Genomic DNA, 111,803 nt, shown 5'->3' with positions numbered 1-111,803 from the left:
ATAATTTAAAAAATTAAACACTAAACAGCAACAACAAAAGCCTCTTTTAGATTATTTACAAACTGATTTACCAAGCTTCCCTCTTGGTCATTTAAAGATGGAATTGGAAATTAAGACATTTTTGGAGTTTTTGTGTCCATAAAAACAGCAAAGTCCTTTTAAAATATTTTTTGGAATTTGTTTTGCTGCACGGGGGACCAGTGGTTAGCGTGCAGGCCTCACAGCTAGGAGACCGGAGTTCAATTCTCTGGGTACTCCGGTTTCCTCCCACATTCCAAAAACATGCTAGGTTAATTGGCGACTCCAAATTGTCCATAGGTATGAATGTGAGTGTGAGTGGTTGTTTGTTTATATGTGCCCTGTGATTGGCTGGCAGCCAGAAGACAGCTGGGATAGGCTCCAGCACCCCCCGTGATCCTCGTGAGGCAAAGGGGTAGAAAATGAATGAATTAATCTTTATACTACATGTTCTTCTTCTAATATTTGGACTCTGTTCCCATAATATTTCTTTCATATTTAACATTGCCAAAGCTACTGTAATTGTAGATTTAGTTGGTTTATCATTATATTACAACTTTATGGCAACTTCTTTAATATTTCAACTTGGGTTAATTAACCAACAAAATTCCATGTTACATCATTTAGAAAGTAGACTAGACTTTTTGGAGTTTGTCCACAAAAAAACAACCAAATGCCTCTCTGGCATTGAAAAACTAACAATACCTAATATATATTTAAAATTTACTTTATATTTTTTGTCCATAAAGAGTTAAAAAAACAACTAAACTACACTTTGAAATAATAAAAAAAGTGATTAACAAAATATTTTTACAAAAACTAACCAAACTATTGTACAAAAATTAAATGGACATGACCCAGGAAGTGTAACCAAGAAACAGGAAGTGGGGAAGACATTAAAGGGGACCCACAGGTGTCCAACATCCTTGGATGTTTTTACCTGCATGCCGACCTGGCTGGCTGGGAATCATTCAGCAGCAGCAACTACTGTAAGTACTGTTATATTTTATTTCACCTAAATAACACATTTCACACATTTCTAAAGCTTTATTTGCATGTTTTTGACTCTATCCTATAACACACATACATAGATACACCACCGCAGTCATGCACGGTCATCATATCAGTGTCCTGTCTGATTGGTTGGGGGTCTCCAAGGAGCCATTAAGTACAAAGCGTTAACATCTGCCAGACATTACTGAGCCAGAACGGTTTTCATTTGTCCATATGATGACACCCACACACACACACACACACACACACACACATACACACACGCAGCGGCTGCTGTCACTTCTGCTTTCCCCGGCAGTGCTCATATAATTGCCACTGAGTATGTAAACGTGGTAAAGAGACGTTCAATGATATTGGCATTTCCACGCCGTCATTATCAACGTGTCAAATGCTGCATTTTGCTGTTTTGAGATGTAACGGTGGACAGTTGCGAGCATCAAATCCTGTCCATCACTTCAATGCGCTCGGCTTTATTTGTGTGTTTTTAATAATAGCCTGAATGCAAGTTGTAGTGTTTAGCATTAACGACGTTCCATCTGTGCGCTTATTTAACGGAATCTAATGTGTGTCAAGTCTTCGTCAAGTCGTGTATTGAAAAAAAATGAGCTTTAATCCTCATTAAAACTATGACGGAAGAGAAATATATAAATATACAACATCTATATTGACTTTCAGTACTGTTTATTGTTCAAACATAGTTCTTTTAATCAGTGTGGAAGTAAATATCCAATGCATTCATTACAGTATGTGACACATCAACATTCATACGAAATAGTGTACAGACGGCTTTTTGACCGCCGATTATTTTGAGTCGCCAGCCAATCACAGGGCACATATAGACAAACAACCATTCACACTCACATTCATACCTATGGACAATTTGGAGTCGCCAACTGCCTCTCGCCCGAAGACGGTTGGGATAGGCTCCAGCACCCCCGCGACCCTCGTGAGGAAAAGCGGTAGAAAATGAATGAATGAATAATTAATTATTTTGAGTCAATTTTTTTGTGGTTGTCATTAATAACTGGAGGGAGGAGCGATCGCGTTCGCGTTCATTATGATGTTAGGATGAAGAGTCTTGAACCAGTCATAATGTGCTATGTACATCACTATATTGACACTTACTATGGTACCCATTATGTCATTGGATGGTCATATCACCTCGTACTTCGGTACATTATTTAAAAAAAAAACAAACAAACCTTAAACTGTATTATGGAAAGCAGGAAGTGAACAAATGTAACAGTTACTGATTGTAAAAGTACCAGACGGAGGGGTAGGATTTAATAAGCTTTGCTTCTTCCTACTCCTTTTGGACATGTGGAACTGTGAACTGATTATGTGATGCATTCAATTGTAATCTGATGCATGTTCAAATGAAATTCAACCATTACCATTACCATGTTGAGCATGTGTGAGCAAGCGTCTTTTGTCCCTGTATCTTACAATAACATGTAAAATAGTTAATAATGTTCTTTTACAAAGAGGCTGGCCAAAGAGTCTGATGTCTTTATCTGTGAAGTCTGTTCTTGGCTTCGGCATGGACCTGCCCTCCTGATGACCGTGTTTCACTTTGTCACGACACTCTTCCTGCTGAGAAGGCTGTCACCCAAACGCTGTGCCAGGCCTGGAGTTGGCACACATGCACATAAACATACAGTGGCATTTGTATGCCGCAAACATTCATTCATTCATTTTCTACCGCTTATCCTCACGAGGGTCGCTGGGGTGCTGGAGCCTATCCCGGCTGTCTTCGTGCACCCTGGACTGGTGGCCAGCCAATCACAGGGCACATATAGACAAACAACCATTCACACTCACATTCATAACTATGGACAATTTGGAGTTGCCAATTAACCCAAGTTGAAATATTAAAGAAGTTGCCATAAAGTTGTAATGATAAACCAACTAAATTTAGAATTACAGTAGCTTTGGGAATGTTAAATATGAAAGAAATATTATGGGAACAGAGTCCAAATATGAGAAGAAGAACATGTAGTATGAAGATTCATTCATTCATTTTCTACCCCTTTGCCTCACGAGGATCACGGGGGTGTTGGAGCCTATCCCAGCTGTCTTCTGGTTGCCAGCCAATCACAGGGCACATATAGACAAACAACCATTCACACTCACATTCATTCATTCATTTTCTACCGCTTTTTCCTCAAGGGTCGCAGGGGTGCTGGAGCCTATCCCAGCTGTCTTTGGGCGAAAGACGGGGTACACCCTGGACTGGTGGCCAGCCAATCACAGGGCACATATAGACAAACAACCATTCACACTCACATTCATACCTATGGACAATTTGGAGTCGCTAATTAACCTACCATGTTTTTGGAATGTGGGAGGAAACCGGAGTACCTGGAGAAAACCCACACATGCACGGGGAGAACACGCAAACTCCGCACAGAGATGGCCGAGGGTGGAATTGAACTCGGGTTTCCTAGCTGTGAGGTCTGCGTGCTAACCACTCGTCCGCCGTGCAGCCCTACTGCAAACATTTATTACTAAATTGAGCATCTTGGATTCTGCACAGCCACTTGTTGCTAGGAAGAGCTCACGGGTGAGTCCAAACTTTGTCCAGCGAGAGCCACACACAGAAAAACCGGAGGATGCGGCAGACTGTATTTAAGCCATCAATCCTCGTTCTCTGTCCCCACAAAGTGACAGTGTAACCACAATACAAGCAAACACCAAATTCCCTGTGTCATCATTCCCAAGAGGCTCATTCCAAACATGCGGTGGCCAGAGATCCAGTCCGATATGTTTCTCCCATTAACATCCACGCCCTCAGAAGCCCCCTTCCCTCCCTACACACACACACACACACACACACACTGCAAAGACAGTTGCTTTTGAGCAGTACTAGGACAGTCAGACCCTCTCGGGGAGTCTCCAAACTACAGGCGACTGGCATGCCGACAAACGTTCCCAGAGCACGTTTACGACCAAACACTGAGCGCCATCTGTCAGTCACTGTAGGAGAAGAACAGTGATCATCATCATCACACACACACACACACTTCCTGTCTGGCTCAAAGTGTACGTCCAAACGTGTGTGTGTGTGTGTGTGTGTGTGTGTGTGTGTGTATGAAGCTGACTTGTGCATATTTTTAGCACGTGTGCAAACACAGCCAGACAACAACACAGTCTGTTCATCTGCAGGCCTTTGATTAATAACACTGACGACTGTTTAGCAGGACAACAGTGTTTCACGCTGTTGCTTAAATACCGCCACGTCAAATACAGAATAATCTTTTACTACAGCATGAGTATTATACAGTAAAAGTACATGCTGTTATATAATGTCATGTATAGGCTACAACTATAACTGAAATTGTATTGTAATAATAACACTTAATGCAATTAATAATTTCACGTACTTACAAATATTACATAATAATGACAGATAATTAGTATTTACCTTTCTGAGTTGTTTATGTAAGAAAAATACTTTAGTATAGTAGCAGAAAATGCAGTCAAAATACATTTGGAACACATCACATTTTTTTTTTACATAATTGAAATTGAAAAGTTTTTTCAAAATAATTTATTTAACCATAACTTAACAATATTTTCAGAAATGTATAATATTGTAATTGATTAATTTTTATTTTATTTTGTATTTATATATATTTTTAATATATTTTTATTTAATATATTTTGGCCCAGCAAAAAACAACAAACACGCATAATGTACATAATTATAACAAACTCACATAATACATTTTCTGGCAGACCTATTTTTCGTTATTAGATTTTATTTAATAATTCATGTAAATCATGTAATTTATTATCATTATTGATCATTATTTTTAATAATTTAATCATTACATTTTTCTAATTACATTTCAGATACTGTCCTTTTTTTAAAAAAAAGAAGACATCTGATCTTTTTTCTTCATTAAAATGATTTTTTAATCTCTTTTACAGTGCTAGTTATATTAAATCAAAGAGCAAATGTCCCAATAATTAATCAGATTATAATTTTTTTTTTTTGGCATAAGCAATATATACAAGTTTTTTCCACAATGATAAACGTCATATGTTTCTTCAATGAAGCAGAGAAAACTAATGACAGAAGCTTAAACTAAGCGACTGTTTCCTGGTCCTTCCATCTAAACTATGGATTGCATTGCTGTCATTCTTCACTTTCCCATGATCACACTCATTACTGAAGTCGCTTATGATTTATTGATCTTGAGGCCTGTACAAGTATTTTAATGTTGCAGATGGTGGCGTTAAGGCAGCGAGCTACAGCATGTATATTATATGATGCTGTAGAAAAAAAAAAGTCATTTTCTTTGTCACTTGTTGACACGTTGAAGCACAAAAAGCCTGTAAATAATACACAATAATGATGTCACTTGATCAGATGGCCTCCAATCCAATGACACTTTAATAACTTCAACATCATCGCTTGTGCTGGTAGACAATCCACAGCAACAACACACCATCCTCTCACTTCCCGCGACCCCGCCCGGACAAAAGGAAGTGTCAACAGTGCCTCTCTAACGCCACAATTAACATGCAAATGAGTGCTGTCGCTAATGGCGATGGCAGCGCGCTCTTATGATGGAAATATGCTTTCCGTTTTGGCCCTACGTGTTAAACATTAGTCAGTTGAGCACAGAAGGGACACTGGCCCCCCGAGGCCTCCCTCAGGGCAGAGACCGAGCGAGCGAGAGAGAGAGAGAGACGGAGTGGACGGCTGGTGCACCTGCTTCACATGCACAAACGCCGACATAGACGACGTGAGGACGAGCAGGCGGTTCTAATCAGGCTCGTTCAGCCTGTCAGCCAGCTCAATAAGTTATTCCCCCTCAACTGCTTTTGTTCTAGGCGGCCGCCTCTTATTCAGACCAAATGTACTTTCTGTTGCTGGCCTCGGGCGCTAAGCCTGCTAGCAACATACTGGCAGATGTAAACACGCCGGTCGATAAACTTTCACAAACATGCGCACCTTGTTAATTAACAAAATAGCTATAAAACCCACAAACTAGAAATTGCTATGAAACTATTTAGTACATCACAACATATCATAGCCATCCCCGGATACTGGTGGCTCTGAGTTGTAAAAATGTGCCGTTGTGTTTATTTCTCTTACGCAAAGAAGAGGTTTTGTGGGTAATAATGAATGGAAGGAGCACATGTTTGATTATACACGGTTAGGCTACATGACCTGACACATTTGTAGGTTAAATAAAAGGCAAATAAAGTAAAGAAACAAAAAAAAGTGTTGTGTTGAAAGTGATTATCATTGTCCAACACTGTCCAATCTACTCTAATTATCTGACGGATAATTATATGACGGAGTGGGGAAAAAAAGTTCTCCCATTCCATGTGGAAGTGGTTTATCTTTGGTTTCTTAGTTTGTCTTTCCATCCCACTCCATTTAATGATATGAAAATGATATGACACATTTGTAGGTTAAATAAAAGGCAAATAAGGAAAGAAACAAAAAAAAGTGTTGTGTTGAAAGTGATTGGACAGTGTTGGACAATGACAATCTATTGTAATTATCTGAACACAAACAATTTCCCAAATTACACAAATTTAAATGGGATGTTGTCTCTCAGAATTTTTGGAACTCTTGTTTGCATGTTACATGTTTCTAGTCAGTCATATCATGTCTGACATGACGGAGTGGAAAAAAAAGTTCTCCCATTCCATGTGGAAGTGGTTAATCTTTGGTTTCTTAGTTTGTCTTTCTATCCCACTCCATTTAAAACACTTTAAGTTTAGAACTAATACACTGTTAGGCAAAATGATCTGACACATTTGTAGGTTAAATGAAGGCAAATAAAGTAAAGAAACAAAAAAAGTGTTGTGTTGAAAGCGATTGGACAGTGACAATCTACTCGAATTATCTGAACACACACATACAATTTCCCAAATTACACAAATTTAAATGGGATGTTGTCTCTCAGAATTTCTGGAACTCTTGTTTACATGCTACATGTTTCTAGTCCATTATATCATGTCCGACATGACTGAGTGGAAAAAAAAGTTCTCCCATTCCATGTGGAAGTGGTTAATCTTTGGTTTCTTAGTTTGTCTTTCTACCCCACTCTGTTTAAAACATGTTAAGTTTAGAAACAAACAATGGGATTATAAAGAAACACAGCAACATGGCATTATATGTACTTTCTTTACTTTATTTGCCTTTTATTTAACCTACAAATGTGTCAGATCATGTTGCCTGACCCTGTCTAACACGTCCAAGTTGGGTGCCTTTTAATATCACAAGCTAATGCTTTGTGGATTCTTGTTGAGTTCTCCTGTTCATTTATATTGTGGAAAGTATCTGTTGTCATTTGTAACCGCCAGGACAAATGATGACGTGCATGCTCAACTGCGTGCGTGTGTGTGTGTGCATGAGTAAATGGGCTTCCACTTTGTGGATTATTTCCAGCCGTTCCGTTTATGTCTGTTATGCAAATTGATGGTTATCATTAATAACAGGCGGGAGAAACGATCAACTTTTATTCTACCACATGTGTCTGACGTGTTCCTGGGTAAGTGCTTGTGCCTGAGAAAAAGTACCTGAGGCTTTGACTTTGTTGTTTATTTTGGTGCATGGAAGTGGGCTTTGACTGTGTGGATTATTTCCTATAGCCGCAGTGCTTATGAGGTTGATACATACATAGTGTATCTGTGTGTGTACTTTGAGCTTTGACTTTGGGTTAGATCACACTTGTTCTGTTTATTTCTATTATGTCATGTAGATATTATTATTATTATTATTATTATTACTAACAACTGGGGCGGCACGGTTGAGACCATGGTTCAATTCCACCCTCGGCCATCTCTGTGTGGAGTTTTGCATGTTCTCCCTGTGCATGCGTGGGTTTTCTCCGGGTACTCCGGTTTCCTCCCACATTCCAAAAACATGCTAGGTTAATTAGCGACTCCAAATTGTCCATAGGTATGAATGTGAGTGTGAATGGTTGTTTGTCTATATGTGCCCTGTGATTGGCTGGCCACCAGTCCAGGGTGTACCCCGCCTCTCGCCCGAAGACAGCTGGGATAGGCTCCAGCGCCCCCCCGCGACCCTCGTGAGGAAAAAGCGGTAGAAAATGAATGAATGAATGATAATAGTTCATAGTCTCTCTACCAACTGAAAGAGAGACATGGTCTCCAATATGTCCTTCCTGGGGCCTCCTTACCAAATGCCTGAACCACTTCATCTGACAAAGATGGGATAGGCTCCAGCATCCGTGCGGCTCAAGTGAGGATAACGGCATAGAAGATAGCTAGATGTATTGATAATAGTAAGAATTTATTAGTATACTTTTTATTAGTGATGCAAACACATTTTAGTCCCCTTTTCTTTTTCTTGTAGGACTCGCGTTGACGTTGTCTTCTAGTAGTGCTGCATTTAGTTAAAGTTTAGTCGATTAATCTGTGACTTCACTGGAACAAAATGTAGTATCGTCTATAAATCATACTAGCTTTAGATCTTTCAGACCTTTCCATATGTTATTAATGTATCGGTTGAACAGTTTTGGTCTAAGTATTGACCCCTGAGGTACGCCACACTATATATTACGTATTTAAACTGCTTCCGGTTTGCTAGGTAGCTTTTAACCCAGCATAAAAAACCTTTCTAGTTTTGTAATTAGTATGTTGGTAATAGGCTACTAATGAAGAATTTCAGTTGGCTCAAAGCTTAATTAATTTGCTGATCGTATCTTTACCCACACCGGTGTGATTTTGAAGTTAGAATAAGTAAGAATATCAAAGCGGCACCTATACCCCCTTTCTATTATACTCAGTGGGGAAAAAAAGTTAGAATGTCGCCTGCTTGCGTCCATAAGGTGCCAACACTGAACAACACTCATTGACATTCAAGCCTTAAACATGCATGTGACATTTGTGTGCTGCATGTGCACGATGCCGCAAACCAATGCCCCCCCCTTCATAAATTTAACACGGTTGGCGACGGCGGCGGCAGCAGTTGTTCCCTCGCTTTGCTCGCCTCCTAATTAGGCAGAATTAAGAAGTATTTCTCAGCCCATTGAAAGAGTCCATTTCCTTTGAAACCCCAGCATAATAAACCTTAAGTAATTATGCCGACTCCTGACTATTAACTTGCAAACCGACAGCTTCCCTTGACAACATCCCTCTCAGTGTAGTGTGCTTAAAAGGCCATTGCAGCTACCCATCTATTTACATCCCATCTGGCAACACACACAAACACACACACAGATGGGGCGACTCATTCCTAAAGACAAAACAGCAGTAGAAAGAAGTGGAAAATGAACTCTTTCACTCTTTCACAACTCCCTTTTCTGCCTGCCTCTATTATTATTTTTCTTAATCTTCATTTGCATGAGCCGAGGAGAAGAAGTCCCCACACCAAATCCCATTTCCCTCAACCCCCGTTGCCCCCCCCCCCAATGTATAATCCTCTGCTTTTTAGCATCATGTAATCCCGCCGCCTCTCTGTGATGCCATTTTCTCCTCTTGGTCCCACATGAACAATTAGCTTGTAATCTGCACAAACATACATTCTGTCGATGCAGAGATGAGACGGGCTTGTTTTTGGGGAGGGGGACTGCAGAAGGTTGGGGGTGTGGGAGGTGGGGGTAGCACCCTTGGGACCCGGCCGACAAACTGCTCGGCGCTCCCCAAGGCCGCTTTCTGTCCGAGATCAGAAACAATCCAACTGGGCTGCCTTAATGCGTCATCTTTGCATTTTGAAATGCTGGAAAATCCTTTCTTTAAAAATAATATTCATAGAATGAATTGTTGCAAAATTGTAACCTAATTATTATATCTGTATGGAATTAACTTTATTTAATATTGGTTTTCATGAAGTAGGATGTCATTGCTGGCTTATTATATATACACCCTTATTGTTTCACTTGCAATAGATACTATAGATACTATATATAGAAATTTAATTTGGTGATTTATTATTCTAAATTCGGATTAGTTGTATTAGATCTTATTTTTTGTGTGTTTTTTTTTGATTCTGCACATGCTGCACATCTAAGTCCTGTAAATTACAATGAATATGAGAGTATTATTATTATAAAGCACACTTTTAAATGTTTAAAGGGTCATTTGTTTAGAAAAAAAATTACCATTGACTGGGAAAAAAAAGCAAAGACAGTGAATATATGATCCATAATTTTACATTTTATTGAAATGTCATCCAGGGCCTCTGGGTGAATAATAAATATTTCATCAACAATGTAAAAAAATAAAGACACAGAGTCTCTGGGCATAACAAATTCAGGATGTCGCCGTTGTGACATGGCAACATGCACCAAATAAATGAGAGCAGAGATGTTTGTACAATAAGCCACAAAGTGTTTTTGCTACATGTGGCAGAGAAAAAAAAGGGGGGGGGGCATTTTTTGTAATGATATGGAACTTTTTAAAATCCTTGTTACAAGGCACAAAGAGCATTCTTCATTTTCAGAAAATAAAGTCAAGAAAAATGTTCATGCAACCTGGGATATTTTGATGCACGTCACACAGCTTTTTTTTTGTTAAATGTAAAGTCAGTCATTAAGTTTAAGTCCTTGGTACAAGGAGGACATTAATACATTTTCTCATATGGATCCAACAAGAAAACAAAAACAACATGCACCACCACACTCATCATATCATCATGCCCACCCCCCCCCCCCCTTCAAAAAAAAGTTAGAAATATATACATGACATGGCTCAGTCTGCACCTTCATCATCTCACATCATTTCATGCCCTCTTTGGCCTCCCCAGTGAGTCTCGTCAGGCCGGAGGAGCTGATGGGGATGTGAGGAGGAGGAGGAGGAGGAGGATGAGGAGGCACCTGGCAGATGGTGCACGGACAAGGCAGGCCGGCCCAGTGCTGGAAGCCGGAGCCCAGCTGCAGACTCGGGGGTGCAGCCGGGGAGCTTTTCATCATGGCGTGTGGGGCCCGGATGGACGTGAGAGCTGGCAGGGTGGAGGATGAGGAGGTGGAGGAAGGGGTCGAGGAGGAGAGGCTGCTCCCGAGGAGCGGGTGCACCTGGTGGGCAGCGGCAGCCGCAGCAGCAGCAGCCGCAGCGGCAGCGGCTACTGCCGAGTGTCCGCCCGGGCCCGGGTGAGTCACAGTGCCGCAGTGGAAGGCCGAGTGTTGGCCTCCGTAGATCTCCCCCACCAGGCGCTTCATCTCGTCCAGGGAGCTGTTGAGCATGAGGATGTAGTTCCGGGCCAGGAGGAGCGTAGCGATTTTGGACAACTTCCTCACGGAGGGTCCGTGCGCGTACGGCATCACCTCCCTCAGGCCGTCCATGGCCAGGTTCAGGTCGTGCATTCTCTTCCTTTCTCGGCCGTTGATCTTGAGGCGAAGCTGGTACATTTCCTCCTCGGTCACCTGCTTCTTTAGTTTATACTTGTTGGCGTTGTTGCTGTTGCTGCTGCTGCTTCCTACCGACGACGAAGACTTGCCGTCGGACATCTTGTGGCGGCCGTCGCCGCCCTGCGTGGAGGAGGAAACGGGGTGTTGCTGGAGGTGGTGGAAGTGGTGGCTGGGGAGATGTTCTCGAAGGAACATGGCATCCATATCCGGGGATGAGGCTCTGCTGCTGGGGCTGGAGTCTGAATTCATTTTTATGGGGTCGGCCTCGAGGTCTTCCTCCCTCTCTCTCTCTCTCTCTCTCCCTCCCTCTCTTTCACTTTCTCTTTCTGTTCACCTGATGTTAACGCGTCCCTGTGCTGTGCGCAACTGCTACTTTTACGCACCGGCGGCTGCTATCATGCATCCTCTGTGACGGCTCACTCGCTCTCTCTCTCTCTCTCTCTCTTCGTGTCTTCCCGCCTCTGAGGTGAGGAAGACACCGATAGTGGCTATTTATACCGAAAAGCGCTTTGCTATTCATAACGCCTTGTTAGGGAGGATGACGCGCCTCTTTTGGAGGAAGGGGGTGGCGGTGCTTTGACTGTCCTACTGACCGCGGTGCGCATCCATTCACTGCCATTGTCGGGGACGCTGTCGGGGGGCGCAGAGAAGCAGAGAAGCTCCTCTCATCTACTTTCCTTTTCACTCAAATTCACATTTTTTGTTCAATGGGCCCTTTTCCTCCCAGTGAGGCGAATTTTTACGCACGGAACATGTTGGATCTTGGATGGAAATCATGATTTTTATGTTAAAGGGAGCTAATTAAATTCAAATGATAACAATAACTATCTAAACAAGAACAAAATAGCAATCATATATGCATATATTACTATATTATTTACTGTTAATAATAAATTAGTGCAGAAAAATGCCTGTAGTAAAGTAAAAAAAACCTCCCTATCTATTGTCAGTGGTGTTTGAAGTGCGGCCCGTGGGCCATTTTGTGTCCCACAGCTCATTTTTTATTGGCCTGTAGCATATTGTAAAAATTCTAAAATAATAGTTGAAAAAATGTTGACGCTAATGAGTTGGGATTTAGGCCTTAGATTTTTTTACCCCTTGACAAGGGCTCCCATGCAGCCACAGGGAGCATGAGGGCCTCTGCTGGGAGAGAGTTAACACGGCCATCATGCACGGATGCTTGGTGCTCTGCCCGCCATATGGCAGCATGTGGGCGTCGGGGACCCTCTTATAAAAAAAAAAAGGAACGGGCCTTATTTGACCCAAAGGTGGCAAATGGTGGCATGACCATACATATTACGTGATAATGGCTAAAGTTGTTTATGTTGCTAACCTGCAAAGACATTAAGTATATTTTCAGGATTATTTTATTATTACAATGATAATTATTATTAGGCCGTCTGTGAGTCACAGCATCATTGATTTTTTTTTTTTAAAGAAAAAAAACTCACATTCAAGGGCCTTAGAGTGAAAAGTGTCACCTTCGCTAAAAGTGCTGTAAAAATCCTAATATTCATATTTTTAGCTTTGACATTTGAGCCCAATTTAAGCATGAACACAAGAAATAGATGAGGGAAATTATGTGAAATGAATTGATGATTAATGAAGGCCAAACGGGCTGCGCTATTTGACTGCGACCAGCAGAGGCGCTGTTGAGTCAGTCGGTTTTATTGCAGCTTTTGATGTATTTGTTAAAGCTATCAACTGCTTCTCAATTATTTTCTGTCATGCCCCCCCTCCCAGAATTTTTTTGAGTACTATAAATTTGTACATGTTGGTAGATCGGCATTTAAATTAAATCCCCTTGTGTCCCCTTGACAGTTCTCAGCGACCCCCGGGGGGGGGGGGGCACCACACTATTTAAGAAGCACTGTAATACAGTTATACTGTTCAAGCCAACACATTTTCCTTTGTATTTTCAGCCATATATAATATTTTTTTAATTTTTTATTTTTAGTCAAAAAGCTCCGTAAACATTGTCTAGCAGCTTTCAATTCATATGCATTCATAAAATGTACATTTTTGCAGTTTTTGAGTTTATGAACTTTGATTTTTGAAATAAGTGTTTGCGAGAAAAGATGTTATCAGCTAAATTATGCATCAGCACGTTAAAAACCGCACATTTAAACGGAAAGAACAAACATGTCGTGCATCTTTGGGGTCAATCATTAAGCTGACTAACGGTGTTTCCATGCTAAAATATGGTAACACTGCATGAAATTGAGCCGAGGGCCCTCTCATCGCTTTCAAAGTCTTTTTTTTTTTCTTGACCAACAGTCGCACATAATAACAACACATCATCCATCCATCTGTCTGTCCGCTCACCCCTGCCACCCACGGCACTCGAAAACCCCGATAATAAAGTCCATCCCTGATCCTCCAGCGTGCTCCACTATGAGATCCCCCTGGTAGAACACTAAAAAGCGTGTATTGACGGTCTCATTGTTGCCCCAGCAAAGGAGCCCTCCTCATAAAGGTGCATTGGCCAATGCAAAGAAAAGCGGCGGCCGGCTTTGCTCTCTCCTGGTGGCATTTGAAAGTGTAAAGCTTTGAATACCAATTGCTTGAACTGGACATATGTGGATCCGCTGTAAGCCTACTAATCCCGTCCCCAAGTGTTCCTTTGTGTCGCGGAGCCTCGCGGCCCCCAAGAGAAAGTGTTCCTAATCCGGCCAATGTGGAGAAATGTGTGAATGAGAGGGGGGCACAGGAGAGCTGGGCGAGGTGTCTGTAGGGTATTGATTGCATACAATATATGCTTGCAATCTTTTCATATTTCAATATGTGAAGATGGCAAATTTCTACCATTACCAAGTAAGGTTTCATTTATTGCGTCTGCCACAGTTTATTTAAAGGTGACTTTTTAATGATGTTCTAACACTACTGTACCCTTGAGCCTGCTTTATAAGCACCAGCAAAGACCTTCCTCACGGACATGATACTGCCTCGGACCACAGGCTTTGCTACACATCTTAAAATGTAGGAGCTGTTGTTTGTTTTTCTTCTTGTTGTTGTTAAGATAAGATTTTAGTCCCTGAGGGGGAACTCCAGTACAAGAGCAGGGAAAATGCTAAAATCAAGCTAATACAAATCAAGAAGTTATTGCACAGTTTATTGCACAGTTATTGTTCGAATGTGAGTGTAATGTTAGCACTGTAGCTCACATGCGTAACATTCCACAACATTCCTGATGGGAATATGAAGTTCCAATAGACTTTTGAGCTGTATATCGTATGACTTTACTTATTTACGTATTTGATGCTAGAGATTCCATAACGGGTTTGATTTACAAGCCAGTAAAATTTGGTCGCTGAACCAAAGACTTTACATTAAGGTTTTGTGTATTTTCTTACGGCGGTTTAAACTCTGAGATTTGGTGCACCTTTAGGGGTTTACGTAACGATTATGTATACTTTTTCATAAACGCAGGCTTCATTATAAAGTTATATAAAGTATACATTTTTATCCTGTCGCTCTGCCAACCGTCTATCAGACGCTGGAGCTGTAAGTTGGATCATTTTCTTTTTCTTCACGAAACAGGCTGACTTAGCATGATGTGTAATGTTAGCACTTTAGCTAACATGCTAAATGTGGCTACCATTGTTGTCCTTGTGTACTATACTGTATGTAAAAAGTGGATAAAGTACATAATAGCTTACTGGGCTACGGACACAGAAACGGCCTGTTTTCTTACTAAAAGCACTTGGCCAAAACACGTTCAATACACTATTGTGGGACCAGTGATACTTAAAATATAAATTAATTCAGCATCTTAAGTGTCAATCATGACAGAAAACCAGCTGAGCGTCCATCTGAGGATGATTGTAAAATAGGAAGGTGAACATGCACTTTTGGAAAAAAGACCTAATAACCTTCTCTCGACGCCTTCCTGGGTGGGCCAGACCGCCATGCAGCCCCCCCCCAACAAGCAGTACAGGCTGTAAACAGTGAATGGGGGCGGGGCCGGGAGAGGATGTTAATTGGTCGTCAAATAGTATCAGCTGAGCATTTCACACTGAAAGGACCAGAATGCTTAATTAGAGACATTTGGAGGTCAAGGTCATAGTTGAAGGTCCTTTTATCGTCTAGTGTATTTTTGGCTCGTTTGTGAAAGTTAAAAAAATAGATATTATAATACAGTATATTATTATTATAAGATATTAGTATTATATCATTATATATATTAGTATTTTTTATATTTTTATTTATTTTATATTTAGTATTTTTTTGTATTTGTATAATTATAATTATTTTTATTTCCACTTTTACGAATCCATATACAGTGAAGAAAATAAGTATTTGAACACCCTGCTATTTTGCTATTTCTCCCACTTAGAAATCATGGAGGGGTCTGAAATTTTCATCGTAGGTGCATGTCCACTGTGAGAGAGATAAACTAAAAAGAAAAATCCAGAAATCACAATGCATGATTTTTTAACAATTTATTTGTGTGATACAGCTGCTAATAAGTATTTGAACACCTGAGAAAATGAATGTTAATATTTGGTACAGTAGCCTTTGTTTGCTATTACAGAGGTCAAACGTTTCCTGTAGTTTTTCACCAGGTTTGCACACACTGCAGGAGGGATCTTGGCCCACTCCTCCACACAGATCTTCTCTAGATCAGTCAGGTTTCTGGGCTGTCGCTGAGAAACACGGAGTTTGAGCTCCCTCCAAAGATTTTCGATTGGGTTCAGGTCTGGAGACTGGCTGGGCCATGCTAGAACCTTGATATGCTTCTTACGGAGCCACTCCTTGGTTTTCCTGGCTGTGTGCTTCGGGTCGTTGTCGTGTTGGAAGACCCAGCCACGACCCATCTTCAATGCTCTGACAGAGGGAAGGAGGTTGTTCCCCAAAATCTCACAATACACGGCCCCAGTCATCCTCTCTTTAATGCAGTGCACTCGTCCTGTCCCATGTGCAGAAAAACACCCCCAAAGCATGATGCTACCACCCCCATGCTTCACAGTAGGGATGGTGTTCTTCGGATTGTACTCTTCATTCTTCTTCCTCCAAACACGCTTATTGGAATTATGACCAAAAAGTTCTATTTTGGTCTCATCTGACCATAAAACTTTCTCCCATGACTCCTCTGTATCATCCAAATGGTCATATGCAAACTTAAGACGGGCCTTGACATGTGCTGGTTTAAGCAGGGGAACCTTTCGTGCCATGCATGATTTCACATCATGACGTCTTAGTGTATTACCTACAGTAACCTTGGAAACGGTGGTCCCAGCTCTTTTCAGGTCATTGACCAAGTCCTGTCGTGTAGTTCTGGGCTGATTCCTCACCTTTCTTAGAATCATTGAGACCCCACGAGGTGATATCTTGCATGGGGCTCCACTCCGATTGAGATTGACCGTCATGTTTAGCTTCTTCCATTTTCTAATGATAGCTCCAACAGTGGACCTTTTTTCACCAAGCTGCTTGGTAATTGCTCCGTAGACCTTTCCAGCCTTGTGGAGGTGTACAATTTTGTCTCTGGTGTCTTTGGACAGCTCTTTGGTCTTCGCCATGTTACAAGTTAAAGTCTTACTGATTGTATGGGGTGGACAGGTGTCTTTATGCAGCTAACGACCTCAAACAGGTGCATCTGATTCAGGATGATACATGGAGTGCAGGTGGACTTCTAATGGGCAGACTAACAGGTCTTTCAGGGTCAGAATTCTAGATGATACACAGGTGTTCAAATACTTATTTGCAGCTGTATCACACAAATAAATTGTTAAAAAATCATGCATTGTGATTTCTGGATTTTTCTTTTTAGTTTATCTCTCTCACAGTGGACATGCACCTACGATGAAAATTTCAGACCCCTCCATGATTTCTAAGTGGGAGAAATAGCAAAATAGCAGGGTGTTCAAATACTTATTTTCTTCACTGTAAAAAGATCTGACCATTGATTTTTTTTCAATTATTAGAATGTTCTTAATTAATTTTAAACCTTAAAACCTTAAAATTAATGAGCAAAGTTAATTGATTTTATATAAAATAATAATCCATCATTAATCAATAGTCAATAATCCATCCATTTTCTATACTCATCCTCACTGGGGTCACGGGTAAATCAATAATAAATACTACTACTAATAATTTTTAGACATAATTTGACAAATATGGCTGACAACACGCATGAAAAAATATTTCTATAAATATTATCTTATAGTATAAATATAATAGAATAAAATAAGAATAAAAAAAACAAACTGAATGATGAAGTTCTGAAACGTAAATCTTTATTTCTAACACATTTGATGATAAATTCTGACGTTGACTTACTTCACAAAGTTTTGAGGCATTTTGTCAGCCATAATAATTCATGTATTATTTATCAGTAAAAACAGCAAATCTAACCCTCACCTCATCCAATACTTCTTAGAAGTACTTCTTACTTCTTTCCTCCTGATGTTTCTTTTCTGAATTTCAGTTGAAAGAGAATAAGAAAAGAATCAGAAGTTCGTCCGTCTTGTGTCTGTTGTAGTAAAAGTAATTAAACCCTGGCAAGCCCTTTAATTAATGATGATCAAACCATTGGAAGTTTGTTGATTACAGACCTCACCATCGCTAATTGATGTGTTGCAGAGCTGTTTTGTTGTTTTTTTCTAATTAATTTGTCAAAAAGAAGCAAAGTTAACGTATTAGAATGGCCGTGTTCATTATTGCCGTTTGACGTGCTCTGATAGCAACGCTGCGTTTGAAAGCTGATGACTTTAATCAGGTAGAAAAGAGTCAGCAAATGGCGTCTATTTGAAAAGAATCCTGTCTGCTTTGGTTTTGTGTTGCCTTTGTGTTGAAATAAGGAAGTGAAGTTGAAAACTAACAACACTAATAACACTAATAATAATATACTTTTATATATGATGCTTTTTTTTGACCTACAAAGTTGTATTCTCGTGTTAAATGCAACCGAAGTGTCAGATAATGAGGTTTGCGCATTTAGAAGTGAGCCCTGAAAGAAGTTTGGGATGGCTCTGCACGCTCGGTTTTACGGATTTCTTTTCTAGCAGAGTTTTACTGACGTCACTGGGATCCAGACTTCCTTATATGGGCTGCAGATTGCCTGCACTCAGTAAACGGGACCTACTCTGCTTGGGAGTGTGACCAATCACAGAGGAGGGGGGGCCTGGGTTGGAGTGAACCCCATTTTATTTTGTTTTTTATTTTATTTTATTTTATTTTATTTTATTTTATTTTATTTTATTTTATTTTATTCATTCATTCATTCATTTTCTACCGCTTTTTCCTCACAAGGGTCGCGGGGGTGCTGGAGCCTATCCCAGCTGTCTTCGGGTGAGAGGCGGGGTACACCCTGGACTGGTGGCCAGCCAATCACAGGTCACATATAGACAAACAACCATTCACACTCACATTCATACCTATGGACAATTTGGAGTCGCCAATTAACCTAGCATGTTTTTGGAATATGGGAGGAAACCGGAGTACCCGGACAAAACCCACGCATGCACGGGGAGAACATGCAAACTCCACACAGAGATGGCCGAGGGTGGAATTGAACTCTGGTCTCCTAGCTGTGAGGTCTGCGTGCTAACCACTCGACCGCCGTGCCACCTTTTATTTTATTTTATTTTATTTTATTTTATTATTTATTTATTATTGCTAATAACAATTAGCACAGAATTTCTGAATAATTTTATTTAGTATGTAGCCATCAGTGGAAAACACTTGGCCACCGCTACTCTACCTGTTTTTGCCACTTAAGTCGTGTCTCCATATTTTCAGCATTTAAGTGGGCCCAAACACACGCAGATGTATCCACTCATGCATGCAGAAACCAGACCTCACCCCCTTTTCCTCACCCCATCTTAAATCTTACACGTTAATCTCTCTGGGCCGCCTCACTCTTTCTCTCACAGATACACAAACATGCTGGCTTTCAGTCGACCCCCCCCCCACCCACACCCCCCTGGTCCTCATTTTCTAGTCATGTGCACACATTACGAAGGGGCGAAGCGGACACAAAGTGACACAGGGAGCAGCCCGGATTTGTGCTCCAAATAAAGGAGTGTTTAAAAGGAGAACTAGCATAAGTATGTGTATCAATGCGTATTGAAAATAACTTTGGGTAGGGTTTTATTCTATATTTTATTCTAATTTTATTCTGTTCTAATATTACATGTTATCATCAGTGTACGTGTTAATGCATGATCACAGCATGGATATCAAACCTTGCAAAGTTGTTCGAAGTCTTCATAGTCAAAATAGGTGTGTCCCAATGACAGTGTTGTTAGCTAGCTCATATTAACTAGTTTTTTTCTGTTACAATGCACAGAAGTGCGGGCCAGTAGCAAACACACAGAGTGCAGAAGAGTGTAACATAGTAGAAGAAATTATTAGTAGATTACAATATATTGTCATATATTTTTTATTGTACTTTTTAAAGTATTGTGTATCATCTCATCTCGTGAACTGTCTCATGACACCCTTACATGTCCAAAGTGCATTTTAATTTATTAATTTTGATTAATTAAATTTTATTTAATTTATAAAGGGGGGCTGCACGGTGGTTGAGTGGTTAGCACGCAGACCTCACAGCTAGGAGACCAGGGTTCAATTCCACCCTCGTTTCCATGTTCTCCCTGTGCATGCGTGGGTTTCCTCCCACATTCCAAAAACATGCTAGGTTAATTGGCGACTCCAAATTGTCCATAGGTATGAATGTGAGTGTGAATGGTTGTTTGTCTATATGTGCCCTGTGATTGGCTGGCCACCAGTCCAGGGTGTACCCCGCCCATAGACAGCTGGGATAGGCTCCATGAATGAATGAATGAATGAATAATTTATAAATGCCAAGAAATGAAGACCTGCATGCCTACAAATAATCCACACACATATTCCTTACTTTAATTTAATTCTTAATTAAATTAAATTCTTAATTAAATTAAATGTAATTCTTAAATTAATTTAAATTTAATTAAATCAATTCTTTAATTTAATTCTTAATTAATTAAATTTTAATGAATGAATGAATAATTTATAAAGGCCAAGAAATGAAGACCTGCATGCCTACAAATAATCCACACACATATTCCTTACTTTAATTTAATTCTTGACTTTCCGCCAGCAACCCAATCAGAGTGGATCCGTAACCAGCTCTTGTTTCCCGACCCACCAGTTGATAAACCACTGATTTAGAAAATAATATCCGTGTGTTGACTCATTTAAAGTCCCCACAGGGACCCCCAGGCACGATATAGACGCCCTATTAGCATGAAATAGACATCATAGTGGCTTATTTATGTGCAAAGAGTGCAAAGGGTAGCGAAATGAGTGCTACAAGCTTGATATTCTGAGGTTATTTTGCCAGTGCAGGAGGCACCTGAGAAGAACGCAATCACTGTAAAGCTGATAAACGACAAACACCTCTCAAAGTGTCGCCTCCATCCCGGCTCGTATTCTTAACGTATTACCTCCACGGCCATCAGGAACGCTGTAACGGCAAAATATGACACTCTTTATGGAATGTTTACGCCGCTTCCTTAATGGGCCCCCGGATGGTCGCTGATTAAGACTTTGGCAAACATTAACCGAGACAAAAGCTCCTTTTTCACAGTTCAAGTTTGAACTATGGTCTTAACACACACACACACACACACACACACATATCACGCCAGTTGGTCCTAAAGAGACAAATTCCTCCGCTGCATTTTCTCCACATCATAAAGCGTCTGCTGCTAAAGCGATGTTATTCCAATCCGTCTGCTCTCGCTGACATTTCCACATAACGTCGGCGTTCCCTTGATTTGGGGGAATTTGCCCACCATATGCCGCCGTGTCAAAACACCTCCGTTTAAACGGGCATTCGCTAATAGTCGCATTATTGGAGCTTGTTTATCCGAGGCGCCTTGTTAATGTTATTTATTAGGAGTCTGCACGCTTATCCTCTTTCCATGGGCGCATGCAAAGGAGACGGGCATAAGATATGCAAATGCTAACGTCGACCCAACTTGGCGGCAGTAAAACACAGCATTTGCATTTGATGTAGCACATAATAAACGGGTTATTAGCATTTTAAATGTGTCAAACAAACTTGAAAAATGTAGTCGGTGCCTGGTGTCTTTTTACTGTCGGACGTGCGCGGTCAGGACGCGCACGCCACACGTGTCTTCAAACGCAGACGTAGAAGAGAGCGTTCGGCCGGACGCATAAATGCAAAAACTGCTTGCTTGAGGTAACTAATGAGGGGTTGAGGAAGTCACTTCCTCTTCCTTTGGCACCTCAAACTTTCTCTCAGCTTTAAGACGCACAGGAGAAACAGAGAGGAGAAATATGATCTCAGGGAAGAACTAAATTTGAAACACTTACATGCTAGGACTACGTTAAAAAGCCATAGCATTTCAGTATGTGGAATCAAACTATGGAATGGATTGAGTAAGGACCTCAAACAAGACCAAAAAAAAAGGAGAAAAAAGGAAAAAAGGAAAGCAGGAAGTGAACAAATGTAACAGAGCATCTTGGGATGACAAGTTGGCTGTCTGAATAGTCAACTTGTAATCGTAATGCTAATTAAACTAAGCTAGCCCATAAATGCAAGAAAATTGGGATTATTAGAAATTTGATTTCTCCCACAGGCAAAAATACATCATGTATGTAAAACCTAAACCAAACATTTGGTACGAGGTACATTATTTAAAAAATAAAATAAAAAAAAACAAACTTAAACTGTATTATGGAAAGCAGGAAGTGAACAAATGTAACAGTTACTGATTGTAAAAGTACCAGATGGAGGGGTAGGATTTAATAAGCTTTGCTTCTTCCTACTCCTTTTGGACATGTGGAACTGTGAACTGATTATGTGATGCATTCAATTGTAATCTGATGCATGTTCAAATGAAATAAAACCATTACCATTATAATTACCACAGTTCTGCATAAAAAAAACAACTTAGCAACTTGGGAGCTGACCTTTGGAATTACTAGACCAACCCTAACCCACTTGGTCTTGGACCACTGAGATAAAACAAGTTTCCTCCACGCAACACGACGCCGCCACCTCTGATGCCTTGCCATAATAGTAAAAGATGATTAGCGTCCTTTCAGGCGAATGATAAATCTTAGCTGACCAGAGAGAGTACGGCATTTCAGTTTTAATGACCAGAGAAATGCTAATAAAAGAACAAATGCTTTTACAGATGTTCATCATAATTCTCCATAGGAAAGACTAACCTTCACTCAAATACCATCATGACCCATAACGATTTCCCCTTTTTTTTTTTTTGCTAAAAAGGTGCCTCACATAGACTCAATACAAGGGAGTCCAAATTTAAAGTTGAAGTACACTGTTCAATTGTTGCCATATCATAACATTCATTTTCTACCGCTTATCCTCACAAGGTGCTGGAGCCTATCCCAGCTGTCTTCAGGCGAGAGGCGGGGTACACCCTGGACTGGTGGCCAGCCAATCACAGGGCACATATAGACAAACAACCATTCACACTCACATTCATACCTATGGACAATTTGGAGTGGCCAATTAACCTAGCATGTTTTTGGAATGTGGGAGGAAACCGGAGTACCCGGAGAAAACCCATGCATGCATGGGTAGAACATGCAAACTCCGAAGGTGGACTTGAACTCGGGTCTCCTAGCTGTGAGGTCTGCGCGCTAACCACTCGACCACCGTGCAGCCTCTCATATCATAACAAACAAGTTAAAAAATATAACTGGACAATTTTGAACTTAAAAATAATGGCAAATAAAACTTTGTGTTCACAAAATAATAATAACAATCATGATGAATGGACACCGTGTGATTTTTAGATATCACTACATCGTCTAGCTTCTTGTTTTACTACCTGTGTGTGTTACCCGCACAACAGAAGGCTCTTCCCACACTAAATAACTCACGTGATGGTGGACACCAAAGATCCTGCACTTGCGTCTTTTGCAAACAGCACATCAAAAGCACACTTAGAAGGATAATTCGGATTTTTGACATGAACTTGTGACACCCACATCAGTAGTGTAGTGCATCAAAGGTGACTTACCTCCACTTCATCCCCTGAGCTGAGTTCTGATTGGAGAGGTCCTAGATTTATTTTAAGATGTGTAGTGAAGCCTTGTTTTTTTTTATAAAAAGTACACAAAGTGGGCGGTGTCAGGGGCGGTACCATGTCCATGAGGAAGGGGGTTCTACCTTCATGACATCATAAAAACCTGCAACGTCAAAAGCTGGCATTATTTTTCTGACATTTGGTGTTCCCAAACAGGCTCTAGGGATGCATATTACTGTCAGAACATCATTAAAAAGTCACTTTAACATAATGGAGGACATTTTAAGTGTAAATAGTTGAATCCCATTCAACAGGAAACAGCGAGTGTACTGCTGCTGTGCTCCGCAATGGCGACAAAAGTATTCTACAAATGTGTTTACACTTCACTCTTTTCTCCTTCTAGTAATTAGCTCATTGTAAATGTTTAGTACGGCCCCTCCTTAACACAACTCCTTACTCGGGCCACCGTCTTTGTCTTTGAGAGGCCACTCGCAACCACGATGCTCCGCGTCAGCTTCTTCTTTCATTTGTCCCCGGGCCGTGAAACCCGGCCACTCTGGATGAGAGCGGGGCTACGTAGCACAAAACAAACGCTGAAGTGCAGATGCTAATACTTTTGTCAAGTCTACACTTCCTCCCACCGGCCCCGCCCTATAATCTCTCCTCCCTTGGCTCGCTTGCTCCTAATCCGCTCCACAGCCGTGAAAACTCTCCATGAGGGAGAGATGACCCGTTCTAATGGGTGCAGCCCCACCACACACACACACAGTGTCTTCATTTAGATCAGGGGTCTCAAACACGCGGCCCGCGGGACACTAGTTTGAGGCCCCCGCCTTGATATGAAAGTTTAATGTTAGTGCGGCCCGCGCACGTTTGATATGGATGCTGTATGGTATCATGTACCCAGAAAAAATTATTACGTTTGATTAATGTTCATGTTAAAGGTTAAATAACTGTTAATAGTTATCCTCCCTATCCATGTGGAAGTGGTAATTTTTTGGCTTTTTAAGTAAGGAAATAACTTGAAGGCTACCGTTTAGGTTGCTAGCTCTCTAGTTTGCGAGTTAGCATGTGTCTCAAGACCCTGCAGTTGCGCAATATGTTGTAAATAAATTTTGTTTTTATTATTTGCCGTTTTATTATTATTGTTATATTTATTTATTTATTACTGATTGATTTATTGATTTTCTTTATTCTTGATTTGTTTATTAATTTTTCATCTTATTTTGTGTAGAAAAATAAAAAGTAAGATAATTGAGAACAGTGGAATGTTTTATCAGAGCTTTTCTTGTAGAAAATTGGAACCAAAGCAAAGTTTTTTACATTTTTTTGTTGTTTTTTTTTAAAACCTGATGCGGCCCAGTCTCACCCAGACCCGAGCTCCAGTGGCCCCCAAGTAAATAGAGTTTGAGACCCCTGATTTAGATTATTTCAGACACACCAAGCTTCTCCATCATGTTGAAAAGAGTGCAATGTGTATTTATGACAGAACCAATGTTGTAATAGCAATAACAATCAAAACTGCTGCTTGATGTGTTCATTGCGATAGCACTACCATTTTGAGTTTTTGGTCTAATATGCAAAAAGTGATATCATCCCTAAGATTCCATGACACACACACACCCTGCAAATGATCTTGTGTAAGGCCGACACACACACACACACACACACACACACACACACACACATACCCGTGCATACATGTGACTGGCTAGTTAGCGACAGGCGGACACATATGTAGCTGCTGCAGTTCTTCAACAGATGGCCTGCAGGTCCCTGGACGGGCCCGCAAGGTGGAGGCAGGGAGCACTGGAATAAAAGGGGGAGTCTAACTGGGGGATAGCCTCACAGGAGGATCAACAGGGGGGGGGGGGTTCTGGAGACATATGTCCTCCACCCTGGATTTTGCTAAGGTCTCCTGTTAGGCACAAGTGAATAAATTGTGTTTTGTTTTTTAAATGATGATCTGACGAATAGAGGGTGCTGGAGCCTATCCCAGCTGTCTTCGGGCCAATCAGCCACCAGCCAATCACAGGGCACATATAGACAAACAACCATTCACACTCACATTCATACAATTTGGAGTCGCTAATTAACCTAGCATGTTTTTGGAATGTGGGAGGAAACCGGAGTACCTGGAGAAAACCCATGCAAACTCCACACCGAGATGGCCGAGGGTGGAATTGAACCCTTGTCTCCTAGCTGTGAGGTCTGCGTGCTAACCACTCGACCGCCGTGCAGCCCGGTTTAAAATACTGTATATACGTATATATACAAATTGGGCTTCACTACACATCTTAAAATAAGGCTTTGAAAACGACCCTCGGTGCTTGTGTGTGTTTACCTTGGTCTTTATTTCATGGGGTCGACACAATGTAGCTGATATATAGCATGTCCCCGTGATGCCTACAAAACTTGCACACACACACACACACACACACACACACACATAAAGCAGCTTCTTCTCCATCTGCACCCAAAAGACCCCGACAATGAGGCGAACATGTCACTGCCTGAGCCCAAACAGAGGGATGGAGGGCCAACAAGATGCGAGAGGAAGGCGTTGGGGGGGGTGGTGGGGTGGCAGCGGTGTGGGTGTGGTGGTGGGGGGGGGGGGGGGTAGAGAACTAGGGAGGGACACATTAACAAGCTATAATCTCAACTGCCTTATCCATAATGCATTGTGTGGGCCAATTTACATGGTGCTGCTCCCTCTGGGGGAAAGGAGATCATCCATCACCTTACTTTATTAGCTCCCTCGCACTCTCTCGCAGATGCACACACACACACACACACACACACACACACACACACACAGCAAGTTATTTATCTCTCCCCCAGTCTCTCTCTCTCTCTCTTTCGCTCCCTCTGTTTTGTCATGGCTGATGCTTCAAACTGCTGCTGCCTCGATAAAACATCTCCAGGCCCTGCGGTCGAGGCAGACGGCAACTGGCAGGGTGGCCTTTTTTAATTATTTATTTATTTATTTATTTATTTTATTATTAAAATGGCGGCATTATTATAAAACGTGTGGCACGTCCAGTTTGGCTTACATTCAGTCTACTAAATGTACTTTACATGATGTTACATTTTTGCAGATTAAAAAAAAAATTTCAAATTCACATCAGTGAATATTCAGTTAATCTATACAACATATTAAAAATTTATTACATTTTTTAGAATATGCTAGGAGCAGTAAAAAAACAAAATGTTGCTAAATATTTCCTCACTTTGGACACTCCTGGTTTACACTGTCCTCAATTTGAAAACACTTAGAGTATATTACAATCACATTTTCCTGTAAAATGTCTACTTCTTTGTGATTTAATTTAAAGATATCATATATTTTCTATTTTTCATTGGGTACATAATGTATATTAAATCATTGTCTGACGACTGCACCGTAAAAATCCTTATTTTTACTATTTGGAAGTCATTTAATTTGTTTATAACGCAGAGGCAAGCCCAGTTAAATTTGATTGTACTACACTTTATCGCACTTTTTGAATAATTGATACTCAGACAGCTGTGGCAGAGATTATTAGTAAAAAAAAAACAAACAAAAAAAAAACAATAATCTTGATGCAAGCTTCTGCTGCAAAAGCTGTAGTTTATAATTACACAACATTATTTCACATCATTTGTTGTCGCTCGCAGTGTGATTTGTTTTCTTGATGAGTTTCTCAAACGTTTACACTTTAGGGGCAAAAAGACATTTTCCAGTCTGGAGAAGTAAATTGGAGCTGACGTGGAAAACGTGTGAATGAATCCACACTGAAGTCCAGAAATTGTCACAGAAATTAATTGTACACACACACACAGACACACACACATGAATAAAAGTAACTGTAATTGCATCCATATATGGCGCTTCAGCACAGCGCACCATTAGTATCACAAATAAGTAATAATTTGCTAATGGTAACATTATGTTGAGTCAGTTTAGGGGCAATTAAAGTGAGTGATATTTACATATGCCTAATGAATCACGGCGCGCGGCAGTAGAGGCCCTCATGAATATTCATCCAGGCATTTCTCCCCTCTGAGCGCCGCAGTTTATAAACTGAATTATGGCTGATTTGCCCTTTTCAAAAGAAGAACATGGCCACATCTCCCGCAACAATAACGTCTGATTATAAAAATGTTTTAGTGCCAAACTGCCGGCAAGGAGACGGCGGCAGCGTGGTGGTGAGGGAGGAGGCCACCGATTTAAGCCTGACATCAATATTTACACTGATAGAGCCCTTTAGTGACTATTAAAGTCTAATTGTTTTCTATATATATATATATACACCGGAGGTAGTCAACCGGTGGCACAGGGGCCAAAGCTTGCCCATGAACGACATCAGGACGGAGTTCAGTTCAGAGTGATGAACATTTTGGTAACAGATTCCTAGAAACGGCACAGTACTCTGGTCATATAGAGGGGGGGGGGGTCAGCTAGTCCTGGGATCATTTCCCCACGATCATTAAGGTACGCTCCTTTAGTTTTAGTTAAAGTTGCCTAGGTGATTTTTTAAATAAGAATACAATGTATGCGCCAATAGAAGTCTATACTATAAAATAAGAGTAATAGTATTTATTTTTAAATATTTAAAATTACATTAAATATTTCAATGAAAATTTCTGCTAGTCTGAGGTATTTTTTATTATTTAATTGTATTATTATTTTATTTATTAAGTACAAATATTTTTAATAAATATTTTTGACCACCCAGAATAGGTCTGTGACAGAATCTTACAAACAGCAGACCGCTCCTGTCATATAGAGCATCTTTGTTAGTGTTTTTGCAGCATAGTCAAGAAGTCTTCTTCTACTTCTACTATAGGCGTGTTTTCCATCTTGCCATCTTCCTGTGTCAGTACTACCACCTGCATGTTCTCTCCAACCACAGCTAGACTTTGGTCTCTTCTTTCTTCCCCTTCCTGACATTCCCATCTTCGGCATCCTTAAAGAATCATAATCCCGCCTCTTGCTCTGATCTTTTTTCCAATCCTGTCCATCCTGGTCACTCCCGAGGAACATCTATACTGCTGCTCACTTGCTTCCACTGCTCTTTCCCATGCAGAGCTTTACGCTGTGCTTCCTCAGCTGGAGTTGCCACAACTCTGGACATCAGCCATGTTCTAAAACCCTGGCATCCTGGCATGAAATGGGAAAAGCATATTGTTAGTAGGTCTGTTTTGTTCATTTTTGAAAAGAATTCAACTTTTTTCCTCAATAATTTCCATACATTTTCTTTTTGTAATATTTTGACTTTGTTCTCATCACATTTTTATTCTCTCCACCCTCCTGATATTTCAAAAACTACTTTTTTTGTTTTACTCATAATATGGTCTTACAACTTCTACTTATTTTTTCTTTGAATATTTCAACTTTGTGCTACTAAAATTAATTTTTTTTCAGAATATTACGAGTTTAACCTCATAAAAGACATTTGTTTCTAGTTAGAATACATCTTTTGTTTCTCTTAATATTTTGACTTTATTCTCATACATTTCTTGTTTTCTGTTCTTGTTGTTCCATTTCTGATGTTTTTTTTTATTTTCCAACTTTTTAAACTTTATTTTTGTATATTTTCTTCCAATAATTCTGACTTTATTTCCAGAATATGTGTACTTTTTCAAAAATTCCAACGTTTTTGGCTTAATTGTATGGCTTTAATATTTCAACTTTACGATATTAAAATGTGTTCTTCATAATGGTACAACCTCATGGTTGTAAAATGACATATTTTTCCTTTTAGATTAAAACTTCTTTTCTCAGAATATTTTTATTTTATTCTTGTAAAATTACTGACAATTTTTCCATTTTTTCTGTTTTCCTTTTTTAATTTTTAATTTTCTTGTTGAATGATATTTCTAGAATGCGCCGCAAACATCTCCCGGTCCATAGCTTTGTGCCCCATCATCCGCACAATGGCGTCGAACAGCTCGGCTTTCCGCTAACACACAAACAAAGCGGTAATTGCCCTGCAGTGTGCGTTGACCTCTCAGGTGCGGGATCAACAGGCGGCATCAGTGAGCATTCACAGCGGCGTTTAACGAGGTATGCTTATCATGCTAATGTGCGTCTCGGCGGCAGGTGTTTGCGAGCGCTCCCAAGCAAGCGTGCACGACGCATTTAGACGCGTGCAGCCATGTAGCGTGTCAGCTGCAGTGAGTAATGACCAATGAGGTGCTAAATACAATAATTAGTCCAGGAACAGCAGGCTTCTTAAACATTTTACACCAGGAACCACTTCATAAATATTTAGATTTTTTTTAATGAGGTGAGTTTAACAGGATTATTTCTGAGGTAATTTTAATATGTATTAAATTTCAAGGAATTTCTTTAATAATAAGTCTAATATTATTCTTAGATGTTCCCGAGTACCAATATGATGGAGCCCGTGTACCACCAGTGGCAATGGCACCGCAGTTTAGCTACAACAGTATAAACACCTTTTTCTGGCTTTTCAGGACTGAATTTTGAATCAGTGCTGCCTTCATATATCATATCATATATATCGTATATCATATCGTATCATACTGTATAATATTTCATATTTAATATTTCACATTTCACATTTCATATTTCATATTTCACATTTCACATTTCACATTTCACATTTCATATTTCATATTTCACATTTCACATTTCACATTTCATATTTCACATTTCATATTTATATCATACCATATATCGTATCATATCATATCATATGCTACCAATAGCGAGATTTACCAGTACTTCTAAATTGAAGTCCTGAAACTCTGAATTTGACGGGCGCACGGTGTGCTTAGGAGTGGTTAGCATCTTGGCCACACAGTCAGGAGATTGGGAAGACCCGGGTTCGATTCCACCCTCGGCCATCTCTGTGTGAAGTTTGCATGTTTTCTCCAGGTACTCCGGTTTCCTCCCACATTCCAAAAACATGCTAGGTTAATTGGTGACTCCAAATTGTCCATAGGTATGAATGTGAGTGTGAATGGTTGCTTGTCTATATGTGCCCTGTGATTGGCTGGCCAACCAGTCCAAGGTGTACCCCGCCTCTCGCCCGAAGACAGCTGGGATAAGCGGCATAGAAGGTGGATGGATGGAAGTTGCGCATTATTCCTTGTTGTATGTTGTAATATTAACAGCAGTAGGCTTCTTTTTACACTTGCAAAACAGCTGCGACAGATTTTGGGGGTATTTTATTACAGAACAAGAAAAAAAAGCATCCTTTACATCCTTTACTGCATTCAAATAAATGTACCATTATACACATACACATACAAATAAAGTGCAATAACATTATTGTCAATTGTGCAGTATGCCCTATTTTGACCTCCATCTGTCTTTATAAACATAATACACATCATATATACATAATGTAGTCCAAGAAGCCCTGCTTATTAGTGCATTGGGCGTGTTTTGATCGCCGTAGCATGAAGTTGAAGTGACACTCAAATGTATCTGCCGCCATCTAGCGGTGTTTTGTAGTTACTGCATCATTTCGAATAAAGACATTACTGGCCTTCTCACGGAAATCAGAGATTAGAATAAAAATGTTTTAAATATATCATATAATAAAAAGCCTTAAAGATACAAATTATGCATATATTAACAATTTACACTAAGATGCATTATGAGTGTTTTTTATTTATTTTTTTATTATATTATTGTATTCGTTATTGCAACAAGTAAGCTTTGTTATATTCTAAGGGCTCCCTGCCTAAAAAGACTGCATCCTTTTATCTGTTTTTATATCTTTAGAATACACAGAAAGGAGAAAAACATGCAGTATTTGTTGATGGCTCATATAAGGATTGTGGAAGATGGCCAACATTTTTTTTAAAGTGCATTTTTCCTTCAAAAAATTGTGAGCTCATCCCCCCTGTTGCTCGTTCCCGTACACAAAGCTGACGTATATGACGGATGTTTCCGGTAGTTTAGGCAGACGCAGGTCGGGGAAGGGGAGCGTCCCGTCGCTGTCGATGTGCGTCTGGACCGTATAGACTTTGACGGGTGCGCCTCCCTGCAGCACGGAGCTGTGTATGATTCCCAGCCGGGCCTGCTCTTGGTACGCTGCCCCCTGCTCCCTGCCCAGGTAGATGTCCTGGACCTGGGGAGCGGGGACCGCCGCTTCCAAGCGGGGGTCCTGGCTCAGGTGTGCATTTGTGTATCTGTTTGTGTCAAAATGGAGGTCATTGTCGCTGTCGGTGTCCATGTTTGGGAAAGTGATGACGCTCAGCCGCTCCAGGTGCTGCACAGCAAAGTGTCCCTCCTGAAGGGGGGTTCCTCTGTCCCTGGGGGCCCCCGGACCACAGTACATCAACGTGAGGTGCCTCACTTCTGAATTGTTGAGCAGGCGAGCCGTGTTCCAAGGTGACGTATACCAAACAATCAAGTGCTTCATGCTGAAAACGGGCGAGGACGGCGATTGCGGGCGATGCGACGCCGTGAGCGAGATGTCTTTGCATCGGCAGTCGGTGAGCGACGCCACGCTGCAGGGTTTGGGCTCCTGGCTGCACGAGTAGCAGAAGAAGCTGTTGTGGGTCACGTAGGCCAGACGCATGTCGGAACGCTGGAGGGCCGCCGACACCCACAGCAGGACGCAGAGTAGGGGGGCGGGCGGGGCAAGGGACGGCATCACTGCTGGGGACAGGGATCGGCGGCCATCTTGACTGGTAGTCGTTTTTCACAGGATGCCTGAAACATGAAGATGAATCCAACAAAAGAACTCATTTAGTAGACAGTAGAATATGACGTATACAGTAATTAGTTTTCTATATGCTTAACTTCTTTTTACACTTGACAATTGAGAATAAGGCGAACATGTGAGTCATAACAAAAGTTATATCATGGGACTTTACACATGAAGGTCACACTTAGAAATGAAAACGGAGACAACGGAGGCAAAAAAAAATGCCTCCTGGAGAAACCCAGACTAAGTGGGGCAGCCATCTGTCTCGTGCGGTTGGGTTGAGACAGAAAAGTAGAGTCAAGGGTGGATGGTAGATGAAGCCAAAAAGGAGGATCTTTTCCCATTCATTTTCTTCCACTTATCCTCACGAGGGTCGCTTGGGGATGCTGGAGCCTATCCCAGCTGTCTTCGGGCAAGAGGTGGGGTACACCCTGGACTGGTGGCCAGCCAATCCCAGGGCACATATAGACAAACAACCATTCACACTCACATTCATACCTATGGACAATTTGGAGTCGCCAATTAACCTAGCATGTTTTTGGAATGTGGGAGGAAACCGGAGTACCCGGAGAAAACCCACGCATGCACGGGGAGAACATGCAAACTCCACACAGGGATGGCCGAGGGCGGAATCGAACTCTGGTCTCATAAAGATGATGAAGATTCTTAATATTTTGACACTTTATTTCTTTCATTTTCTACCGCTTATCCTCACTCGGATCGTGGGTATGCTGGAGCCTATCCCAGATGACTGCTACACCCTGGACTGGTGGCCAGCCAATCACAGGGCACATATAGACAAACAACCATTCACACTCACATTCATACCTATGGAAAATTTGGAGTCGCCAATTAACTAACATTCCATGTTTTTGGAATGTGGAAGGAAACCGGAGTACACGGAGAACATGCAAACTCCACACAGAGATGGCCGAGGGTGGGATTGAACTCGGGTCTCCTAGCTGTGAGGTCTACGTACTAACCACTCGACCACCGTCACATTTCAAATAAAATGTGAACCAAAGGGCAATCAATATGGAGCCCCCCTCCCTCTTTTTAAACTACCATTTAACACGCACATCTACGCTTGACATGCACGTTTGATCGTCCCTTCACGAAGAAGCGAGGGAGGACAAACACAACAGATGGCGCAAGAAAGCAGACAAGCAAAAAGTTGGGTTCAATTCCAAAAGGATGACTGGGCACCCTCACAAATGAATCTTTCAAATGGTGGTTTGGGTGCTGCCAAGAACAGCTGCACACACAAAGTGCACGTCGAGGTGGGGGCTGGAGCACTTTTTTACCCGTCTTTTGGATAAACTTGTACATTTAAAACTTGCCTTTCATGTTTTAATGATTTTGTGAGTAAATATTGATGATGATGATGATGTATCAGCTCGTTCATAGAAGGAACATTCAAACTGTATCTATAAAATCATCCCGAGTGGGATGGTGTCTGCTTTGTTCATTTTGGCCTTCAAACAGCGGATGGCTGGGATTGGATGAGCGTGTCGTTAAGTCATTCCAAAATCTGGACATAATTGTTTTAAAATATACGTCTAAAGAGCACCGCTGTCTCTCGCTTACACAAAAAAAAATGAGATGTTCTCAGGCTGGTGTTGTACATTTAAGTTCACAGACAAGGCCAAAGAAGGAATGTAGTGGTCAACTGACTGCCTCTTTTGGATGTTTCAGCCAAACCGAGAAATTCTAACCCTTCAAGAGAGGTTTTCAAAGCGGAGTTTCCCACTGGAAGCAGCCAGTCTACAGGCAACAACAGTAAAATGTTACATTCCATCGCAATTCAAAGCAACCGTTCATATTTGCTAGTTTTATTTTATGATAAACAATAGGTCCGTTTTTTTAGTAATTACGGTTTATATATTTGTGTCGAGAATCTTACAAGACGTCAACAAGAATGAGTGGAGATCGGGAAGAGCTGGGTTCGATTCTCTGCCCTCCCACCCACCCACACACACACACACACACACACACACACACACACACACACATCCTCAAAACATGCATGTCCATAGGTATGAATGTGAGTGTGAATGGTTGTTTGTCTATATGTGCCCTGTGATTGGCTGGCCACCAGTGCAGGGTATACCCCGCCTCTCGTCCGAAGACAGCTGGGATAGGCTCCAGCATGCCCGCGGTAGATTAAGCGGTACAGAAAATGGATGGGTGGATGGATATTTGGTAATGGTAATGGTAATGGTTTAATTTCATTTGAACATGCATCAGATTACAATTGAATGCATCACATAATCAGTTCACAGTTCCACATGTCCAAAAGGAGTAGGAAGAAGCAAAGCTTATTAAATCCTACCCCTCCATCTGGTACTTTTACAATCAGTAACTGTTACATTTGTTCACTTCCTGCTTTCCTAATATATATTTTTTTAATTTATTTATTTTATTTTATAATTTTTATAATTTTCTTTATTATTTTGTAGTTCTTCCCTGAGACCATATTTCTCCTCTCTTGTAAGTATTGGATGACATTTTTAGCTAATTGGTTATTTTTAGCCTTATGCATTATTTTAGCTGTTTAAAGATGAACTATATCAGCAAGTTGAAGTATTTGTGATTTTTAGAAATAAGGAGTTAGTATGTTCTCTGTAGGTGGCATTATGAATTATCCTGACTGGCCTTTTTTGCAGTACATTTCGAGAGTGAAGATTTCTTTTACAGTTATTACCCCATATTTCCACACAATAAGTAAGATATGGTAGAACCAGTTGTGTAGAACCATTTGGGTAGATTTTGTGACGTAAGGCAATCAATGTTCTTTACTGTGCAAGCTTTTCATCCCATGACAAAAGTACCAGTGTTGTTTTATCAGATGTGTGGTCCGGACCAGAGTACCGAGGCCAAGCCCTGCGGTTTTTCTGTAGTAGATCACATCACACTTCCAGAAAGAATGATCTAACTAACACACAAAGGAGATGATTTCATGTGCTGCTGTTTCTTCTCTACTACTCAAAAACACACTCAAGAAGCAGTACGAAACCCAACTGGAACATTTTAACATTTCTTTCTGCTCTTTGACCACAAGACTGTAAGAGTCACACTACTTGAGTATCACGGAACACCCCGTAACCCTAAATATGCCAGCTGCAGAATCATCTAAGAGTAAATAGTTATAAAAAAAAAGTGTACACACTGTGTGTTTAGTTCATGTGCTATGTCCCATCGTGCCTTCATAAGTGTTGCTGCCTATTACATAACACAGATGCAGGAATGCAGTGAGGAATATACATCATCTTGTGTTTCCTTTCCACCCACTCCGGGTGTCAGCTGCTGGACAAACTTTAAGAAGTACTTCTGTGTGTGTAGTAGTAGTAGTATTTGTGTACGGTGTAGTGTACTCACCCAAGGTCGCCTCTGAGACAGCCGATATGCGAATGCGTCAGTTCCAAGCTGCATGGGAAGAAAATATCCCACATCCAGCTGACGTCAGGATGAGGGGGACGTATCCCACAGAGGAAGCTCTAATTCAAAGTACACTCACTCCATATGCTTACCATTTCATTAGGCACACCCGGCCATCTAATTTTGCTTCTGTGCCGAAACACTGAAAAGAACGATTTACTGTTGTCCTATACTCATAACACTCATAAGCATTTGTAAGATACTGTATGTCCAGACTATATTACAAAAAAATTTAAATTTTAATATTTTATTTTTTGTGTGTTTGACACACTTTTTTTACACTTTTTATCTGATTTTTTCTTACTTACTTTTTCCTTTTTTAATTTTCAAAATGACTAACCTGCCTCCAGTTGTTTGCTATGGCCTGCAACATATAATCAAAAATGTGGGTGCCTTGCTTTTTCCTTATATTGATATTTTTAATATATTTTACATTTTTAAGTTTTATTTTGAGTGTTTATACAATGTTTCAGTTTTTCCCAAGCAACACTTTATCGTCGATTTCTACATTTCACGCTGAAAATGAAATTATGCACAATTTTAAAAGAATGTTGACAAAACACACTATATTAATACTATTACGTTGAATAGAAAGTTGTTTATTTATTTGTTTTCTGCCGGTAGTTTCCAGGTGGCTTTCATAAAAAAAGGACATTTCTAAATAGTATGACAGTAGGCTACATAGGATTTGCGTTTAATGGAAGATAGAGTATAAAATTTTATTATACTTAGTGCTGTATTGTCTCCTCCTTACTCTGTAGTCTACATATTTAATATCGACGTCAATTTAATGGTAATATAAAATAGAATCTATAGCTTGATTATATGGGTGTTTTTATTTCCGATGGTCATTGAAGGCAACAGCGGAAGTGGGATCCATGTTGGAGTTGGCGGCTCGCACAGGGAACTTGCTACTCTTTGGGCGTAAACTGCAGCGTCCTTAGTGAGGTTTCGTTGCGGTCATGGGTCAGGCACGTTTGAAGACTTTTCTGGGCGTTTTCATCGTCTTAGACATGGCGGTGGCACAAGGTAAGAAGAGGAAAAGCAGCGTTGATAGGGAATCTATCATTCCCGACAGGCACTCGACCAAGACACCTCTTAATTTAAGCTAACATTAGCGTGATTTGACATAAAGGTTTGCTTAAGAGTGTATTCACGGTGTGAATTCCCTGCGTTTATAATATATATATTGTATTTTTATGTTCCCAATTTGACATGAGTAGGTCGGTAATTCACGTCGAAAGTTGGTGGTGTTAATCGTGTACTGTGCAGCATGGACGTTGAGATAACGAATTGTATTAATTGTGCGGATGTTCAGATGCATGCTGCTGTATCATTCGACATTACACACGCACACACCGCTGTCCGAATAAACCCACATTGCAAGCTTTGAAACTTGAAATTTTTCTCAAATCATTTCCTCTTTGCTGTTTTCAGTCTTACTCAAGACTTGAGGCACATTGCATTCTTCAAAATGCAATGTCATGCCATGTCGTAGGCCTGTGCATGTGGAGGTTTATTTGTATAGTAGTATGCTATGGCTTATTTGTTTTGGACATGAAACAAAGGTCAACGACAAACGTGTTCCGTTCCTACTAATTCCTACCTTATACCTAAATGAACACTTATGTTACTTACACTCTATGCAACAAATGAAGGGCATATTAAATACAGTTATTAAAAAGGTAAAGTCCAAGAATGAAATGCAAATAATGGGATTGGGTTACTGTGATGCAGCTTTTTTCCTCTTTGCACATCACATTTCTGCAAATTGCAGACCTTAACTGGGGGTTTCAATACAATGAATACATGCACAAAAAGAGTCAATGCAAAATGTATGCAGGAAAACATGGTAGGGCTGTATTAATGGAAGTATATTCCCTACCCAGCCATAATAAACGCTGACCTGGGGATTTCCACAGTGTCCCTCTCAATTTACTTCCACTTTGTTTCCACCTGTAGCCTACTGCAGTGCTTCTTCTTGAGAATCAAAAGCCTCGTTTATAAAATTTCAACACAGTCAATGTATTTTTAGTAAAAATGAGCCACACTGTTGTAATGTAAACCAACACAAGGAAGTGAAAGTGGCGTTGTGGGAGACTAGCAGACTAGCCACGTTGGTGCGGTGAGCGACTCGTGATTCTAGCTGTGTTATCATCTTGACGACTCTCATGTTGACGTTTTTTTTTTTTTTTTGGCTTGGGTGTGTACAAGACGAAAACAAAGTGATACCGATGGACTGCACGGGCATGATAAGACTTGTTCAGTTGCTAAAACAAATAATCTAATGTGCTTATTATGACATCACCATGCTCAGAATTTTTTTAACGAGAGAAAACAAGTCAGCATTAGCCAGCTAACAATGCACGTCATAGGACGTACCTGTGAGTAATAGGTATTAGGCAACCCCCCCCTCCACACACACACAAATGTGCAGTAAGTGGGACATTGTCCAATCACGGTTGGAAGGATGTTCCGAAAGTAGATTAGAATAGATTCAACTATTGTTATTGCTCACGTCACTGGTACAGGTACTGGTACAACAAAATGCAGTTAGCATCCAACCAGAAGTGCAAATTTATAAATACCTTATTAGTAAATAAATGAAGAACTAGAATAGAGCTGTAAATGGACAGATAGTATATGTACAAACTATAACAGGCTATGACTATGACACAGTGTGGATATATACAGGGATATAAATGACTATAATATGGCTATTGCAGATTATACAGATTATAAACAGTATGCACAGTATGAATGTGACAAGACATAATAACAGTAATATGTACAGTAGTACAATGACGTGACTATGTTACAGTGTGGATATATACAGGGATATAAATGACTATAGTATGGCTATTGCAAATTATACATATAATAAACAGTATGAATGTGACAAGTTATAATAACAAGAAAGTACTTTTATTGAATGGACAGAAATATTAGTCCAAAGATTATTTTCTTGTGTGAAATCTCAACATCTCCCCTGGATTCACTGACAATATTCACTGCCATAAAATGCTGGCTGAAATGTGACTGACGAGGAGGGACTGGGAATGATCAGAATGTTCTTGGAAGCGTCTCCGTCACTTGAAGAGTTGTCTGGAAGAGCCTGGATCGTAATTCAGATTTTGGTGCCTTAGATGTTTTGTTGTGTAGTTTGATGGATGGCTGGACGGTATCTGCGTTGCAACCACAAATAAGTGAGTGAGAACTTCTATCCCTGCAGTGGCGCCACCTAGCAACGTGACGCTGCACTGCGGCAACCTGCAGAACAAATTGGTTTGGAGCTATGACCACCCGCCTCCAGGACTCCGATACAGGGTGGATGTCGGCCAGATGTCGGACACAAATGGGTTAGTGTGTTCCGTGTTTTTTTTTGTGTGTGTTAATTGTCAAATTGCATAATTGGCCGTGATGCATTCGAGGTAAATGTTTTTTATCCTGCTCAGTAGTTTTTCTGTTCTGACTCCCCAGAGCCATCGATCCACTGTGGGTGGAACCTCCCAACCTCCAAGCTGACGTGTCCTTTCTCTCGGACCCAAGCAATGATTACCTCTTGACCGTGACCGCCGTCCTCGGGGAGGACCAGTCCGATCCCGCCCCAGCCGACGGCATCATCTTCAGCTACTACATGGACTCACCGGCGACCCAACGATGTGAGCTGAAAGAACTCTCTAGTTACTCTTCACAGGAAGTTTAATCAGTCCGCTTTGTTTCCAGGTTCTTTGGACCTTCCACCTGTGACCGTGTTGGAACAACAGGATCACACCATCCTGCTCAGCTTTGAGCATCCGTGGCTCTTTTACCACCAGAGACTTCCTCCCGCTTTGCGCTCCAGAAGCAGAAGGAAGAGGAGACACGAGCAGCCCGACAATCCTCTTCCTGTCTTCAAATACGACGTCACCGTCAACGAGGTGGGCCCGGCACCCCCGTGTGGCCACATCATGGTACTGTTTAACCAGCTTTACTCATTCTTGCCTGCCTGTTCTCTTTTATATTGTGTAGAAGCAGTTTGCCGACCTGAGCTGCTCGCTGCAAGTGTGCGAGCGGAAGCTTCCTGTGGACATCGCCCAGCAGAAGCACTGTGTGACCATCATGGGGGAGCTGGAGAAAATTAGCGTTCATGGGACGCAGGACTACTGCGCCCATCCTTTGGCGGGAAACAGTTGAGTGAGACTAAATCATCATCAGCACTTCTTGGAATGTATTTTGTTGGAATGTTTGTTTTTTTTTTCCTCCAATAAAAACAACTTGAAAGGCGTAAAACTCCCCAAAATATAACTCATGCTTGATATGTATACATATGATGTAGATTTTAAAGATATATACACATAAATACATAAGGAGGTTCTAAGACAGGCTTCAGAATGCAAAAGCAAGAATTGGGAGTGGTAAAAAAAATGAGTATTCATTGCAAATAAGTGTTAAAGTTAGGCTGATCAAAAGTTTAAGACCCCCGAACCCGCCCCCCCCCCCCGTCTAAAATCGGAAGAAAATGTCCCAAAATGGGCTCAGTAAAAAATAGCTGCGCCATTCTGGTGAATCAGCTGAAAAGATATGCTTGATGAGGCTGGAGGCTGGTGGGAATGTTGCTCCAGGCGGTGAAGATGGCGTCACAGAGAGCGCCTACTGTCTGGAACTGATGTCCGTTTATAAAACCCCTGCAACTGCCGTTTGACGCCCCTGCACAACCTGAAGCTCCATTGTTCTATTGAAGCATCATGATGGTGCCCTCTCTGTTGTCCCTTGTGGAAAACACCGGTCATGTTGAAGATCCCAAGAAACTTTGTTCCACCTTTCAATGTCCCATGTTTGTGTTGTCATGCAAATTCCAAACAGGAAGTTTTGTGGTGCTGAAAGACCAGACCAGGTCTTTGAAGGCCTTGAAGCTCTGCTTAGAACCTCCTTAAGTCCCAACAGTGCTAAATCATTATTTGTCATCAGGGTTAAACAGCATTTTATGTGTTTATTCTTTTCCACAGATGTAGTGGTTGTGTCAGTGTTGGTGTCTCTGCTGGTCCTGGCTGGAGTTTCTATCCTCCTCTTCATGTACTTCAGAAAACGCACCAAAGCCACATTCGCTCCACCAACCTCCCTGGTGCGTTCATTGACTTGTTCATTCATTGTTTTGTTTTGTTTTCCTTTCCTCGTCTACCCTAAATGGCAACACCTCGGCTCTCTTTGTATCCCACAGGATTTCACAGACACCCCCCACTCGTGCACCATGAGGCTTGTCCAGGATACGCCTGACGTGCCCGAGACGGGGTTCTCCTCAACCTCTGTGCAGGATGAAGCACCGCCTGACAACCCCATTGCCGAGCAACATAGCCTCCATCACGAGGATGGTGATGGAGATGCTGCGGCGGCGGCGGAGGAGGAACAGGAGCAGGAAGAGGGTGGTTACATGGGCGGGGACATCTTGGAGGAAGACGTGGAAGAGTCAGAGAGCGCTTATGAGCAACGATGAGACATGCGGCCTGAAGAAGAAGAAGCCCCAAAGTGCGACTGGCTGGAGTTTAACCGTCGTAGGTAAAATGTTTAGCATTACTCTATCCTAATTTACACCAGTAACATCCTGCTCTCCTTTGCTTTAAATAGATCGAAATAGTTACTGTTGGTGTGTTAAGACTGTCATATTTCCTTTATCTGCTCAAATTATTTTTTTTGCCCACACCGTGGTTTGATGTGGGAACAAATATTGAGCGGAAACAGAGAAAGAATGGACAGGCATAGCCGAGGACGGCTATTTGAGGGGCTTGTGTCAACATGACCGTGACTGAAAATGAGAACAGATGTACAGTAATTAGCATTAGCAGCGCGCTACCTCGCCAACGGTTAAGAGCTTCAGCACATCACTAAAAACATTATACATTATAGCAATGCACTCAAACGTATTTATTATGTATATCGTGTCAAACTAAGACAGGAGCAACATGAAATGAAAAGCACTAATTGAATACAGACCCACTTTCCACCAGTACCAGCCTGGACTGTTCAATATTGGCATTAGCACTCGGTAAGGTCATCAAATGTTCCCTCTATGTCTTCCCCGCATACTAGCAGCTGTTGGGGCCAAATATGATGCAAAAGTATACTAGTATGGTAGAAATTTAGATGGTGCGTTCAAGGACCAGCGGGACAAGTCACCCTTAAAAGTGCAGAAACTCTGGGATTTTTAGCTGTATATATATTTTTGGAATCAGTGTCCCATATTTCCAAAGTGACATAAATTTGATGTAGTTATTTTGAGGTTTTTGTACACGGTATTGAATTGTTCAGCGTCTTAAGCTGTGCACCTACCGTCCATGTGAATCGAATAGTTTAGCACAAACGTTTACATCCCTGCTTGGTGATAAAAACATCTATCTGCGATTAATTGCAATAAAATACGAGTTAACAGTGGATAAATGTGATTAATTGATGAAATATGTGCAAAATATAAAGAGGCCCAGACATCGATTCTTCCTCCCACAAAGATAAAAGGCACCGCCGCTTGCCTTGTTGTGCTTTATTCGCATTAAGATGCGAATCCTAGCGTGGCCACTAGATGGCAGTGTTTCTCTTCATGTTCTTCACCTTTGCTTGATAGCTCTGAATAGTCATTCAGAGCGCTCTTGTGTAGGTGAACCACTACACCACCATGGCTGAGTTTATTTCTTTACCTTCTATTCTGTGGTCTATTTCCAAGCCAAGGCCCGCTGCTGTGTTGGTGTGTACAAGTGTGTACAAGTTCTCTAAGCGCATTTTGTGCATTTTGTGTGAATTGAAGTGAGGAAAGGACAGAAGATGCGTCAGAGCCTGCAGGGGGGGGGGTAACGTTTTTGCCTCCAAAGTCCATTTAAAGCGGACCGTCTCCATGTGACCTGGTCCAAAACCTGAGTGTGCTGGTCAGGAGGCGCTTGGTTTTTATTTGCACGTATAATGTTGCACCTTAATGTGACTTTAGCATCTTGACGGTGATGCACTGGACTACTATTGTTATTACTGTCACTTCCCTCGTGCTGTAGTTAACCCCGTCCCCAAATGAAAAGACACTTTAATCAATACTATCTTGATTTAAATTTTTTTTTTTTTAAGAATTCCACTATCTGTTGTCTTTAAAAGACAGAAAATGCACTTTTGTATGTTACTCTACTAATTGTAAAGTGGAACCCAAATGTTGTGAACGTTGTACAATTTGAGTTCACCCCAAGTCTTTTGCAAGTTGGGGATACACAACATCATCAACAGCCAATCAAATTGGAGCGTCACCTTTTCATTTCAGTCTTTTATGATCATGATGATAACCATAGAACCAGAAATGGCACTCAGTTCCATATGAGCATTGTATTGTATTACAGTACAGTAATACAGCAAGTTGCAAGTTATGTCTGCCATGTTTAAATGTCTTTTACAATCACATGGTCTTCCATACTCCATACAGTTTTGTTTTTTTTTTATTAAAGTCAATGTCAGAAATACATCAGTGGTGGTGTTGGTTTGTTTTTTGGAAATTCTCTCAGAAGGAGGCTGTAAAAATGAGCACTTTTTGTCAGCAGGCAACTCAACGATTAGTAGTATATACAGCATGGGTGCAATTAAACTGGCAAGGGGGATAACATCAAATTAAAACTGCAAGCAGTGATGAGCGTCTGACAAAAAACGTAAGGGGGGGTTTATCGTTTTTTTCAGTTTTTTTCAACTTTCTTCTAATGCACTTTTCTGGTCAAAAACACAGTGGAAACCTCACACACACTCAACAGGGGCCCCAGAAGCACCCAAAAATGCCATAAAATGCAGGAGTTTGAATTTTGTGATTTTTGACAAAAAACGTAAGGGGGGGTGTATCGTTTTTTTCAGTTTTTTCAACTTGCTTCTAATGCACTTTTCTGGTCAAAAACACAGTGGAATAGCGATAAATTTCAAACATTAAAAAGATCTACCAGACAAAGTTGTGTGTGTGTGTGTGTGTGCATATTTCTCATATTTAGACTTTATTACCGTCAGCTGCTCATTGCTCACTGCTGCCCCCGTGTGGCCACAAATATATACGCTGCATGTGCTGCCTTTTGACTGAGTGCATCAGTTAAAGAACAAAACGGAGAAAAAAAAACAGACAATCTGATGATTTACTATGAAATGCAAGTCCACCTGAAAAGGGAAGACAATCTCAATCTGGTTTTATTTCGCCCGCGGCAGAAGAAGTGTGAAGTTGATGACATTTAAAGTCTTCCCCGGGAACCAAATAGAGAAACCGTTTCTTTGTCATGTGTGTGTGTGCGGTGTTTTGCATGTAGATGCTCGCCGGGATATTTCCTTCCCCCCTTGAATGCAGCGTGAGCGGAAGTGGGGAAAGATAGTTTGTTAGGCCTTCCAGTAATACGTCTTTACTCTCCATAGAAACATCCATATGTGGAGAATGTGTGGAGAAGTCGATACCGATGCCGATATGATATCGGGCCTTTTCTGCTTTGTCATTGTTTTGTCATTGTCATGTGCACAGTGTACACACAAATGGACTTCTGTAAAAGGATGTTGTCACTGTTCCGTAAGAAAAAAAAGGGGGAAGTTGGCTACCCGTTAAAGGTTGGTGGTCGGCGCCCTTGTGGCTCCAGAGAGTCCAAAATGAGGCGTGTGCTCGTCGGAGTCGTACTGATGGTGGACCTGCTGGCAGCCCAAGGTTCGTTCGCTTGTCTTCTCCTCCTCTGTGGCTAACATCGGTTTGTGTTCTAGCTGTCACGTGATTTGGTATCCGTGCCCGCAGTGTCAATCAGCCCTCCTGCGCAGGTGACGTTCGACTCCGTGGACTTTAACAACATTCTACGCTGGACAGCGTCCACCAACGACACTGATGTCCGCTACCACGTCCAGTGGAAGATGTGAGCACATAGTGTATCAGTAGTGGCATTATGTTGGCTTTCTATCGCCAAAACAAAATCAATATTATTTTTGAAGATTTATTTTTACGTGTTGAATGTGTCTCTTTTTTTTTAATGGAAGCCCGTTTCCGCCACTGGAAAAAATAAAATATCCCAACGTTAAATCGAAATTACGAGATACCAACTGCGCATGTGCAGCAGGTGCCGTCTTTTTCACAGTCGTCTTCGTCACTTGGCAAGATGTGAACAGACACACCCCTTTCGACGCCTCAAAATTCTCTCCAATGTGCGTTTGCTGGTACAATTCCCAGAAGAATTCACCAGCAAATGAAGTATTTCATAAAGCCACACTTAAAGTACTCCTCAATGTACTCACAATCCATGTCTGAAAAGGAGAGAAGAGCTGCTGCTGTGACTCTTCTACAAAGCTACCTCATTATTTCGACTTTTTATCTCATTATTATGATTTTGTATCTCATAATTTCCACTTTTTATCTCGTAATTCAGACTTTTTATTTCCTTATTTCGACTTTTTATCTAAACGGGCTTCCATACTTTTACTAGCTAAAATGACACCGGAAGTAGCAACAGACTTGAAAGTGTTGTGTTCGGACATAATTATTTGTTATTCATAATTACATATAACCCAGTACATACACTTGTCTTGAAATAGACACACTTATTACCTAATTGCTATTCACCATTGATTACTGCAGATACTGTGAATTATCAGAAATTCACATTATCGAATGAGTTAGGAAATCAATACAAGCTGTTTCCTCAATGCTTTTTGATCCTCATGGGCGGCCGTAGTCATAAATTGAGTTGCTGAGTTGCTCATAGCAACATGCTAGCGAACTAACGACGCGATTTAGATAATGTATATAAATAGTATTATATACATTTTCGATTCATTTAATGCACTAGTATTTGTGTGTCAACGTGTACATAAACTTTTGTGAAATGAGTTACATGTGCAGTAGTAAGAAGTGATTTGCATTGTAAATCACTGTACTGAGTTTTAACCCCCTCGGGCTGCCGTAGTCTAGTTCAACATAAGCTAGCTAGCGAAAAAGCGACGTAATTTAGCCAAGAAATAAATTGGTCAAAGTTGGAAATAGGAAATTCATGCACTATGATTTGTGGCATAAAGGTATCATCTAAACAAAAGAGGTTTGTGAGCGCTAAACGAGTGACTTTACTTCTACAGTTACATGACATTTACACCTGCTGCTGCAGTGAATTGTGGGACTTGTAGTATCATCGCTGTAGACATGACATGAACACAAGACCAGATAAGACAGTGGAAACAAACCTGAGAGTAAACCTGTGCTTTTCTACGACGAAGTAGAAAAAAACAATACAATAATAAACAATAATTTCCAAAAAAATAATTTAGAGAATAAAGTCACAAAGTTATGAGGAAAAAGTCATACATTTGCAAGAATAAAATCTCAAATTTTGGAGAATGAAGTTGTAATATTATAATAAGTATCAGAGGGCAAATAGAGCATAGGAAACTTTCCTCTCGCTTCAGGTTTACATTTATGACTTTTTTCTCATAAATTTACATCTTTATTCTCATTAATTTACAACTTTTTCCTTGTTAATTGGCAACTTTATTCTCATAATATTGCAAATTCTTTCTCGCAAAATGACAAATTTATTTGTGTGTAATAGTAAGGTTTTTGCCTTGTGAATTTATGACTTATTCTCATGATATTAGACTTTTTTTTCGTAAAGTTAGAACTTTATTCTGGAAATCTCCGCTCATTTTAATACTAACTCGTAACAGGCATTGCCTGAGACAGCTAAGAAAAGGTGGGACTTGCAGCATGTGATGTTTGGCCTCGGGCAAAGATAATAGAACAATTTCATGGTCATAACGTTTATTCCCGTAAATTTGCATATGTAAATATGCAAATACACATATAATATTACAAAATTGTAGATTTACGACTTTTTTTTGTAAATGTATGCCTTTATATTTTCTTTTCCCTAGCTATGGAGCTGGAGAGTGGAAGGACGTGGGCCACTGTCAGGGCATCCTGATGCACCACTGTGACGTCAGCAGCGTGACCTCTGAACTCCGGGAGTTTTACTACGCCAGACTGAGGGCGTCGTCGTCTTCCGGCAAGTCGGCGTGGGTCCTTTCGCCGAGATTCAACCCCCGATGGGACAGTGAGGGTCTTTCTATTTCCTCAACGTTCATGCAAATACAAGTTGTTGACATTTGAGCTGTTTTTATTTTGTTCTTTTCCTCTCCAGCCATAATAAGCTCACCGCTGTTGAGGTTGAACGCCACGGAGAAAGGGATTGTGGTCTGCGTGAGGACCCCCCAGCTTCTGGCCACGAAGATACAGAGTAGTCTGCTGTCCAGAAGCCTTCTCTACAAGATCTACCTCATCCAGCCCTCTGGCAAGGAGGTACGACTCCACTTACAACATCAAAATCAAGTGTTATGGACAATAAATATGAATAAAAATACATTTTATGACATTACAAAAAAAACAACATCCTGTATATTCTCTCTATTTCTTCTCAGGAGGTGTTTGAGGAGATGATTTGCTGCTCAGGCACGCTCCTTGTGACCAAAGTGAAACATAAGAGCAAATATTGCCTCCAGGTTCAGACGGTCAACCCCCTGCAACGCCGCAGCAGTGCTCGAGGGCCGCGGAAGTGCATCACCACGCTGTGATCGTGCTGCGGTGCACCCGGAACGCTATTTTTAGATACGTTTTAGTAACACGGCACACTTGATGTTGCTTTTCATGCTTATGCTTATGTTGTCTTTTTCCTCTCCTTAAAGTGACACTACATCGTATACAATATACACAAATGTTGTTTTTTTCTCAAATGTTACTATGACAATATGACAATGTATAATAATAATAATAATATGTTTTGTTTGGTGCATGCGTGACAAGCAACAATAAGGAGTCACATGATTATTGATGACAGTTTGTACTTTGGGTATCATACAAGGTGCTATATCATTCCATCCATCATCACGTCAGACAATTATGTTCTTTTTCTTCACTTCCTGTCTTGAATATGTTTTGTCATTAAACGTTTTTCACTTCCAGCGTTTGTCACCACGTTCATTTTTCAGTTTGGGGGAGAAAATAAGTAGAATATATAGAAAATGCAATTGTCCCTTGCAATGTTGTGGTTCGATTATGGCTTCCTCGCTATATCGCGTTTTTTTTAAATGAGCAAAACAAATATTTTAGCAAACTGGACTTATTCTTGGCCTAAATGGAACATTTTGAAGCATAAAAATGGCAAAATGATCTAAGTACATGGAAAAAAAATGTAAAAGAAGAAGCATTGTTAGTGTGAATGTAGTATTCTACATTGGCCACCAGGTGTCAGTAATAGTAGGAACTAAGTAGTACTCCTCACTAAACACATTGACTGTGACACTGCTCCAGTATGTCTGATGTAGCTTATTTAGCTTTACTACCATATTGGATAATAAAGTCTAAAATCATTAATAGTCACAATAAAGTATGTTGTCCAGAAAAAAAACAAGGCATGGCTAACTTGTGAGTCTTATCTTATTTTCTTAGATTATATCTACTATATTATATTAAATTATAGTGTAGCACAAATGTTCATTTGTGTACTATTGAATAAGACCAAATGAATTGGTTCCGGTCAGGAAGCAATGAACTGTGATAAACAAGGGACAACAAAGTGTAGACTAAACGGCAAAAGATGAAAGATACGTGAGTAAAAAAATGCATCAAGTAGAACTTAGAATGATCAATAAATGAAATAAATGTTAAAATTGACATTTATGTTTACACATTTGTCCCATCACATACAAAGGGTGGAAAAAAATACAGGAAGTTAATGTCAAGTCTTAATTTAGACTTTATTCAAAAACATGTTGATAGTCTTGATCAATCAGGCAATGGAATACTGTAATAATAATAATAATAATAACAACAACAATAATAAAAAAAAAAACAGTCACTGAAAGGCAAAGGTCGTGGTTGTAAAAGTGTAGGTGGTGTCGTCCGATCGGAAGCGCTAACGCCAACGTCACTCGGAGTCTTTCTATACTGCTACACAACTGAGTACACAAAGTACACAACAACCAGCTGGGCCAGTAAGTAAGTAGCAGCTGCTCACATTTTGGTCCTTACTGTGCTGCCTGTTTTTTTTTTTTTTGTTGCATTCATTTTGGTCCCACTAGGCGCCTCGCTAACGGAGAGAAAGACAAAAAAAAATAAGACATAATGAGAAAACGGCTACAGTGGAATGTTTGTATTGCTTCACAGTGTTGGCCCGCGGGTTTGAGTCCCACTGTAGCACACATACATGATTAGTAAGGCAGGGAGTTCACATTATAAATGACTTCATTGGGGAGTCGAACTTGTATTTACACCGTTTGGGAATACTCTTCCAATCAAAACTGACGTATGACGAGATGGGAACTGCATAGTCCGTCCTCACGGAGGCGTGTGTGTGTGTGTGTTTGAGCCATTAACGGAGGCTGAGAATGTCGGTGAAATACAAGTATTGAAAAAAAAAAAAACACCAATGAGGTTGCTGTTCCCGGGTAGAATTCCTAATAATAATAATAATAATAATAATAAAGTGGCCACATTTGGAGTGCATGTTACATGAGGTGTGGTTCCAGAAAGTCTTGAGATGGGGAAAAGTCATCGGAATCCTTTTCAGCTAAATCAAAATGGACTCCTGTTTTCCTTCTGTTCCTTCATTGACTACTTGGACTTCTCGCGTCCTTCAACTTGAATCCCCTCTTGCGTGACTCACCGTGTTCCTGCTGCCATCCAGCACTCGCACCGTCCTCGGCGCTTGAACACCAGCGTTAAAAAACCCCATAAACCGCATGAAGGCGTCACAACACAACATAACATAAAATGAGGCGTGATTTGTGATGATCTAAAGTGTTTACCTTTCTGTGGAATGTACGTCTGTTAAATTATCTATAAAAATAGACATATAAATTTAAAAAAGTACTTGTGTTGTGAACGCAGCAGAGGCGGACATGTTTAGGTAAGGGGGGGGGCGACGGCGAGCGCAAGGTGAGAAGAAACAAACACGTTTGTGGGCGACGTCATTATGTTGTAGAACTAAGACAAAGATGCTCTAGAACCTTCTCAAAACAGAGGACAGCTTGGTTGTGAACCTTCTAGAATCATCTGGTGTCCAAAAAAACACCATCAGCCTGTCCTGGAACGCTCGGAGCTACGAGAGGTACTCCTTGTCCAGCTCGAAGACGGACGGCCGCCCCGGCGAGCTCTGAATGCGGCACAGCGGCACCGTGCAGTCCCGCTTCTGGCCCTCGGCGTCCATGTCCAGCAGCGAGCAGGCCACGCCCACGTCGGGGGAGGACAGCACCATGTTGAGGTTCTGCGCCGTCTTCTCGCCTGAGTAGTGGCCCAGCGAGTAGCTCTTGTGGCTTCGCAGCAGCGCCCAGTTGTGGGACTTGGCCCGAAAGGAGACGTGGCGAGGTCGGACGCAGGCGTCCTTGTCGGGCCTCGTCTTGCCGTCTTTCTTGTGCACAGCGGGCGGCGGCAGGCTGGGGGGGCCGTTAGCTAAAAAAGCACAGGAGCGTTAGCTGATGCTAGCTAGCAGCGCAGTAGCATCGTGACTTGAACTCACCATCATGGTTGTTGGTGTATTTCTTCCGGCGGAGGCGCGTCCCCGTGTTGTGGTTTGTCACCTCAGGCGGCGGACTTTGGGTTTGAGTCTGGCTTTTTTCCGCTGGCAGCGCCGGGGTCAGCCGCAAAGGTGGGCAGTGATGATTGACAGCCGGAGGTTCCGACTTGGTGGGGCTGGACTGTGACACCTCCGCCTCCGACTGCAGGAGACACTTGGTGGACTGACATTCCACGATGGCCGACATGGAGACCAGATTGAGGTGCGGGTTGGGGGTGTGGCTCGGAGAGGCCTCGTCCTTGCGGGGGCGGCCGCTGGGCGGGGAGGTGCTGCGGCGGAACCTGGTGGCGCGCTGGAACAAGCCCTCCTTGCGCTTCTTCTCCTTCTCCTCCCGCGGCGGCGGCTCCCCGTCCTCGCCGTTCTTCAGCGCCTCCCTGATGTCGCAGCCCAGCACCACGGAGGCCAGCAGCGAGCCGCAGACGTACAACACTGAGTCCGTCTTGCGCCGTGCCGACGCCCTCTTCAGGCTGTTGGTGGGCGTGAGCTGCGGGGTGGTGGAGGCGGACGAGGTGGACGTGGTGGTGTAGGGGTCGTCGGGGCTCTCCGCCGGGCCGCCCTGGGCCGCCGGCCCGACCCCGACCTCTCCGCTGGCGCTGGGGGGCTGTTGCTCGTCCCTCCACAGAGGTAGATCTATGTACACCTGGTTGGGGAACTTGAGCTGCTTTGGCTTGGAGCTGCTGTCGGGACATTCCGGAGGGAACGTCTCATCTTTGCCGCCCCCTGCTGGAAAAACACAGTCATCGCTCATAATAACCTCAATGTAAACCAGGGGTGGGCAAATACTTTCACTCGTGGGCCGCATTGAGGAAACAAAATTGTCCGGGGGGGCCAGAACATATATATATATATATATATATATATATATTTAACACACACACTATTTTATACTTATAATTTTCCTTGAATTTTTTTTTGTCTAATTTTATCTGTAAGTGTTATATACTATCAGCTGTATGTTTTCATGTCCCTTTTTTTCAGGAGCACTTTAAACATCACACCACATCTAACTACGTCATTTAATTTGACAGTTTTGTTGTTTTTTTTTTACTAAATAAGACTTGCAAGTCATGTTGCCAGTTTGTATGTTAAAAGTTGAAATACTTAGAAAGCAACTGGCGGGCCGGATTCAAACGCTTGGTGGGCCGCATGTGGCCCCCGGGCCGTAGTTTGCCCACCCCTGATGTAAACAATAAACCATCGGCATATATTATATATATGCATATATATATATTACATATATACGTATATACATACATATATACATACATACATATATATGTAATATATACATATACATACATATATATACATATACATACATACATACATATACACATACATACATATACATATACATACATACATACATATATACATACATACATACACACACACACACACACATATATACATACATACATACATACATACATACATACATATATACATACATACATACACACACACACACACACACATATATACATACATACATACATACACACACACACACACACACACATACATATACACACACACACATACATACATACATACATATATATATATATACATACATACATATAGTTTGAGAGAGTACAAAAAATATTACTAATTAATATTACTAATAACACAATACAACAATACAACTTCAACTTCAGCTACTTTGCTAATAAAGTATCTTGCTGTAGAATTTACCAGCACCACCTTAACCTCACCCCCCCTTACCCCGGTCCCAACCCCCGAACACCAGCCCCAACTTCAGCGCCACCACAACATGCAACACAGGGAGGGGGCATATTTGGACGTCACCCTTTTGTATGTAAAGGTTTAAGAGTTCCACTGTGTGTGTGCCCCCCCCACCACTGCAAATATGCTCGCATTCTGCGTACCTTGCTCAGCAAAGAGGGCGGCGAGAGGGACAGACTTCTGGGACTTGACCAGACTGGTAGACCACGGGTTGCTGCCGTCCGAGAGAGGCCGTACTCTAATGACGGGACGATGACAGGAACACGTCAAGAACCTTACGGAGACGGAAGCAAACATGGAGAGCATCAAGAGTACCTCTCGGTGGCAGCGGGCCTCTCTTTGCTCTGCACTGAACTGGGTCCCCAGGTTCTCCCCTTTTTCTTGATGCCCCTCTTCACATCGTCAAACTCCTCCGGCCTGAAGGGGGCGCTGCGGCCCCACGTGCGGTTGCTCTCGTCCTGCGTGACTGCACACACCAGACATGATGTGTGTTAGTGACATGATTAAACCTCCCAAAGAACTCAGCTTAGATTGCTCTTGTTTGGCTTGGCTTCATTCTTTCATCGCTTTGTTCTACCAGGAAGCGCAGCGTTGCAGCAAGATAAGGTGTTTGCCTAAAAGCCACGTGTGAAGGAAAAACCCCAGAAAGCCTTGTGTTATATTCGTACGTGAAGAAGAAGCGTCATCATCCACCAACAGACCACAAAGAAAACATCATGAATCACTGATGAACACACCAATCAGTTGAATTAGAATCCATTCAAGTCTGTGCATTTTCAACTGTAGCTCTTAAAGAGACATTCCCCCCAAAATCAAAATTGATTTAGTTGACAGGTCCAGACTGCGTTTAAGTGAGCCGCCGATGGCTTGCCTTCGCCGCTGAGACCCGAGAAGGCGGCGAGCTCGCTGGTCAGGTCGACGTCCTGCTGGTAAACAAACAAAGTGTCCCTCTGCACGTGGGATGTCACTGAGGAGGGGAGACAGTTCTATTATACAGGGCCCCCCACCCCCAAGGTAGCCAGGCTAATAGCATTCCAATTATCGCTGAAAAGATACTTTAGTAAAAGTTATTTGTTTCTTTCGGCTTTTTTCCTGATTTACGGGGTCGCCACAGCGGATTGTTTTGATACGCATACTGATTTTTACCTTTAAATTCCGTATGTGGGGATTCAAACCCAGGTAACGCTAACCACTGCACCATGGCAGGCTTTATTATTCCCTCATTGGTCCTGGTTAATTGGTTTCAGATGTGCCCGCGATAATTCCATTTCAGCAAAGTAGGATTCCTTCTTTATAAATGGAATATTATCATAAATATGCCATTGAAAACCTGTTTATGACCTTCTAAATACGCTTTATTGACATTATTAGAGCTCTCTAGACATGATATGACACCCCTATAGTCATCTTTACATTCCCATCCATATCAGCGACGCGCACCAAAGGCTAATCTGTCCGCTCTGTCTGCACGTCAGAGCCGATCACAAATGGTCAAGCGGAATTTGTTCCAGTTGTTGCACGGTTGTTGGTGCGTGACTAACAACATTAGCAAGCTGTTCAAACAACTGGCCGAGCCGCTTTTGTTCACATGGACCTTGTCACTGTGAATGTTCCCGTGTTACTTTTACTGCTGCCACCAGTTGACGGGGTGGCTCGCTGGAGCGCCGCGGCGTACGTGCACGTTGGACGCACTAAACCTGGCAGCAGAACAGCGACGTGATAGAATGGAGAGAGGAGAACGGAGGAAAGAAAGAAAGAAAAGAAAAAAAAAACCCTGAAGACTCACGCTGAATAGCTCGTAGGCGGGGGATGAGTGTGGGACTGCTGGGAGGAGAGGAGCTGGTGCTGTGAAGGCTCCGCCTCTTGTCCATGGAGGGCGACGCCTGCACCGTGATCTTGTGCTGGAAGTCTGCAGAACGCATGGAGACAGGAGCATTGTGCTTATTACAATGTCAGGGTGGCTAGTGGGCTTACACATTAACGTGTGCTCTTAATAACCTCACGTAGATTGATGGAGAGCTATTAATTCAACAATATGGTTATTACTGTGACAAAATATGCTAAGCTAGTTGAGGAAATATTAGCTTTGTATTGTAGTTGACAACTTCAAATGTGAATACTCTTTGATTTCCTTGGTCATCCATCAGTGATTGACATTTTTACCTTTTGGGTGTTGACTTCATGTTCATCCCAAAGGACTACTTGATTAATTGAAACAAGAGGCCTCAGATTAATCGGCTAAGAAAATAATTATGAGTTTCAGCCTTTGTATCATGTACTGTACATCAAGGATAGCATTGATGGAATGTTTTCCAGGATACAATAGCTAGGTAATGTAGCTAATATAAAGGGTTGGAGGAGAATTAAGAGCAAAGGGCTGGCCATTCAACTTGTCACTCTTCCCAAATGTTTCCTAGGATACGTCACACAAGCACCTTGCACTAACGGCCCGAGAACGCTACTTAGAAAAACACATTGATCAATTTAGTTCTTCATAATTGGATCTTTTAGAAAACACAACAGTGGTAACAGTCTTTTTTTTCCCATACTTAAATTTCCATTTTCCATGCTTTTCCAAACATGGAAATTTGGAACCCTATCCTGACCTGCCAAAACATGCACCCCTACCGCGTTGCCTTCTGACAAATACACCACAAGGTGGCGCTGTTATTAAACCTTGAAGTTTGACCTGTAAGTCACACTTACTTACTCACATTTCTCACACATCTCTATGCTCTTTACAAAATACAGACTGTAACTTCAGCAAAATTAACATTCAATTAGTGGACTGTCAAGCATGTGTAGAATTTGAGTGAGATTGGTTGAAACTCGGCTGCACGGCGGCCGAGTGGTTAGCACGCAGACCTTACAGCTGTGTGTAGAGTATGCATGTTCTCCCTGTGCACGCGTGGGTTTTCACCGGGTACTCCGGTTTCCTCCCACATTCCAAAAACATGCTAGGTTAATTGGCGACTCCAAATTATCCATAGGTATGAATGTGAGTGGGAATGGTTGTTTGTCTATATGTGCCCTGTGATTGGCTGGCCACCAGTCCAGGGTGTACCCCGCCTCTCGCATTCAATGAATGAATGAATGGTTGAAACAAATTGTGCATATGTCATTGAGCATTTTTCTGACTGTTCTAAAACCCGTGAGGGTAGACATGTATGCTAGCACAACCCACAGGGCGCACCCACAAATGTCTTTAGTAGTGCAGACTAACCTGAGGGTAAGCTGATGCGGTTGCCGTCCTTGAGTTTGAGGCGGGAGCGTTTGAATTTGCCCTTCCTCTTCTTCACGTTGGGCTTGTCCTTGTTCATCTGGAAGATGAGGATGTTGAGCTCCCGCTCCAGCACGTCGATCTCCCGCTCGGCCAGCTGCTGCTCCCGCCGCTTCAGCTCTTCCTCCTGGGACTTCTGCTGTAGGGCGGCCCGGGTCAGCTCCTCTTCCCTGGAACGCAGCTCCTGTGTCGGGGCGGAAGAGAATAAATATATGACCCTATCATACTTGTCTTATTTTGTTTTTTTGTGACATGCATTACAGTAAAAGAAGCATAATGTTTTTATTCATTACATGAGATGTGACTTGACATTACTTTGTGGAAAGAGCTGCTGCCTATATCTATGTATTGATCGTGAAGTGTTAACAATACCGGTATATCAAATATTGGTAAGAGAGCCAATATGGAGCAACTCTAGTACTGGTTCAGAGTCAACATCGGTGTAAGTGTTATTGAAATTAATATTTTGTTCCAACTGTTAAAATATGTTTTGTTACAATATAAGTTGTGATAGTTTCATTTTGTCACCAATACAGTATGTTACATAATTATCTGTGACTGGATTATGTGCCTAAAGTATTTGTGCTTTATGTCCTATAGTTTTGACGGCATTTGATCAGCCAAGGTAAAGCCTTGCCAGTGTCAGTCATAGGAGCCACATCCAGCATCACTCAAATACTTCCAGCAAAGATAGTTAAGAGTTAAGAACTTACTTTTCAACCCCTAAAAACTCCCTTTCTTCTTTCAACACTCTATTTTCTCTCTAATTGCTCTTGACTGAGTGATGATAATAATAATCCTCTGTGGATGATTTGCACAAAGCAGCTTAGCAGCCTAGCCGTGCACGTAGACTCAGATTACTCCAGGATATTTACCGAAAATCAAGTGATAGGGTAGCTGATGACCCACTTTGGTCATTTGAAAGGAATGAACTAAACCCTTCAGCCTGTTAAAGCCCCCTAAAGCCACGACGTGATGCTGATTGATGAAAAATAGCTTGTTTGTGTATTTTTGGCTTCATTTTCCACCTTCTCTTTGGTCCTGAGCTCGTCGAACATCTCCTGGATCTCCACACGCCAGTCGTCCTGCATGATGTGGAAGGACTCCTGTGGCATGGTGGCCATCACCGCCTCCTCGATGGCCGACAGCTGCTCCAGGATGCAGGAGAAGGAGGGGCGCACGTGAGGGTCCTGGTCCCAACACTCTGGAAATAAAGCGTTTTTGTGACCATTTGTGATTGACAACAGGCTTTCCTGCGTCACGACTGAGGTGTATTTACCTTCCATTAGCTTAGCAAAGGGTTCGGGGCAGGTGGAGGGGATCGGTAGGGTTAATTTATTGACTGCTACGCCGTAAGCAACGGCCAAGCCGTCTATCCCTCGGTATGGCACCTCCCCTGTTAACAGCTCCCACAGCAGGACGCCGTAGCTGGGGGGGGGGGGGGGCACAGACAGAAAGAAGCGTCAGACAGAAAAGACAAAAGTGTGTTTAAATAAATGTGAGGTCATCACACCTCCAGACATCACTGCCTTTGGAAAAGAGAGACGACTTGATGACCTCAGGGGCCATCCAGGAGTAGGTGCCCGCTGCTGACATTTTCGTGGTTTTGTGCCACTCCCTGGCCAGGCCGAAATCTGTGATCTTCAACGTCTTCCTGCCGATGTCGTCGTTCTCAATTTTTTCAAGTAATAGAACTGAAGGCAGACAAAAGCAGGAGAGAGGACCGTTATAACGGGTGTGTGGACGTGAGATGAAAACCAGCACAACTCTACCATAAGTTATAATCACATGTTATGCACAAAAGAAAAAAATGTCAACAATAAGCATCCCGGTGAGACATGATTAAAGACGATGGATGCAAATGTGATGAGCTGGAGGGTAAGGTAAGTCTTGGCCGGGGTGAGGAAATGATAGGTGATATTGAACAGGGCCAACAGCAGTATGGGGCTCATTTGTTACAGTTAAAAACACCATACTTGACAGCGCCACAATGTCCCTTTCCCCGGGGCGCTAATACCGCTACAAACACATTAAAGTCAAGACGGAACCCTGCAAGCCGCCTGGAACACGACACCCGACCTCGCGTGAGAAGTTGCAGACAGCCTAGGCCGATGGTTCAATACCGACATCATGCACATACAAACATTCTAGATGGGATCTGTGCAGTCCGTGCAAGACAAACCCGGCATGCGCTTGCCAGGACAATACTCCCAAGGGAACGTTGTATAACATTAGGAAACACATCAAGGCTTGTATGATGCTCATAATCCTGCATACTGTATGTGTGACTGTAAATACCATGTATGGTTTGTATGGTGTTCCTAGGGAAACACACACAAGCAGTTGTATTTACATTTGAAATGGCTTAGTTACTCTTATTATGTCGACATAATGTGATACATACGTAAATATGATACAAGAGTAAAGCCAGTGTGAGTCTATGTTACTTATGCCTATGTAAATATTCTCTGATTATTTACAATATTGGATAATACAAATGTAAAGGTGACTTTTTGGGTGTTATTTCATGCCTACAGGGCTCTAATAATGTTATAAACCATATTTAAAAGATCATAAACAGGTTTCCCATGCCATAAATATGAAAATATTCCATTTATTAATACTGAATCCTACTTAGTGGAAATTCACTCGTCGCGGTGAGGTCTGGAAACAATTAACCGCAACAAACGAGGGATGGTGGGACATATTATGGAGGTGTCCTCAGTTTTTCCACATGACTTATAAATAATGACACAAAAAAGGTGGGACCGTGTCTCTCTCACACTATTGCATTCTGACCTTGGACTTCCCCCTCCATCGTTTTTATCTTTATTTTCCATCAATGAGCAGTGTGACCTCTGAAGATAGCATGTACAGTAACTACATAGGTACAGAGACATTTAGCATACAAATACCTTGAGTTTAGAATAAATGTACAGAAGAATATTTAATGATTTACATTGTATAAATTCCAGAATAAGTTTCCTGATTGTCATTGTTTATTGACTGGTTGTTGCTACTCTATGATAACTTAGTTTTCTGTGCTCCCTAGCCATGTTTTGGATGCTTAAGATGCATGATTATAAACTGAAACAAACACATTAGCCAGCTAGGCCTGACGCAATATGTGCGCAAACAAGTGGAAGTTACCGCCTTCACCTTGTGATTATGTCAAAGGTGAGGATTTAACTGGGCTTGTGTAAACGCCGTTATATTGCTTTAGAGGGACAATAAAGTGTGCAAACGTTCAACTGGAGCAGACGGTATTAGGTGATTGCGCAATGAAGATGTATTGCTGTTTGATTTAATATTTGGAGGATGTCGAACTAAAAAAAAACAAACAAAAAGTAGTCTGAGAGTCTTATCGATCAAGCCAAATTATGGCGGCCATTGATCACATGCATAATGATAGACATAACTTTATTACGTGCACGAATGAGCAAGTGTGCCACAGATTTTGACTCCATTTCTATTAAGTCAACCAGGACTAACCCAACACCAAAAGAACAATGGAGGTACTGTAAAGCAGCACAATGGAAAGCAGCCTTCATATAAAATTAAATGTCACTTAACGCGGAAGTACATGTACAACAAGTATGTACAAATCTGATGTACAGTAATTCTTCGTTTGTCCCAGTTAATTGGTTCTAGACCAGACCATGATAAGTGAAAGATTCCTTATTCAAAAATACAATATTTTTGTAGTTAAAGCACAGAAAACCTGTTTATTAACATGATTAGAGCCCTGTAGACATGAAATTACACCCCTATGGTCACCTTTACACTTGTGCTACCAAGTATAGTAGACATAAGACAAATACATGTACAGTATGTGTCAATGTCTTAATGTCTAACCATTTTATGCCTCAAAATGATGCTTAATTTAGGGTCAAAAAATATGTAACATTTGCTTGAGCATACATTTGTTTTGCCAAATAATCATGCTCAACTATGCTTTATTAATTAGCATTAAAAAATTATTCTCTTAATTCTAAGCACAAAAAATAAAGAATCATGACTATTTCGCCATAGTGCAGCCTTATTTGGAGCCAAGTGATCACAGGTGTTTTGGTGTTGCTCCTGTTGGGACTAACGAGGGTACAGGTACCATTACCTGCCTGGGGCATGGTGGGGATCCTCTACCTAAACCAACACAATGGGAATTCCATTACAAACAGGTTTTGCTAAAAGCCCCATAATATGTACTATAATATTAGTATCTAGCTACTTCCCGTTTCCAAGCGCTCCTCTATTTGCAAAGTTCTGTTGCTTCATAATGACTTCTGATGGGTGAGTTATACAACCCAGGAAGAAGAGCGTGCATCTGTGTTGATTGGCCTGCAGGACATCATGCAACATACTTTCTCTGTCACACCATGTCACTCCACTGTCTGATAAAAGACCCGTTCGTCTACATGTCTCCCAGCTGACATTATGCCACACCGCCTGAAAGCCCGTACGTACGCCTTGTGCGGAATTACTTCTAAAAGTTGCAAGCAGCCGTTTTGGAAAACACACTGTTGGCACTTGACGTACATTATCGGGGATGGCAGTTTGAGACCAGACCAGGCCGCAGCTTCTGCTGTAAAGTAGTCCAAAGTGTCCCCACTGACACAAGCACTGAATTAATTGTGTCAGCCTCCCACTAATTGCTATTTATACCAGTATGGGCCTCACCAGTGTGTGAACAAGCCTCCTAAACTAACAGCACACATTAATAAAGCTGTTTGGAAACAGCGGAAAAAACAGCTATTTTTATTTTCATGTATTTAGGAATAAATACAATAAAGTCACACAGGTGGTCATACCACCAACCGAGACTTCAGCTCAGTGAGCATCTGAAGGATTAACTAGGCAACGGGCTTTCATTCATTCTCATAAAGGCAAAATCTGATGTCACAGTTGTCCCTCGTTTATCACTGTCAATTTGTTCCAGACCTGACTAAGGTAAGTGAATTTCCACAAAGTAGGATTCGATATTAATAAATTGAATATTTTCATAGTTAAGCATAGAAAACTTATTTTTGTAACATTATTAAAGCCCAATTGACATGAAATACCACTCCTATTATTCTTTGTTTACAACACTTTGTTAACACATTGCAACTATGGGATCAATGCTAGGACACAACTAGTAAGCCTCCAATTTGTTCATTCTAAACTTACCACTTCCACATGGAATGAGAGGAGAAAATTGTTTTTCCACACAATCATGTCGGACATGCCAGGGTTGACTCCATGCAGTGTGAGAATAATGTAATACAATGTCACGTCTCATCAATATAACATTACATATAACTTGTTTTTAAATATTTTTGGACTAATAATAGTGAACATTAATTTTTTTTCTTCTAAAACCGTGATGTAGCGAGGGATGACTGTATTTGCTTCTTTACATCAGAAAACGGTACACGTCTCTCTGTTCTGGCTGCTCAGTATAACATGGCAAACACATTAACACATGAAAAATAATAAACAGAAGAACATGAACACTGCAAAGTCTGAGTAAATGTAGTAATCCTGCCTCTGTCCTTTTAGTTTTGGACAGCATGTACTGAAAAGTCACTTTAAAACTCGCCTGGACAGTTAATAGGCTTTATATTTGACCATGGTGGTCCCAGACCTGTTGGTCCTTGAAATAATCACAACTAGGGTGGGGAAAGGATTCAGAGGCTACTTAAGGGTGTTATATTTTTTGGGGGGGTCCAGGTTACCAAGCTTATTTTTCTCACCACTGTCCAGTCGTGGCGGCCATGATATTTATGTTACCAGGGCATTTGGATGTAAACGTAGACGGAGGGAAAAGCAAACACACCTTAGCGTTCTCTACTGTAACGGGTGGGAGTGTAATCACCTCACTTTGCCAGCAGCCATAAAACATTTTAAAAAACAGAGAAAACAAAACAGAGCAAAGTTCACAGGTTCTGCTCAGGCCAAGAGAAAAAACACACAGCAGTTGCCTCAGAGACACTATATTCAAAGATGTATTTTATTTACTAAGTGCTTGTTTTGATTGAGAATATGCCTTCCAAAAACAGTCGGTTACAGGTCTTTTATTCCTTTAATTAAGCAAAATTCATTGGTGAATATGATTTCTTGCAATTAAAAAGCTGTTTTCTCTCTTTCTACTCGTCTCTATTTCCTTACTCTTTTGAAAAGACATGTTTTTGAAGCAGACACCGGTGAACGCAACTGGAGATGGACGTGCCCTCGAGGGCGACCCCACCCTCCGACCAGTCCCCCCCCATTTAATTCCTTCTTCTAACAGGGATCTTCAGGCAGACCCATCTTTCACATGATGGAGCACAGGGAAGATCAGAAGCAAAGGTGCTGCCTTCAAAGCAGCTCCCACGCTTCTTCCCATTGCTTCACCCCCTCCAGGTAAACAGGAAAAAGAACTACTTTTTTTTTTTTGCTAAACACGAACCATTTCTTCTCTCACCAATAAATGTGACGGGTTTTACACCAACAATGCTTAACTGTCAACGAGTGGTTAACTTTTAGACTGTCGCACATCAATGATGTCATCAGGCGTTTACACTCAAACATGTTTTAATATATTTACTTGCATAAAATAATTGTAAATAAATGACCAATGATAAGGATAAATGAACATTTAAGGTTACTTTTAGCTTCATTGATGTGACTGTTCCTCATCACACAATGCCACCACCACTTTCCTATTTTCAATCAATACTTTAATGAAGGTAAAAGTAACTTTAAATGCTCATTTGTCCCTTTCATTCATCATTTAGGATGTATTTTATATGTTTTTTTGAATTGCTTTCTGACTCTCAACCTATAGTATTATTGTCAATGAATGTCAGACATTAGCTGTGGATGAATGAGTATTAATTCTCTGTGTTTTGTAAAGTTTCTTTCATTTGGTATTTTGCTTTTCTTTGTTTTATACATTGGTTCTATAGTACGATGCAAATTGTGATTGATTTCTGCCAGAAATCTGCAGAAAAATGCCATGCTGGGCTAGCGGAGAATATGAATGCCAGGCTGATAATCTGTGTTGTGTGCTGCAAACAAAATGTTGCTGTCATTCTCAAGTTAACTGCCCAAAACAAAACTGAGGCTTCTTCTATTTCCTGCAAAATAACCGTGCACTGATATAACAGGGGCGCTGTGAAAACTCAGACAGCTGCCCGCTAACTTGACGTGGCAGTATTTTTGCTAGCTGTGCCTACAGACTAAGCTTGAGTATGCAGGGCTTCCTGTCGTAAGCATAAAACAAGGCTGCTAAACATTCCCCGACTGGGCCGTCTCCCCCAGCTGAAACCGGGAGTGCCCCCGGGCATTCTGGCTTATGGGAAAAAGGATCAGGGCTAATGGCTGCCTAAATGCATCTATCACGGTCACGTTTCTCAGGACCACTTGCTCCTGCCACGGCGTGAATGTTCTAAAGCTCAAATTAATGCGGAACTGGGCTAATTATAGCCTACACAAACGCCAGAGGTACGAGGCTGGTACCTTTTTGATTCAGCAGCATCTACGTTTGCTTGGGATTGGGGGGGAGCTGCTATGGAGCTGATTGGTTGTTTGGGAGGGCAGCCCATGTCAGCAGTGGGCCCTTTTCCTTTTCACCCTACCCCGCAACAATAGGTGCAGTCAGGGAGAGGTCGTAAAAAACACAGTGAAAGCATCTCCACTCCTCCTCTCTCCCCTCCCTGCCCATTCTCTTGTCACAGAAAAGACAGACAGTAACTGTGTCAACCAGGGGGAATTGTGGGAAGCTGGGGGAAAAGTTGCCCTTCAACACCTCGTCCCCTCTGGGTAACTTTCCCACTGACGCTGAGGACATCCACACGTACACAGGTGCTTTGAAAGAGCTTTGCTCACCTGCTGTGGAGTCACGAAGATATCACCGCAGGAACGCCGTCATCATCGTATTATGGGTGGCTAGCATATATGTTAACAACAGTGGTTTAGTCTTTTGGAAAAGAAAAACTTAGGTGACACAATAAGTTTTTCTTAACATCCAGCAGCAAGACAACTTTTGGCATGACTACAATTTTGGCTGAGCTAAGAGAAGTAGTTTGTTATGAACTACAAATGTCATTTTTGCAAATTTACCCTTTGTAAACAATGTAGAACATAATTATGTATATAAGCAAATTTGATGAATTATGTCAGGGACCCTTTAAGAACCAAAGCTTACTTTTGTATGTGGACGAGATGCCAAAACACAAAAAAATGTGCATTTTAAAAAAAAATATTGCTGTTCATGTGGACAAGGCATCATAATGTGTGTATATCATTTGTATAGGACAATAAAATATTAATAAATGTAGTACAAGGCTGCACGGCGCAGGAGTGGTTAGCACACAGGCCACACAGCTAGGAGACCCGAGTTCGATTCCACCCACGGCCATCTCTGTGGAGTTTGGCATGTTCTCCCTGTGCATGTGTGGGTTTTCTCCGGGTACTCCGGCTTCCTCCCACATTCCAAAAACATGCTAGGTTAATTGGCAACTCCAAATTGTCCATAGGTGTGAAAATGAGTGTGAATGATTGTTTGTCTATATATGCCATGTGATTGGCTGCCGACCAGTCCAGGGTCTGACCAGGCCTGAAGAAAACTGGCTCCAGCACCCCCGCGACCCTTAGAGGATAAGTAGTAGAAAATGAATATAGTACAGTATACACATTGGATCCAAAGCTGTGTTTACATCACTGAAAAAGGTTAATAACCTCACCGGTGTACATGAATGACTTGAAGACGGAAACATAACCTGAGATAAAAGGTTGCCAACTTTAGAGCAAAGCAAAGAGAGCCTCTCCCAGTCTTATTGTGTGCTTCCTCATACCATGGTTGTAGTATCTCTTGGCAAAGGACAACAGTAGCAATCACGCCAGACAGATTTTAGGCAGTCGCTGTGGGGGAATAACGCGGAAGTCAATCAATAGCTCAAGTGCGGTGTTGATGATATACAGTAAATTGTGTTTGTAAAGATGATCTGGCATCACAAATCCATACAGTGGTCTACGGTGATAATATATGGAGGGTCTTGCATATGTTGCAAACAAAAAGGGTTTAAAAATCCCTTATTCCAGGTTTACACCAGCAATATGATAAAACAGATGATTGCTGGTGACTTCAGATATGCTCAAAAAAGGGACAACACAGATGTAATCGCACAAATCAAGACGCGATACTGCAGTGTTATGCACAATGGCTCAGAGCCAGGTTTCAGTCTAATTTCTAGTTGTTATCTGCCGCTCTACAAATACCTCCACTACTTCCTTCACAGACTTTAAGTATGCGAGTACAAGTATGGTAGCGATACTGATACATAACAATACATAACTTCTGGGAACCACTGCCTTCACTATGTCTTACTTACTGTTACTTAGTAACGTCACAGTTTTAAGGACGCACGTGGAGTTGTGTTGATTCCTAATAAAGTGAAAGAGCTTTTAAAGTTTAAACAGAGCCAAAAAGCAGACTGAGTGGGAATAAGGGGAAATGGGGGTGGGGGGGGGGGGGGGACAGCAAGGAAAGAGGGAAAAATAAGCAGGGTAACCCCCTCAGTTTGCGGCAATAAAAGAGTACCGCTGCTCTCTGGGAGATTAAATATGAACGAAACAAAACAAAACGAGGGCTTTGGGACCCTCCGAGTCCTAGCCATTCTTCTGGTCACAGTAGCCTAGCAACCGCTGCTTGACCGGTCCATTGTGCAAACGTATGTTAAGCTTTTATCCCTCATTAGCAACATTCCTCCCCGCGGGCCGGGATTTTACAGATTAGCTCAAAAAACACAAAAGCTAGATTGGGCAAATCTCGCTGACTTCCAACATATTACTTTACAGGCTAATGATTGATCAAATAGATTTATGTTTGTCTGCATGGAGCATGTATGCAGGCCATTGGAGGATTTTTCCCTTCCCCCTTAGGACTGTAGATACCTGTTCCTCTACTCATCAACACTCAGCAGAAAGTTACTAGAAACAATACAGCCTAACATTCTGAACGCCATTGAACGCAACGTACAGTAGCTTCTTCTTTTCAAGTTAGTAAGACAAACAACAGCAGCAGATGCGACAACTTTGGTAGGCTGTAGTATTCTCGTTTTTTTTTTAACTGGGGAAAACAACCCAAAACACCGCAGGGTGCTGTTTTTGTGTAGGAGAGTCTTTTTATGAACTCTTTGCTTCAAAGCGACACCACACACACACACACACACACACACACACACAGCCTCTGTTTCATTCACTTAAGATAAGACGTATACACAATCTTAGGATTGATGATCATCTACCTGCAACAAGACATCCAATGGCAACAAACAACTGGATGTTTCTTCAGTGGAAAAAAAACTTTCAAAAGTTAGATATTTTAATTGGAAACAAGACACGCTATTGACAGGAGTGTGCTGACTTTCCGCATGTAAACTTTAACGCATGCTGCAGCTGTTTAAATGCAAGGTTTCTTTATCTGCGCCGGGTGGAGGTCGCAGTGAAGTGGCAGGACAAACACATTGGACTTGTGTTAGCAGCATCACGTCTGCACAAGAGGGTGGTGGAGAGAGTTTGTTTATGTTCTCCAAACACCCCCCCCACCCCCCGACTTAACCGGAACCAGTTTAAATCCCTTTTCTCTCTCCATCTGGCCGCTAATTAACACAAATCCTTGCCATATTTAAAAAGCGCTGGACTCATCTACACTAGAAAGAGGAACAGCTGAGTGGTGCTTCCATTAAACTGAGAGGAAAACAACCTTATTTTAACAGTTAATTATTTCTTGTTCTAGCATCACACGCACTGCTTTTTCTCCAATGTATTCATCAATTAAATAATTATACACAATGCACTAGAAGCATACACACAGGAACCTGCTGTATATGGTCAGGCGTGCTCACCGCTCCCTGTGGGAGAATACATTTTCACCCAAGCTGATACTACCAACATGGCCAAAGGGCTGATAAAGATCTGTGGCCACAAAGTGGAGAAGATTGAAGATGTTTGGAGTTGTATACACAGTGTGTAAACATAGCTAGCAAAAAACAACAACAACAAAAACAGTCAGCATTTTTAGAATCCGGAATACCACAGCATGACAGTTATCATTTCAAAACCACTAAAGTTGTCCTGCTGTATGACAGGAAATAGACATCCAGGGCGGGCAATACGTGGAAATACTTTTGTCACATCCTGTGTAGTTCCTAGTAGTTGGAACTGGGCTTTGATGCGTGAAAACCACAGACTTGTTTTATCTAGCCACACATTCACCATGCCGTCCATTATAACATCCACACAAACCTTTGGGAGTTCTGAAAAGTTTCGGAGTGTGTGCCGTGCAATTCCCAACCGAAACACTAGTAGTTTTTTCCGGTATGCCAATTCAGTCAGCAACCATAACCCTCATTGACTATTTAGCTCGTTATAACTTGCTTTATTGAGAGTAAAAAAAGAAGAAAGACTGATTTTGTCATCAAGTCGTAAATTGACATGTTGCAACTGTTCATTCAAGGTGTAAAGCCGTATTTAAGTCAAGTGATGTGCTAACAGCCAACAAAATGCAGCTATTCAGGTCAATGTCACACGCGATGCAAGTAAACGGTGTAGGTATGGATCTACAGTATGTCATTGTTTTCTGACAACAGCTAAACAAAGTGAAACCAACTGCTTCGGTATAGACCTGAGTTCCGAGTTCAACTACAGCGTTCACACAAAAACTCACCCTGTGGGAAAAGGAGTACGGATTCCCATAAGGGGAATCAAAGAGGGGGTAACGTGAAAGCACCGTGAGTGAGCGAACTAAATGCTCAAATGAAAAACTGAAACATTTCAAAGAAAACTTCAACAAATGTGGTGCTTTCGAGACTTGTGATAGTGCTGGACTTATTATTGGAGCACACAGACTACTCATGTGGCACGAGCCTGCTTGTTTACATTTGTCAAATCACTGTCTTTATTTGAACATGTTCAAGCTGGAGTGGGGGGAGTGGCGCGAGGAAGGTGTGAGTGTGTGTGTGTGTGTGTGCTGGGGGTTTAGGGGGTATAGCCTACCTCACAGCTGGGCAAACTAACTTGATTTCACATCCTCCTGATGGCATACACACTTACCACTGCCTCCAACTCCAAAAACATGTTGTACCCAAATGCAATTCATGGACAAAACTATATTTTTTACATGAATACAAAAGCAAATATCTCAGAATGATTACTATATGGTATTTATTTAATAATCTATGGTATTTTCAGTGGCTGGCTGACACCTGTGGAGCTCTAAGTAATTATAAAGGTTAGTTAGACGTTCAAGACTTACTGTTGCTGGACTTCAGGTCACGGTGGATCAGGCGCACCACGGCCTCCTCGTGCAGGTAGTGCATCCCTCGGGCAATTTGCACGGCCCAGTTGACCAGGATGTGCGGGGGTATCCGCCTTCCCGTCAACACCCGGTTCAGCGTGCCCCCTCGGGCGTACTCCATGACCAGGCACAGGTTGGGCTCCTCCAAGCACACTCCCTCCAGTTTGATGATGTTGGGGTGCTGCAACATGGAGAAGAGCTTCGCTTCTTGTTTGACGCTGGCGGAGGTGGCCGTAATGTCCTCGTCGGGGTCCTGCCGGGCAGCCTTCACGGCCACTTCCTGGTCCTTCCACGTGCCCCGGTAGACTTTGCCGAAGCCCCCCACGCCGATGATCTCCTCCAGCACCAGCTCGCTGAAGGAGATCTGGACGGGCGAGCTCGGGACTCGCTCCCGCACGCTTGCGACTGGCAGGCGGTAAATAGCAGGCTGGTAGGTGACATAGTTGGAGGGGAAAATACCGACCCGGTGGTTGATCTTCCCCGTCCACCAGCCGTCGTCCCCGGAGATGGCGGCGTCTTTGGAGAGGACCTCCACCACGTCCCCGGTGCGCAGGCTGAGCTCGTCCTCGCCGCTAGCCTCGTAGTCATACGCGGCCGTCCACAAGGAGCGAGTGGGGCACAGCGGGGCCGAGTGAGCCCACGACCGCACCGTGGGGCAATCTGTCCAGGCATGCTCCCCATCCCCACCGCTCGGCCGCCCTTCACCGTTTGGGAAAGCGGCCTGCGAGATATCCATTTCTCGGTGGCCGTAATGACACCATAGGGTGCGAAGTCTTAAATCAGAAAAGCAAAAAAGTGACTTTTATAAATCCTCATGTTGTTGCATTAAATGGCGGATTTGAAAAGGAGGGGGATTCCCCAGCCGGAGCGACTGACACTGTCCAAAGTCCCTTGGCGAGGAGCGTCCCAACAAGTTGTAACTTTATCCAGCGCGTCGCCACTCCACTCACCCGGGGTCGATACCCAGGCGAAAGTAAACAAACTCTCTCCGTCTGGTGGGCTGACGTTCAACGGCAATTATAAACACTTGGAGTGGAAAACGTCCAAAAGTAAACTCTCCGCTTGTCCTTTCCGATGCTAGCGCTAACAAGCTAAAGCTAGCTCCAGAGACTCAGCCGCAGGTGCCGCGGGGGGAGGAAGGTGCACCTGCCCCCTTCTACGTCCACCGAGAGGGATTGAGCAGCCGAGCGACGTGTTTTCCTCTCTCCGAGTCCACATTTAGTGTCATACAACCGCCGTTTGGCGATAAAGCGACAGCTCCTCTGTCAGTTTGCGGCGTCTATGCGACTTTCCCACGGCATTCCAAGACGTGAGGCTAACGGGTTAGCTTACTTTAGCAACCAGGGTTAGGAAAGTTAGGAAAAGTTTCTCCTCTGTGGGGAACAGCCGGTGGTTGAACCATCAACATCCCATCGAACATGGTCGCTTTTAGAGGGGGGGATCCTGCAGATTTGTATCCAAATAACTCCCCCCCTCCCCTCCACTGGAAGATTGTAGCTAGAGGTTCGTAGTCGGACTAAAGCAGCGGCTCTACCTTGGACCACAGAGAGGGACGCCGGGCTGATCTCAATACTGACACCTGATTGGTTGACTCTGTAGCATGTGACCAGCTCAGCGTCAGGGGTGGGGGTGGAGCCGCCATTGGAATGTGAGTGGAGAGCGCGCCGAATTTTAGGGATATGATCACGCAAGCTAAATGACATTCACAACAACAATACACGTGCTAAACTATCACTTTATATATTGCATCACTTCTACGAACATTATAACTACTACGAGTACTGCTTCAGAGTATTCCAGTAGTTCTACAGTTCTACAACATAACCTTGTTGTGTACCTAACGTTAAGTCCAAAATAAAGACAATGACTAGCAAACTAAACGTGATTTATTATGATAAACGGCACCACCATCTTGTGCACGAGACTGGATTTCTTGCAAACGGATTGGCGGAGGTGCACACGACGGGTGGGAAGATCGATACAATTATCAACACTGATATCGAAAGCAGTATTTGTATATGATCAATACAAGCGTGATGATATCCATAGGTTTCAATTATACATGTCTATTTTTTTGCTGTTGCTATTGTTATATTCATATGTTGTTATATATTTTTATTTTGATTATATATATATATATATATATATATATATATATATATATATATATATAGACCAACTCAGGAAATAAGTCTAATTGGACACAATAGGGATAAAAGCCAAATGATTTGAATGACAGCCGATACTGTAGTAGTTTTTACACTATTTACTTTATTTTTGCTCAAACAATATATACTAGAATATATATACTATATATATATATATATATATAAGGGAATATCACTTAATTGTTTTGTTGATATTAAGATAAGATATGCCTTTATTAGTCCCTCAGTGGGGAAATTTGCATTGCACAGCAGCAAGAGTACAGAATCAGTTAAGCAGTACAAAATACACAGTATAAAAAATAAACAATATAAACAATCCAAGTATTAACAAATCAACAATTTTACACAGTTATATACAAATACAGTTTGCAGATAATATGAAAGAGATGAAATATATGACCAGAGATCTTGCTAGGCATTATAAAAATATTGTTACTTTGTATTCTATTGTATTTGTATTATTCACAATATCATAAGTATTTGTTGATACAATAATTTGTTTGCCTCAAAGCTTTGCACCGTTTTATTGTGAAAAAAAAATCCAGTTAAAAAAGTACCGTATCAGTATCGGTAATACTGGATCGACACCAAAATTCGCAGTATCGCCAACCCCAGTGCACATAATAGAGGAGGACGAGGGGGGGGTGGAGACGCGCAAATCTGCGCATCTGTAGAGCCAGAGAGGAATAGGAGAGAGGATCCAGCCAGGATGAGGACCACAACGGCAGCGATTCACCAACCGACGCCGGGATAGAAGACGCCAGTCGAGGGGGTGTATGGACGGATGAACAATGAGAGAGAAGCATCGTCGTCGTCCAAACATGGAGGCGTAGCACTCGCTTTTGTATTATTGTAGCTTAGCAGCGTCAGCATCATCATCACCACCATTCGTCCCACCGATCTGAACGGGGAGGAAGAGGAGGAGGTGGTGGTGGAGGAGGAGGAGGAGGAGGACAGGGAGGCAGAGATGGTCTCCCAGGTTGCTCAGACCCTGCGACAGGGGGTCTGGGCGTCCCTCACCGGGGGCTGGTACCACGACCCGGACCAGAACAAATTCAACAACTCGTGTCACCTCTATCTGTGGATCTTTCTGCTCATGCTGCCCCTGTCTCTCCATCTGGTGAGTGGCAATGTGGACATATGACGTTAAGGCCCCTCCCACGTTGATGCTGTGATGATGCTTTCCTTTGGCTTCTATGGGGGCTTTTCAAATAAGATGACATCCTCCATTGTGTGACTGCTGAAGAAGGATTGCCGCAGTGTGATGTGTGTTGCTTCTATGTGTGCTTGCTGCCACGCCGTGCATGCATGCATGTTGTGTGTGAGCTCACATAACCGCCTCATATAGACACTCCTCCAGTCAGATTATCCTAGTAACATAATAAAAGCAGAAATATCTAAATAATTATTGATTTATTTACATTTAATAGTGTTGTTGCATGTTATCAGCATGTATATGATAGGTGACAAAGCAAGTTAGTGTCTAGTAATAGTCGATATTGCAACTTTTTTCTCCTAAGCTTTCATTTTATGGCCCTTCTAGTCCTTTTATAATGTTTAACAGCACCCCCCCCCCCCAAAAAAAAGAAATGAGTGTCTCGTTCCTGCAACATGTTGCATCAATGAGCTACACATACAAGTTTTAGAACACCTCAATATTTACTTACTATCTCCTCCTCTATCTGCATAAAAGCAGGGTTTGGAACACACTGTGGAGCATCACTTGACCGGTATTGAACCACAGGAAGTAATGCATTGTTACAAAGATGTAAAAAAAAAAGGCAATTAATAATGGTTTAGTTTTCCTTCCTAACACAACACTGGCCAGACGACGAACCCAAACATGTGCCAGAATAAACACAATTTAACGTTTTCATCCTGAGGAAAAAGCAGTAGAAAATGAATGAATGAATTATCATTAGCTATCACTTTGCTGATTGGCCGGAAGAAGTCACATGGTTCTACTTCCTCAGTGTGAGTTTAGGTTACCAAATATGGTTTCTTCCCTAATAAATTTCATTTCATTCATTCGTTTTCTTCTGCTTTTCCTCATGAGGGTCGCGGGGAGTGCTGGAGCCTATCCCAGCTGTCTTTGGGCGAGAGGCGGGGTACACCCTGGACTGGTGGCCAGCCAATCACAGGGCACATATAGACAAACAACCATTCACACTCACATTCATACCTATGGACAATTTGGAGTCGCCAATTAACCTAGCATGTTTTTGGAATGTGGGAGGAAACCGGAGTACCCGGAGAAAACCCACACATGTACGGAGGGAACATGCAAACTCCACACAGAGATAGCCGAGGGTGGAATTGAACCCTGGTCTGGTGAGGTCTGCGTGCTAACCACTCGCCCGCCGTGCCGCCCTTAAATTGATTTAATTAATTTAATTTTACTGTAGAAATTGAATGCAGTGTCAAATCCTGACTACATTTTGCAGTTTCTGTTCCCTCTGCTGTGTTTGAATACCTGGCCGATGTTCCACACGTCGCCTTAACCATTCCGTTGAACAAGAGAGCATCTTCTCTCCCCGTCAGGCCCTGCCTCCGACCACAATGGCTCTGAGCATCTACTGCACATCCGTCACGGTTTTCTTCGCGCTCGTCAAGCTGGCCAACTACCGGATGCACGTCCTGTTCGACGAGGGCGAGGCGGTGGTCCGCAGCAGCCTCTCTGACCTCAGCAAGGCCGCCGAGAAGAAGAGCAACGCCTCGGATTCCCGCTTGCCTGCCAACATCAGGTAAGGAAGACAATAGCTCATCTTGATTCTGATGGTGGTTGTTTGCGGTGATGGTGATCTGTTTTGGGAATCTACATGGATCCAATTGAAATAAAACAGTTGTCGTTATGATGCGGTGCATTTGTACACCACTGCAATAATACCCCTGTGACCATTAAATGCAACATTTATGTACTGAACTTCTGCTTTAAAAAAAAATGTTGCTGAAACCAGACAGCCCTTTTTTAGGAGCTATTTTAGTCACTTCTTTCTCTTGGCTTTTTGTGTCTTTTTTTTTCCTCTCTTCACTTTTGCATCATCAAGTTAGCGAATTAGAATGCAATTCAGACTACTTCCACTTCATTGCGACGGATGAAGACGCGGCTTCCGCAGATGAGCAATATCAATGAGGAAAAGCTGCTGATCTTCAGCTTCCCATTTTGACACACTTGAGATAATCATAAGACGTTCCTATGTGTTACTATAAAATCCTGCAATTCAACAGCATCATATCCACTACTTAGTGTTTTAGCATGTCTGTCTTATCTTTTTTATAATAGGAAGAGCAGTACCGTCCCAGACAGTGTTGCCATGACGATGCTGGCGTGCAAGCGTCCCAGTTCGGTGATCCAGGTGACCGTGAAACAGACCGAAACCGACCCGGGCCTGATTGGGGTGGTAAGTGCATCGATGGACGGTGCATTAAGTTAAGGTCATATTACGTTTTTAACTGGAGTAAAATGGGTTCTTCCATCGTGCAGGAATGTTCCAAATCAGATGAGGTAAAGGCGGTAGAAGGTAAACAAAGTTTTTTTTTTCCCTTGCCTTCATCACCGATGTATCTAATGTCCAATTTTTCACGAATGTATCTGCAGAGGAGAAGCCCGCGGAGAGAGGCCTACCCCCGAATCCGGAGCCTTCCTCCCCAGATGACCTCCACAGTCCCAATCCAGACAAGGGTACCCCTCTGCTGCGGGCTCAGCAGAGGCCTCCATCCCAAAAATGTGCCAAGACAGATGTGGAAGTCATGGACAATAAAGAAGAACCTGACGAAGACAGAATAGAAGAGAAAGACACAAATGAGAAAGACGAGAAAGAGGAAGCAATTGGAGAAACAGCACATGAAGGTCCCCATCCTGCCGCAGGAAGCGAAGACGATTGCCCGAAGAAGTTTGAGGGACACAAAGAGCCCTCAGATGCCAACAATAACTCAATGGAGACCCACCAGGATTGCTCTCCTGACTTCATTGACATCCCAGAAGCTACAGCTCAGGTATAATCGGTCACAGAAATAAAAAACACTCTGTAAACAACCACACACTTTCATCTAACGAACATCTTGTCTTGTATCACCAGGATGAGCCAGGTGAGGAGACATACTGCTCTGATGAAATAGAAGTAGTCCTTGTGGATAACTCGGGCCCGGCGCCTTCATCTCCTCACTTGGAGGACAGCGACACGGTTAAGATCGTCATCACCATGAGCTGCGACGCTCAGACTGCTGCTCAGCTGGAGGAGAACGTCAAGCAGAGCCTCCTGGAGAACACACAGGTGAAATCTATAGTTTGGAGTACTTTGAGGATTGATGGATCATGTGTGTGTGTGTGTTGTGTCAGGCCCAAAAGGATGCAGGGGAATGTCACATCAAGATCCCGGTCATCACCTTCGACTCACACGAGGAAGCAGAAGAAGAAGTAGAACAAGAAGTTGTGGCATCAGAAGCAACCTCGAGACAGACGGTGAACCAAAGTGAAGAGTTTTACGTATGCAGAGATACAATCAGCTCCCAGTCAGCCACCTTGGAGTGTCCCGATCAGGATCAGGAGCATCTGGGTCTGGACTTACCGGATGGGGACGTAGCGGGGCCACAGCAGGCCAATGACAACAGCTCGTCTGGAATCGATGTCCACTCTCACCCAGATGATGCTACATTAGATACTCTGGTTTCCTGCGTGGATCCGCAAGGTTTCCTGCGTCTTCCGCCTGCTTTGGGTCGCTACGGGCCTGGTGGACGGATGCACCTTCGCGGGTTGAGCATGGACAGCGGGAAAGACGCCATGCTGCTCTCGGATCGCTCCCAGAACACAGTATGTCACCTCTTCTAACATCATGCCTGGACAGTTACTGTTTAACAGAGACGTCAAAAATGTTGGTCTGTAGCTAATTATTATTGAACCTTGGCATATTGTAAACAAAAAATATATTCAGAAATTATTCGCTACGTTACATCAATTTGTTTTATCAGCTACACTACCGCTCAAAAGTTTGGGATCACTTGGACATTTTTTGGGCCAGTCTGAGAAGCTTCTGCTATGAAGTCCGGCATCCTGAAGTCGCCGCTGTTGATACTGACGCTGGTGTTTGATGGGTACTGTTTAGTGCAGCTGTGAGGCATCTTTGTCTTAAACTACACACTCTCTCAGATATTTGTCTTCTTGCACAGTTGTTCAGCGTTTTTGTGTCCTTGTTAGACCCAGTTTGTGCTTCACTCTGAAGGGAGTAGTTAACAGCATGGTAAGAGATTTTAGTTTTAGTTTAGATTTTTAGATGGCTTTTCTAATAATTTATTAGACTTATAAAATGATTAACTTGGATTAGCAGCTAGCATACCAGGAGATTGATGCAGAGGACTGACAGTTGTTGATAGTTGGCCTCTATGCAAAAATGTAGATCTTTCCTTGAAAATCATCTGATTCATTTTCATTGTTTGTGAAATGGATGAAAATGTAATGGAAAACAAACAGGGCGTCACGGTGGTCTAGTGGTTAGCACGCAGACGTCACAGCTAGGAGACCAGGGTTCAATTCCAGGAGTTTGCATGTTCTCCCTGTGCATGCGTGGGTTTTCTCTGGGTACTCCGGTTTCCTCCCACATTCCAATCCGCTGGGTTAATTAGTGACTCCAAATTGTCCATAGGTATGAATGTGAGTGTGAATGGTTGTTTGTCTATATATGCCCTGTGATTGGCTGGTGTACCCCGCCTCCCGCCTGAAGACAGCTGGGATAGGCTCCAGTGAGGAAAAGCAGTAGAAAATGAAGGAATGAATGGAAAACAAAGACATTTGCAAGTGATCCCAAACTTTTGAGCGTTAGTGACACAAATCTAAGATGTCTGTCTTTCTGCCAGTCAACCATGACCACCTCCAAGTCAGACCTGGAGGCAAAGGAGGGCCAGATTCCCAACGAATCCAACTTCTTGGAGTTTGTGTCCATGTTGGAGTCGCTCAGCAGCAGAGGTAGCGGAGCCGGCGCTAAGGAAGAGGAAGGGCCGGAGCTCAAAGATGGAGCCTCGGCGGAGACGGAAAAACAACAAATGGGTCAGTTGGTGCACCTCATGTGTCTTTAACATCAAGGAATCATATTGTATATTTTCCATCTACAAACACAATGCTCCCAAAATGCATTGCAGGGAATCAGAGTGCAGCTTCCAGAGCTGATGAGCCCAAAGACACCAACACAGACACAAAAGCGGAGCGACCCAAACCGCCTACTAGTCTGGCTCCTGGCACGCTGAGGTCCGTCCCGCCTACACACATTCCCATCGTCTCACCAGACAGGTACAAACAAACACTTTCACATACACAACACAACACACACTTCCAACAGCAACATTTCTAAAATCACAAATACTTCAACTTGCTGATATAGTTCATCTTCAAACAGCTAAAATAATGCATAAGGCTAAAAATAACCAATTACCTAAAAATGTCATCCAATACTTCTCTACAAGAGAGGAGAAATATGATCTCAGGGAAGAACTACATTTGAAACACTTATATGCTAGGACTACGTTAAAAAGCCATAGCATTTCAGTATGTGGAATCAAACTATGGAATGATTGAGTAAGGAAATCAAACAATGCACAACAATGAGCCAATTCAAGAAACAATACAAGCAGTTGATGTTTGCTAAATACAAGGATGAAGAGTCTTGAACCAGTCATGATGTGCTATATATATCACTATATTGACACTTACTATGGTACCCATTATGTCATTGTATGATCATATCACCTTTACTTCGGTACGTGACAAAATGTTTTTTTATAAAAATTATTTAAAAAATTAAATTCTAAAAATTATTTTTAAAAATTGGAAAAATTATAAAGAATTATTCTAAATAATAAAATACATAAAAAATTGTTTTTATTATATTAGGAAAGCAGGAAGTGAACAAATGTAACAGTTACTGATTGTAAAAGTACCAGATGGAGGGGTAGGATTTAATAAGCTTTGCTTCTTCCTACTCCTTTTGGACATGTGGAACTGTGAACTGATTATGTGATGCATTCAATTGTAATCTGATGCATGTTCAAATGAAATAAAACCATTACCATTACCATTACCATTACCATTACCATTACCATTACCATTACATTACCTGCTTTGTTTATGCCGCCAGTCCGCAGACGGACAGAGAAAAAGATCCGGATTACGACTCTTTGCCTTCCCAAACGTCTCAGTCGGAAAGCTCCATGCTGCAGGTCATCTGTCGACCGGAGGCTACCAACAAGGAAGAGGCGTACACCTTCCACACTGTGCACCGTAAGATGTAAACTGTAAAAAACCCTTGGTTCTCTTTAAAAAAAAAACAAAACAAACGGACATTCTTCTCAAAGTTGCATATTTGTTACCCAGGAGAGAGGCCCCGGAAGTTGTATGCGGAGCGAGCCCTCAACCTGCCGCTGGGGGCCGAGTTGATCACCGGCAACATGTGGTACTGCTGAGCACTCTTTAAATACCAATACGGGCGCCACCATTTTATTTAGTAAAAATGGTCCCCTGGTAACTAACATATTCACATCAGTTTGTGTGTGTGTGTGTGTGTTCAGTGACCTTCTGTCGACATCTTCCAACTCGGAGTGCCAGGAGAGCATGGCGGGCGGTCATGCCGACTGTCCTTTCCAGCGACGCATTATTCCTTCGCATCGACTTAGGCCACGAAGGACGCACCCTGAGATCTTCCAGGTATTCATTGTGTCCATTTTCCAATTTTTATATCGATGCAGCAGCAGACAGGAAGTTTGGGTCAATTACTGATACATAGGTGTCCACACTTTTTCCACTGAGGACATACAAAAAAAATTGGAATGATGCAAGGGCTGTCAGGTTTCGGCGCTCCCAGTTCCCATTTTTTATCCACCACCCTTTGATTCCCAAGCAGACTGCAATTAACTTACACACATAAAAGCCTGAATTATTGCAGCTGTAAAGCGACCATTCTGTTTTATGATGGTGTATATCAGGAATTGTGTTGCCACGGGAAACAGGAATAATTCATGTGCATGCGTCAAGGAGGAAGACTCGCTGGATGACTCCTCTGAGACTTCCATCCAGGAGAAACCCACCAGGAAGATTTACTACAAGCTCAAACTGTTTCCCGGGAAATGGGTCAACATTTTATATGACAGACTCACCTTGCTGGCCCTTCTGGACAGGTAAGCACCCAAAGGGCCACTTGTTCAAATTTGCCCTACGTGCATTGGCGGCATCTCTTATTTGTGCAGGAATCACAATGTGGTGGAGAATGTGGTCGCTATTTTCATGGCCTTCCTGGTTTCCTTCCTTGGCTTTGTGCTCCTCAATGGCGGCTGCTTCAAAGACTTCTGGGTTTTCCAGTTCTGTTTGGTCATCGCCAGCTGTCAGTATTCCTTACTCAAGGTAATCAGGCAGCACACTATTTTTACGGAGGGTCAGAGTAATTTATTATTATTATTATTATTATTATTATTAATCAAATGCTCCTGCTTTGCAGAGCGTTCAACCAGATGCAGCTTCGCCAACACATGTGAGTTGTTTATCTACAATTCATCTTTAAAAAATGTCTTCTTGAAGCAGCCAGGTCATATAGTATGCTATCCTATGATAATTGACTTATTTTTAGGATGAATTTGGACATTTTCTTAGAAATCAGTCATTTATTTTGTACCGCTTTTCCTCATGAGGGTCGCAAGGGTGCTGGAGCCTATCCCAGCTGTCTTCGGGCGACAAACAACCATTCACACTCACATTCATACCTATGGACAATTTGGAGTCGCCAATTAACCTAGCATGTTTTTGGAATGTGGGAGGAAACCGGAGTACCCGGAGAAAACCCACGCATGCACGGGGAGAACATGCAAACTCCACACAGAGATGGCCGAGGGTGGAATTGAACCCTGGTCTCCTAGCTGTGAGGTCTGCGCGCTAACCACTAGACCGCCGTGCAACCAAATTGTATAATATTTCCCGATATTCCAGTTTGTATTTCTACTCTTCATCCATCCATTTTCCATTAGGGTCGCAGGGGGTATGAAAGTAACCATTTATTTTCCCAGCTGTCTTGGGACGAGAGGCGTGGTACACCCTGGACTGGTGGCCAGCCAATCACAGGGCACATATAGACAAACAACCATTCACACTCACATTCATACCTATGGACAATTTGGAGTCGCCGATTAACCTAGCATGTTTTTGGAATGTGGGAAGAAACCGGAGTACCCGGGGAGAACATGCAAACTCCACACAGAAGATGGCCGAGGGTGGAATTGAACCCTGGTCTCCTAGCTGTGAGGTATGCGCGCTAACCACTCGACCGCCGTGCCGTCTTAGAAATCATATAGCATCAAATCTATGCCGCTAACAGGTCATCATGTGTTGCCATATTCATATATACATATTCATATACATATTCATATACATATTCATTTCACAGTATGGTGAAGATTCCTACCTGTTCATCTCCAGGGTCACAACCAGCTGGTGGCCTACAGCCGGGCGGCGTACTTCTGCATCTTCTGCTCTCTCATCTGGATGCTGGAGCACCTCCTGCAGAGGAAGGACCTCCCCGTCTCCACCTTGTATGGCGTCACCATCGGTTGCCACGATGCCCTGCGCTTCTTGCAAAACCTGCTCGTGGGTACGGAGACGCATGATCCGGACGGACACTTCCAACTTCCAGGCTTCACTGTGATTGACGTTGTTGTTTTTGAATTAGGTTTCACTCACTGCTTCCCCGTCACTTTCCTGGTGGGCCTTTTCCCGCAAGTCAACACCTTCAGCATCTACCTGCTGGAGCAGATAGACATACACTTTTTTGGTGGCACAGGTCAGTCAGTGTTTAAAATATTATTAATATATATTATATATTATATTATATTATTAATATATATTATATATATATTATATATTAATATTTAATTTTTTTACGAATACATTTTTATTAATTTTATGTATGCTTTTTTGTAAGTATGTATGTATTTTTTTTATTGTTGTTTTTATTTTTTTACTTTTATTTAAGTATTTTTATTTGTATATATTATATATATATTATTTATATACGTATATATTTATACTGTCATTCATAAATACATTTTATACATTTATATTTTTTACTTTTATTTAAGTATTTTTATTTGTATATATTTATTATATATATATATATAATATATATATTTATATATATTTATTTATACTGTCATTCATAAATACATTTTATACATTTATATTTTTTACATTTCTATATAGTATGTATCATATATCCAATTCCCGAATATTACCATTTTTTTCTTGTAAATTTCTGACTTTATTCTCGAAATCTGGCCTTATTATGAGATTTACAAAAATAAAGTTGAAAAAGTATGGCTTTATTCTCATCAATACATTTTTCGTGTTAGGGCCACATATTTTTTTTTCGTCGATTTATGACCTTATTCTCAAAATCTCAGTTTTTTTTCTCAACGTGGCCCCAATACGGCGTCATAAACATACTTGTTGTCACTGTATATTAATGCTGCATCTATGTGCTTCTCTTCTGCTGTAATTCCAGCGGCTACCAGTCTCATCTCTGCTGTCTACAGCATCCTCCGCAGCCTGATGGCTCTCTCTCTGCTTTACGGCTTCTGCTTCGGTGCTCTCAAGGTGGACATGAAATGCATCTCACGTGCAAGATCTATACTTTGCTGGACTACATTCACTGTGCCGATGTGACGGATAAATAACAACAAATGCAAAGTATTATGTGAAGTACTTGTTGTGTTGCAGGAGCCCTGGGATGAGCAGCACACGCCTGCCTTGTTCTCCGGCTTCTGTGGCCTTCTGGTAGTCTTCTCCTACCACCTCAGCCGGCAGAGCAGTGACCCCTCTGTCATGCTGTAAGCGTGTGGACGCGATTTGTAAGTAAATATCATGCGGGTTGATTTCATTTCGGCTCTCCTTAGGTCGCTGATAAAGTCAAAAGTCATGCCCACGTTGGCGGAGAGCGAGGGAGACGAAGGGGAAGACGCGGACATTGAAGACCCTCTGCCGAAGAAGCTGCAGAACTCCATGGTGGGCAACGCTGAGCGCAAAATTCAAAAACATGAATCATCACCGCTTTCCTGTTTTGCATTCTCCAGAAAGAGATTCTGCTGTCCGATGCCATCGTGTGCTCACTGGCCTACATTCTGACCTTCGCCATCACTGCTAGCACCGTCTTCCTTTCGCTAAAGGTGCAACTTATTATCTCACCCTTTCATCCATATCTCTTCTAACCATATCGTGTTGCATTACATGTGTGGATGAGCAGCCCTTTGTGACCATCGTGCTGTACGCGCTGGCCGGGACGGTGGGCTTCGTCACACACTACCTGATCCCCCAGCTGAGGAAGCATCACCCTTGGCTGTGGATCTCACACCCGCTGCTCAAGACCAAAGAGTACCACCAGTTTGAACCCAGAGGTCAGCATCCCGCACTCCTGTTTTAATTAGCAGTAAATACAGACCCACTTCTGCACGGTGAACGAGTGGTTAGCGCTCAGGCGTCACAGCTAGGAGACACGAGTTCAATGCCACACTCGTGGCCATCTCTGTGTGGAGTTTGCACACCGGGCACTCTGGTTTCCTGCCACATTCCAAAAACATGCTAGGTTAACTGGCGACTCCGAATTGTCCATAGGTATGAATGTGAGTGTGAATAGTTGTTTGTCTATATGTGCCCTGTGATTGGCTGGCCACCAGTCCAGGGTGTACCCCGCCTCTCGCACGAAGACAGCTGGGATAGGCTCCAGCACACCCTTGTGAGGATAAATGGTAGAAAATGAATGAATGAATAAATACAGCCCCACTTCTGCACGGCGGACGAGTGGTTAGTGCTCAGACGTCACAGCTAGGAGACACAAGTTCAATTCCGCCCTCGGCCATCTCTGTGTGGAGTTTGCATGTTCTCCCCGTGCATGCATGGGTTTTCTCCGGGTACTCCGGTTTCCTCCCACATTCCAAAAACATGCTAGGTTAACTGGCGACTCCGAATTGTCCATAGGTATGAATGTGAGTGTGAATGGTTGTTTGTCTATATGTGCCCTGTGATTGGCTGGCCACCAGTCCAGGGTGTACCCTGCCTCTCGCACGAAGACAGCTGGGATAGGCTCCAGCACACCCTCGTGAGGATAAGTGGTAGAAAATGAATGAATACAGCCCCACTTTTGGAACAATACAGTACCCTTCTCATAGGATATACAGTGTATAGTTTTAACATAGCTATGCTAGTGTTGCTAACATGTTGTGTGAGGTGTGATACCTAACATCTTAAACGTTGCCCAAGTGCAGAGTTACAGTGTAAAAGTATATGTAAAAAGTAAATAATGTGCACAATAGCGCTTCCTAGAAACTCTTGGGGGCAGGCATGGACAAACACAGCAACACAACACACTATGAGTACACTACTATGAGTACACTATTATGGGACCTGGGAGACTTTAGTCTCATGCAACTGTTATCCGAGCTCCCCCACTCTTGGAATAAAGAAGGTTTCCAACACGTGTGCCACCCCTGACCTTCGCTTTGTGTCGTTTCAAAGAGGACGCGGTGCTGATGTGGTTCGAGCGTCTCTACGTGGGCCTCCTGTGCTTTGAGAAGTACGTGGTGTACCCCGCCATCATACTGAGCGCGCTCACCAACCACGGCTTCACGCTCAGTCACCGCAAAAGGCTGGGAATCCAGTGAGTGCAACAGAACAGTAACGCCTCTACGCTTACCTCTAAGGACTATCATTGAGTGTGTGTGTGTGTGTGTGTGTCTCCTTGCCTGCAGCTGCGACGTCCTCCTGACAACGGTCGCCGGGATGAAACTGCTGCGCTCGTCCTTCTGCGACCCGAGCTTTCAGTTCCTGACTTTGCTCTTCACGCTGTTTTTTTTCCACTTTGACTGCCCACGCGCCTCCGAGAGCTTCCTGCTGGACTTCTTCGTCATGTCCATCCTCTTCCACAAGGTCAGGTGACCACCGAGCACCATCGTGGCAGTTCATCTTGGTCCTGAAAAGGATGCATTGTAGATGTGACATTGTATATTGTATTTTAAAAAAATATATCATCTCAGCATTGTGATTATACGTAGGTACATATAGCACATTATTAGTGTGAACTAATGCTTTTTTTTCAAAGATTTTTGCTGTTTTTTTCTTTCATTTAGTATTTTTTCCCCCTCCTAATTATGACCTTATTTGCATAATATTTTTACATTATTCCCATATTATTCCCAGTCATGATGTGCTATATATATCACTATATTGACAGTTACTATGGTACCCATTATGTCATTGTATGGTCATAACACCTCGTACTTCGCTACGAGGTGCATTATTAAAAAAAAACCCCCAAAAAAAAAACCTTAAACTGTATTATGGAAAGCAGGAAGTGAACAAATGTAACAGTTACTGATTGTAAAAGTACGGGATGGAGGGGTAGGATTTAATAAGCTTTGCTTCTTCCTACTCCTTTTGGACATGTGGAACTGTGAACTGATTATGTGATGCATTCAATTGTAATCTGATGCATGTTCAAATGAAATTCAACCATTACCATAATATTTTTACATTATTCCCATAGTATCTTTACATTATTCCGGTAATATTGGGTATCCAGAGTGTACCCCGCCACCCGAATGACGATAAGCGGCATAGAAATAGATTGATGGGCTTCTAAAATGACATTTTTCTCCATCTTATCAAATTGCCTTTGTCTTTGTAAAATGACTGTTGATTTTTTTTAAATTATATGTTTGGAATATGTTTATTTGTGCCCAGATGCGTGAGCTGCTGCTGAAGCTTCACTTCATCCTGGTCTACATCGCCCCCTGGCAGATCGCCTGGGGCAGCGCCTTCCACGCCTTCGCCCAACCCTTCGCCGTGCCTCGTATCCTCCCCCTGAGCATATCTACCATACATTATGCGTGCTCAACACACGGTTTCCTCTTGACTCACCTTTCCTGATCAGACTCGGCCATGCTGCTGCTCCAGACCCTGATCACCACCGTCTTCTACACGCCGCTGGCTCCCTTCCTGGGCAGCGCCATCTTCATTTCCTCCTATCCGCGACCCATCAAGTTCTGGGAAAGAAATTACAAGTAAGATTCCACTCTTTTGGATACTAACTACGGTAACCAAAATATTAGAAACACTTCTCCTTGCGATGCAGTGTAATGCTACACCTTTACAAAGTACAAGACTATACTAAAAAACAAAATAAAACATCTCTGCAGCACAAAACGTATCGACAACTCCAACAGCCGCCTGGTGTCTCAAGTGGACAAGGAGACGGGTGAGTTGTGGACCAACTTTACGATGTTGTTCAAGCCCTTCAGCTGCTCCTGAGTTATTCTCTTCGTGAGCATCTTCTTATCGTCATCAGGGTGCGACGACAACAACCTCAACTCCATCTTTTACGAGTACCTGACTCGCTCGCTGCAGCACTCGCTCTGCGGCGACCTCACGCTGGGCCGCTGGGGCAACTACAGCGCCGGAGACTGCTTCATCCTGGCCTCGGACTACCTCAACGCTCTGGTGCACCTCATTGAGATCGGCAACGGGCTGGTCACCTTCCAGTTGAGAGGCCTGGAGTTCAGAGGTAATTTCTGAATCCATTGCAGAAGTGGACCGTTATCTCAAGGTGGGGCTCCACGCCAGGTACTTACTGCCAGCAGCGAGAGGTGGAGGCCATCACCGAGGGCGTGGAGGAAGACGACGCCTGTTGCTGCTGCGAGCCGGGACACTTGCCCCACATGCTGTCGTGCAACGCCGCCTTCAACCTGCGCTGGCTGGCGTGGGAGGTTACGGCCACCAAGTACCTGCTGGAGGGCTACAGCATCAGCGAGAACAACGCCGCCACCATGCTGCAGGTCTACGATCTCCGGAAGCTGCTCATCACCTACTACCTAAAGGTACCCCTCTCCATACCTGAAGTTCACCAGCAGGACGTCCTGCCTCATCCACACTTCCCCCTCCTTACAGAGCATCATTTACTACCTGGTCCACTCGCCCAAACTGTCCACCTGGCTGAAGGACGCCGCCATCTACGAGGCGCTGCAATCCTACACCAAGTGGCACCACATCGAGCGAGACCCTCAGGTCTTCAGCGTCAAGATAGATGAGGATTACGTGCACTGCCTGCAGGGGGTGACGCGGGCCAGCTTCTGTAACGTTTACCTGGAGTGGATCCAGTACTGCGCTGGCAAGATGGAGACGGTAGGGAACATTAACAATGTATATTTCATAGCATCCATATCAATCATTTATTGATTGACCGCAGCTGGTAGTTCACTGGATTGACCAATACTTTATTTTACCAATTAATTTATTAATACTTAATTTTTTTTAATTATTATTTTTGAAGATTTACATTGCATTATTATTATTATTATTATTACTATTTGGTAAAGGAACAGTTTAAATAAATCATTAAAAGGCAACAATTTATATGACATTCATGGCTAAGTTTTTCATATGTCATTTTCAGATCGCAACTGTTTGTATACTTCCTGTTTCCAGGTAGAGTTCGAAGTTCAAAACGAAAAGTCATATGTAGCATTGTGGTCACTAGGCATCAGTAATGTTACACTAATGATACATTACAGTACCTTACATTACATTACCTGCACAGTGCATTAAGTCAGCCATGGGAAAAAAGGTAGCCTCCCATTTCGTGTGGAAGTGGTAAATTTTTGGCTTCTTGGCATTGTTTTCATGCCTACAGCGCTCTAAAAATTGTTAAAAAAAACATATACGTATATAAGTCATAAACAGGTTTTCTATGCTTAGCTATAAAAATATTCCGTTTGTGAATACTGAATCCTACTTCACTAAATTTCACTTAGCACTGTCAGGTCTGGAAACAATTAGCTGCAATAATCGGGGACACCTGACGACTGTTGTTGCGTTTAATTAGCAGGTCACTCATGGTCTAGTGTCTTCATGTTTTTTTGTGTTTATGTCCAGCCTGTGGAAAGTGATGAAGACTCTCCTCTGGTGACTCTGTCATACGCCCTGTCCGTCCTGGGAAGAAGATCACTGGGCACTGCATCGCACAACATGTCCAACAGGTATTCAATACCGTTTCCTCATGTAGCTCAATAACGGTTATCCAATGAGTGATGAGTCCTGATGACATTAGTTGTTCAGCGTAGCGTGGCTGAAATGTCAGGTTGGTTGTGTACAGGTCAACGGGCATTCAGGCAGGCGCCCTAAATGCACAAAGGGGGTACATCGCTGCCGTGAGGCGTAGAGCACTAAGTCAGCCTGAGGCAGGAGAGTAAAACAAAAAAAATGGACAATTACTGAATAACAGAATAAAATAACATAATTCACCCACTCACCTGTCAGTCCCTGGTGGTGTAATGGTCCAGCTGCTGCCTTTGGGTTGAAAACCATTCATTCATTCATTTTCTACCGTTTATCCTCACGAGGGTCACAAGGGGTGCTGGAGCCTATCTCAGCTATCTTCGGGCAAGAGTACTCCGGTTTCCTCCCACATTCCAAAAACATGCTAGGTTAATCGGCGACTCCAAATTGTCCATAGGTATGAATGTGAGTGTGAATGGTTGTTTGTCTATATGTGCCCTGTGATTGGCTGGCCACCATTACAGGGTGTACCCCGCCTCTCGCCTGAAGACAGCTGGGATAGGCTCCAGCACCCCACGACACTCGTGAGGAAAAGCGGTAGAAAATGAATGAATGAATGAATTAATAATTTATCAAAACCAATAGTTTCTCAAAGTATTTATAGCCAAATAATATCAAACATTTGGCCAAGGCGACCCTGTGTTCAGGTCAATATTCATCCAGCTTGATGAAAACCAGCAAATCTCCATTGTTTTCGAGTTTTAGACAAGAGCAGAAATGTCCATTCAATTAGACAACACCACCACAAGGGGGCATCAGAAGCTGAATATTCATACATGTTCTACTAACCAGGCCTTCTTCTTGTATTCTTATCACATGAACATCTTCCTGTACCCAAGTTTGGAATCCTTCTTGTACGGCTTCAACACGCTGTTCAAAGGCGACTTCCGCATTGCCACCAAAGACGAGTGGGTGTTTGCTGATCTCGACCTCCTGCAGAAGGTTGTGGCCCCTGCCGTGAGAATGAGCCTGAAGCTGCATCAGGTGCACTCAGAGTCACATGGTCCTATCTTCTGGACTCATCATCATAAATCCACGTTTAACTGACTTAACTTTCAAGTTCTGAGCCAGTCGTTTGCTGCTGTTTTTTTTTCTCTAAGGACCACTTCACTTGTCTGGAGGAAACCGAGGAGGCGTCCATCTTGTACGAGGCCATCACAAACTACCGCAGCAGCCTGGTCATTTGCCATGAGAGCGACCCCGCCTGGCGTAAAGCGGTGTTGTCCAGCCGTGACACGCTGCTCACACTGCGGCACATGGTGGATGACGGCACGGACGAGTACAAGATCATCATGCTGTATAAACGCCACCTCAGCTTCAAGGTCATCAAGGTGAGGAGGATGACCTTTCTAGGGACGTTTCGTTTGGGGGTTTTCAAAGTAACACTCGCACTCTATTTGCAGATTAATAAAGAATGCGTACGGGGTCTGTGGGCGGGGCAACAACAAGAGCTAGTTTTCCTACGGAACCGCAACCCAGAGCGAGGCAGCATCCAGAACTCCAAGCAGGCTTTGAGGAACATGGTCAACTCCTCATGTGACCAGCCGCTGGGCTACCCAATGTGTGTTTATGGCTCCAGCGCCAAAAGGAGATCTTGGTCATCCATTGCTTGGTTTCATCCTGCCCAGGTATGTGTCACCGCTGACAACATCATACGCGGGAACCCACCGGACGCTCCGCACCATCGGAGGGGGGGCTTCAAGCATGGATGCCATTCGTTCATGGCTGTGCTCCAAATGGCTCAGGTATGACAAAACCTCAGTCACGTCCATTAGCTTCTGTTATTTAACGTTCATATCATCTAAATATAATAATAATAGTAATATCATCTAAGCCTATCCCAGCTGTCTTCGGGCGAGAGGCGGGGTACACCCTGGACTGGTGGCCAGCCAATCACAGGGCACATATATATAGACAAACAACCATTCACACTCACATTCATACCTATGGACAATTTAGAGTTGCCAATTAACCTAGCATGTTTTTGGAATGTGGGAGGCAACATTTATTCACCAAAAATGTAAAAAATATTTCCGTTCAAATATCCCATTTTACGTAAAAAAAAAAAAAAAATGTAAAATTACAAAAAAAGGACTCATGATCCCTAAAAGAAAAACAAAATTTGTCAAAAATCTATGAAGTATTTTTTGTCAGTTGCTACACTCTTCTAGCAGCACTATGCAAATGACAAGATATTCAAGGACAGTTACAACAAATCTGTGTTTTTTTTTTGTTTGCGTATTTTTTTTGTCGTCGTAACGCAAAAAAGATGGCATTTTTTTGTGTAAACAAACCAACACAGTGGCACTCATTTCTAACAATAATAATAATAATGATACAAAAATCAACCATAACAGTGAAGATTGTGATATGGAAGCTCTTATATGTCACCAATTAACCTAGCATGTTTTTGGAATGTGGGAGCAAACATTTATTTCACCGAAAATTTTAAAAATATTTCAGTTTAAATATCCTATTTTACGTTAAAAATTTTTTTGTAAAATTACAAAAAAAGGACTCTCATGACCCCTAAAGACAAGGCCAGATTTGTAAAAAATCTATGAAGTACTTTTTGTCAGTTGTTACACTCTTCTAGCAGCACTATATATATATATTGCGTATATTTTTTGTCATCGTAACGCAAAAGAAGATGGCATTTTTTCATGTAAATAAACACAGCGGCACTCATTTCTAACAATAATAATAATAATGATACAAAAATCAACCATAACAGCGAAGATTGTGATATGGTAGCTCTTATTTGTCGCTAATTAACCTAGCATGTTTTTGGAATGTGGTAGGAAACCGCAGTACCCGGAAAAAAACCCATGCATGCACAGGGAGAACATGCAAACTCCACACAGAGATGGCCGAGGGTGGAACTGAACCCTGGTCTCCTAGCTGTGAAGTCTGCGCGCTAACCACTAGACCGCCGTGCAACCAAGACGGGTTTTGTGTGTATGCTTAAAGTTCCTTCCACGTGTCATCCTTTCCTTTACTTCTTGCTAATGCAATCTACCTTGCATTAGTTAGCAACTGTGGGTCAGCTTGTGTGGATTCCATAACGAGATTAAATACCCGTTTCATCCTCCTTAAGAGGAAATACCTTTCAGCCAAATTCCGAAGAAAGACTGCATTAGTACGTGTCACATATGCTGCCACCATGACGTAACAGGGTGCGCAAGGACAACCTGAACAGCTGCAACAGTGGCGTCAACATGGAGGACGCCGACTGCGGCGCAGGCGGTTCGTCGTCCCTGAGCCACAACCGGCCGTCATCTGTCACCTCCAACAGTTTGAGTGTGTACCAGCAGAGAGCCCGGACTACCCGCAGCCACCGACACCACAGTTCAGGTACAACGCCCACCTCTGGTTCCCGAATCGTGCCACAAAAACAAATATTTAACTAAATCATATCAATTATCCTGCAACACAATTGTGAAAGTAAGAACCCACTACAGTACAACCGATATCCCTTTCAAGATGCCACAGTGGACTATATGGGTGCCATGTTGTGTGCAGCCAGGAGGGAGTATCGTAGCAGGTCAGTGCAGCCTCAGACTCAGCGTCCACCGGTCAGCAGCCAATCAGGACCCATCCTGGACTCGGCGTCCAACCACGGCCTCATCCAGCGTCTATCCAACAGCCAGCTGTCTTTCAACACCTCCATAGCTTCCATTTTCTCACAGGTAAACAATATACGACACAGAGTGATTTTTCATAATGAAACACATTTGGATGTTTTCTTAGGTTCCTCGTCTTTCGGGTGCAGGCGGGGTTAGCTCACAGCTCCAGGCAGCGCAACAGCAGCAGCGTTCCAGCCAGGTACAACTACTGTTATTACTACTGATGTGATAACAAAGGAGACGTACGACCGACCTTCTGCATGCGTCCTCAGGTGTCCTCATCCTCGTCTACACTCAGTCTGCTGTTTGGCAAGCGGAGCTTCTCCAGCGGTTTGGTCATCTCGGGGCTGTCGGCCGCCGAAGGGGGCAACACCACCGACACGCAGTCCTCGTCCAGCGTCAACATCGCCTTGGGACCCTCGCACCGGTCGGGCAGCAGGGCCACTCAGGTACGTTCATTGGCAAATAGCTGTGTCCGCATAAGGTATTATTTTGTATTGCTTGATTTTAATATGTTTGTAATACCGTCATTTATTTACATTTTTAAAAATAAATTAATATTATTGAATTTATATTATTCATGCATATTTTTGTAGTTTATTTGAGCCTATGGTATACAGCACATTTGGCTGTCTGACCATGAATATCAATATTACTATTTCATTTTCTAGAACATTCAACCAAATATATATTGATCATTTATCACATTTGTAAATTATTAACAAATATATATAATTTTTCGCTTTTTATCTTGTGCCACAGCAGGCTAGTTAGCTTAAAATTTGCATTTTCTGTACAGTTTACTCAGTTATATGGCCACCAACAGTTAGCTAAACAGCTATTTTTAATAGACGATCAAACCAAACATTATATGAATGAGTATTTACGTTCCTAAGTGATTTTTAAAACGTTTTTAGCCCATTTTTCTTGTGGGAATGCAAGCTAAGATGAGCTTTTTACAAGCTAACTCAAAACTCAAAGCAGTGTCTCTTCCATATATTCAGTTGTACGCCCAACAATGGTGAAATTAGCACTTTTAAAATATAAATTAACCAAAGATATTACAGTCATGATTCTTCACATTTCTAAATGTTTTAAAAATGTGTTAAATGTTTCAAAAAATGTTTGTGGCGCAACAATTTAAGATAAACTAAGGTCAGTAGAAGTTAGCTTAAAACTACCATTTTCTCAACACTTTATTCAGTTATATGACATAAACAGCTATTTTAATGGACTGTCAAACAAAATATTATATGACTAGTTATGTTTTGAAATAATTTAAAAACATATTTAGCCATTTTTTTACTGTGAGAATACAAGCCAGGCTTTGTAGAAGCTAGCTTAAACTTAGCATTGTCTCTTCCATCAACAAATAGTGAGATGGACACTTGCTTTTTTTTTACAGAACATCAAATAAATATTACATTCATAATTCTTGACATTTATGAATTTAAAAAATATATATTTACCCTGTTTTTCTTGTGGCAACACGAGTTAAGCTAAGCTCAGTAGAGGTTAGCGTAACATTAGCATTTCCTTGACAGACTATTCAGTTGTATGACCATCGCTAACACTTATTTTTTTTTTTATAGAATATCAAATCAAATACATAGTTGTCACTATTCTTCACGAGCTAGCAAGCTAAACTACATCAGTAGACAGGCAGCATGCTAAGCTAAGATAGCCTCATAAGCTAGCATTGTCTGTTGCCCAAGTAACAATTTTCCATTTGTGTTCATCAGTGGACATCCGAGCCGTACGAGAGCATAGACGAAACCGTTCCCCACAACGCCGCTGCAGTTAAAGTCCCGTCATGTGACGACAGCTGCAGCCAGGGAGTGGACAAAACACCCCCGGTGGACGCGGCGTCAACAACTGCTGAAGCGACGGATGAAAAGACTGTGTGAGAAAAAAGGGAAAAGCGACAACAACAACAAAAAAAAAGAGAAGGACGTGTTTGTTGACACATACAGAGAGGACTGTACGCCACTTTGAAACACTTTCATCTCCATGAGGACGCTGCAAGACAGCCATCGCTCCTCAGCATGTTCTCTCACCTTGTTCTCTCAATGGATAAAATTAAAATTTCTTTCTAAAAGTCAGCCTGATGTGGTCTGTACTTTACACCGCTCAGGTATTTATTTTGTCTTTTCATGAGATAAATTATTTTGTCTAATTTCACTCATATTTCCAGTGAAGCTTTTACTGTCATGTTGCTAATTTATGGCTAAAAGAACTACACTTCCCATGACGCTTAGAGTTTCAGGAAGTAGCGAATTGGATGAGTTCATTCATTCATTTTCTACCGCTTTTTCCTCACGAGCGTCGCTGGAGCCTATCCCAGCTGTCTTCGGGGTACACCCTGGACTGGTCGCCAGCCAATCACAGGGCACATATAGACAAACAACCATTCACACTCACATTCATACCTATGGACAATTTGGAGTCGCTAATTAACCTAGCATGTTTTTGGAATGTGGGAGGAAACTGGAGTACCCGGAGAAAACCCACGCATGAATGGGGAGAACATGCAAACTCCACACAGAGATGGAATTGAACCCTGGTCTCCTAGCTGTGAGGTCTGCGCGCTAACCACTTGACCGCCGTGCCGCCCGCCAATATCATGTCATCTGATAAATCTTAAATTTGATCAAGTGTAAAATTACTACAGCTTCTATCGGGACTTCAGCGGGGTTTCAGCGAAGGAATTATGAGTGTTCGATTCTGACACTGAAGAAGTCGACTTAGTGGTTTCAGCGAAGGAATTATGAGTGTTCAATTCTGACACCGAAGAAGTCAACTTAGTGGTTTCAGCGAAGGAATTATGAGTGTTCAATTCTGACACCGAAGAAGTCAACTTAGTGGTTTCAGCGAAGGAATTATGAGTGTTCAATTCTGACACCGAAGAAGTCAACTTAGTGGTTTCAGCGAAGGAATTATGAGTGTTCAATTCTGACACTGAAGAAGTCGACTTAGTGGTTTCAGCAAAGGAATTATGAGTGTTCGATTCTGACACTGAAGAAGTTAACTTAGTGGTTTTAGCGAAGGAATTATGTGTTCAATTCTGACACTGAAGAAGTCGACTTACTGGTTTCAGCGAAGGAACTATGAGAGTGTTCAATTCTGACACTGAAGAAGGAACTATGAGAGTGTTTAATTCTGACACTGAAGAAGTCGACTTTAGTGGTTTTAGCTCCCAGGAGGAGGATGAAAACATGATGAATGACTTTTCAGGTAGGCTACTGTTTTGAAAAATATATATATATATATTTCACCAAAAGTTGAAAAATTGTTCCATTCATATATCCTATTTTACAACGTTTAAAAAACGTTGCAAAATTACTACAAAAAAAAAAAGATTCTCATGACCCCTAAAAGAATGACAAGGCCAAATTTGTCAAAAATCTATGAAGTATTTATTGTCAGTTGTTACACTCTTCTAGCAGCACTATGCAAATGACAAGATATTCAAGGGCAGTTACAACAAATTTGTGTTTTTTTTTGTTTGCGTATTTTTTTTTTGTCGTCGTAACTCAAAAGAAGATGGCATTTTTTCGTGTAAACAAACAAAGACAGGCAGACCACAGCTGTACACAGCGGCACTCATTTCTAACAATAATAATAATAATAATGATACAAAAATCAACCATAACAGTGAAGATTGTGATATGGTAGCTCTTATTTGTTATCATCATCACTTCCTGTGGACATCACTGCCGTTTGTTTTTACGTGGAGATGACTGCGAGAAATGACAAACACTTGCGTGAAAGGAAAGGAACACTTGACTTGTTGTATATCCCAACAACATAACCGTTAAAAATGGCTCATTTTTGGCACAATTTTGACATGTTCTACAAAGCAGATCATAATGAAATCAAATATTAAAATCCGGGAAATGGGACATGTATGCAAACGTTACATCCAATTTTTTATTTTATTTTTTCAACCGTCATGCAAAAAGCCACACAATTCGTTATTATTAAAAGTCCGTCACAATGTATACAAGGTTTGTTGAGGTACGCGTTTACACGGTGACATGAGGCCACGTGCCCGCCATGACGACAGGAAGCGTGAATGCTACACTTGAGGACTTCCTCCTGCATCTCATGGCACTTGGGAGGCCGCTTCTGGTCAAAGCCATCATGTGGCGTTTGAGGCTGCCCAGGAACCTTTCAGAACAGGGGTGTCCAAAGTGTGGCCCGGGGACTACTTTCTCCTTTTTCTGTAACTAGTTCTCATGTTTACGGGCCAGAATTAATATATGGGAGCACGTATATAAACACGGAACGCCATAAACCAAGAACCATCTTATTAATTTATTCATTATTAATAGGGGTGTCACATAAGAAAAGACAAAACAAGATTGGGTCTATGAGAAGAAAAAAAAAAATCAAAATTGAACATGAAAAAAATCCCCAAAAATATATGACAATTTACTAATTTAATTTCTACCAAGTTATACTCTTCAGCACTCTGTGTGTATGCTAGCGGCCCCGCCTCCACCCACCGAGACTGTATGAGAGAGCTCATTCCGTTCGTGCCGCCGAACATGAAAAAAATAAAAAAAATATATGACAATTTACTAATTTAATATTTCTACCAAGTTATACTCTTCTGCACTCTGTGTGTATGCTAGCGGCCCCGCCTCCACCCACCGAGACTGTATAAGAGAGCTCATTCGCTGAACATGAAAAAAATCCAAAAAATATATGACAATTTACTAATTTAATTTCTACCAAGTTATACTCTTTCTGCACTCGGTGTGTATGCTAGCGGCCCCGCCTCCACCCACCGAGACTGTATGAGAGTGCTCATTCTGTTCGTGCAAAGGTGAAATCTCTTCCTGTCTGTTTGGAGGCGGGACATGAAGAAAACAGACACGGACAACGAGAAATTGCGTCCCATTTTAATCTTGTGAAATCTCGTAACACAAGACCTTGTGACACCCCTAATTATTTATGTCAATGTTTTCTTCAATTAGGTTTAGCATCTTTAAATGCAACAAAAAAATTGAAAAGGTTTGGACACCCCTGTTCGAGAAAAACGCTAACTTGCTGCTCTTTCACTTCACCAATGCAAAAAAACCTAACAAGTTTTCAAAGTGTGACTCCCATAAAAAAGTCACCTGTTTTATTTATTTTTTTAGTGTAGCAGCTTCTAAAAAAAAAAAAAAAAGTAATCATCATTTTCCTCAAGGTACAGCACCCCCCCCCGACGTTCTTTTAAGAAAATGACCGTCAGGTGGCGCCGTTCCGCAAAAGCTCAAGAGTCATGCAAACGAACCGAGCGCCCGTCCCCGCACACAAAAAAGAGGCTGGTTCTAATCATCATGTGACACTCAAGAATCAAGTAGTAAAACAAACAGGAGCCCCTCCCCCAATGAGTGTTTTTTTTTTATTGTCTGCATACTGCAGTACTGGAATACATACTCATACAGTATCGTTTGTAGCAAATAACTGAATTATTTTACTTATTTAGCAAAAAGCATGCTGAATAGAAAAACATTGTTCCCCATCGCATGTTTTTTTTTCAAAATCCCCGATTTATACCTCCGTTATATCGACAAATCGAGACGATTAGGCATCGAAATCAATAAAGAGAAAAGTGATCGCCTAGAGTCCGTTTGTCACACCGAGTAGGGAGTCTCTCAAAAACGACGAAATGTCGCCGCCCTGTCTGCGGATGGGCGGTATTGCACGGCTCACATCACCGAGAGCGCTCGAGAAAATAAAAGCGAGGGGATCTTGAGGTCTCTGAAATAAAGAAATAAAATAGGCACCAGAATACCAACGTTGAGTCTCACGCTAGCCGCTAAAAACCTCCACCACGGAACCACTGACACTTGAACCGAGTAACGTTACAAACATTTAAAAAAAAAAAAAGTGGCACTAGCTAAGCGAGGAACGCTAATTGACGTTGTGTTTTTTTTTAGTTTATTTAGTTGGAAATTTTGGTGCTGTTTACATAAGAGCTTGTTTTTACACGGCAGCTTTTAAAAAGTGGCATAATCTAGCTAAGTGACGGTGTGTTTTCATTTTCGTTTATCAGAATAATAAATTAAAAACATACTTTTTACCATTGACAAGCTAGCTTAGACATGTTGACTACTGGGAGGGCATGTTGGCTACATAAGAATTTCACATGTCGGAAATTTAGGGGCTGTTTACATAAGATCGTTTCCAAAAAAGTGTCTCAAACTAGCCAAGTGAAGAATGTTAGGTGACATGTTTTCCTTTTGTCAAAAAATTAAAACAAAAGAAGTCTGTTTACGATTTTTGACGCTTGGGCATGACTGTAAGAAGGGCATGTTGGCGACATAACAGTTTTGAATGTCAGAAATTCAGGGGCTGTTTACACAAAATTGTTATTTGTTAGTTATTAAAGTTATTTGTCACTTTTAAAAGTTCTTTAGTTTAGTTATTTATCGGAATAATCAAACAAACCGTTGACAAAGACTATTGAATGTCACAAATTCAAGGTTGTTTAACAAAATTGTAAAAGTAAACTTTAAGAAAATTTTGGTTGCTATTTTTAATAGCTCAAAGTATCTAAATGCGGAACGTTAAGCCATGTGCTTGGGTTTCCGATTCAGATATATGTAACATGACATATCTCCTGTGGTGGAATGAACACATATGTATTGTATACAGCTAAATATTGTTTTTCATGATCGGGGAAAAAAACATTTTTATGCTGATATCGGACCGAAAATTAGCGGACATCCCTAATTAAAACAAAAGAAGCCTATTCACATCACCGCCCGGGACTGCTTGCCAGAGGTGGGAGCAAGTCAGTGTTCCAAGTCAGGTCACGAGCCAAGTCAATTACAATTCGTAAGCACCGTTTAGTGTCTCCCAAACAAAATGCCATCATTACATTTGACAAATACAAAGTTTTTTTTTTATACATAGCGTTTTTAACGTAGCGTTTAGAATTTATGTTAAATGTATTCAATTCAACGGGAAAACATGTTGTCTTTCTGGATCACATCAGTTGAATACTTTGAAAATCAGTCCATGAAAATCCTTAATATTTTTAAGTCATCAGACTAAATCCCGAGTCAAGTCCTAAGTCAGTGATGTCAAAGTCCAAGTCGAGTCTTTGGTGATGTTGTCAATTTGAGTCGAAAGTTATCAAAATTGTGACGGGAGTCTGAACCGAGTCCACACCTCTGCTGTTGGCTACATACAAATTTGGAATATCGCAAATTTCAGATGATAATATTTTTATATAACGTAAAACATGTGCCAATGTAAATATGGATATATGTGTATGTAAATATAAAAAGTACATTTACAGAGAAATATTACTTCCATGACACATATTTTCAACCAATATACACAGAGAAGAGCATTTAAAAACACCCAGCATTTTTTTTGCTACATGGTTCTCATGTAAACAGGCCCTACATTTACTTTTGTTTGCAGTGAGGAAATAAAACTGACAAAGACAGGAAGTTGATTTCACAAGCTAGCCCATGTGTTAGCACATTTGTATTCCACTCAGCCCTTCAAAACCTCAAAAAATAAAATAAAATAACAAAAGGTGGAATTCTAAAATGGACTGAATACATGATCTGGGGATGGGGGAACCAATAAAGTGTTTGTAAACAGCGCACAGGGTTTCGCTAGCTAGCTACTGTCCGGCCCCCACCCCGCCCGCCCCACCCCGCTCATCTTAGCAAGACGCCAGCCACATAATGTCAGACAACAAACACATTTATTTGTTTTTTCCTTATATATCATCACGAAGGCATATTATACTATTTTCTCTGTATAGTACTTGTTTTATAAAGATATATTCATATATATATATGTCATATTTAATATAGAAACAAAAATAAGCGTACATTTTTGCTGAGTAAAGATTGAAGAATATCAGCAAAGGGCAATGTAAACCATAGTCCATTTAAAGAGGGCGGCTGGTACCTCGCCCCATTTTCCGACGACCCCCCCCCACCCAAAAATCCACCACAGTAACATATTTGCATAGGCAAAAATGGGATTAGCCCTTATAGACAGTGGTTTCCTGAATTATTATTTATAGAGATGCAAAAGTCTAGTTCAGCTCAACACAAAACATACAAATAAACAAAAAAAAATTAAATATGATATTTAGGCTAAGCTCTCTTTTAAATACACCCCCCCACCTGTGGTCATATACATTTTCTCTGTGCACATTTTGTAGTTTTTTTTTTTTTTTTTACAGTGTTAGGCTTCAAGTAGATCTAAAAAAAACAAAACAAAACTAGATGTGACATAAATTAACCAACATGAGAGGTAGTGAAAAGCCTACTTATTATTGTCTACATAAAAAAGGAACATAAAATAAGAAGAAATGTATCGGTAAGGCCTCCTCCATCCCGTCAGCTGTTTTTCGCTAATAAAAAAAAAAAAAATATATATATATATATACAAAAATCACAGCCACGTTTGAAAAACTCGAAGAAGCCGAGCGATGACGTCACATGGTCACTGCTGCGGTTATACACAATAAATTACGCCAGACACTCTTACAACCTTACCGGCTGGTCTCCTCCCAAATGCTTACAATGAGCGCCGTACTAACAAACAAACAAATAAACAAACAAACACGGCACGTCGTTTATTAGAAATGTAAACTTGGTTGAATTGCACCATTGTATTTCTGCTTCGTGGTGAATTAAAACATTCTCGTTTGTTATCGTTACACTCGGATGGAAAACCCGGTGATCTAAAAATGGAGGAAATCGGTTCTTATTCATAATAATTTCATCATTATCACCACCACCAAGTGGGCACATGCATGCACAGCTAAGCGCTATCTGTGGTGAATGTGGGCCGTCTGCATGTTTTTTTTTACTGTATTGCCAAAGGTTAAATATGTTCTAGTTAGCCATGAGGAGGCCTTTCTTTTCTTTTTTTTTTTACTCGGAATAAAAAGCTTTTCTTAGAAAACAATGTTTCTATTGACTCCATTGATTGATACATTAACCTCAAGTGTGTGCACTCATTTTAGCATGTGAATGGAGTTCATACAGTCATATACTTTGAGAAGGGATGGGCAAAAAAAAAAAAAAATTAATCGCTTGTTAGGGTGGCACTTTTGGAGTGCAGTACTACCATCAGCCAGCAGAGGCGCTGTTGATTCAGCCTAAATTACTTTGGGGTCTAGAGAAACACAGCAATAATTCAGCTTATGAAAGGTTATCTAGTTCGGAACATTCAAGCACAAGATTCTGCAATTCCATTAAAATCTGAAATTTAGTGCCCATCCCTAATTTTACAACATTTGCACATCTAATGGCACGTTTGCTAGCCTGCTCTTTAAATAAAAGAAACTACCGAAGTTTTTACATTAACATCAGGTAGTTTAAGTAAAAGATGGCATCCTATCGTACGTTTTAGTTAACAGCAGCAGCAGAGCCGGAACAAAAAAATACATTTTGGCATTTATTCGCGGATGTTACGCTTTCATATAGCGACACCATGCAGTCGAATAATTAGATGCGCCTGCGACGTATAAAATGTGACAATCGCTTTCAACACAGGGCAGGTGACAATGAGTATCGGGGGTGTTAAAAGTCGCACCCCCGTCTTGCCACAGGCGCACTTCCCACCTTTGTTCCAGAAAAAAAGAGGGCCTCCGTAGCCAACATCAAGTCAGGTTAATTCAACAAAAATATCGTCGATACTTCAGTCATGCACGTTTCTACTGCGTATCCACAGGTCTAAATGTTCACGTCATCAAAACATCTTAGCGGGACATTTGGCAACACGCCGCCCTGCCGTTTAAAAAATGTTTCTGTAAAGCGTCTACAGACACGTTATCGTTGCATGCGGTCAAAGTCACGTGTAGAAAAGTAAACCAGTGTTGTGTGTGTGTGTGTGTGTGTGTGTGTGTGTGAGTGAGTGAGCAAGGGGGGCTGGCAGTGCGACGCAGGGTTAGCACAGATGCTAGCCACACACAGAAACTTCCACCCAAAAAAAAAGGGAAGCGAGCGTGTCGCACGGCCAACTCAAACATGTCTTTTGTTAGCATTGTCGTTGAAACGAAAAGTCGCTAACTAAAATGTGCTGGCTGGACGACCCCCCGTGACTCCTCATCCAAGCGTCGTTGACATCGTGTTTGGCACCCGCTTTAGCTATCACCTTACAGCAGCTAATCATAGATTGGTAAATATAATCATACAACAATAAAGCCTTACAGACAAAGGCCAGGGCACCTTGAACCAACTTAAAAAAGTGTGTTTCCCCTCACCTGTGCTTGTCAGGCTGGCTTGCGTGTCAGGAGTGGGAAGAAGAAGAAGAAGAAGAAGGGGATCGTTGGGACTACTTGTGGTTGTTTTTCCCGGAAAAACGAAAAATCCAGCAACGCCGCTTGTGCTGCCTTTTTTTTTCTTCCCCAAAACAGGTGAAGGCTTTGTGTTTCTTCTTGGGGTACAGTTCATGAGTTAATAATAATAGTACACGTAGCTGCCCAACCACAATTCTAGCCCTTACTTCTCCCACTTAAAGAAGGAAAGTGCTTGGATGGACGGATGGATGCATGGATGGATGGTGAGATGAGTGGACGCGTCCGCTGCTTCCTCTTCCTTCAAACAACTAAGCTTTAAATTGTTTTCCCTTCACTGCAGGACAGAGTCAGATGAAAAGCCTTATTTCCCCCAAAAAACACTTGCAGTCGTGGGCTTACTTTGTCAAGCTACTCCAGAGAGAGTGAGAGTTCCATATGAGGTGGTGCTGCTCGAGTGTGGACTAGAATGATATGAAAATTAAAAAGATGAATTAAAGTGAGGTCTAATTATTACAGTACAGGAATAGTTGGCATGTCCATTCTGTCTGTCTGTCCGTCTCTCTCTTTTCCTGGTCCTGAGGAGTCCACAGTGACCATCACGACTACTCCCTCTGGCACAAAATTGCTGGCGAAAACTCACCAGCCAGCAGTTGTGGCTCGGTTATGTACGGACCAACCAGCCAAGGTGGACCGCCGGATAGAAACCGCTTAAAAAACTATAAGTAAAAACAAAACCAGCTATCTCGGATCTTTTCAATCAAGAAAGAGGGAGAAATTTGTTTTGTTTCCCCCGAAACCGGACTTTCTGGCACCATAGTAGTATTTGACGTAGTAGTCTTGTTGCCTCGAGCGGCGACGAGGGAGAGCCAATGTGGACGGTTGGGGAGAAAGTCTTTAGGTATCGAGGCAGGCGCGCCTCCTGCTGGCGAGGAGGTCTCTGTAAACGGAGGAGTTGAGGAAACGGGGGAAGGAGTCTCGATGCATCAGTGTGTAGATTTGGAGCTGCGCCTCCTCGTACATCAGGCTGCTGGGCTCGGCCAGGCTCTGGTTGATGCCTTCTCGCACCCGTGAGTCCAGACTCACCTGGGGGAGACATAAGATGGCTTCAAGGACGCAAGATAAATAGGTTTTTTTAAATAGGAACCTCTTTTGCTAGCAACTTTTCCCTTTGCAGAGCACATTTAGACCAACAAGACTACTTGGGAAGGACAGGACAGGTTAAAAAAAACACAAAGTTGCAGCCCAAACCTCTTTAGGGGACAGTATGGATACGTAATCTTCATATATGATCCTGGCCTTTTCTTCCACAGCTGAGGGGTCGGTCTCTTTCTTCAGCTCTTCGCAGGCCAACCAGAAGAGGAGGTTGTCCTCGCTGTACTCCGATCTCAGGAACTCCCGGAAAATCTCCCGGCCTTCGAGCGAGCGCAGCATCATCTCGAAGCTCCGTGCCCACGACAGCACCTCGTCCAGGTTGGGGTTCCTGGGGACACGGCGATGCTTTAGAGACAAGCAAAGCGGACCAAACCACAGGTTGAAGACTTACTGTTCTTCTGCAGCTTCAATACTGTCCAACTTGGTGCACGTCTGCCGTTCACTTCTCTCCATCCTGTCTTCATTCCTGGATTAGAGAGCGGAAACATAACATCCAAAAAAAGTGCCATTGAAAATGTTGTTTTGATCCGATTCATCGGTTGATTGAAAAATCATTACTTGCAGTCCTACACAACACAAACCTCTAACTACACTCAACAACAGCCAAATTAAGCTGTTGGGGCCATAACCCAAGACAAGCTAAAACTCAACTCTGAACCTCAGATGTCACTTCCTGTCTTCTACACATCGGTACGTCCACCACTAAGGTCCACTAGGCAATACATTTACTGTGACACACACAAAAAGTTTTATTTCCGTCTTAAATGGCTTATATACTCTGATCATGTCGACTATACAGTATATGGTAATATGAGTGTAAAGCCATTTAAAGCCGCCATTAAAATACTGTGATGAGACTATAGCCACCACAGGAAGTACGCTGTCCAGAAAAAAACAAAGACCTGCTAACATGTGAGTCTGCGTTATCTTATTTATGTTTAATATGTGTTCTTTCTGGCGGCACGGTGGGCCAGTGGTTAGCGCGCAGACCTCACATCTAGGAGACCAGGGTTCAATTCCAGTTTGCATGTGTGGGTTTTCTCCAGGTACTCCGGTTTCCTCCCACATTCCAACTCATTCCATAGGTATGAATGTGAGTGTGAATGGTTGTTTGTCTCTATGTGCCCTGTGATTGGCTGGCGACCAGTCCAGGGTGTACCCCGCCTCTCGCCCGCAACCCTTGTGAGGAAAAAGCGGTAGAAAATGAATGAATGAATGTCTTCTTTCTCTGATTATATCTGATTACTATATTGGGTAATACTAGGGGTAGGCGATACATCGACATTTTTTAAATATCAATATCAAAAGCATATCGATATAGACTGGATCTGATGCGGAGGTCTCATGTTTCAAGATGGCGCCACCCGAGTGCAGCTCTGTTTTTCATATTTAATAGTGCTTTTTTCATACTTTTTAATTGTTTTTTTGTGTTATATCGACTCCTTAAGCAAGTGTGCAGCTACGGCAGTTCATCTTGTTACTTAGCTTGCGTATGACGTGGATGAGGGAGGCCGAACAGGCAGCGTCAAATCTACGTGGCAAACCAGACTGTGCTATCTTGTTAAGAGTCATACATAATTAAGGCCAATGACAGTAGGGGTGAGAAAATAACGGGAGCAGAAGTTTGTCAGATTGTCTCTTACTGCTATTAATCAAGCCGGGAAACATGCGTGCAAGCCTCAAGTGAGCACAACAATCTACAGTAAACACTGGCACACATCGTCTGAACAATGAAGCTTCAGTGTGAGGCTTCCTGTTAACACGCTAAACACACATGCTAGCCTCTCCATCTGCCACGGCTCCGTCACACTCGGCCCAGTCCACAATGCAAGAGACATTTCGCTGTCTATTTTTGTCCCACCGTGGAGGATCTTTGCTTCCCCTTGTCAAAGTCTCCATTGTGCCGCGGTAATAGGGTAAGCGGGCCGCAGCCCCCGGGCGCCCTCACAGTACAGCTAAATAAACAGGCTGTTCTTCACAGCTGTTTTGCATGTGATGAGAGGATGGAAATAGAAGGGTACTGTATGATAACCGGTGAGGAAGGGGTGAGGGGGGGATGAGGGATGGGGAAGTTTGACATGTAAAAAAAAATAGATTCTCATGGAACTCATTGAAAGTTGTTTAAGTCAGTAAGACTGTCCCATCTAGACCTGTCATGATAATAAAATCAAAACAAATATGACAATTTTGCCGGCCTTGATATATTGACTCCTCTTTCTCTACCAAGCAGATTACAAGTTTGACAATTTAAAAACTTTTGACATTCCAATTATAATGTTATATACTATTAAGAAATTATAGATGCTTATGATACAGTGTACTATGCCATATAATATGGTAATGGTTTTATTTCATTTGAACATGCATCAGATTACAATTGAATGCATCACATAATCAGTTCACAGTTCCACATGTCAAAAAGGAGTAGGAAGAAGCAAAGCTTATTAAATCCTACTCCTCCATCTGGTACTTTTACAATCTGTAACTGTTACATCTGTTCACTTCCTGCTTTCCATAATACAGTTTAAGACTTTGTTTGTTTGTTTGTTTGTTTTTTTAAATAATGTACCTCGTACCGGAGTACAAGGTGATATGAGCATCCAATGATATAATGGGTACCATAGTAACTGTCAATATAGAGATATATATAGCACATCATTACATTCCTGAAAAAATGGTCTCAGAATAATGTTGACATTAATATCGTGGGACAATTATTGCCCAGCACGATTTGTTATCATGACAGGCCTAGTCCCACCCAAAAAGAAACACACGAGGCTGGTGAGAGACTCCTTCCAGGCTCGACAAGCTGCCACCTCTTCAGATGGAGTGCTGCGACAAGAGGCGGCACATTCACCATTCACTGGTCCACAACAACGCTTCATTCATTGCTTCTTCTTGGCCAGTAGTGCAGTTAAAGTGAGGGATCCACAAGCCACTTTAATGATGTCGCTGCCTTGCTCAGAGGCAACGCAATATGGAGATGTTTTTATGGTCAATTAAAAATATGAAATAACATTTGCATGTATTGCAAAAAAGAAAAAAAGAACTATGGCATTTGGCCTCCACAGCGATAGTAGGATAGTACTATACCATACTATACAACAGTACCATACTCAGGATAGTATGTGTACTTGTCCACAACATGTACACACGAACACGGACGATGAGAAGAACAACGGACCTACCAGAGACATTTGCAGCAGCCGCACCAGCAGAGGCAGCAGGTGTTGGGTCGGGGCTGTCCGGGGACCTCGGGTGGGACCTCGATGTGCGCCGCCTGCCTTTTTCTCATCTCCACTCCACTCACACTCCTGGGCTTTTGGACGCATAGAGAACACATTTCAATACGGAAATGTGCATCGATAGAGCAGCGTGGGGAACAATGGTAAACTGATACGCCTTAGATCAGTGTTGCCCAATTATTTTCTGTCATGCCCCCACTGGGGGACACAAATGTTCATGTGCCACTTGATTTGAAATACAATTGAGAAACTGATATCTATGTATTTATTTATTTATCTGTACTGTACAGACTGAACACCAAACTGAAACCAGCAAAATGCAACAAAATGTAGAGCAGTGACAAATTCATACATGTTGGCTGGTCTGCACTCATATCGAAAGTCACGCCACCCGCAACAGTTCAGTGAGCCCCACCTACCCCGCCACTACTAATTAAGAAGCACTGTCTTAGATTAATTGGGTCTCGAAAAAAACGAACACAGGGGCTGTGCATTATCTTAAAAATCCAAGATACTTTATTATCACTTTATCAAATGTTAAGAATTTTGGATGACTTTAAAGGAACTTCATGAAGACAAAGCAATCTGAAGCAAATAACTTGACGTTCCCTCCATAAAGATATTAGGGTTCCCCCCTGACACTCCACATTCTCCAAACCTTGGGTCATCAGGTACGAGATATTTAAATGCCACACTGCAGCCTGTCTTTACGGGCCAGATTACAGCGCTGCAGGATCATGAAATTAAAATAAAAGAAGTGGTTTAAAACAAGGCCTCAGACAATAACATTTCTAATGTACTTTCTTTGGCATCCAAGTTAAACAGAAATGGGGGAAGCCTCCTTGCACAGCGGAGCAAACTGCACTCTCATCAGTCTCCAGTGTGAGGCGGTTACATCACCACTCTTGACACAAACCGCTTCTGATAGGCCGGTAGAGGAGGCGGTATTGATGCTAGCATTAAATTGCATTCTTGCAAAATTTGGGAAAATCGATAAAACACAGCGCTTACCTGCACAAATAAAAGACTTCATTAACCTTGGAACCTCAAACTATCCCCTGCTAAGCACCTTCTCCTGTGTCCTGCTCCACCTGGTCTGCATAGACGTACTGTAGGATTTTCAGCCCTAGATAGGAAAACTAAGGCGACAAGCTGTCTGATATGCAAACGACCTTGCCTGGCCATTGGGAAGTGCAACAAAAAAACATAAAACGGTGCCACTGCATGTAAATGACAGCGAGCTGCAGCTTTGTTGTCAAGCTGGAGGATAAGAAGAACACATTGACAGCATATGCAAATAGCGTACGGAGCGGAAATACAAACACACGGGAGGAGGAGGAAAAGTAACATGAAATGATCACAGTCATCATCCATCTATTTTCTATGTCGCTTATCCTCAATTAGGGCCACGGGTATGCTGGAGCCTATCCCAGCTGTCTTTGGGGGAGAGGCGGGCACAGACCACATATAAACAAACAACAGTGACATTCAGTATGACTCTTTACGACAAAACCAGGTGAGATTTTAACATTTCTTTGAAGAAAAGTAAAACTAAAAAATATGAAACAAAATACATGACGATGTATATTGCAATGTACCAATTTAATTTCTACAACATTACTTTGCATTGCTTCTCAAGAAGCCACACCTCTACACTGGTGTGTATGTCACCCGCCCCGTCTCTACCCAAGACTGTGTTTATGCCGTTTATGGGCTGAAACCACTGCACTGTTTGGAGGGGGGTAGACAAGGAAACATGCATGCACATGCCAATATATTGAGGCTGGCCAAATTGATTTCCGGTATTGTGTGATTTAATTAATTAATTAATTAGTTAATCTATTATCGTTCTAGACTTAGAGCCCACTAGACAGTTTTTCACATCTTAAATTCGTGAGATCTTGTGACACCCCTACCAATCAGTGTAGTACAATTTCCCATATTTTGAAATCTGTAATGGGTGGCACGGTGGTCGAGTGGTTAGCGCGCAGACTTCACAGCTAGGAGACCAGGGTTCAATTCCACCCTCGGCCAGCGTGGGTTTACTCCAGTTTCCTCCCACATTCCAAAAACATGCTAGGTTAATTGGCAATTCCAAATTGTCCATAGGTATGAATGTGAGTGTGAATGGTTGTTTGTCTATATGTGCCCTGTGATTGGCTGGCGACCAGTCCAGGGTGTACCCCGCCTCTTGCCCAAAGACAGCTGGTGCAGGCTCCAGCACCCCCTCCCCAATTTCAAATCTGTAATTTGGAATTCGACCTCGAGTGGCAAAAAAAAAAAACTGAATTTGAACCATGCAAGAACTCAGTAAACATCAAGGGATTAACATCATGTTTTGCTTTTTCTTTGGCTTGAAGACCTCCATCCCTCCCCGTGTAGACAACCACCATGAGGGTTTGTAAAAAAACAAACTTCACCACGCATCTTCACATAAATCCTTGGGTTCTGATAACGACCATCAGAGGTGGGAGCTGTAAGCTTGACCTTCAGCCAATAGTCAAACCAAGCATGATGTTGCTCTTAAATGTGAGTAATATTAGCACTTTAGCTCCCATACACGTTATGCCTGTGATGCTAATATTTCTGTCCTCCTGTCCAACTCCTGAAATCCCCAAAAAATCAGTCGATGGGTGTCTTGAAAAGTATTGCGTTCAAAATTCCACAATACTTCTATACCTTTAAATGCTGCCGTTTCACTCAGTTGCTTTGCCACCAGTGTGTAAAAAGATGTTGCTGCATTAGCGCATGCTGTATAAGTGAAATATCCACAGTACTTTAAGTGCTATTACTGAGAGGTGAAAGCGTTCGGGAAGCACTGCAACACAACCTGCGTGTGTCGGACCATTTTACGTTACCGAGCAGAGTCACGGTGCACTAGGAGCTTCAAGACATACCGGATATTTCTTTGCTGAGAAACTGTATACAATCCAAAGCATAATCAATCACAATGCCAAAACATGAATAATCAGGTGTAAAAGTAAAAACGGATTCGGGACACCGGCATAGAAAAAGCCAAAGAAACATCATTTCACAGTGCAACTTACCATGAATTAGTGAGTTCCTGAAAGCAGGTCAGATAGACCGGTCATGGCATGAGGTAATCGGCTTGCTGGATGATCGCAGGCCGCTCGGAGGAGCATCAGATTTGCTAACGGACTGGCTGTTGGGCTGGCGGGAGACTCGGGGAAAGGCGAGGAGGTCGGGAAGAGAGGTTACTGGTCTCACCATCCCTGACCGACTGGTGCAGAGACAGACACCACAGAGCTGAGGCCAAACGTAACGAACACTTCTTCCTCCCTTGTTACACTTGATCCTTTTGTTGTGCTCGCCGGTGCCCTCGCTGCCCAGGTTTTCGTCGGATCTCAGCGAATGGGTCGTTTGTGGACTTGAAAGCACAGCATCTGAAGGAACGACAGGGAGGAGATGTAAACATGTCGGTCTCAAAAAATCTATTTTATAATTGTTGGTTCCATGTTGAATAGAAATTTAATAAAACAATGCTTTACATACATAAACAAAATTGCATAGCGGGAATTTGAAAAAAAAAAAACTAGTGATCACGGCATAGCCGGTCATATACGTGGGAGAAAAAACACACTTCTAAATAATAGGCATAATAGATACATAGTAGTGGGGCCAATATGTATCTGTATCGGCTTTTATTAAAATAAAATATATATCACTTTAAAAACTGTGTTATTGTCTCAGACACAACTGCACCTCTCTCTCTTGCTCTCTCTCCCTCCCTTCTGTCTCCAGCATTGCACCACCCACGGTGCCATCTGATTGGTTAAACAAGCCACAGCTCTCGATAATTTTTTACCAGTCCCGTAGACATGAAATAACACCTCTGTAGTCCCCTTTACACTCCCCTTATTCTTTGTCTACGAACCCCAACAACAACTGGGAAATAAACTCAAGTCCTGGAAAGAGTGGAGACTTACCACCGCTAAGCCAGTTTTGCTAGCATGAGTGAGTCAAGGCCTTTATTCAAAACAAATTCATTTAAACTTGATGATCTCGTTATGTCCGATATAATATTTTTTAATGTGGTTTAATTGATAATTTTAATGAGTATACAGTATTTCACACATGTCTGCACACTTTGCACAACTGCATGAAACGGAATGACACAATACAACCAAGTATGGAACAAGCAAAACAATTTCAATAAATGTTGGAGAATGTATTATTCCAAATTTTTGGAATAAATTCCAACATTTTCAATTAAAATCAGCTCCAAATATTGGTTATTGGTGTCCTTGACTACTAAAAATCGGTAACAAAAAGGTTATAAATAGGCTTACAACAATAGGAAATGTTTATATATTTTATTTATAATGTGAACCATTATGAACCAGAACCAAATATATCATTAACTGTGTTGATGTGAATGGGAGAACCTAATTACAAGTGTGAACACAACCATTTCAAGTCACCATCTGACCACTGATGGTACTTTCAGGTTCAGGTATACTGAGCTTGCTGCAAGATTCTAATACCAGGATCCATCTGATTGTCCAAATCAGTAAAAGAAATAAGTCAAAAGTTTTTAGCAACATCATAAAAGTAAGCCAAGCTCGTCAAGTCAAGGTGGCCTTTTTTTTTTTTTTTGCATTTTCTCCCCAAAGAAAACTAGAGCAAGAATTGAAGCGTGAAACGGGCTCCCATGCTGGCGCCAATGTTTTTGTCAGGGAAATAGTTTTTCTCACTAGTATCTTCGAGAAAGAAACAAAATACTCGCCTGGAATGCAGACTTTGCATGCTCATCTTCAAAGTCAGGTATGTTTTAAAAAGTAAGGACAGCTTTGTAACGAACGAAGGCTTTGCTACACATCTTAAAATAAAGGATTCATTCAGCTACAGATGATAAATTTCATAATTTTGTTGTCAAAGTGTGTCATGATAGTACTGCAGCTCACGAAGCTATGCTAGTGTTGCTAACGTTTGTGTCTTGCCTGTGATACATGGCATCTATTATGTCGGATAAGTGCAGAATCGGAATGTGCTCATTGTTTTACTACTGTAGGACATATGATACTTATTTAAAATTCGAGAAACATTTTTTAAAACATTTTTGGGGGGAGGGACTAGGACAATCCAAGGTTTTAAGATGGCAACAGCTTGGCCCTGAAACCCATTATTTGGAATTGTGTTCAAACATATGAGGTTCCACTGCATTTTCAACCCTTTATACATCCTTGTGTTGACTTTTATGACTTTATACACTAGTCATCTTTCTTTGGCCAGCAGCTCATTTTCTCAGATGGGGCCTGCCATCATATGACACAACTTGCTGGCTCAATGCTGCCCGACTATACAACAACAGCATCATTTCCCCAAGTAGGAAACAAGCCTTGAACTTCAAATAGCTACCCTGTGCCAGATTAAACCGGTTTGTATGAATACAAGTTCCTCCTTGTGTAGTAAAACAGTCCATGAAGACAGATTTTGCACAGCTGCATGAAAAGATAAGCCCCACTTTTATCGCGGTGTCGAAAAGTTCACAATAGAAAAAAAAGTCAAGCACAAAGAAGCTTTACTATACTGCTACCAGTACTCGCTTAACAATATGCATGCATTGCTTCCAACTGAGAAGTGTTTCTAATATTTATTATTTTGCAACAAAAGAGACAAAATTGAGGCCCCGCCTTGATATGAAAGTTTAAGCGCAAGTTTGATATGGATGCTGTATGGTATCATGTACCCAGAAAAAATTATTACGTTTGATTAATGTTCATGTTAAAGGTTAAATAACTGTTAATAGTTATCCTCCCTATCCGTGTGGAAGTGGTAAATATTTGGCTATTTAAGTTTAAAGGAAATAACTTGAAGGCTACCGTTTAGGTCGCTAGCTCTCTAGTTTGAGAGTTAGCATGTGTCTCAAGACCCTGCAGTTGCGCAATATGTTGTAAATAAAAAGAGTATAAATGTGACTATAGTCGTGTTTTGTCATGTCTACAGGGCTCTAATAATGCTTTGTTCATTTTAATCTGAAAAAAAATTATTTGTCTACCCACCAACTATATGTGGTTTCTTAAGTTTTTATTATTTGCCATTTAATTATTATTATTATATTTATTTATTTATTACCGATTGATTGATTTTCTTTATTCTTGATTTTTATTTATTTTTCATCTTATTTTGTGTAGAAAACTAAAAAGTAAGATATTTGAGAACAGTGGAATGTTTTATCAGAGCTTTGATTGTAAAAAATTGGAACCAAAGCAAAGTTTTTTTTACATTTTTTTGTTTTTAATAAATGCGTTTTTTTTGTTTTTTTTTGAAAACCTGATGCAGCCCAGTCTCACCCAGACCCGAGCTCCAGTGGCCCCCAAGTAAATTGAGTTTGAGACCCCTGCACTAGAGTCAGAAATAGATGATAACGCAACTCCACAATAGAAAAGAGCACATTTGGTGCGGTTGTTGTAAGCCGCAAAAACGGCCACAAGATGACATAAGTGCATTTTATAAGAACTCGGCCTGCAACTTTCCCATTGAAATGCATGCAGCACATCAACCAGGAAGTGAAAGTAATGGAGGCTTGTCGCGTTTAAGAGATTACGTATTGAGGGGACATTTTAATGCATTCACACACACACATTTCATCGACACTTAAACCATGACTTTGACTTGACTTTGATGCACTCTTTTCAGTCTCTATATCTACATTTTTTTAAATAAAAAAGTGAATTTAATAAGGCGTACGCAAGTAAGTCCACTGATGCATCAAATGAAACCTACCCTCACCCCCGCAAACCAAGAAGCTCAGTCTTACCTGTCCAGACATGTCTTGTGGCCAGTTATGCAACTTCGATATGTCACAACACCTCTTCGCCGAATTGCAATCACAATTTCAAACAAGAAAATCACTTTTTTTTTTTGCAGAATCACACCACATACCAAAAATCTGTTCAAAGTGCTCAGCTCTCTCCTGAGTGAGACGCTCTTTAAAAGTATATTTTAGAAGCTTTTTGATCACCTGGTCATTATTTTGCTGTCTTACAAAACACTTAACCAACAAGACACATCCAGCAAAGTACTACATGGCAGAAAACTTTGGTAGCTGTATGGTTAAAGTGTTACCAGGAAGTAAGACAAGAACCAGAACCTTGAGAACCTTCATGAGAAGAGACCAGGATGACCAGGATTTGTTTTTAAAGAAGGTTCTTTGCAGTAAAATGTGTTAGTGTGAAAAGGTGTTGTTGCGTCTGCCCCAAGGCCTGTGCGGGTCTTGAGAGAAGGGGGCATCGAACCTGTTCTCTGGGGAACAACTACTACTGCTACTACTATTACTGTGGTGACTACGTAATCAGGAAAAAGCCGAAAGAAACAAACACAACTACTACTACTACTATTACTACTACTACTACTACTACTGCTAGCCCCGCTGGCTACCCGATGCAGCTACCCATCAGCGGCTACAACTCTAACCCACCAGAGCCATTCCGGGAGGCAGAGACGTGCATTAGTGAAGGAACACCACCCACTTTTCTTTTCGCTAGCGGTGTCCCACTGAGCCGATAAGGAGGCGGAGGCAAGAGAATGGCAGGCAGCTAGCTAGCTAGCTCCCTCGCTAGCCGCCATGCTAACAACCGCGGAGCTAGCCCACCGGTGTGCTCGCATTTCTAGCCCGGCTAATGAACGTCGTCTTACCCCTATGCGACGGGCTGTCAGTGTCCTAAGGTGACGGCTCCGCAAGCCACGATGTCCCGGTGCTCGTCGGAAGGCATCGTTAACGAGGAATTCGTCGCGGAACGTCCATCGCCGCCTTTTTTTCCGTCCATCCGCCCCACTTCACT

General features: G+C 42.0%; 7 protein-coding genes and 1 long non-coding RNA gene across 10 annotated transcripts in view; 3 read left to right on the top strand and 5 right to left on the bottom strand.

Moving 5' to 3' along the window:
- Window positions 1-10,739: 10,739 nt before the first annotated feature.
- On the bottom strand, window positions 10,740-11,660 carry olig3 (oligodendrocyte transcription factor 3). Its single transcript, XM_058059194.2, has one exon. The coding sequence runs from the start codon at window positions 11,616-11,618 to the stop codon at window positions 10,740-10,742; it is 879 nt and encodes a 292-aa protein (XP_057915177.2). The 5' UTR covers window positions 11,619-11,660.
- A 19,181-nt stretch (window positions 11,661-30,841) lies between these two features.
- LOC131108055 (uncharacterized) lies at window positions 30,842-35,444 on the bottom strand. Its single transcript, XM_078787215.1, has 2 exons — window positions 35,434-35,444; window positions 30,842-32,060 (listed from the first exon to the last, which is right to left on the bottom strand). Exon 2 carries the CDS (start codon window positions 31,999-32,001, stop codon window positions 31,237-31,239), a length of 765 nt encoding a protein of 254 aa, XP_078643341.1. The 5' UTR covers window positions 32,002-32,060; window positions 35,434-35,444; the 3' UTR covers window positions 30,842-31,236.
- Window positions 35,445-36,353: 909 nt separating this feature from the next.
- On the top strand, window positions 36,354-43,418 carry LOC131108242 (uncharacterized). The gene is made up of 7 exons (XM_058059126.2): window positions 36,354-36,522; window positions 38,726-38,852; window positions 38,974-39,155; window positions 39,220-39,413; window positions 39,505-39,664; window positions 40,482-40,597; window positions 40,694-43,418. The coding sequence occupies exons 1-7, from the start codon at window positions 36,456-36,458 to the stop codon at window positions 40,964-40,966; spliced, it is 1,119 nt and encodes a 372-aa protein (XP_057915109.2). The 5' UTR covers window positions 36,354-36,455; the 3' UTR covers window positions 40,967-43,418.
- A 579-nt stretch (window positions 43,419-43,997) lies between these two features.
- il22ra2 (interleukin 22 receptor, alpha 2) lies at window positions 43,998-47,442 on the top strand. Its single transcript, XM_058058136.2, has 5 exons — window positions 43,998-44,158; window positions 44,243-44,357; window positions 46,360-46,538; window positions 46,626-46,783; window positions 46,903-47,442. The coding sequence occupies exons 1-5, from the start codon at window positions 44,011-44,013 to the stop codon at window positions 47,053-47,055; spliced, it is 753 nt and encodes a 250-aa protein (XP_057914119.2). The 5' UTR covers window positions 43,998-44,010; the 3' UTR covers window positions 47,056-47,442.
- A 776-nt stretch (window positions 47,443-48,218) lies between these two features.
- On the bottom strand, window positions 48,219-68,958 carry map3k21 (mitogen-activated protein kinase kinase kinase 21). Of its 2 annotated transcripts, XM_058058131.2 has the most exons (11): window positions 67,361-68,958; window positions 56,597-56,777; window positions 56,363-56,511; window positions 56,112-56,287; window positions 55,027-55,267; window positions 53,590-53,712; window positions 52,675-52,770; window positions 52,119-52,269; window positions 51,947-52,041; window positions 49,998-50,777; window positions 48,219-49,930 (listed from the first exon to the last, which is right to left on the bottom strand). In XM_058058131.2, the coding sequence occupies exons 1-11, from the start codon at window positions 68,136-68,138 to the stop codon at window positions 49,581-49,583; spliced, it is 3,120 nt and encodes a 1,039-aa protein (XP_057914114.2). In that variant the 5' UTR covers window positions 68,139-68,958; the 3' UTR covers window positions 48,219-49,580. The 2 variants fall into 2 exon arrangements, with proteins under 2 accessions (XP_057914114.2, XP_057914117.2); XM_058058134.2 differs by lacking the exon at window positions 52,675-52,770 and having other exon boundaries at window positions 67,361-68,957.
- A 1,236-nt stretch (window positions 68,959-70,194) lies between these two features.
- Window positions 70,195-91,427, top strand: pcnx2 (pecanex 2). Of its 2 annotated transcripts, none has more exons than XM_058058127.2 (40): window positions 70,195-70,690; window positions 72,112-72,314; window positions 72,854-72,971; window positions 73,055-73,091; window positions 73,169-73,566; window positions 73,650-73,844; window positions 73,910-74,380; window positions 75,421-75,610; window positions 75,703-75,850; window positions 76,695-76,837; window positions 76,931-77,009; window positions 77,125-77,260; window positions 77,588-77,730; window positions 77,800-77,953; window positions 78,048-78,080; window positions 79,019-79,190; window positions 79,269-79,379; window positions 80,100-80,191; window positions 80,315-80,424; window positions 80,491-80,599; window positions 80,668-80,760; window positions 80,838-80,988; window positions 82,106-82,247; window positions 82,339-82,516; window positions 83,330-83,438; window positions 83,520-83,649; window positions 83,785-83,843; window positions 83,934-84,149; window positions 84,209-84,462; window positions 84,533-84,766; window positions 85,517-85,620; window positions 86,539-86,683; window positions 86,800-87,030; window positions 87,103-87,260; window positions 87,328-87,444; window positions 88,875-89,053; window positions 89,183-89,388; window positions 89,450-89,524; window positions 89,598-89,774; window positions 91,068-91,427. In XM_058058127.2, exons 1-40 carry the CDS (start codon window positions 70,538-70,540, stop codon window positions 91,230-91,232), a joined length of 6,318 nt encoding a protein of 2,105 aa, XP_057914110.2. In that variant the 5' UTR covers window positions 70,195-70,537; the 3' UTR covers window positions 91,233-91,427. The 2 variants fall into 2 exon arrangements, with proteins under 2 accessions (XP_057914110.2, XP_057914112.2); XM_058058129.2 differs by having other exon boundaries at window positions 70,196-70,690; window positions 89,222-89,388.
- Window positions 76,392-84,748, bottom strand: LOC131107801 (uncharacterized). Its single transcript, XR_013630459.1, has 5 exons — window positions 83,975-84,748; window positions 83,507-83,631; window positions 82,333-82,559; window positions 79,005-79,342; window positions 76,392-77,969 (listed from the first exon to the last, which is right to left on the bottom strand). It is a non-coding gene; the product is annotated as an uncharacterized LOC131107801 (long non-coding RNA).
- Window positions 91,428-99,713: 8,286 nt separating the features above from the next.
- Window positions 99,714-111,803, bottom strand: part of rgs17 (regulator of G protein signaling 17) — a 12,107-nt gene continuing 17 nt past the window's right edge. Inside the window, exons 1-6 of the mRNA XM_058058823.2 lie at window positions 111,658-111,803; window positions 107,046-107,402; window positions 103,942-104,072; window positions 101,145-101,219; window positions 100,850-101,081; window positions 99,714-100,684 (exon numbers count right to left, since the gene is read on the bottom strand). The exon at window positions 111,658-111,803 is cut by the window's right edge and continues 17 nt beyond it. Of these exons, the coding sequence (XP_057914806.2) occupies window positions 100,496-100,684; window positions 100,850-101,081; window positions 101,145-101,219; window positions 103,942-104,072; window positions 107,046-107,048 (630 nt within the window). The 5' untranslated portion in view covers window positions 107,049-107,402; window positions 111,658-111,803 and the 3' untranslated portion in view covers window positions 99,714-100,495. The remainder of the gene's footprint in view (window positions 100,685-100,849; window positions 101,082-101,144; window positions 101,220-103,941; window positions 104,073-107,045; window positions 107,403-111,657) is intronic.

Source organism: Doryrhamphus excisus, linkage group LG20, assembly GCF_037039965.1.
Source record: "Doryrhamphus excisus strain RoL-2023G ecotype Guam linkage group LG20, RoL_Dexc_Guam_v1.1, whole genome shotgun sequence".
NCBI classification, from domain to species: Eukaryota; Metazoa; Chordata; class Actinopteri; order Syngnathiformes; family Syngnathidae; genus Doryrhamphus; species Doryrhamphus excisus.
Note: the sequence above shows the minus strand (reverse complement) of the source record. Positions and strands in the feature narration are given on the sequence as shown.

Bases quoted from the DNA above. Each gene is read 5' to 3' on its own strand.
- olig3 (XM_058059194.2), bottom strand. From the start codon at position 11,618: ATGAATTCAGACTCCAGCCCCAGCAGCAGAGCCTCATCCCCGGATATG.
- LOC131108055 (XM_078787215.1), bottom strand. From the start codon at position 32,001: ATGCCGTCCCTTGCCCCGCCCGCCCCCCTACTCTGCGTCCTGCTGTGG.
- LOC131108242 (XM_058059126.2), top strand. From the start codon at position 36,456: ATGGGTCAGGCACGTTTGAAGACTTTTCTGGGCGTTTTCATCGTCTTA. The intron at 36,523-38,725 runs GTAAGAAGAGGA...CTATCCCTGCAG, and splicing joins AGACATGGCGGTGGCACAAG to TGGCGCCACCTAGCAACGTG. The intron at 39,414-39,504 runs GTGGGCCCGGCA...TATATTGTGTAG, and splicing joins ACGACGTCACCGTCAACGAG to AAGCAGTTTGCCGACCTGAG.
- il22ra2 (XM_058058136.2), top strand. From the start codon at position 44,011: ATGTTGTCACTGTTCCGTAAGAAAAAAAAGGGGGAAGTTGGCTACCCG. The intron at 44,358-46,359 runs GTGAGCACATAG...TCTTTTCCCTAG, and splicing joins TACCACGTCCAGTGGAAGAT to CTATGGAGCTGGAGAGTGGA. The intron at 46,784-46,902 runs GTACGACTCCAC...ATTTCTTCTCAG, and splicing joins TCCAGCCCTCTGGCAAGGAG to GAGGTGTTTGAGGAGATGAT.
- map3k21 (XM_058058131.2), bottom strand. From the start codon at position 68,138: ATGGATATCTCGCAGGCCGCTTTCCCAAACGGTGAAGGGCGGCCGAGC. The intron at 56,288-56,362 runs GTAAATACACCT...CTTTATTTCCAG, and splicing joins CTTTGCTAAGCTAATGGAAG to AGTGTTGGGACCAGGACCCT. The intron at 50,778-51,946 runs GTACGCAGAATG...GTGTTTTTCCAG, and splicing joins CGCCCTCTTTGCTGAGCAAG to CAGGGGGCGGCAAAGATGAG.
- pcnx2 (XM_058058127.2), top strand. From the start codon at position 70,538: ATGGTCTCCCAGGTTGCTCAGACCCTGCGACAGGGGGTCTGGGCGTCC. The intron at 76,838-76,930 runs GTAAGATGTAAA...TTTGTTACCCAG, and splicing joins CACCTTCCACACTGTGCACC to GAGAGAGGCCCCGGAAGTTG. The intron at 86,684-86,799 runs GTGCACTCAGAG...TTTTTCTCTAAG, and splicing joins TGAGCCTGAAGCTGCATCAG to GACCACTTCACTTGTCTGGA.